This window comes from Somniosus microcephalus, unplaced genomic scaffold (assembly GCF_052327205.1).
Source record: "Somniosus microcephalus isolate GS21.2 unplaced genomic scaffold, FLI_Smic_1.0 scaffold172, whole genome shotgun sequence".
NCBI lineage: Eukaryota > Metazoa > Chordata > Chondrichthyes > Squaliformes > Somniosidae > Somniosus > Somniosus microcephalus.
Window position 1 is genome coordinate 224087 of NW_028225359.1, and position 144179 is coordinate 368265.

At 48.0% G+C, this 144179-nt stretch overlaps 1 protein-coding gene across 1 annotated transcript; it reads right to left on the minus strand.

The window, feature by feature from the left end:
• Window positions 1–33853: 33853 nt before the first annotated feature.
• Window positions 33854–109008, minus strand: LOC147082108 (uncharacterized). Its single transcript, XM_085980440.1, has 22 exons — window positions 108985–109008; window positions 106019–106132; window positions 104660–104773; window positions 96233–96346; window positions 94763–94856; window positions 93404–93517; window positions 92345–92458; window positions 85923–86036; window positions 83406–83519; window positions 81010–81123; window positions 79652–79765; window positions 76261–76377; window positions 63706–63807; window positions 62673–62791; window positions 60325–60383; window positions 58794–58933; window positions 57280–57348; window positions 55244–55406; window positions 51943–52119; window positions 45916–46022; window positions 45293–45375; window positions 33854–40856 (listed from the first exon to the last, which is right to left on the minus strand). Exons 1-21 carry the CDS (start codon window positions 109006–109008, stop codon window positions 45293–45295), a joined length of 2280 nt encoding a protein of 759 aa, XP_085836566.1. The 3' UTR covers window positions 33854–40856.
• Window positions 109009–144179: the final 35171 nt, after the last annotated feature.

Sequence of the window (144179 nt, forward strand, 5' to 3'; positions counted from 1 at the left end):
CAATGATAGAACATGATTGCAGCCGCTCCGCAAGCCCTCAGCCGGTTAAGGCAACAAACACTTCAAAGATCAAACATGGACAATGTGAATAAATAAAATGCTTTATTGTACAAACTCTGGGCCCTTCCCACATGAAAACCAAAAACAGATGAAACCCCCAAAAAACACTCAAACACATTACTCGCTCCCACAACCTGGGGAGGATTAACAAAATAGGGCAACTAAAATGGCCGTCATTCTCGGCCTTCGTCCAAAACAAACATCACATCATCGGCCTTCAAAAAACAAACATCCAATTCTCGGCCTCAAGAAACAAACACGAATGGCCACACATTCGACTATTTGGCCCGCTAGGGCAATGCCTTGGCCATCTTTGGGTGGCCCCTGCCCGCCCTGCTGCTCCGCCTCAAAGTAAGGCCATTGGCTGCTGCAAGGCTGGGGGCAGGCTCCTGAGGGGCACATGTCGTGACGGCAGATGCCCTTGGGGGTCGGCCTAGTCGAGGTCTGGCCATCGAGCGGCCGGCTGTTGATTGCTGCAGCTGTGGCTGGCCAGCATCAGTCGCTGCAGCAGCTCCTGGCAGCTCCACTGGGGGAGTGGCAGTGGCGGCTGGAGAAATGGCGGCAAGCTGGCGGATGGCAGGCGCTCGCTGGTCGCCTGAGACACTGGCACTCGCCCGGGCCAGCACTGCAGCATGCGCACCAATCTGCCGAGGGACAGACCGATGTGCTGCTGCAGCGCGCCGGGTGCCCTGGCGATGCCTGGCTGACACAGCGAGTGTGGCAGCAGTGAGTGCCCGTGTTGACCTGTTCACTGACCACAGCAGAGCAGCCAGTGACTGGACGGCACCACTAATCACCTGGCCAGTCGCTGACGGATCTGCCCGGTATTCCGCCCGACTGGTGGCCTCTAAGGGCCCGAACTCGGCCACACTCCGAGAGAGGGAATCGATGGACTCAGGCAACCGTGCCACTGCCGCCATGAGCTCCGTGTGCCGGCACTCCGAGTCCGCGGACAAGTCTTCGAGGCGTTCCATCTCCTCGGCGAAGAGCATCTCCTGACTGGAGGCCGGACTCTCCCTCTGGGGAGAAGGCCGCCGAGCTGGCCGACCCTTCCTGCGTTGCTGGAGGCCGCTGGGCCCAGCAATTGGACTCCCCTCCGACGCATCCCCCCTCTGGGGAGAAGGCCGCCGAGCTTCCACCCCCTCCCGCCTTTCTGCAGCACGCAGGTCCCAGGAGCTCCCCTCCCCTTCGACACTTCCGCCACGCTGCCCTCCAGGGAAGACGTGTCCCCTACATTGGCCTGGGTGGCCGCGGCTGAGGGTTCCCCTGATGGGCTGCCTTCCTCTTGCTCCTCCTCCTGCTCCTCCTCGGAGGGCCTGTCACTGGCAAGTTGAGGGACCTCCTCTTGACCATCTGAAAGCAGGAAGGCACAAGAGTAGCTTTAGAGTGAGGAGAGGGCGTCAGTGTGGGATGCATGAGTGGTGGCATTCAGCGCATTGGTCGGACAGTGGCAAAGGATGTAGATCTGATGCGCAAGTGGGACAAGAGAGGTGCAAAAGGTGATGTCCTTACCATTGCTGCCCAGAACAGGGTCGGCATCTCCACATGCAACGGGCCCAATCACCCGGCCACCCATGAGGCGCTCCACGCGATGTTGCAGGTCGGTGAGTGGCTGGATATGGGGTCGTCCTCCCCCGGTCGCAGTCCGGCTCTTGCGATTATTCGCCAGCTTGGCCTGCAAGAGAAAGGACGGCCTCTAAGTACAGTGTGTCGCCGTGATCTTGTGTGCACTGCCTCCCATGGTGGAATAGCCTGGCCAGTGTGTCGCCATGATCTGGTGTGCACTGCCTCCCATGGTGGAATAGCTTGGCCAGTGTGTCACCATGATCTGGTGTGCACTGCCTCCCATGGTGGAATAGCTTGGCCAGTGTGTTCAGTGCAGAATGTGCAATTGATGCTCATGCCTGTGCCATAGCTGCTGGATGAAGGCTGGCCATTAGAGCTTTCAGGTCCCTTTGCCCATAATGTGAGGCGCACATGCAAGGATGAGGAGGTCATTGGAAAGGGTACTCACCCTGACAATGCGTGTGAGGTCATTTAACTTTTTGCGGCATTGGGCACCGGTCCTGGGGACGTCGCTGTTGGCTGACAGCTTGCTGGTGACATGCCTCCAGGCTCTCCTGTAGACGCGGACCGTCGCCTTCTTGCCGTTGTCCGGGTACAAAACATGGCGCCTCTTCTCCACAGCAGCAAGCAGCACACTCAGATCACGCTCTGAGAAGCGCTGCGCACGTTCACGGGCCTTCTCCATGTCTTCAGGCGCTATTTGGGTCCAGCAGCAGTGTTCAGGCCTAGCTGGAGGGCTCCACTATCCAGGGCGTGGCAGCAGACACAGTCGACCCTTCCCCCTTAAGAGCTGGCCGGCGCCAGGGTGTCTGCTGTCAATCACGAGATGGCCGCACCTGCGCTGCGCCCGGCCTCGGCGCTATCGATCACCACCTCCGGCTTAGCGCCCAAAGAGAGGCGTCCAGCAGCAGTTTTAGCGCTTGCCCGAACTAGTAGGGCAAAGCTAATGAATATCGGAGAAGTGACCTAGATTTGGCGGCGGCCGCAAACTTTAGCGGACGCCCCACTTTAGCGCCCCAAAAGTGGCGTCAATGAATTTCTAGGCCAAAGCCTTCAGGCTTGATTTTTTAACACTCTTAGTCACAGAATCACAGAAACCCCACAGTGCAGATAGAGGCCATTTCGGCCCATCGAGCCTGCACCGACACATATCCCACCCGATCCCCATAACCCCTACACCAACACATATCCCACCCTATCCCCGTAACCCCACGTATTTAATCCCCCTAACACTAAGGGTCAATTTATCATAGCCAATCAACCTAACCCGCACATCTTTGGACTGTGGGAGGAAACCGGAGCACCCGGAGGAAACCCACGCAAACACGGGGAGAATGTGCAAACTCCACACAGGCAGTCACCCGAGGCCGGATTCGAACCCGGGTCCCTGGCGCTGTGAGACAACAGTGCTAACCACTATGCCACCCTAGTCCTTTTAGAATTCTTATTTACTGTGGCCCTGTTTGATTTACACCCTTGATTTCTCTGCCTTCCACTTTTGCTTTTCTCCTTCCTGTCTTTTGTTTCTATCCTTGCTTCCCTTTCCTCTGTCTCCTTGCACAGGTTCCCAACCCCCTGCCATTTTAGTTTAAACCCTCCCCAACAGCACTAGCAAACACTCCCCCTAGGACATCGGTTCCGGTCCCGCCCAGGTGCAAACCATCCAGTTTGTGCTGGTCCCACCTCCCCCAGAACCGTTTGCAATTTCCCAGGAATTTGAATCCCTCCCTCTTGCGCCATTCCTCTAGCCACGTATTCATCTGAAATATCCTTCTATTTCTACTCCGACTAGCACGTGGCACTGGTAGCAATCCTGAGATAACTACCTTTGAGGTCCTATTTTTTAATTTATCTCCTAACTCCTTATATTCAGCTTTTAGGACCTCATCCCGTTTTTTACCTATATCGTTGGTACCTATATGCACCATGACAACTGACTGTTCACCCTCACCCTCCAGAATGCCCTGCAGCCACTCCGAGATGTCCTTGACCCTTGCACCAGGGAGGCAACATACCATCCAGGAGTCTCGTTTGCAGCCGCAGAAATGCCTATCTATTCCCCTTACAATAGAATCCCCTATCACTGTAGCTCTCCCACTCTTTTTCCTCCCATCCTGTGCACCAGGACCATCCATGGTGCCCGGAAGTTGGGTGCTGCTGCCTTCCCCTGATAAGCCATCTCCCCTCAACAATATCCAAAGTGGTATATCTGTTTGAAAGGGGGATGGCCACAGGGGACCCCTGCACTACCTGCCTGTGTCTACTACTCTGCCTGATGGTCACCCATTCCCTTCCTGCCTGTGCAGCCTTTACCTGCGGTGTGACCAACTCCTTAAACATGCTATCAACGATGTCCTCAGCATCGCAAATGCTCCAGTATGTATCCATTCGCAGCTCCAGCTCCACAATGCGGTCTGTCAGCAGCTGCAGCTGGATACACTCCCCGCACACATGGTCGTCAGGAACACAGAAAGTGTCCCTGATTTCCTACATATTGCAGGAAGAGCATGCCACAGGGCCGAGCTGTCCTGCCATGAATTACCCTTTAATTAATTCAAATTAAATTAAATCAAATCAATACCACTAATTACACTACAATTAAATGATATACTCAAGGGCCCTTGTTTACTACCACTCCCCGCTACACAACAGAGACCCTAGAAACTTTAAACCACAAAAATTAAGTTTGCAAAAAAGCGAGAAAGAGAGAAATACTCACCAACCAATCACTTACTTGCTTTCTGGTGATGTCACACTTCGATTACTTTTTACTTCTTGCTGCTGCCGCCGGTGTGTCTGTGTAGTGTGTGGGTCAGCTTCCCCTCTGACTTCTGAGCGGTTCGAATCGCTCCCACTCCCTTGATTCTAGACCTTCGGCTTATTTGGGGGTTGTGACAAAAGTGCAGCAGACAACTGGTTTTGGTGCAAGAAACTTTGATCTTTATTCAAGAAAGAAAATATAACACAGCAATCTTCTACTCTAACGAAAATGGGGAACACTTCAATACATACGAGGGAAAATACCGTAGAAAAATACCTCACCCCTCCCACTTCCTAGCTAAGTTGGACTCTAGAGGACCAGGGACAATGCTCACCAAAATGAATCCTTGACAGTTGAGCTGGTTCACGGTTTTGGGGTTTGCTGGATGTGTTAGTCGGTGTCTGCCATTCCCCGTACGCGGTAGAGGACTTAGACTATCTGCTGGTCAGTCTTCGCGAGTCCGCTGATGCGGTAGGGTGCATTTTGGATCTATGGGGTGAGTACCCACTTTTCTTCGGTAGAGATAGGGTTTAGAGTTCCTTTTAAGTAAAAATCTTACCCGGGGTAAGTCAGGAATAGATTGTAGAGTGGAAACCTTTGAGTCTTCGGTTTTTCTCCTGAGTTGTTTTCCTTTGGTCGCGGTGGCTCAATATTACCAGATTGGTTGGTGGTAATATTTTGTTGGTAGTTTCGTAAGGCTCTTGTTGCCACGGGGTGTCCGACGATGTCCTGGGTCACTGAAGCTGTTGAACTTGGGTGTACGGTAGAATGCCCCGTTTCAATGCTTCGGTTTCTCTTGTGTGTTGCTTCTGGGGCGAGCTCTCTGAGAGAGAACATCCTGAGTTGTCTCGAACTTCTGGAGAGTGTACCTTTCTTTGTAAAACAGGCCTTTAATTATACTACTTGTGGCCTCCTAATCTGCGCGCCAAATCAGTCCCAGTTTATTGTTTGATTTGGGTGGGCTCGTTAAGGTAACTTGATTAAAAATGTGAAAAATGGTTTTGGGATGTTGTACTGTTTAGTCAATGAACTGTTGATCGCCTAGTTCATTGTCATAATTATATTCAGGTTTCGAGTATCCTGTCTGAGCCTGAGATTTCTATGTAGGTTGGCGAGGTGATTTGCATTATGCATGTTTTGGATGGGTCCTGTGTTTTGGGTGGGGACTGCTCCTTCATGGATCGATTGTTAGGATAAATTGAGGTTACACAGTTCCCCAGAAAATTTGATTTACTCCAACATCCAAACTGTCTTTACAGAGGTTGATCCCATTTCTGTTGCAGCCTTTTCTCCCTGTACAGGTCCAAACATGCCTTTTTATTTTATCATCCTGAAACTTGTTTAGAAAGAGTCCAAAGTCATTTTCCTTAGGGTTTTCTTCTAGCTTTGGGGGATCTGTGAATTTTGAGAATCTTACAGTCTGGGCCGCTCTCGCTCCCCGCTCTTTAACTCCTCGGTCTCTGCGCTCAGTCTCCACCCAGGGCCGCTCTCGCTACTGCCGCCGGTGTGTCTGGGCCACTCTCTCTCCCCACTCGTTAACTCTTCGGCCTCCACGCTCAGTCCCCACCCAGGGCCGCTCTCGCTGCTGCTGCCGGTGTGTCAGGGCCGCTCTCTCTCCCCATTCGTTAACTCCTCGGACTCCGTGCTCAGTCTCCACCCAGGGCCACTCTCGCTGCTGCTGCCGGTGTGTCAGGGCCGCTCTCTCTCCCCATTCGTTAACTCCTCGGACTCCGTGCTCAGTCTCCACCCGGGCCGCTCTCGCTGCTGCCGCCAGTGTGTCTGGGCCGCTCTCTCTCTCCCCGCTCTTAACTCCTCAGTCTCCGTGCTCAGTCTCCACCCAGGGCCACTCTCGCTGCTGCCGCCGGTGTGTCTGGGCCGCTCTCTCTCTCTCCCCGCTCTTAACTCCTCAGTCTCCGTGCTCAGTCTCCACCCAGGGCCACTCTCGCTGCTGCCGCCGGTGTGTCTGGGCCGCTCTCTCTCCCCGCTATTTAACTCCTCGGTCTCCGCGCTCAGTTCCCTGTTTTCTCTCTCCCTCTTTTCTTGAATAGCGGTGTTACATTTGCTACGTTCTAAACCGCTGGGACAATTCTAGAATCTAGGGAATTTTGGAAGATCAAAACCAATGCATCCACTATCTCTGCAGCCACCTCTTTTAGAATCCTAGGATGTAGGCCATCGGGTCCAGGGGATTTTTCAGCTTTTAGTCCCATTAGTTTCTCTAGTACTTTTTCTCTACTTATATTAAATACTTTAAGTTCCTCACCCTCATTAGACCCTTGGTTTCCCACCATTTTTGGTATGCTTTTTGTGTCTTCTACTGTGAAGACAGATACAAAATATTGTTTAACGTTTCTGCCATTTCCTTATTCCCCATAATAATTTCTCCTGTCTCAGCCTCTAAGGGATCAGTGTTTACTTTTGCTACTCTCTTCCTTTTTATATATTTGTAGAAGCTCTTAAGGGGAGAAATTCGATTACGCCCTCTTTGGGAGCGGTAACTGAATTAGCGCCAGCCATTTAGTGCCCGGTGCGAGAATACCGCCCCTGCTGCTAAATTGGGCTTACCACCAGGGCAAGGAAGCGGAGCGCTATCTCGGGCATTCCACTTCCTCTCGGGGCGGTGCCTGGGGCGCAAAGCGCGGTAGCGCCGGAGCACTATGCGGCTGCTCCGCGTAGCACTCACTCGTTTCATTGTCCCTCCCCTTCCGTTAAAGGCCATTTGACGGACTCCCGTAGCCCACCAGAGCGGCGTGGTGCCGTGGCCACAGCCCGGCACCAAGACGCGGTGCCGGGCTGCGCGATTGCAGCATAGGCCCATGCCAAGGGCCGGCCAAAACAATAAAATGGCGGTGTGGGGCGCAGCTGGGCTTCACCTTTAATTACCACCTTGCGAGCGGAGGTCGGCTCAGTTCGTGACCCACGAGATTGTCGCTGACATCGCCCACGGCAGCTTCGCGGGGCACAGCCGAATTTCTACCACAGGGCAGTAAGTGGTTGCGGCAGGGCGCGAAGGGGTTGCATCGCTCGGCGATGATGTCATCGTCGCCGGCGCAGCGCCACAGGGCGTTACTGGCTACCGCCGCCACTAACCTCCCACTGAATTTCGCAGGAGGCATTAGCGGCACCGCGCCCGTGCACTAGGGGATTTGCGGCCCGTTAGCGCCCCCCCCTGGGGTGCTAAGAAGAGGCACAAGCCAACCCAATTTTTCACCCTTACAATCTGTTTTTATGTTTCTTGCCAATTTTATCTCATTCTATTTTTTCCCTTTAATCAATATTTTGGTCCTCCTTTGCTGGTTTCTGAAACTCCCCCAGTCCTCAGGCTTACTACTATTCTTCGCAACATTATAAGCTTCTTCTTTCAATCTAATGCTATCCTTAACTTCTTTAGTTAGCCACGGATGGATCACTTTTCCCGTGGAGTTTTTGTTTCTCAATGGAATGTATTTTTGTGGAGAATTATGAAATATTTATTTAAATGCTAGCCACTGCTTATCTACCGCCATACCTTTTAATCTATTTTCCCAATCTACCTTAGCAACTCGCCCCTCATACCTATAATTGGCTTTATTTAAGTTTAAGACTCTAGTTTCGGACTTAGGCAAGTCACTCTCAAACTTAATGTGAAAATCTATCATATGATCACTCTGCCCCAGAGGATCCTTTACTATGAGATTGCTAATTAACCCTGTCTCATTACACAACACAAGATCTAAAATAGCCTGTTCTCTGGTTGGTTTCATGACGTATTGTTCTAGGAAACTGTCCCGAGTGCATTCCATGAACTTGTCCTCCAGACTACCTTTGCCAATTTGATTTTTCCAGTCTATATGAAGATTAAAGTTCCCCATGATTATTGCATTACCTTTGTTACAAGCTCCTACTATTTCTTGATTAATATTCTGTCCAACAGTATAACTACTGTTAGGGGGCCTATATACTACTCCCACCAATGTTTCCTGCCCCTTGTTATTCCTTATCTCCGCCCATACTGATTCTATGTCTATAGAAAGAAAGACTTGCATTTATATTGCATTCATGACCACCAGACATCTCAAAGTGCTTTACAGCCAATGAAGTACTTTTGGAGTGTAGTCACTGTTGTAATGTGGGATACGCGGCAACCAATTTGTGCACAGCAAGCCCCCACAAACAACAATGTGATAATGACCAGATAATCTGTTTTTGTTATGTTGATTGAGGGATAAATATTGGCCAGGACACCATAGAAACATAGAAGATAGGAGCAGGAGTAGGCCATTCGGCCCTTCGAGCCTGCTCCGCCATTCAATGAGATCATGGCTGATCATCCAAATTCAGTACCCTGTCCCTGCCTTCTCCCCATATCCCTTGATCCCTTTAGCCTCAAGAAATATATCCAACTCTTTCTTGAATATATTTAATGAACTGGCCTCCACCGCCCTCTGTGGCAGAGAATTCCACAGGTTCACCACTCTCTGGGTGAAGAAATTCCTCCTCATTTCAGTCCTAAATGTCCTACCCCTTATCCTTAGACTATGACCCCTGGTTCTGGACTCCCCGGTCATCAGAAACATCCTTTCTGCATCTAGTCTGTCCAGACCTGACAGAATTTTATAGGTTTCGATGAGATCCCCTCTCAATCTTCTAAACTCCAGTGAGTATAAGCCCAATTGACACAATCTCTCCTCGTACGTCATTCCTGCCATCCCAGGTATCAGCCTGGTGAATCTTCGCTGCACTCCCTCCATGGCAAGAATGTCCTTCCTCAGGTAAGGTGACCAAAACTGCACACAATACTCAAGGTGCGGTCTCACCAAGGCCCTGTACAACTGCAGCAAGACATCCTTGTTCTTGTACTCAAACCCTCTTGCTACGAAGGCCAACATACCATTTGCCTTCTTAACCGCCTGCTGCACCTGCATGCTTACCTTCAGCGACTGGTGCACAAGAACACCCAGGTCTCTTTGCACTTCCCCTTCTCCCAATCTATTGCCATTCAAATAATAATCTGCCTTCCTGTTTTTGCCACCAAAGTGGATAACCTCACATTTATCCACATTATAGTGCACTTGCCATGTTTCTGCCCAATCACCCAACCTGTCCAAATCGTACTGGAGTTTCATGACATCCTCCTCACAGCATACCCTCCCACCCAGCTTTGTGTCATCTGCAAATTTGGAGATATTACATCCAATTCCCTCGTCCAGATCATTAATATATATTGTGAACAGCTGGGGTCCTAGGACTGATCCTTGCGGTACCCCACTAGTCACTGCCTGCCACTCGGAAAATGACCCGTTTATTCCAACTCTTTGCTTTCTGTCCGCCAACCAGTTCTCTATCCAAGTCAATACCTTGCCCCCAAACCCATGTGCCTTAATTTTGCACGCTAACCTCTTATGCGGGACCTTATCGAAAGCCTTCTGAAAGTCCAAATACACCACATCCACCGGTTCTCCCTTATCTATTTTACCAGTTACATCCTCAAAAAATTCCAGTAGATTAGTCAAGCATGATTTACCTTTTGTAAATCCATGTTGACTTTGTCCGATCCTGTCACTGCTTTCCAAGTGCTCTGCTATTACATCTTTTATAATGGACTCTAGCATTTTCCCCACTACCGATGTCAGGCTTACCGGTCTATAATTCCCCGCTTTTTCTCTGCCACCTTTTTTGAATAGTGGGGCAACATTAGCTACCCTCCAATCCATGGGTACTGTTCCAGAGTCTATCGAGTTCTGGAAGATGACCAGCAATGCATCTACTATTTCCAGGGCCACTTCCTTAAGTACCCTGGGATGTAGCTTATCAGGCCCTGGGGATTTATCGGCCTTCAGTCCCATCAATTTTCCTAACACCATTTCCCTACAAATACTGATTTCTTTCAGTTCCACCCTTTCATCAGACCTTATGTTCCGCGGTATTTCTGGGAGGTTATTTGTGTCCTCCTTTGTGAAGACAGAACCAAAATATGTATTTAGTTGGTCTGCCATTTCTTTGCTCCCCATTATAAATTCCCCCGATTCTGACTGCAAGGGACCTATGCTTGACTTCACCAATCTTTTTCTCTTCACATATCTATAAAAGCTTTTACAGTCAGTTTTTATGTTCCCTGCTAGCTTACTCTCATATTCTATTTTCCCTTTCTTAATTAATCCCTTTGTCCTCCTTTGTTGAATCCTAAACTGCTCCCAATCCTCAGGATTATTGCTTTTTCTGGCCAATTTGTATGTGCTCTCCTTGGATGTTATGCTATCCCTAATTTCCCTTGTTAGCCACGGTTGAGTCACCTTTTTTGTTTTATTTTTATGCCAAACTGGGATGAACAACTGCTGTAGTTCATCCATTCGGTCTTTGAATGTTTTCCATTGCCTATCCACCGTCAACCCTTTGAGTGCCATTCCCCAATCAATCCTACCCAACTCGCTCCTCAGACCATCGTAGTTTCCTTTATTTAAATTGAGGACCCTAGTTTCTGAGTCAACTACTTCATTCTCCATCTTAATGAAGAATTCGATCATATTATGATCGCTCCGACCCAAGGGGCCTCGTACAACAAGATTGCTAATTAATCCTTTCTCATTACATAATACCCAGTCTAAGATGGCCTGATCTCTGGTTGGTTCCTCGACATATTGGTCCAGGAAACCATCCCGTAAACACTCCAGGAATTCCTCCTCCACAGTATTGTTACTAATTTGGTATAACCAGGGATAACTCCCCTGCTCTTCTTCGAAAGGGTGCCATGGGATCTTTTATATCCACCTGAGAGAGCAGACAGGACCTTGGTTTAACGTCTCATCCAAAAGACGGCACCTCCGATAGTGCAGCACTCCCTCAGCACTGGACTGGAGTGTCAGCCTAGATTGTTGTGCTCAAAAGTCTGGAGTGGGACTTAAACCCACAGCTTTCTGACTGAGAGGTGAGTGTGCCACCCACTGAGCCACAGCTGACACATAGTAGGGTGGTTTATGAGAGCGAGTCTTTCACTTTGCCATTCGTGGTTTCTACCGAGATTGGTTCCGCAGTCTCCCCTTCCACTAATATATCCTCCACTGCCAACAATGGCAGTCCACTGCCAGATCCACATGCCTGTCTTAACAAAACAGTCCACAGCCTTGTAGCGACCACCTCTTGACCCATTTCCTCAGCTTTTGCTCTCTGGGTTACCACAACAACACTCATTTTTGACTGCCAGCTCAAACCGAGGTCTCCATCTGCCCGTTCTGGTGATCCAGGTGGAAGTTAATGGTTTCGTTTCACTGCACGAAGGCCGTGGAACTGCTCCTAGTGTCTTGACCAACATTCATCCCTAACCAACACCACAAAAAAATGGATCTCCTGATCATTCATCTCATTGCAAGTCATGTAATCTCGCCTGGGGTGTTACGCTGACTGTTAATATTTAAACTCGTCTCTTAGCAGCTTCTTTCTCCTATTTAATTGTTTTGTTGTGTCTTTTTCCCCCACTGGAGACCTCCTGACTAGTGCCAGGCCTTCATTCATTCTTAATCACCAAGTGCCACACATCAAGGTTACATTGATTTTCAATGTTCTTTTGAGTTGCAATATGAGTGGAATATTGCGCACGCCTTGATATATAGCTTAACAAAAGACTCTTCATAAGTCTAAGGTCCAGTTGAACACAAAGAATTGTGGTATATTATATTTTCTGGAAGCAAAGTAAATATATTGCTGTAAGTTAAGTGAACAAGGGTCACATTTTATTACAAATTTGTATCTATTGTGCAACATATTAGATCTGTTTAATTGGGAAATATTTTGCTCAACAAGGTGAGGGATTTTCTGCTGACTAAAGCTCCCTCTACTGTCCCATCAAACACTCCCAGGGCTCGTACAGCACGTGTTAGATACAGAGTAAAGTTCCCTCGACATTGTCCCATCAAATACTCCCAGGGCAGGTACAGCACCGGTTTGATACAGAGTAAAGCTCCCTCTACACTGTCCCCTCAAACACTCCCAGGGCAGGTACAGCACGGGTTAGATACAGAGTAAAGCTCCCTCTACACTGTCCCATCAAACACTCCCAGGGCAGGTACAGCACGGGTTAGATACAGAGTAAAGCTCCCTCTACACTGTCCCATCAAACACTCCCAGGGCAGGTACAGCACGGGTTAGATACAGAGTAAAGCTCCCTCTACACTGTCCCATCAAACACTCCCTGGGCAAGTACAGCACGGGGTTAGATACAGAGTAAAGCTCCCTCTGCACTGTCCCATCAAACAGTCCCAGGGCAGGTACAGACACGTTAGATAAAGAGTAAAGCTCCCTCTACACTGTCCCATCAAACACTCCCAGGGCAGGTACAGCACGGGTTAGATACAGAGTAAAGCTCCCTCTACACTGTCCCATCAAACACTCCCCGGGCAGGTACAGCACGGGTTAGATACAGAGTAAAGCTCCCTCTACACTGTCCCTGTCAAACACTCCCAGGGCAGGTACAGCACGGGTTAGATACAGAGTAAAGCTTGCTCTACTCTGTCCCATCAAACACTCCCAGGGCAGACACAGCATGGATCAGATACAGAGTAAAGCTCCCTCTACACTGTCCCATCAAACACTCCCAGGGCAGGTACAGCACGGGTTAGATACAGAGTAAAGCTCTCTCTACACTGTCCCATCAAACACTCCCAGGGCAGGTACAGCACCGGGTTAGATACAGAGTAAAGCTCCCTCTACACTGTCCCATCAAGCACTCCCGGGGGAGGTACAGCACGGGTTAGATACAGAGTAAAACTCCCTCTACACTGTCCCATCAAACACTCCCTGGGCAGGTACAGCACGGGTTAGATAAAGAGTAAAGCTCCCTCTACACTGTCCCATCAAACACTCCCAGGGCAGGTACAGCACGGGTTAGATACAGAGTAAAGCTCCCTCTACACTGCCCCATCACACACTCCCAGGGCAGGTACAGCATGGGTTAGATACAGAGTAAAGCTCCCTCTACACTGTCCCATCAAGCAATCCCAGGGCAGGTACAGCACGGGTTAGATACAGAGTAAAGCTCCCTCTACATTGTCCCATCAAATACTCCCAGGGCAGGTACAGCACCGGTTTGATACAGAGTAAAGCTCCCTCTGCACTGTCCCATCAAACACTCCCAGGGCAGGTACAGCACGGGTTAGATACAGAGTAAAGTTCCCTCTACATTGTCCCATCAAATACTCCCAGGGCAGGTACAGCACGGGTTAGATACAGAGTAAAGCTCCCTCTACACTGTCCCATCAAACACTCCCAGGGCAGGTACAGCAAGGGTTAGATACAGAGTAAAGCTCCCTCTAAACTGTCCATCAAATACTCCCAGGGCAGTTACAGCACGGGTTAGATACAGAGTAAAGCTCCCTCTACACTGTCCCATCAAACACTCCCAGGGCAGGTACAGCACAGGTTAGATACAGAGTAAAGCTCCCTCTATACTGTCCATCAAACACTCACAGGGCAGGTACATCACGGGTTAGATACAAAGTAAAGCTTCCTCTACACTGTCCCATCAAACACTCCCAGGGCAGATACAGCACGGGTGAGATACAGAGTGAAGTTACCTTTACCCTGTCCCATCAACCACTCCCAGGGCAGGCACAGCACGGGTTAGATACAAAGTAAAGCTCCCTCTACACTGTCCCATCAAACACTCCCAGGGCAGGTACAGCGCGGGTTAGATACAGAGTAAAGCTCCATCTACCCTGTCCCATCAAACACTCCCAGGGCAGGTACAGCACGGGTTAGATACAGAGTAAAGCTCCCTCTACGCTGTCCCATCAAACACTCCCAGGGCAGGTACAGCACGGGTTAGATACAGAGTAAAGCTCCCTCTACACTGTCCCATCAGACACTCCCAGGGCAGGTACAGCACGGGTTAGATACAGAGGAAAGTTCTCTCTACACTGTCCCATCAAACACTCCCAGGGCAGGTACAGCACGGCTTAGATACAGAGTAAAGCTCCCTCTACACTGTCCCATCAAACACTCCCAGGGCAGGTACAGCACGGGTTAGATACAGAGTAAAGCTCCCTCTACACTGTCCCATCACACACTCCCAGGGCAGGTACAGCACGGGTTAGATACAGAGTAAAGCTCCCTCTACACTGTCCCATCAAACACTCCCAGGGCAGGTATTGCACGGGTTAGATACAGAGTAAAGCTCCCTCTACACTGTCCCATCAAACACTCCCAGGGCAGGTACAGCACGGGTTAGATACAGAGTAAAGCTCCCTCTACACTGTCCCATGAAGCACTCCCAGGGCAGATACAGAACGGGTTAGATACAGAGTAAAGCTCCCTCTACACTGTCCCAACAAACACTCCCGGGGCAGGTACAGCACGGGTTAGATACAGAGTAAAGCTCCCTCTACACTGTCCCATCAAACACTCCCAGGGCAGGTACAACACGGGTTAGATACAGCGTAAAGCTCCCTCTACACTGTCCCATCAAACACTCCCAGGGCAGGTACAGCACGGGTTAGATACAGAGTAAAGCTCCCTCTACACTGTCCCATCAGACACTTCCAGGGCAGGTACAGCGCGGGTTAGATACAGAGTAAAGCTCCCTCTACACTGTCCCTGTCAAACACTCCCAGGGCAGCTACAGCACGGGTTAGATACAGAGTAAAGCTCCCTCTACACTGTCCATCAAACACTCCCAGGGCAGGTACAGCACGGGTTAGATACAGAGTAAAGCTCCCTCTAAACTGTCCATCAAATACTCCCAGGGCAGTTACAGCACGGGTTAGATACAGAGTAAAGCTCCCTCTACACTTTCCCATCAAACACTCCCAGGGCAGGTACAGCACAGGTTAGATACAGAGTAAAGCTCCCTCTACACTGTCCATCAAACACTCACAGGGCAGGTAGAGCACGGGTTAGATACAGAGTAAAGCTCCCTCTACACTGTCCCATCAAACACTCTCAGGGCAGGTACAGCACGGGTTAGATACAGAGTAAAGCTCCCTCTACACTGTCCCATCAAACACTCCCAGGGCAGGTACAGCACGGGTTAGATACAGAGTAAAGCTCCCTCTACACTGTCCCATCAAACACTCCCAGGGCAGGTATAGCACGGGTTAGATACAGAGTAAAGCTCCCTCTACACTGTCCCATCAAACACTCCCAGGGCAGGTACAGCACGGGTTAGATACAAAGTAAAGCTCCCTCTACACTGTCCCATCAAACACTCCCAGGGCAGGTACAGCACGGGTTAGATACAGAGTAAAGCTCCATCTACACTGTCCCATCAAACACTCCCAGGGCAGGTACAGCACGGGTTAGATACAGAGTAAAGCTCCCTCTACACTGCCCCATCACACACTCCCAGGGCAGGTACAGCATGGGTTAGATACAGAGTAAAGCTCCCTCTACACTGTCCCATCAAGCACTCCCAGGGCAGGTACAGCACGGGTTAGATACAGAGTAAAGCTCTCTCTACATTGTCCCATCAAATACTCCCAGGGCAGGTACAGCACCGGTTTGATACAGAGTAAAGCTCCCTCTGCACTGTCCCATCAAACACTCCCAGGGCAGGTACAGCACGGGTTAGATACAGAGTAAAGTTCCCTCTACATTGTCCCATCAAATACTCCCAGGGCAGGTACAGCACGGGTTAGATACAGAGTAAAGCTCCCTCTACACTGTCCCATCAAACACTCCCAGGGCAGGTACAGCGCGGGTTAGATACAGAGTAAAGCTCCCTCTACACTGTCCCTGTCAAACACTCCCAGGGCAGGTACAGCACGGGTTAGATACAGAGTAAAGCTCCCTCTAAACTGTCCATCAAATACTCCCAGGGCAGTTACAGCACGGGTTAGATACAGAGTAAAGCTCCCTCTACACTGTCCCATCAAACACTCCCAGGGCAGGTACAGCACAGGTTAGATACAGAGTAAAGCTCCCTCTATACTGTCCATCAAACACTCACAGGGCAGGTACAGCACGGGTTAGATACAAAGTAAAGCTTCCTCTACACTGTCCCATCAAACACTCCCAGGGCAGATACAGCACGGGTTGGATACAGAGTGAAGTTACCTTTACACTGTCCCATCAACCACTCCCAGGGCAGGTACAGCACGGGTTAGATACAAAGTAAAGCTCCCTCTACACTGTCCCATCAAACACTCCCAGGGCAGGTACAGCGCGGGTTAGATACAGAGTAAAGCTCCATCTACACTGTCCCATCAAACACTCCCAGGGCAGGTACAGCACGGGTTAGATACAGAGTAAAGCTCCCTCTACGCTGTCCCATCAAACACTCCCAGGGCAGGTACAGCACGGGTTAGATACAGAGTAAAGCTCCCTCTACACTGTCCCATCAGACACTCCCAGGGCAGGTACAGCACGGGTTAGATACAGAGTAAAGTTCTCTCTACACTGTCCCATCAAACACTCCCAGGGCCGGTACAGCACGGGGTTAGATACAGAGTAAAGCTCCCTCTACACTGTCCCATCAAACACTCCCGGGGCAGGTACAGCACGACTTAGATACAGAGTAAAGCTCCCTCTACACTGTCCCATCAAACACTCCCAGGGCAGGTACAGCACGGGTTAGATACAGAGTAAAGCTCCCTCTACACTGTCCCATCAAACACTCCCAGGGCAGGTATTGCACGGGTTAGATGCAGAGTAAAGCTCCCTCTACACTGTCCCATCAAACACTCCCAGGGCAGGTACAGCACGGGTTAGATACAGAGTAAAGCTCCCTCTACACTGTCCCATGAAACACTCCCAGGGCAGATACAGAACGGGTTAGATACAGAGTAAAGCTCCCTCTACACTGTCCCAACAAACACTCCCGGGGCAGGTACAGCACGGGTTAGATACAGAGTAAAGCTCCCTCTACACTGTCCCATCAAACACTCCCAGGGCAGGTACAACACGGGTTAGATACAGCGTAAAGCTCCCTCTACACTGTCCCATCAAACACTCCCAGGGCAGGTACAGCACGGGTTAGATACAGAGTAAAGCTCCCTCTACACTGTCCCATCAGACACTCCCAGGGCAGGTACAGCGCGGGTTAGATACAGAGTAAAGCTCCCTCTACACTGTCCCTGTCAAACACTCCCAGGGCAGCTACAGCACGGGTTAGATACAGAGTAAAGCTCCCTCTACACTGTCCCAGCAAACACTCCCAGGGCAGGTACAGCACGGGTTAGATACAGAGTAAAGCTCCCTCTGCACTGTCCCATCAAACACTCCCAGGGCAGGTACAGCAAGGGTTAGATACAGAGTAAAGCTCCCTCTAAACTGTCCATCAAATACTCCCAGGGCAGTTACAGCACGGGTTAGATACAGAGTAAAGCTCCCTCTACACTGTCCCATCAAACACTCCCAGGGCAGGTACAGCACAGGTTAGATACAGAGTAAAGCTCCCTCTATACTGTCCATCAAACACTCACAGGGCAGGTACATCACGGGTTAGATACAAAGTAAAGCTTCCTCTACACTGTCCCATCAAACACTCCCAGGGCAGATACAGCACGGGTGAGATACAGAGTGAAGTTACCTTTACCCTGTCCCATCAACCACTCCCAGGGCAGGCACAGCACGGGTTAGATACAAAGTAAAGCTCCCTCTACACTGTCCCATCAAACACTCCCAGGGCAGGTACAGCACGGGTTAGATACAGAGTAAAGCTCCCTCTACGCTGTCCCATCAAACACTCCCAGGGCAGGTACAGCACGGGTTAGATACAGAGTAAAGCTCCCTCTACACTGTCCCATCAGACACTCCCAGGGCAGGTACAGCACGGGTTAGATACAGAGGAAAGTTCTCTCTACACTGTCCCATCAAACACTCCCAGGGCCGGAACAGCACGGGGTTAGATACAGAGTAAAGCTCCCTCTACACTGTCCCATCAAACACTCCCGGGGCAGGTACAGCACGGGTTAGATACAGAGTAAAGCTCCCTCTACACTGTCCCATCCAGCACTCCCAGGGCAGGTACAGCACGGCTTAGATACAGAGTAAAGCTCCCTCTACACTGTCCCATCAAACACTCCCAGGGCAGGTACAGCACGGGTTAGATACAGAGTAAAGCTCCCTCTACACTGTCCCATCACACACTCCCAGGGCAGGTACAGCACGGGTTAGATACAGAGTAAAGCTCCCTCTACACTGTCCCATCAAACACTCCCAGGGCAGGTATTGCACGGGTTAGATACAGAGTAAAGCTCCCTCTACACTGTCCCATCAAACACTCCCAGGGCAGGTACAGCACGGGTTAGATACAGAGTAAAGCTCCCTCTACACTGTCCCATGAAGCACTCCCAGGGCAGATACAGAACGGGTTAGATACAGAGTAAAGCTCCCTCTACACTGTCCCAACAAACACTCCCGGGGCAGGTACAGCACGGGTTAGATACAGAGTAAAGCTCCCTCTACACTGTCCCATCAAACACTCCCAGGGCAGGTACAACACGGGTTAGATACAGCGTAAAGCTCCCTCTACACTGTCCCATCAAACACTCCCAGGGCAGGTACAGCACGGGTTAGATACAGAGTAAAGCTCCCTCTACACTGTCCCATCAGACACTTCCAGGGCAGGTACAGCGCGGGTTAGATACAGAGTAAAGCTCCCTCTACACTGTCCCTGTCAAACACTCCCAGGGCAGCTACAGCACGGGTTAGATACAGAGTAAAGCTCCCTCTACACTGTCCATCAAACACTCCCAGGGCAGGTACAGCACGGGTTAGATACAGAGTAAAGCTCCCTCTAAACTGTCCATCAAATACTCCCAGGGCAGTTACAGCACGGGTTAGATACAGAGTAAAGCTCCCTCTACACTTTCCCATCAAACACTCCCAGGGCAGGTACAGCACAGGTTAGATACAGAGTAAACCTCCCTCTACACTGTCCATCAAACACTCACAGGGCAGGTAGAGCACGGGTTAGATACAGAGTAAAGCTCCCTCTACACTGTCCCATCAAACACTCTCAGGGCAGGTACAGCACGGGTTAGATACAGAGTAAAGCTCCCTCTACACTGTCCCATCAAACACTCCCAGGGCAGGTACAGCACGGGTTAGATACAGAGTAAAGCTCCCTCTACACTGTCCCATCAAACACTCCCAGGGCAGGTATAGCACGGGTTAGATACAGAGTAAAGCTCCCTCTACACTGTCCCATCAAACACTCCCAGGGCAGGTACAGCACGGGTTAGATACAAAGTAAAGCTCCCTCTACACTGTCCCATCAAACACTCCCAGGGCAGGTACAGCACGGGTTAGATACAGAGTAAAGCTCCATCTACACTGTCCCATCAAACACTCCCAGGGCAGGTACAGCACGGGTTAGATACAGAGTAAAGCTCCCTCTACACTGCCCCATCACACACTCCCAGGGCAGGTACAGCATGGGTTAGATACAGAGTAAAGCTCCCTCTACACTGTCCCATCAAGCACTCCCAGGGCAGGTACAGCACGGGTTAGATACAGAGTAAAGCTCTCTCTACATTGTCCCATCAAATACTCCCAGGGCAGGTACAGCACCGGTTTGATACAGAGTAAAGCTCCCTCTGCACTGTCCCATCAAACACTCCCAGGGCAGGTACAGCACGGGTTAGATACAGAGTAAAGTTCCCTCTACATTGTCCCATCAAATACTCCCAGGGCAGGTACAGCACGGGTTAGATACAGAGTAAAGCTCCCTCTACACTGTCCCATCAAACACTCCCAGGGCAGGTACAGCGCGGGTTAGATACAGAGTAAAGCTCCCTCTACACTGTCCCTGTCAAACACTCCCAGGGCAGGTACAGCACGGGTTAGATACAGAGTAAAGCTCCCTCTAAACTGTCCATCAAATACTCCCAGGGCAGTTACAGCACGGGTTAGATACAGAGTAAAGCTCCCTCTACACTGTCCCATCAAACACTCCCAGGGCAGGTACAGCACAGGTTAGATACAGAGTAAAGCTCCCTCTATACTGTCCATCAAACACTCACAGGGCAGGTACAGCACAGGTTAGATACAAAGTAAAGCTTCCTCTACACTGTCCCATCAAACACTCCCAGGGCAGATACAGCACGGGTTGGATACAGAGTGAAGTTACCTTTACACTGTCCCATCAACCACTCCCAGGGCAGGTACAGCACGGGTTAGATACAAAGTAAAGCTCCCTCTACACTGTCCCATCAGACACTCCCAGGGCAGGTACAGCACGGGTTAGATACAGAGTAAAGTTCTCTCTACACTGTCCCATCAAACACTCCCAGGGCCGGTACAGCACGGGGTTAGATACAGAGTAAAGCTCCCTCTACACTGTCCCATCAAACACTCCCGGGGCAGGTACAGCACGACTTAGATACAGAGTAAAGCTCCCTCTACACTGTCCCATCAAACACTCCCAGGGCAGGTACAGCACGGGTTAGATACAGAGTAAAGCTCCCTCTACACTGTCCCATCAAACACTCCCAGGGCAGGTATTGCACGGGTTAGATGCAGAGTAAAGCTCCCTCTACACTGTCCCATCAAACACTCCCAGGGCAGGTACAGCACGGGTTAGATACAGAGTAAAGCTCCCTCTACACTGTCCCATGAAACACTCCCAGGGCAGGTACAGAACGGGTTAGATACAGAGTAAAGCTCCCTCTACACTGTCCCAACAAACACTCCCGGGGCAGGTACAGCACGGGTTAGATACAGAGTAAAGCTCCCTCTACACTGTCCCATCAAACACTCCCAGGGCAGGTACAACACGGGTTAGATACAGCGTAAAGCTCCCTCTACACTGTCCCATCAAACACTCCCAGGGCAGGTACAGCACGGGTTAGATACAGAGTAAAGCTCCCTCTACACTGTCCCATCAGACACTCCCAGGGCAGGTACAGCGCGGGTTAGATACAGAGTAAAGCTCCCTCTACACTGTCCCTGTCAAACACTCCCAGGGCAGCTACAGCACGGGTTAGATACAGAGTAAAGCTCCCTCTACACTGTCCATCAAACACTCCCAGGGCAGGTACAGCACGGGTTAGATACAGAGTAAAGCTCCCTCTAAACTGTCCATCAAATACTCCCAGGGCAGTTACAGCACGGGTTAGATACAGAGTAAAGCTCGCTCTACACTGTCCATCAAACACTAACAGGGCAGGTAGAGCACGGGTTAGATACAGAGTAAAGCTCCCTCTACACTGTCCCATCAAACACTCTCAGGGCAGGTACAGCACGGGTTAGATACAGAGTAACGCTCCCTCTACACTGTCCCATCAAACACTCCCAGGGCAGGTACAGCACGGGTTAGATACAGAGTAAAGCTCCCTCTACACTGTCCCATCAAACACTCCCAGGGCAGGTATAGCACGGGTTAGATACAGAGTAAAGCTCCCTCTACACTGTCCCATCAAACACTCCCAGGGCAGGTACAGCACGGGTTAGATACAAAGTAAAGCTCCCTCTACACTGTCCCATCAAACACTCCCAGGGCAGGTACAGCACGGGTTAGATACAGAGTAAAGCTCCATCTTCACTGTCCCATCAACACTCCCAGGGCAGGTACAGCACGGGTTAGATACAGAGTAAAGCTCCCTCTGCACTGTCCCATCAAACACTCCCAGGGCAGGTACAGCACGTGTTAGATACAGAGTAAAGCTCCCTCTACACTGTCCCATCAGAAACTCCCAGGGCAGGTACAGCACGGGTTAGATACAGAGTAAAGCTCTCTCTACACTGTCCCATCAAACACTCCCAGGGCAGGTACAGCACCGGGTTAGATACAGAGTAAAGCTCCCTCTGCACTGTCCCATCAAACACTCCCGGGGCAGGTACAGCACGGGTTAGATACAGAGTAAAACTCCCTCTACACTGTCCCATCAAACACTCCCTGGGCAGGTACAGCACGGGTTAGATAAAGAGTAAAGCTCCCTCTACACTGTCCCATCAAACACTCCCAGGGCAGGTACAGCACGGGTTAGATACAGAGTAAAGCTCCCTCTACACTGCCCCATCACACACTCCCAGGGCAGGTACAGCATGGGTTAGATACAGAGTAAAGCTCCCTCTACACTGTCCCATCAAGCACTCCCAGGGCAGGTACAGCACGGGTTAGATACAGAGTAAAGCTCCCTCTACACTGTCCCATCAAACACTCCCGGTGCAGATACAGCACGGGTTAGATACAGAGTAAAGCTCCCTCTACACTGTCCCATCAAACACTCCCAGGGCAGGTACAGCACGGGTTAGATACAGAGTAAAGCTCCCTCTACACTGTCCCATCAGACACTCCCAGGGCAGGTACAACACGGGTTAGATACAGCGTAAAGCTCCCTCTACACTGTCCCATCCGACACTCCCAGGGCAGGTACAGCGCGGGTTAGATACAGAGTAAAGCTCCCTCTACACTGTCCCTGTCAAACACTCCCAGGGCAGCTACAGCACGGGTTAGATACAGAGTAAAGCTCCCTCTACACTGTCCATCAAACACTCCCAGGGCAGGTACAGCACGGGTTAGATACACAGAAAAGCTCCCTCTAAACTGTCCATCAAATACTCCCAGGGCAGTTACAGCACGGGTTAGATACAGAGTAAAGCTCCCTCTACACTTTCCCATCAAACACTCCCAGGGCAGGTACAGCACAGGTTAGATACAGAGTAAAGCTCCCTCTACACTGTCCATCAAACACTCACAGGGCAGGTAGAGCACGGGTTAGATACAGAGTAAAGCTCCCTCTACACTGTCCCATCAAACACTCTCAGGGCAGGTACAGCACGGGTTAGATACAGAGTGTTCTGCCCTCGCAACGCGATTCTATGCAGGGCTAGACAGATAGCGAACAACTCGATATCTTCCAATAAAATCACAAGGCTTGACTTTTCTTGTAACGCTTTACTGAACGATTCTAATTGTAAAACTGAAATACAACACAGAAATGGAAGCACACATTAGTATACAGGCGCATAACTGATATGTATACACAGATTTAGGTACGCCTGAGCAACACAGTACATTTAGTAAACTGGGAGGCATTCTCTTTAAATTAGCCCTGTACATAGTGTATGAAAATACAGCTACTAGTTAATCAGCTAGGCAGAGAAAAGTTACAACTAAACATTTTCTACAACATACAGTGCACATTAATCATCCATAGCATTCTAAAATACTTACAGACAAACAATTTCCAAGACTCAAGCATGGGGACAATACAACTGCCCGGAGCCTGTGCTGCTGTAGGAGCACCGTGGTGTAGGTCTGTGTCCCAGCGAGGACTCCACGAGGACTACGTAGCAGTCCTGTGGGGAGCGTGATGACCTCATCACGCTCGGTAGCGTTCTCCGCGCTTGGGGCGTCACGTGATGCGCGTGGTCGCGTTTCTGGCCGTGGAGGCCGAAGTCGGGAGCGGGAGCTGGAGGCCAGGCTGAGCCGATGCTTGCCGCGGGAGCGGAAGATCGCGTCGCTCCCGGCGGCTGGTAGATGCGGCCAAAGACGCTAGGCCGGGCTGTGCCGGCAGCCTTTCTGGAAGGCCGAGTCGGGCCGGCAGCCGCCTCACGCACGTCACGTCGTACGTGCCGTGACGTCAGCACGCTACGTTGTACGTGACGTGACGTCAGCACGCTAAGGCGCGTCTTAAAGGGGCAATGGCCCTAAAAGGTAAGTTAAAGGGGCAACGGCCCCAACAGGTAGGTTATACATATATAAGTAAGTTAAATACATACAGTGAGGTTAAGTTAGAGGGAGAGGCAGCACACTCCCCGCTTGGTACAATTCCATTGTACCACTACAGATACAAAATAAACCTGAAGAAAACGTCCTTTGGCTGCAACATACTCAGAGTTCGTTCTCTAGGTTACTTCAGAAAGGAGGATCTCTGAGACTGGCCTCAGAAACACTTTGATAGGCCCCTCCTTGACAATCTTCACCTCCACCTTGCGGACCCTCTTGTCCCTGGTCGGCAGAGTTTTGACAACCAGGCCCACTGGCCATTCATTTCTGCGTGCTTGGCTGTCTTTCAGCAAGACAACGTCTCTCACTTTGACGTTTGGCTTGTCTTCTGTCCATTTCCTACAGCTCTGTAGGGTGGACAAATACTCTCCTCTTTGCTTGGGGAATGTCTGTCCCTCTTCAAGACATTTGAATTCCTCCTTGAAGACATCATGCTGGACAGAGCGAATGATCACACCTTTGGCTTGTGATGGCTCACTTGTGCTGGATACTTCTTTAGAACATTTCCATCCTTTGCGTTCTATGTTGTCCGAATTCCCCTTGAAGGATGCTGCTACATGAATGAGTCGGGCTGTGGTTCGGCAGAGTGTTCTCCAGCTTGAGAATCGCTCGAAGCTTTGTGAGCCCAACTGAGATTCTGAGGCTTTGGTGACCAGGGTCGTAACTTCAGGCCGAATCTCGGTATCAGCTTCAGGCTCCACAAGGGTGAAGGGATTGGACTCAGGAGTCTCCTCTGTGTTGACATTAGACAGGAAAGAGGGGCCCGAGAACCAACTGCTTTGCTGTAGGTGTGCTGCTGGTATAGACCTGGTAGCATGGTCTGCAGGGTTCAGGTCCATGGGGACATAGCACCACTGGTCAGGGTGAGTGGATCGTCTGATACGAGTCACCCAGTTGGAAACATACACGTAAAACCTTCTTGTGGAGTTGTGGATGTAACCAAGTACAATCTTGCTGTCCGTGAAGAACTTGACGGCGCCCACATCGATGTCAATCTTGTCTCTGATCAACTGTAGGTTCCATTTTGCTTCTTTTTCAGGGAGGAGTGGAGCATCCCACTCACTCTGATCCGATGAGAGTTCCCGTACAAATGCTTTTCCTTGCATTGTTATGGGAGCTACGAACCCCAAAGGGTCGTACAAACTGTTGACTGTGGACAGGATGTCTCTCCGTGTGAATGGCCTTTCTTCACGGGACACCAGGAATGTGACGCTGTCTGTTTCCAGGTTCCAGGAGCGCCCCAGGCTCCGTTGAAGGGGGGGAGGATCCACTCCAAGGTGCAAATCCTTCAGATCCTTGGCACGGTCCTCTGCAGGGAAGGCTTCCATCACCTGTCCACTGTTCGATGCTACCTTGTGTAGTCTCAGGTTTGGCTCTTTCCATGACCAACAACTTTCAGGACGGCCATCTAACTCCAGAAGGCCCGAACTCAACAACTCTCGGCGGATAAGGCACCCAGCGAGGTCCTGTGTACCCTGTGGCTCGGGTGAGGACTGCTTGGCTGGATTGGCCGAGTGCTGTGGAGGTCTCTGTAGGTAAGTCTTGCTTGTTTCTTCTCCTTTAAGCTCAGTGTCTCCAAAAACAGGCTGTTTGCTACTGTGTTGAGTAGCTGGTTCTGCGTTGAGATAGTTGGATGTTTCCTTGGAGAACAATTTGGAGTGTTGTTGGACACACTCACTTGTACATTGCACTGGACTGAGGGGCTGTCCCAGAACATATGTTTCCTGGCTGGGCTCCCCGCCTTCGTTCTCCTCACCTTCTTCATAAGCTGCGGCTTTAGCTTTAGCGGCAGCGGCAGCTCTCTGGCTTTGGAGAATGTGGAGACTGGCAGCGAGGTCAGCTCTCTGCTTCATAACCCTAGCTTCTTTTTCAGCAAGGGCCAATTGAGCCTGGGCAGCTTTTGCCTTGGCACGTGCTTTGGCGGCTGCAGAAGCTGTCGATGACGACGGTCTGCTGGACTGCCGAGATGATCTAGTGGATACTTTAGAGGACTGTGACTTGGCATCGTTTGCTAGGAGAGGCTCATGCTTCTCGCTTGACTGGTCGACGTCCTCTAGGGTATATTGTTTTCCTGAGCGTAGACTCATGGTAGCTGAGTGGTATCTTCCTGCGCTTGAGCCCGCTGTGCTGTTGTCTTTTTACTGTTCTGCCCTCGCAACGCGATTCTATGCAGAGCTAGACAGATAGCGAACAACTCGATATCTTCCAATAAAATCACAAGGCTTGACTTTTCTTGTAACGCTTTACTGAACGATTCTAATTGTAAAACTGAAATACAACACAGAAATGGAAGCACACATTAGTATACAGGCGCATAACTGATATGTATACACAGATTTAGGTACGCCTGAGCAACACAGTACATTTAGTAAACTGGGAGGCATTCTCTTTAAATTAGCCCTGTACATAGTGTATGAAAATACAGCTACTAGTTAATCAGCTAGGCAGAGAAAAGTTACAACTAAACATTTTCTACAACATACAGTGCACATTAATCATCCATAGCATTCTAAAATACTTACAGACAAACAATTTCCAAGACTCAAGCATGGGGACAATACAACTGCCCGGAGCCTGTGCTGCTGTAGGAGCACCGTGGTGTAGGTCTGTGTCCCAGCGAGGACTCCACGAGGACTACGTAGCAGTCCTGTGGGGAGCGTGATGACCTCATCACGCTCGGTAGCGTTGTCCGCGCTTGGGGCGTCACGTGATGCGCGTGGTCGCGTTTCTGGCCGTGGAGGCCGAAGTCGGGAGCGGGAGCTGGAGGCCAGGCTGAGCCGATGCTTGCCGCGGGAGCGGAAGATCGCGTCGCTCCCGGCGGCTGGTAGATGCGGCTAAAGACGCTAGGCCGGGCTGTGCCGGCAGCCTTTCTGGAAGGCCGAGTCGGGCCGGCAGCCGCCTCACGCACGTCACGTCGTACGTGCCGTGACGTCAGCACGCTACGTTGTACGTGACGTGACGTCAGCACGCTAAGGCGCGTCTTAAAGGGGCAATGGCCCTAAAAGGTAAGTTAAAGGGGCAACGGCCCCAACAGGTAGGTTATACATATATAAGTAAGTTAAATACATACAGTGAGGTTAAGTTAGAGGGAGAGGCAGCACACAGAGTAAAGCTCCCTCTACACTGTCCCATCAAACACTCCCAGGGCAGGTACAGCACGGGTTAGATACAGAGTAAAGCTCCCTCTACACTGTCCCATCAAACACTCCCAGGGCAGGTATAGCACGGGTTAGATACAGAGTAAAGCTCCCTCTACACTGTCCCATCAAACACTCCCAGGGCAGGTACAGCACGGGTTCGATACAAAGTAAAGCTCCCTCTGCACTGTCCCATCCAACACTCCCAGGGCAGGTACAGCACGGGTTAGATACAGAGTAAAGCTCCATCTACACTGTCCCATCAAACACTCCCAGGGCAGGTACAGCACGGGTTAGATACAGAGTAAAGCTCCCTCTACACTGCCCCATCACACACTCCCAGGGCAGGTACAGCATGGGTTAGATACAGAGTAAAGCTCCCTCTACACTGTCCCATCAAGCACTCCCAGGGCAGGTACAGCACGGGTTAGATACAGAGTAAAGCTCTCTATACATTGTCCCATCAAATACTCCCAGGGCAGGTACAGCGCCGGTTTGATACAGAGTAAAGCTCCCTCTGCACTGTCCCATCAAACACTCCCAGGGCAGGTACAGCACGGGTTAGATACAGAGTAAAGCTCCCTCTACACTGTCCCATCAAACACTCCCAGGGCAGGTACAGCGCGGGTTAGATACAGATTAAAGCTCCCTCTGCACTGTCCCTGTCAAACACTCCCAGGGCAGGTACAGCACGGGTTAGATACAGAGTAAAGCTCCCTCTAAACTGTCCATCAAATACTCCCAGGGCAGTTAAAGCACGGGTTAGATACAGAGTAAAGCTCCCTCTACACTGTCCCATCAAACACTCCCAGGGCAGGTACAGCACAGGTTAGATACAGAGTAAAGCTCCCTCTATACTGTCCATCAAACACTCACAGGGCAGGTACAGCACGGGTTAGATACAAAGTAAAGCTTCCTCTACACTGTCCCATCAAACACTCCCAGGGCAGATACAGCACGGGTTAGATACAGAGTGAAGTTACCTTTACACTGTCCCATCAACCACTCCCAGGGCAGGTACAGCACGGGTTAGATACAAAGTAAAGCTCCCTCTACACTGTCCCATCAAACACTCCCAGGGCAGGTACAGCGCGGGTTAGATACAGAGTAAAGCTCCATCTACACTGTCCCATCAAACACTCCCAGGGCAGGTACAGCACGGGTTAGATACAGAGTAAAGCTCCCTCTACGCTGTCCCATCAAACACTCCCAGGGCAGGTACAGCACGGGTTAGATACAGAGTAAAGCTCCCTCTACACTGTCCCATCAGACACTCCCAGGGCAGGTACAGCACGGGTTAGATACAGAGTAAAGTTCTCTCTACACTGTCCCATCAAACACTCCCAGGGCCGGTACAGCACGGGGTTAGATACAGAGTAAAGCTCCCTCTACACTGTCCCATCAAACACTCCCGGGGCAGGTACAGCACGAGTTATATACAGAGTAAAGCTCCCTCTACACTGTCCCATCAAACACTCCCAGGGCAGGTACAGCACGGCTTAGATACAGAGTAAAGCTCCCTCTACACTGTCCCATCAAACACTCCCAGGGCAGGTACAGCACGGGTTAGATACAGAGTAAAGCTCCCTCTACACTGTCCCATCACACACTCCCAGGGCAGGTACAGCACGGCTTAGATACAGAGTAAAGCTCCCTCTGCACTGTCCCATCAAACACTCCCAGGGCAGGTATTGCACGGGTTAGATGCAGAGTAAAGCTCCCTCTACACTGTCCCATGAAACAATCCCAGGGCAGATACAGAACGGGTTAGATACAGAGTAAAGCTCCCTCTACACTGTCCCAACAAACACTCCCAGGGCAGGTACAGCACGGGTTAGATACAGAGTAAAGCTCCCTCTACACTGTCCCATCAAACACTCCCAGGGCAGGTACAACACGGGTTAGATACAGCGTAAAGCTCCCTCTACACTGTCCCATCAAACACTCCCAGGGCAGGTACAGCACGGGTTAGATACAGAGTAAAGCTCCCTCTACACTGTCCCATCAGACACTCCCAGGGCAGGTACAGCGCGGGTTAGATACAGAGTAAAGCTCCCTCTACACTGTCCCATCAAGCACTCCCAGGGCAGGTACAGCACGGGTTAGATACAAAGTAAAGCTCCCTCTACACTGTCCCATCAAACACTCCCAGGGCAGGTACAGCACGGGTTAGATACAGAGTAAAGCTCCATCTACACTGTCCCATCAAACACTCCCAGGGCAGGTACAGCACGGGTTAGATACAGAGTAAAGCTCCCTCTACACTGTCCCATCAGACACACCCAGGGCAGGTACAGCACGGGTTAGATACAGAGTAAAGCTCTCTCTACACTGTCCCATCAAACACTCCCAGGGCAGGTACAGCACCGGGTTAGATACAGAGTAAAGCTCCCTCTACACTGTCCCATCAAACACTCCCGGGGCAGGTACAGCACGGGTTAGATACAGAGTAAAACTCCCTCTACACTGTCCCATCAAACACTCCCTGGGCAGGTACAGCACGGGTTAGATAAAGAGTAAAGCTCCCTCTACACTGTCCCATCAAACACTCCCAGGGCAGGTACAGCACGGGTTAGATACAGAGTAAAGCTCCCTCTGCACTGCCCCATCACACACTCCCAGGGCAGGTACAGCATGGGTTAGATACAGAGTAAAGCTCCCTCTACACTGTCCCATCAAGCACTCCCAGGGCAGGTACAGCATGGGTTAGATACAGAGTAAAGCTCCCTCTACACTGTCCCATCAAACACTCCCAGGGCAGGTACAGCACGGGTTAGATACAGAGTAAAGCTCCCTCTACACTGTCCCATCAAACACTCCCGGTGCAGATACAGCACGGGTTAGATACAGAGTAAAGCTCCCTCTACACTGTCCCATCAAACACTCCCGGGGCAGGTACAGCACGGGTTAGATACAGAGTAAAGCTCCCTCTACACTGTCCCATCAAACACTCCCAGGGCAGGTACAGCACGGGTTAGATACAGAGTAAAGCTCCCTCTACACTGTCCCATCAAACACTCCCGGGGCAGATACAGCACGGGTTAGATACAGAGTAAAGCTCCCTCTACACTGTCCCATCAAACACTCCCAGGGCAGGTACAGCACGGGTTAGATACAGAGTCAAGCTCCCTCTACACTGCCCCATCAGACACTCCCAGGGCAGGTCCAGCACGGGTTAGGTACAGAGTAAAGCTCTCTCTACACTGTCCCATCAAACACTCCCAGGGCAGGTACAGCACGGGTTAGATACAGAGTAAAGCTCCCTCTGCACTGTCCCATCAAACACTCCCGGGGCCGGTACAGCACGGGTTAGATACAGAGTAAAGCTCCCTCTACACTGTCCCATCAAACACTCCCTGGGCAGGTACAGCACGGGTTAGATACAGAGTAAGGCTCCCTCTACACTGTCCCATCAAACACTCCCAGGGCAGGTACAGCACGGGTTAGATACAGAGTAAAGCTCCCTCTACACTGTCCCATCAAACACTCCCAGGGCAGGTACAGCACGGGTTAGATACAGAGTAAAGCTCCCTCTACACTGTCCCATCAAACACTCCCAGGGCAGGTACAGCACGGGTTAGATACAGAGTAAAGCTCCCTCTACACTGTCCCATCAAACACTCCCGGGGCAGGTACAGCACGGGTTAGATACAGAGCAAAGCTCCCTCTACACTGTCCCATCAAACACTCCCGGGGCAGGTGCAGCACGGGTTAGATACAGAGTAAAGCTCCCTCTACACTGTCCCATCAAACACTCCCAGGGCAGGTACAGCACAGGTTAGATACAGAGTAAAGCTCCCTCTACACTGTCCCATCAAACACTCCCAGGGCAGGTACAGCACGGGTTAGATACAGAGTAAAGCTCCCTCTACACTCTCCCATCAAACACTCCCAGGGCAGGTACGGCACGGGTTAGATACAGAGTAAAGCTCCTCTACACTGTCTCAATATCAATCCTCAGCCCAACCTCAACAGCGTTCACCATTGGACCAATATGCCATTTTCTTCCATGTCCCAAGCGGACCTTAAGAACTTAAGAACATATTAAATAGGAGCAGGAGTAGGCCATTTACCCCTTTGAGCCTGCTCCACCATTCAATAAGGTCATGGCTAATATTTTACCTCAACTCCACCTTCCTGATCTATCCCTATATCCCTTGGTTCCCATAATATCCAAAAATCTATTGATCTCTGCCTGAATATACTCAACGACTGAGCATCCGCAGCCCTCTGGGGTACAGAATTCCAAAGATTCACAACCCTCTGGTGAATGAAGAAATTTCTCTTCATCTCAGTCCTAAATGGCCTACCCCTTATTCTGAGACTATGACCCCTGGTTCTAGACTCCCCAGCCCAGGGGAAACACCCTCCCTGCATCTACCCTGTCAAGCCCCTTAAGAATTTTATATGTTTCAATGAGATCTCTTCTCATTCTTCTAAACTCTAGGGAATATAGGCCTAGTGTATGCAATCTCTCCTCATAGGGCAATCCCCTCATCCCAGAAATAAGGTGGCAGATGGAGTGTAATGTGGTGAAATGTGAGGTTCTTCATTTTGGTAGGAAGAATAGAAAAACAGAATGTTTTTTAAATGGTGAGAAATGATTAAATCTTGATGTTCAGGGAGGTTTAGGTGTCCTCGTACAGGAAACACAGAAAGTTAGCCTGCAGGTACAGCAAGCAATAAGGAAGGCAAATGGCATGTTGGCCTTTAGTGCAAGGGGTGTTGGAGTATAAGTGTAAGGAAGTCTTACTACAATTGTGCAGGGCTTTGGTGAGACCACACCTGGAGTACTGTGCACAGTTTTGCTGCCCTTGTCTGAGGAAGGACATACTTGCCTTAGCGGCGGTGCAACGAAGGTTCACTAGATTGATTCCTGGGATGAGAGGGTTGTCCTCTGAGGAGAGATTGAGTAGATCGGGCCTATTACTCTCTAGAGTTTAGAAGATTGCGAGGTGATCTCATTGAAACATATAAGATTCTGAGGGGGATTGACAGGGTAGAAGATGTTTCCACTGGCTGGAGTGTCTAGAACCAGGGGTCACAGTCTCAGAATAAGGGGTCGGCCATTTAGGTTTGAGATGAGGAGGAATTTCTTCACTCAGAGGGTGGTGAATCTTTGGAATTCTCTACCCCAGAGGGCGGTGGATGCTGAGTCGTTGAACATATTCAAGGCTGAGATCGATAGATTTTTGGACTCTAGGGGAATCAAAGGATATGTGGATCGGGCTGGAAAGTGGAGTTAAGTTAGACGATCAGCCATGATCTTATTGAATGGCAGAGCAGGCTTGAGGGGCTTACACAGTGATCCTGTCTAAGTAACATTGCACGTCATCACCATATTAGGAGTGGTCTAGTACCAGCAGGAGCTGTAGGGAGAGGAGCCCCAAATCATTTCACTTAGCGGCCTTTGTTGACCAACAGAGGAGACTTTCACCTATCAGCTGAGGCTGGATTTAAACCCATGTCCTTGTGCTGGAAGATCTCGTGTGTAACCCACTGTGCCACCCAGTTTATGATTTGTGGAGGGTACGTTAGATTGATGTCTAGTGGGTGAAATGTGATGCGTGGTCCCCAGGAGTGGCTCAGGGTGGAAACTTGACCAAGAAGGTCCAGGTATTAGAACATAAACAGATTAACGACTGTTAAAGGAGCACATGAAGGACAGAATTGTTAAACAATGAGTTAAAACATGGGTACGGTGGTGTAGTGGTTATGTTATTGGATTGGTCATCCAGAGACCTTGACTAATAACCCAGAGAACATGAATTTAAATCCCACCATGGTAGCTTGACAATTTGAATTCAGTTTGAAGACGCTGGTATCCATAAGTGACCGTGAAGCTGTTTGATTGTCGTAAAAACCCAACTGGTTCACTGATGTTCCTTTAGGGAAAGAAACCTGCCGTCCTTACCCGGTCTGGGCCAATATGTGGCTCCAGTCCCACACCAGCGTGGTTTACTCTTAACTAGCCTCTGAAGCAGCCTAGCGAGCCCTTCAGTTGTTGCCCTTCAGGACAACTGGGGACAGACAATAAATGCCAGTCTTGCCAGTGAAGCCCATAGAATGAATATTTAAAAAAATAGCCCACAAAGGACTTTTAACCCATGGCGAGGCTAAAGCTGGCGAAGGTTTGCCTGGTTTGAACCTGGTTTGTGCTGCTCCTGGTTCGACTGTTGCTTACAACAGGGGGAAGCCCCTCCCCCATGGTGCACATCCCAGGCAGAACAGCCCTAGTGTTCTCCCATCTCTCCCATCACCCAGTCCTTGAATGCCAGCGATTCTCTGTCAATTTTTATTTGTACATACAACATCTTCACAATAAATAACATGCACAGATTCCAGAACCCGCATTATCCATCCATGGGAGGGAAACACTGTCGAACAACGGGCAACGTAACTACAGACATACAAAGCTCAGCTTCTTCGAGACAGCGCTTGTCCTTGCTCATCGGATTTCCATTGTTGGAAGGAACCCCCTCCCCCCTTTTCATTATGTAAGAAATTTTAATAATGAACTTTTCGTGCATTCGGGGGCAAATTCAGTGGCGCCAGTGAATGTCCTTCCTGTAACGGGGGCGCGTGGTGGGAATGCAGGCCGCGGAGGTGGAGGAGGGAGTGAATGTTCAAGGTGGTGGATGGGCTGTTGATCAAGTGGGTCATTTTGTCCTTGAAATAAAGAATAGATTTGCCTTTCTAATCTAGGCTTTATTAACTTAAAAATCCTGTAGCACATCTTCAACACCCAGTCCCAACTAAAGGCTGGAAAGAACTGAATTTAAGATGGCCACCACAAATCACATGACATCAACTACCAATGAGATTACAACACATATCCCAAGGCAGGAAACAAACAACCAATCACAATACTTCTTACTAAACATAAAGAATAATCACCACATTCACCCCTCCTTTTAAAATATACTCCAACCTAAATAACCTTTACAATTTATAATTAATTATTTACAACTAAAACTATGCACAGACAAAATAAAACTATTCAACATGACAATACTAAGTGAGCAACAACAAATAGTAATATTGCACATAAGTATTAAATATCTCTCAACTAAAACAATATAATATAATATTTCAACAATTTTAAAACATTACTATCAATTTAAAAGTCCATTTTCAATCGGTCGACCGGATATCTTGTTCGTGTCGACCTTCTTAACCTTGGTGAAATTCCTTGCCCTCCCACACCAGGAGACACAGAAGTATCTTCTGCAGGAAGGCTATCCATATCCCGATTTTCAACGGTTTCCGGATTAGAAATCCCATCAGGAGGTAAACTGGGACGGTCATGAACATCCATCGAGGGCTGACTAATAGAAGTATAATTATCTGCAGTCGGATTGGAAATATTCGTAGTATCTGTAACAGCATCCACATTATCTGAATCATGACTATTGTTAATATCCTCAGAAGAGGGCTGGCCACCACAAGGAGCCAAGTCTTTAATTGAAACAGTACTTTCTTTCCCATCTTGGAATTGAATATGAGCATATTGGAAATTTGCCTCCACCAGCTCCACCTCCTCCACTAAAGGATCATATTTTGACAATCTAACATGGCGTCGAAGCAGCACAGGTCCCTGCATAGTAAGCCATGAAGGTAACGAATATCCCGTAGTAGATCTCCGCGGATAGTTAAAGAGCCTTTCATGGGGGGTCACATTAGTAGCCGTTGAAAGCAATGATCTAATGGAATGCAGGGCATCAGGCAGTACCATTTCCCACTGTGTATTCTTAAGGTTCCGGGATGTCAAAGCCAACATAACTGCCTTCCAGATCACCCCATTGTATCGTTCGCACTGTCCATTACCCTGGGGATTATATGGGGTAGTTCTGCTAGTAGAAATTCCCCGACTCTGAAGGTATTCCTTCAACTGGGAAGACATAAAAGAACTTCCCTGATCCGAATGGATATACGCAGGCATCCCAAAGATGACAAAAAGTTGAGTCAGACATTTGATAACTGTAGCAGCTGATACATCTGCGCAAGGAAAAGCAAAAGGGAACCTTGAAAACTCATCCACAACAGTAAATATATATCGGTTTTGAGTAGTTGAAGGAAGAGGCCCCTTAAAATCGACGCTCAAACGTTCAAAAGGAGAAGTAGCCTTTATAAGATGAGCTCGTTGAGGCTTAAAGAAATTCGGTTTACACCGAGCACAGATAGAACATGATGAAGTCATCCACTTGACGTCTTCAACTGAAAAGGGCAAATTCTTACTGCGTACGAAGTGTATCATCCTCGTAACCCCAGGATGGCATAAGGCATTGTGAAGATTAATAAGCATATCTCCGTGAATCACAGAACAATAAGCCCTCGACAGTGCATCAGCAGCAACATTATCCTTCCCCGGACGATAAACTATATCAAAATGGTAACATGCCAACTCAATCCTCCACCTCATTATTTTATCATTCTTAATCTTTCCAAAATGTTTGACATCAAACATAAAGGACACAGACTTTTGATCAGTTACCAACTTAAAATGTCGCCCCGATAAATAATGTCTCCATTTGCGCAGTGCTTCTACTATTGCATACGCCTCTTTCTCTATTGAAGAATGCCTTTTTTCACTATTGTTCAAGGTACGTGAGAAAAAGGCCACAGGTCTTCCATTTTGGTTCAGAGTAGCCCCAATTGCAAAATCAGAAGCGTCCGTCTCAATCACAAAAGGAACCTGCTCATCAATAGAATGCACAACTGCTCCAAGGATATCCTTTTTAAAATTATCAAAACACGTCCTGGCCTCCCATGATAGAGGATATGTCGTAACCCGAATAAGAGGCCGGATCTTCTGTGAAAAATTTGCAATCCAATTAGAATAGTAAGAAAACAGTCCAACAACTCGTTGCAAAGCCTTAGGCCTAGAAATTCATTAGCCTTAGCGCCGCTTTTGAGGCGCTAGAGGGACTAGCGCCAGAGTTATGGCCAGTTGAAAAATTCCCTGGGGCCCTAAAGCGGCGTTGCACCGGTAGCGCTGCGCCGGCACCGATGATGTCATCGGTGTGCGCAGCGTCCCGGTTGCCATGCCGACGGGCCCCAGCGCCGAAATTCAGTTGCGGCCGCCTCGCCCGTGGCAGCCGCAACTAAGACTCTGGCAACAGAGTCCAACATGTGTTTGTGCCGGCGCATTAAAGGCCCCGTGGCGGCCGGCCGCTTTCCCGCCGGCCGCCTGCCCGCAGCTCCCTCCCCGGACTTCTCCCCCACCCCCGGAACAGATGCAAGCCCGGCACTTGTCCGAGGTGCCGGGCTCATTTTTAAACAGATTTGCGCGGGCCGCGGCCGGGTGCAGGCAGCTCCTCCTTAACGGAAGGAGGAGGCCTGCACTTCCCCAGCCTGCCGCACCGCATCGGGTGCCGCAGCGCCGGAATTGCGGCGCTAAACGGCAGTTAGCGCCCTTTTCCAGGCGCTAAGACCCTTCAGTAGCGCCGGCAGCCGTTTGGGCGCGGCGCTACTGAATTTTTGGCGCGCGCAGGGGGACTTAGCGCCGGCACTAACTTCCGGCGCTGAAGCCCTGGCTAAGCCAAAACCCAATTTCTAGGCCTTAGAATTAGTAGGACAGGGTAAATCAATCAATGGTCACAGACTTTCTGGGTCTGGTTTAATCTTGTTTCCCGAGATAATATACCCCAGTAGATTTACCTCAGTGGTCAAAAAGGTACACTTCTCTTTATTGAAAGTTAAACTAACTTTTTCCGCAGCTTGAAGGAATCTTTCTAAATTAGAATCATGCTCCACCCTTGATTTGCCACACACCGTGATGTCATCTAAGTATGAAAAGGTGTCAGAGAGAGAGTTATCACTTGTAAAAGCATCCATTGCCCGTTGAAAACAAGCAACACCATTAGTAACACCAAATGGTATTCGGCAAAACTGATACAGCTTTCCACCAGCCTCAAAGGCCGTATATGGTTGATCCTTCTTAACAATAGGAATCTGATGATAAGCACTCTTTAGGTCAATAGTGCTAAAAACCTTATACTGAGATACTTTATTGATAAGCTCATCAATCTTAGGCAAAGGGTACGCATCTAATTGAGTATACCTATTAATAGTTTGGGAATAGTCGATCACCATTCGTTTCTTATGTCTCTCGTTAGTCGTGACAACTACCTGTGCCCGCCAAGGCGAACAACTAGGTTCAATGATTCCTTCCAATAAGAGACGTTGAACTTCAGAATTAATAAATTCTCTATCCTGACTGCTATACCTTCTTGACTTGGTAGCAATTGGCTTACAATCCGGCATCAAATTGGAAAAAAGTGATAATGGAGAAATGGATAAAGAGGTTAATCCACAAATAGGTAAAGGTGGCTTAGTCCCTCCAAATGAAAGATTGAGAGACTCGTGTAACTGAAGCACATCATGACCAATCAAAATATCCGCACAGAGATTAGGCAAAACAGATAGGCGTATATCAGTATACGTATTACCTAGAAGAATCAATTTCACAAGGCAACAACCAGCTACTTGTGAAGTGAGAGTCGTCTGAGCCATACACACCTGATAGGAAACAGGCAAAATTTTCAAATGCTTCTCCTTTGCAAACTGAAGACTTATAAAACTCTCGGTACTGCCTGTACCTATAAGGGCCTTCACTTCCAACCCATTAACTTGGGCCGTAACTATAGCTTTGTTTAGGCCATGAGCAAATGCAGCAGAAATTGATGCAACAAATGCCCTAAAGGCTGAATAGTCACAGAGGAGGTAATTAAACCTGATGATTTACACACACGTGCGTAATGACCTCTCTTGCCGCATTTACTACACACAGCCTCCCGAGCAGGACACTTCAGACGAGGGTGCCGGACGTTCCCACAAAAATAACACTTCTGAATCCTAGAGGCAACAGCCACTGAAGTAGAAACTGTTTCAGAATCTAGTAAACCATTCCTATTAAGTCCACATAATTCCTTTTCATCCGGAACTGCTGAAACCACAGTCACAGGCCGATTAAAAAGAGCATAAGAATCCGAACTTCTCTGAGCCACATCCAATGTAGAAGCTTGCTCAAAAGCACTCTTAAGATCCAAAGTCTTATTTTCTAACAACCGCTGACGAATTGATCTCGACAGTAATCCATTAATAAAAGCATCCCGTACCGATTCTTCCTTATATTCTTCAGCCGTCACGGCCTTATAGTTACAGTTAACACTAAGGCACCGAAGTGCTTGTAAATAAGTATCCAAAGATTCTCCCACCTGCTGCCTACGGGCAGATAGAAGGTGACGTGCAAATACCTCATTCTTTGGTTTAACAAAAATCTTTTCCAATGTAGAAATAGCCACTTCGTAAGTTTTACAGTCCAAAATATATTTATACACATCCGGAGCAATGTAGTTGATCAGCATATTCAGCTTATTTAGAGACTCTTGATCCAACACGCCCAAAAAGTTTTTAAATGTACAATACCAGTGTTTCCATTTATCATCCACTCCTGCAGAATTAGGGTCAGCATTGAATCGTTCTGGTTGAAGATATCGTTCCATTCTGACATAAAGTTAATAAATTGAAATAAAGAATAGATTTGCCTTTCTAATCTAGGCTTTATTAACTTAAAAATCCTGTAGCACATCTTCAACACCCAGTCCCAACTAAAGGCTGGAAAGAACTGAATTTAAGATGGCCACCACAAATCACATGACATCAACTACCAATGAGATTACAACATATATCCCAAGGCAGGAAACAAACAACCAATCACAATACTTCTTACTAAACATAAAGAATAATCACCACAGTCCTGGATGATGTGCTTTTTGAGTGTTGTTGGAGTTGCACTCATCCAGGCAACCCCTTGGGAATAGGGCAGGCACTGAATAGGGATTAGGACTGCTGCACCAAGACTGAATGGTTAATTCTATGTAATGGGAAAAACTGAATAGATTCACGTGCCAGGTGTTGGGAAAATCCAAAAACAGGTTAATGCCTGTGTTAAAACAGCAGACAGATTAATTAGAATGGTACCAGGGATCAGAGACTTCAGTTATGTGGAGAGACTGGAGAAGCTGGGATTGTTCTCTTTAGAGCAGAGAAGTTTAAAGGGAAATTTGATAGAGGTGTTCAAAATTATGGGGGGTTTTGATAGAGTAAATAAAGAAAAACTGTTTCCAGTGGCAGGAGGGTCGGTAACCAGAGGACACAGATTTAAAATAATTGGCAAAAGAACAAGGGGGGAGATGAGGAGAGTGTTTTTTTACGCAGCGAGTTGTTGTGATCTGGAACGCGCTGCCTGAAAGGGCGGTGGAAGCACTCCCAGTCACCATGCTCTGTCCAGCCTTTATAGGCCAGGCTTTCATTCAGAAAGAGGTTCCTGTTGCGCAGGGTTCTCAGCGATAGGGTCAGGATGTGCCAGACCAAAATCATCTCCCCTAGTACACGACGGAGTTTATTTTTCCGTAACCCTTTTGTTTCAGTCCGGCTGTGCAAGAAATGCATGTTACAAATGATTCCTGTAGACGTCGTGAGCGTGGGTAGCACAGATGAGAGCAGCTAATGGCCCCTTTATCGGCTCCTTCCCGCTCCCTGGGGTTCAGTGTCCATGTGAATCTGAAACCGCACTGCACTTCGTGGGGTGTGAGTCAGGTGCAACGGTACGGACAGATTCTGAAGTGAGGCAGAGTGAGACACCCTGCGGAGCGAGGGGCAGAGAGCGGTGCAGGGGGGAGAGAGCGTTGCAAGGGGCGGGGGGAGAGTGCGGTGCGAGGGGAGGGGAGAGAGCAGTGCGAGGGAGAAAGCGGTGTGGCTGGGGAAGGCAGTGGGAGAGCGAGCGGTGCGAGGTGTGCACTGGGGGTGGGGCAGTGGTACCTGGGCAGGTGGGGCGGGGCGGGGGGAGATGCACAGTGGGCACTGTCCCCCAACTCACAAGCCCCTGTAAATTGGTTCAGAGTCTGGGTCAGTGCTGATTTCACTGGATCTCATCTCTGCCACACTTCCTTCAATTCAACGCCCCCACCATCAACATCATCATCAATGAAACATTTAGCATTTCCACATTTAACTGATTTACATAAATCATAATAAATACACAAAATATCAAATAAGCATAACAGAAAATCATCTGATGGAACGCAAACATTTCTCTCTTGCAATCACTTCGCCTCACGGAGGGACTCAGAGGTAAGGGCAGATGGCTCAGATTTATGTTGCAGTCTCTTGATATCTGAAACCTCCCCTTGGGTGTGGTGCTGACCCACACAGCCCGGGAAGATCCCAGGTTTAGGTTCACCTGATTTGACCCAGGCCAGCACGAGGGGTACTAAAGCTGGACTCAGCCCCCAGGGGTAAGGGAAGGAGCCAGCCCGAGTCCCCACCCCTGATTGCTGTCCTGCGGGAAGTGCGTCAGAAGCGCCCCCACCCACCCACCGGTGTCGGCTGGAACACGTCCTTCCGACGCACAGCGCGATACACAGGGCTATTGGCTTCCTGGCCTTGGGGAGGGGAACAAAATGGGAAAAATATCAATCGCAATCATTTTATTGGAACGACCCTGAAATAGGAAAAAAACTCCATTTCTAATATGATAATCACACTATTGCCGACTAGTTCTGTTTGCTAACCCAATATGTGGATGTCTGAGTGGAGAATGTGAGCGGGTAAGCACAGCAGCAGAAGTAGATCGTAGACTTTAAACGGCGTGTAGACCTGTGATCTGCGGCCTCGAGATTTTTATCTGAAGAATAACAAAAGAGAATATGAAAGTGTCATTGCCTGACCACTGTTTATCTCAAGGGGCCTGGATTACAAGGGGAGGAAGTTACGTTACAGCTTTATAAAGCTCTGGTTAGACCCCATCTGGAGCACTGCATTCAATTCTGGGCACCGCACCTCAGAATCATAGAATGGTTACAGCTCGGAAGAAGGCCATTCGGCCCTACGAGCCCGTGCCGGCTCTCTGCAAGAGCATTTGAGCTAGTCCCACTTCCCCGCCCTTTCCCCTTAACCCTGCAAATTTTTTCCTTCAGGTACTTATCCAACTCCCTTTTGAAAACCACAACTGACTCTGCCTCCACCACCCTTTCAGGCATTGCATTCCAGATCCTAACCACTCGCTGCATAAAAAAGTTTTTCCTCATGTTGCCTTTGGTGCTTCTGCCAATCACCTTAAATCTGTGTCCTCTGGTTCTCGAACCTTCCGCCAATGGGAACAGTTTCCCTCTATCTACTCTGTCCCGACCCCTCATGATTTTGAACACCTCTATCAAATCTCCTCTCAATCTTCTCTGCACTAAGGAGAACAACCCCAGCTTCTCCAGTCTACCCACGTAACTGAAGTCTCTCATCCCTGGAATCATTCTCGTAAATCTTTTCTGCACCCTCTCTAAGGCCTTCACATCCTTCCTAAAGTGCGGTGCCCAGAATTGGACACAATACTCCAGTTGAGGCCGAACCAGTGTTTTATAAAGGTTCATCATAATTTCCACGCTTTTGTACTCTATGCCTCTGTTTATGAAGCCCAGGATCCCGTATGCTTTTTTAACTGCTTTCTCAACCTGCCCTGCCACCTTCAATGATTTGTGCACATATAACCCTAGGGCTCTCTTTTCATGCACCTCCTTTAGTTTATATTTTCTCCCTTCATTCTTTCTACCAAAATGTATCGCTTTGTACTTTTCTGTGTTAAATTTCATCTGCCACATGTCTGCCTATTCTACCAACCTGTCTATGTCTTCCTGAAGTCTATCACTATCCTCCTCACTGTTCACTATACTTCCAAGTTTTGTGTCAGCTGCAAATTTTGAAATTGTGCCCTGTGCACCTATATCCAAGTCATTAACATATATCAAGAAAAGCAGTGGTCCTTGAACTGACCCCTGGGGAACACCACTGTGTACCTTCCTCCAGTCCGAAAAACAACCGTTCACCACTACTTTCTGTTTCCTGTCACTTAGCCAATTTCGTATCCATGCTGCCACTGTCCCTTTCATTCCATGGGCTTCAACTTTGCTGGTAAGCCTATTATGTGGCACTTTGTCGAATGCCTTTTGGAAATCCATGTACACTACGTCAACCGCATTGCCCTCATCAACCCTCTCTGTTACCTCATCAAAAAACTCAATCAAGTTGGTTAAACACGATTTGCCTTTAACAAATCCGTGCTGGCTTTCCTTAATTAATCCACACTTGTCCAAGTGACTGTTAATTTTGTCCCTGATTATTGTTTCTAAAAGCAACAACAACACCACCAACAACTTGTATTTATATAGCACCTTTAACATAGTAAAACGTCCCAAGGCGCTTCACAAGAGTATTAAAAGACAAAAAAATTTGACACCGAGCTACATAAGGAGAAATTAGGGCAGGTGACCAAAAGCTTGGTCAAAGAGGTGGATTTTAAGGAGACTCTTAAAGGAGGAAAGAGAGGTAGCGAGGCGGAAAGGTTTAGGGAGGGAATTCCAGAGCTTAGGGCCTAGGCAACAGAAGGCACAGCCACCATCATAGAATCATAGAAATTTATGGCACAGAAGGAAGCCATTTGGCCCATCTTGTCCGTGTTGGCCGACAAAGAGCTATCCACCCTAATCCCACTTTCCAGCACTTGGTCCGTAGCCCTGTCGGTTACGGCACTTCAAGTGCATATCCATGTACTTTTTAAATGTGATGACGGTCTCTGCCTCTATCACCCTTTCAGGCAGTGAGTTCCAGACCCCTATCACCCTCTGGGTGAAGAAATTTCTCCTCAAATCCCCTCTAAACCTCCGACCAATTACTTTAAATCTATGCCCCCCGGTTACTGACCCTTCTGCTAAGGGAAATGGGTCCTTCCAATCCACTCTATCCAGGCCCCTCCTCATTTTATACACCTCAATTAGGTCTCCCCTCAGCCTCCTCTGTTCCAAAGAAAACAACCCCAGCCTATCCAATCTTTCCTCATAGCTAAAATTCCCCAGCCCAGGCAACATCCTCATAAATCTCCTCTGCACCCCCTCTAGTGCAATCACATCCTTCCTGTAATGTGGTGACCAGAACTGCACGCAATATTCTAGCTGCGGCCTAACTAGTGTTTTATACAGTTCAAGCATAACCTCCCTGCTTTTATTTTCTATGTCTTGGCTAATAAAGGCAAGTATCTCGTATCCTTTCTTAACCACCTTATCTACCTGTCCTGCTACCTTTAGGGATCTGTGGACATGCACGCCAATATCCCATTCAAGTCCAAATCATTGATATGTACCACAAGAAGCAAAGGACCCAGTACTGAGCCCTGCGAAACCCCACTGGAAACAGCCTTCCAGTCACAAAAACACCCTTCGACCATTACCCTTTGTTTCCTGCCTCTGAGCCAATTTTGGATCCAACTTGCAACTTTGCCTTGGAACCCATGGGCTTTTACTTTCGTGACAAGTTTGCCATGCGGGACCTTATCAAAAGCCTTGCTAAAATCCATATAGACTACATCAAACACACTATTGGTTGAGCGATTATCATCAGGGATGCTCAAGAGGGCAGAATTAGAAGAGCGCAGATATCTCGGGTGGGGCTGAAGGAGATTACAGAGATAGGGAGGGGCGAGGACCATGGAGGGATTTGGAAACAAGGATGAGAATTTTGAAATTGAGGCCTTGCTTAATGTAGGAGAGCCAATGTAGGTCAGCGAGCACAGGGGTGATGGGTGAACTGAACTTGGTGGGAGTTAGGACACGGGCAGCCGAGTTTTGGATGACCTCAAGTTTACGTAGGGTAGAATGTGGGAGACCAGCCAGGAGTGCGTTGGAATAGTCAAGTCTAACGGCAACAAAGGCATGGATGAGGGTTTCAGCAGTGGATGAGCTGAGGCAAGGGCGGAGACGGGCGATGTTACGGAGGTGGAAGTAGGCGGTCTTTGTTATGCTGCGGATATGTGGTCGGAAGCTGATTTCCTGTTGTTGTTGTTGTTGGAGGGGCAGCAGTGCAGATTCACCAGAAAAGGCTAAAAGGGTTAAATTACACGGACAGGTTACACAGACAATGCTTGTATTCCCTCGAGTATAAAACGCCAACAACAACTTGCATTTATCCAGCGCCTTTTACGTAATTAAAAAGTCCCAAGGCGCTTCATAGGAGCGTTATCAGACGAAATTTGACACTGAGCCACATCAGGTGATATTAGGACAGGTGACCAAAAGCTTGGTCAAAGAGGTTGAGGGGTGATCTGATCGAGATGTTTAAAATGTTAAAAGGATGTATAGGGTAGCTACAGAGAAATTATTTCCCCTTGTGGGAGAATCAAGAACGAAGGAGCATAAAATTAGAACTCGGCCATTCGGGAGTGAAATGAAAAAGCCCTTTTCACACAAAGGCTGGTGGAAATCTCCCCCCAAAAGGCTGTAAATAATGGGGGTCAATTGGAGCAACAGTGAGAATGATAGATTCTTGTTGGGTAAGGAATATGGAGCGAAGGCGGGTAAATGGAGTTGAGGTACAGATCATCCCTGATCTAGTTGAATGGAGGAGTAAGCTCGAGGGGCTGAATGGCCTCCTCCTATTCTGAATGTTTATTTCTGCATTATACTTGGTTGAATGCCTCTGAAGTGAGCTGAGGGCTGCGGCCCCCACCCCCCTGTCCCCGAGTCCACGTTATAATTGGAGGCTGCTGCCCTTGGCCACCGCTCGCCGCCCCCCCCCACCCCCCCACCCCACCCCGGCCAAATTGCCTCACCCCCACCCCGATTCATCATAGGGCCTCAGTCAGCCTCCGAGCAAACCGATCTTGCTGCCCAACACCCCCGCCCCCTCCCGTGACTGCCGAGCTGCCTCTGAGACCTCGTATGGTTCCCGCAGCTCACCGCTACTGTTAAGTATGTGTATTGTATTGAACAATTAACACAAAGACTTAAACGTATAACTCAAACAGGTCTTTACTGGTTGGAGGTAGGGACTATACGTAGGTCTTTACTTCATGCCCACAGGCGGGAACTGAGGGGAGATCAGTACCCACAGTACTATTTATACCCCTATGGCCAGGAGTGGTACTGCGTATCACTACGCCCAACAAGTAGTGCAGTCCTGTCCATAGGTTCAAAGTAGCACACATATTACATACACAACAGCTACCATGTTAATGAGGCCGCAGAACAATTTCCCACGCCATTCCATTTCTGGGCTATGGAATCCCAACGGTCAGATTACCTAAAGAAGTCCTACTTCAGAAAATGAGTTCACGGCTTGCAGTCTAGGGGAGAGGTTCTTCAATTCCACACCCCTGGATCCACCTGGATATTGGAACACAGCTGTTAGTAGGTCTCATATTCTCCACATCATTGGACAGTCTACACCTGCCTCAGGTCCATAGCACTGAGATTGTTCTGCAGCCAGGCCTCCCCGAAGAGATGCTGGGAATCAGTCCCCCCCCACCTCCACCCCCCACTCCGAGTCTCACAGTATTCCAGAATCCAACATTCAGACACAGGCCCCAGCACCCAGATCCCAGAATCCGAGCGATGCAGGATCCCAGCACCCAGAATCTCCGAGCCCGCAGAATCCCAGACCTTAGCACCCAGATCCCAGCACCCAGACCCAGACTCCGAGTGATGTAGGATCCCAGCGCCCAGATATCTTTGGTGCTTTCAATCCCTCGGGGGGAGGCTTCTGTTACCTTTCAATCGTCCAAAGTAAGTTACACTTGAAAGAAGTAATTTCACCGCCATTTGGGAGACAGTTTCTTAGACTGTCTCCCCTGCCGGTGTCATTCTAACTTCAGGCACGTCCCGACAGTTTATCAACCACACAACTCGAAAGATGTTGTGTCTTACCATGGAAGTTCACAGCAGTAGGGTTTCCCAGGGTTAAACCTCGGGACATACGCCATTCCCACTCGTCGGCCTCCCACCGATCTAACATCTGTTTTTCTCTCTTCTCCCTGTTAAATTGCAAAAGGTGTTGCCCTCTATTAGTGTCAGTGGATGTACAGACTCAGAGTGATACCGAACAGATTTCCCTGTTGCAGGAGCTCCTGGGTCCGGACCGCGGAGAAACATTGGACGGGGGAGGGGGAAATCGCGCACACATATGGAGCCTGCTCGATTTTAATTTTAATTTATTCATAAATGAGTAGGCATCGCTGGTAAGGCCGGCATTTAATGCTCATCCCTCATTGCCCTGAGAGCTCGGGGTGAGCCTTCTTCTTGAAATGAAGCAGTCAGGCACAACGGAGGGCAGCTAAGAGTCAGCCACATTGGTGTAGGACTGGAGTCACATACAGGCCCAGACCTGGTATAGATGGCAGGTTTCCTGCCCTAAAGGACATGAGTGAACCAGTTGGGTTTTAACGACAATCCGACAGCCCCATGGTCACTTTTACTGAAACCAGCTGTTTATTTTCAGATTTCTTAAAACGGAATTCAAATTCTCAAACTGCCATGTTGGGATTTGAACTCACGTTCTCTGGATTACTAGTACCAGTAGAATAAAACTATAATACCGTACCAGGATGGATCACTTGTGTGCGATTTCCCCCCCCCCCGCCCCCCCCAAACCTGATTGCTCTCGAAGTGTTGCACCCAAACCCAAGGACAGTATGAGCAAATTCTTCGCAACCGTGTGTAACAAACACCATTAATCTCTGCGGGGAGTTGTGAATGTACTGGGACTGGGAGGAATAATGTACTGGTGGGAATGGGCTTCAACAGGAGGAATAATGTACTGGGGATAGGCTTTGATGGGAGAGTTAATGTACTGGGAATGGGCTTCAATGGGAGGATTAATGTACTGGGAATGGGCTTCAATGGGAGGATTAATGTACCGGGAATAGGCTTCAATGGGAGGATTAATGTACTGGGAATGGGCTTGAATGGAAGGATTAATGTACTGGGAATGGGCTTCAATGGGAGGATTATTGTACTGGAAATGGGCTTCAATAGGAGGATTAATGTACTGGGAATGGGCTTCAATTGGAGGATTATTGTACTGGGAATGGGCATCAATGGGAGGATTAATGTACTGGGAATGGGCTTCAATGGGAGAATTAATATACTGGGAATGGGCTTCAATGGGAGGATTACTGTACTGGGAATGGGCTTCAATGGGAGGATTAATGTACTGGGAATGGGCTTCAATGGGAGGATTAATGTACTGGAGGTGGACTTTGATGGGAGAGTTAATGTACTGGGAATGGGCTTCAATGGGAGGATTAATGTACTGGGAATGGGCTTCAATGGAAGGATTAATGTACTGGGAATGGGCTTCAATGGGAGAGATAATGTACTGGGAATGGGCTTCAATGGGAGGATTAATATACTGGGCATGGGCTTCAATGGGAGGATTAATGTACTGGGAATGGGCTTCAACGGGAGGATTAATGTACTGGGAATGGGCTTCAATGGGAGGATTAATGTACTGGGAATGGGCTTCAATAGGAGGATTAATGTACTGGGAATGGGCTTCAATGGGAGGATTAATGTACTGGGAATGGGCTTCAATGGGACGATTAATGTACTGGGAATGGGCTTCAATGGGACGATTAATGTACTGGGAATGGGCTTCAATTGGAGGATTATTGTACTGGGAATGGGCTTCAATGGGAGGATTAATGTACTGGGAATGGGCTTCAATGGGAGAAATAATGTACTGGGAATGGGCTTCAATTGGAGGATTAATGTACTGGGAATGGGCTTCAATGGAAGGATTAATGTAGTGGGAATGAGCTTCAATGGGAGAATTAATGTACTGGGAATGGGCTTCAATGGGAGGATTAATGTACTGGGAATGGGCTTCAATGGGAGGATTATTGTACTGGGAATGGGCTTCAATGGGAGGATTAATGTACTGGGAATGGGCTTCAATTGGAGGATTATTGTACTGGGAATGGGCATCAATGGGAGGATTAATGTACTGGGAATGGGCTTCAATGGGAGAATTAATATACTGGGAATGGGCTTCAATGGGAGGATTACTGTACTGGGAATGGGCTTCAATGGGAGGATTAATGTACTGGGAATGGGCTTCAATGGGAGGATTAATGTACTGGAGGTGGACTTTGATGGGAGAGTTAATGTACTGGGAATGGGCTTCAATGGGAGGATTAATGTACTGGGAATGGGCTTCAATGGAAGGATTAATGTACTGGGAATGGGCTTCAATGGGAGAGTTAATGTACTGGGAATGGGCTTCAATGGGAGGATTAATATACTGGGCATGGGCTTCAATGGGAGGATTAATGTACTGGGAATGGGCTTCAACGGGAGGATTAATGTACTGGGAATGGGCTTCAATGGGAGGATTAATGTACTGGGAATGGGCTTCAATGGGAGGATTAATGTACCGGGAATAGGCTTCAATGGGAGGATTAATGTACTGGGAATGGGCTTCAGTGGGAGGATTATTGTACTGGGAATGGGCTTCAATGGGAGGCTTAATGTACTGGGAATGGGCTTCAATGGGAGGATTAATGTACTGGAGGTGGACTTTGATGGGAGAGTTAATGTACTGGGAATGGGCTTCAATGGGAGGATTAATGTACTGGGAATGGGCTTCAATGGAAGGATTAATGTACTGGGAATGGGCTTCAATGGGAGAGTTAATGTACTGGGAATGGGCTTCAATGGGAGGATTAATGTACTGGGAATGGGCTTCAATGGGAGGATTAATGTACTGGGAATGGGCTTCAATGGGAGGATTAATGTACTGGGAATGGGCTTCAATGGGAGAATTAATATACTGGGAATGGGCTTCAATGGGAGGATTACTGTACTGGGAATGGGCTTCAATGGGAGGATTAATGTACTGGGAATGGGCTTCAATGGGAGGATTAATGTACTGGAGGTGGACTTTGATGGGAGAGTTAATGTACTGGGAATGGGCTTCAATGGGAGGATTAATGTACTGGGAATGGGCTTCAATGGAAGGATTAATGTACTGGGAATGGGCTTCAATGGGAGAGTTAATGTACTGGGAATGGGCTTCAATGGGAGGATTAATATACTGGGCATGGGCTTCAATGGGAGGATTAATGTACTGGGAATGGGCTTCAACGGGAGGATTAATGTACTGGGAATGGGCTTCAATGGGAGGATTAATGTACTGGGAATGGGCTTCAATAGGAGGATTAATGTACTGGGAATGGGCTTCAATGGGAGGATTAATGTACTGGGAATGGGCTTCAATGGGACGATTAATGTACTGGGAATGGGCTTCAATGGGACGATTAATGTACTGGGAATGGGCTTCAATTGGAGGATTATTGTACTGGGAATGGGCTTCAATGGGAGGATTAATGTACTGGGAATGGGCTTCAATGGGAGAAATAATGTACTGGGAATGGGCTTCAATTGGAGGATTAATGTACTGGGAATGGGCTTCAATGGAAGGATTAATGTAGTGGGAATGAGCTTCAATGGGAGAATTAATGTACTGGGAATGGGCTTCAATGGGAGGATTAATGTACTGGGAATGGGCTTCAATGGGAGGATTATTGTACTGGGAATGGGCTTCAATGGGAGGATTAATGTACTGGGAATGGGCTTCAATTGGAGGATTATTGTACTGGGAATGGGCATCAATGGGAGGATTAATGTACTGGGAATGGGCTTCAATGGGAGAATTAATATACTGGGAATGGGCTTCAATGGGAGGATTACTGTACTGGGAATGGGCTTCAATGGGAGGATTAATGTACTGGGAATGGGCTTCAATGGGAGGATTAATGTACTGGAGGTGGACTTTGATGGGAGAGTTAATGTACTGGGAATGGGCTTCAATGGGAGGATTAATGTACTGGGAATGGGCTTCAATGGAAGGATTAATGTACTGGGAATGGGCTTCAATGGGAGAGTTAATGTACTGGGAATGGGCTTCAATGGGAGGATTAATATACTGGGCATGGGCTTCAATGGGAGGATTAATGTACTGGGAATGGGCTTCAATGGGAGGATTAATGTACTGGGAATGGGCTTCAATGGGAGGATTAATGTACTGGGAATGGGCTTCAATAGGAGGATTAATGTACTGGGAATGGGCTTCAATGGGAGGATTAATGTACTGGGAATGGGCTTCAATGGGACGATTAATGTACTGGGAATGGGCTTCAATGGGACGATTAATGTACTGGGAATGGGCTTCAATGGGAGAAATAATGTACTGGGAATGGGCTTCAATTGGAGGATTAATGTACTGGGAATGGGCTTCAATGGAAGGATTAATGTAGTGGGAATGAGCTTCAATGGGAGAATTAATGTACTGGGAATGGGCTTCAATGGGAGGTTTAATGTACTGGGAATGGGCTTCAATGGGAGGATTATTGTACTGGGAATGGGCTTCAATGGGAGGATTAATGTACTGGGAATGGGCTTCAATGCGAGGATTAATGTACTGGGAATGGGCTTCAATGGGAGGATTAATGTACTGGGAATGGGCTTCAATGGGAGGATTAATGTACTGGGAATGGGCTTCAATGGGAGGATTAATGTACTGGGAATGGGCTTCAATGGGAGGATTATTGTACTGGGAATGGGCTTCAATGGGAGGATTAATGTACTGGGAATGGGCTTCAATGGAAGGATTAATGTACTGGGAATGGGCTTCAATGGGAGGATTAATGTACTGGGATTGGGCTTCAATGGGAGGATTAATGTACTGGGAATGGGCTTTAATGGGAGGATTAATGAACTGGGAATGTGCTTCAATCGGAGGATTAATGGACTGGGAATGGGCTTCAATGGGAGGATTAATGTACTGGGAAAGGGCTTCAATGGGAGGATTAATGTACTGGGAATGGGCTTCAATGGAGAGTTAATGTACTGGGAATGGGCTTCAATGGGAGAGTTAATGTACTGGGAATGGGCTTCAATGGGAGGATTAATGTACTGGGAATGGGCTTCAATGGGAGGATTAATGTACTGGGAATGGGCTTCAATGGAAGGATTAATGTACTGGGAATGGGATTCAATGGGAGGATTAATGTACTGGGAATGGGCTTCAATGGGAGAGTTAATGTACAGGGAATGGTCTTCAATGGGAGGATTAATGTACTGGGAATGGGCTTCAATGGGAGGATTAATGTACTGCGAATGGGCTTCAATGGGAGGATTAATGTACTGTGAATTGGCTTCAACGGGAGGATTAATTTACTGGGAATAGGCTTCAATGTGAGGCTTAATGTACTGGGAATGGGCTTCAATGGGAGGATTAATGTACTGGGAATGGGCTTCAATGGGAGGATTAATGTACTGGGAATGGGCTTCAATGGGAGGATTAATGTACTGGGAATGGGCTTCAATGGGAGGATTATTGTACTGGGAATGGGCTTCAGTCAGAGGATTATTGTACTGGGAATGGGCTTGAATGGGAGGATTAATGTACTGGGAATGGGCTTCAGTCGGAGGATTATTGTACTGGGAATGGGCTTCAATGGGAGGACTAATGTACTGGGAATGGGCTTCAATGGGAGGATTAATGTACTGGGAATGGGCTTCAATGGGAGGATTAATGTACTGGGAATGGGCTTCAATGGGAGGATTAATGTACTGGGAATGGGCTTCAATGGGAGAGTTAATGTACTGGGAATGTGCTTCAATGGGAGGATTAATGTACTGGGAATGGGCTTCAGTGGGAGGATTATTGTACTGGGAATGGGCTTCAATGGGAGGATTAATGTACTGGGAATGGGCCTCAATGGGAGGATTAATGTACTGGGAATGGGCTTCAATTTGAGGATTAATGTACTGGGATTAATGTACTTGCATTTATACAGCACATTTAATATAGTAAAACATCCTAAGGCACTTCACATGAGCGATTATCATACAAAAATAGAGAGACCCAAAGAAGGAGACATTAGGAGGTACCTTAATGTGTAATCTCCCTTGATCATGTGTCGGTATATTGTGCAGTACACTATCGCCAATGTCAGCATGACTATAATTATCAGAGCCACCGCTACCGTCACCAGGATTAGCGCCAGTATATTGACCGGGAACTGGCAGTTTTCCCCAATGTACCAGTAGTCCTTTGACGTGTCGCAACTGAAACCAAAAATAAACTCACTTGAAATTACTGAACTAAAATACAGTTCCAGAGTAAAGCTCCCTCTACACTGTCCCATCAAACACTCCCACGGCAGGTACAGCATGGGTTAGATACAGAGTAAAGCTTCCTCTACACTGTCCCATCAAACACTCCCAGGGCAGGTACAGCACGGGTTAGATACAGCATAAAGCTCTCTCTACACTGTCCCATCAAACATTCCCAAGGCAGGTACAGCACAGGTTAGATACAGAGTAAAGCTCCCTCTACACTGTCCCATCAAACACTCCCAGGGCAGGTATAGCACGGGTTAGATACAGAGTAAAGCTTCCTCTACACTGTCCCATCAAACACTCCCAGGGCAGGTACAGCACGGGTTAGATACAGCATAAAGCTCTCTCTACACTGTCCCATCAAACATTCCCAAGGCAGGTACAGCACAGGTTAGATACAGAGTAAAGCTCCCTCTACACTGTCCCATCAAACACTCCCAGGGCAGGTATAGCACGGGTTAGATACAGAGTAAACCTCCCTCTACACTGTCCCATCAAACACTCCCAAGGCAGGTACAGCATGGGTTAGATGGAGAGTAAAGCTCCCTCTGCACTGTCCCAGCACACACTCACAGGGCAGGTACAGCACGGGTTAGATAGAGTAAAGCTCCCTCTACACTGTCCCATCAAACAGTCCCAGGGCAGGTACAGCACGGGTTAGATACAGAGTAAAGCTCCCTCTACACTGTCCCAGCACACACTCACAGGGCAGGTACAGCATGGGTTAGATAGAGTAAAGCTCCCTCTACACTGTCCCATCAAACACTCCCAGGGCAGGTACAGCACGGGTTAGATACAGAGTAAAGCTCCCTCTACACTGTCCCATCAAACACTCCCAGGGCAGGTACAGCATAGGTTAGGTACAGAGTAAAGCTCCGTCTACACTGTCCCATCAAACAGTCCCAGGGCAGGTACAGCACGGGTTAGATACAGAGTAAAGCTCCCTGTACACTGTCCCATCAAACAGTCCCAGCGCAGGTACAGCACGGGTTAGATACAAAGTATAGCTCCCTCTACACTGTCCCATCAAACACTCCCAGGGCAGGTACAGCACGGGTTAGATACAGAGTAAAGCTCCCTCTACACTGTCCCATCAAACACTCCCAGGGCAGGTACAGCATGGGTTAGATACAGAGTAAAGCTCCTTCTACACTGTCCCATCAAACACTCCCAGGGCAGGTACAGCATGGGTTAGATACAGAGTAAAGCTCCCTCTACACTGTCCCATCAAACACTCCCAGGGCAGGTACAGCATGGGTTAGATACAGAGTAAAGCTACCTCTACACTGTCCCATCAAACACTCCCAGGGCAGGTACAGCACGGGTTAAATACAGAGTAAAGCTCCCTCTACACTGTCCCATCAAACACTCCCAGGGCAGGTACAGCACGGGTTAGATACAGAGTAAAGCTCCCTCTACACTGTCCCATCAAACACTCCCAGGGCAGGTACAGCATGGGTTCGATGCAGAGTAAAGCTCCCTCTACACTGTCCCATCAAACACTCCCAGGGCAGGCACAGCACGGGTTAGATACAGAGTAAAGCTCCCTCTACACTGTCCCATCAAACACTCACAGAGCAGGTACAGCACGGGTTAGATACAGAGTAAAGCTCCCTCTACACTGTCCCATCAAACACTCCCAGGGCAGGTACAGCACGGGTTAGATACAGAGTAAAGCTCCCTCTACACTGTCCCATCACACACTCCCAGGGCAGGTACAGCATGGGTTAGATACAGAGTAAAGCTCCCTCTACACTGTCCCATCAAACACTCCCAGGACAGGTACAGCACGGGTTAGATACAGGGTAAAGCTCTCTCTACACTGTCCCATCAAACACTCCCAGGGCAGGTACAGCACGGGTTAGATACAGAGTAAAGCTCCCTCTACACTGTCCCATCAAACACTCCCAGGGCAGGCACAGCACGGGTTAGATACAGAGTAAAGCTCCCTCTACACTGTCCCATCAAACACTCCCAGGGCAGGTACAGCACGGGGTTAGATACAGAGTAAAGCTCCCTCTACACTGTCCCATCAAACACTCCCAGGGCAGGTACAGCACGGGTTAGATACAGAGTAAAGCTCCCTCTACACTGTCCCATCAAACACTCCCAGGGCAGGTACAGCATGGGGTTAGAAAGCCCTTCATTTATATCACTACCTACTCAGGGCCATTAGGGAGGGGCAGTAAATGCATCAAACAGGGCAACTAGGGGTGCTCAATAAGTGGAGGCCTTGACAGCCATGCCCACTGTTGTGTATGTACCTTTAAGAGAATAACTGGTCTCAGACTGCAGTACCGGCAGTGACCACCCCTGTATAAAAGGCGCTAGAGAGCCTCTGTTTGTTAGTTTTCACTATTGACTTCCACCAGTAAAGACTTGTTTGTTTTCACTCCTGCTGGTCCGTGTCTCAATCATTCACGGACTTAACACCCACATCCTGAGATTGAATTAAAAAAACAACATTCATCCGCTCAGTCTTTGCTAGATCCAACCCTGGGCCAGAGAGAGGTGAAAGTTCAGTACCTATCCAGGACCCCTTTTTATAAAGGTTTGGCTTTCTCAAGCTAAATTACTTCATCATTTTAGCCAGAAAGATCATGTAAGGTAATTGCCAAATAGAGTGCGATGCATCAACAGCATCACAGAGAACACTTGTAGGGTAAATTTTTCAAGGCTCCACTCCCGGATTAGGGTGTAGGGCTGTGCCCATTCTGTAACCTGTGCTCCCTTCTGATGGGACTTCGGGCCTCACTACGGTTGCGAAGTCGAGTTGGACATATTCCTGGAGGTATCATCAGATGACCTTCAACCTCCCCACCCAGACTGCTTTCTTCCTACATCCCAACATTTTAATAACTAATAAACAAAAGTATTCAATGAAAACGATAAAAGCACACAGTTCTTTTTCATACCCCGATGATTGTTCTCCCGGGTTTGCTCACAGCATTGTCCAGGAGATTAATCCTTAACTCTAGAGACTGCAAGACAATCCTGCAGGGTTGGCAACGCTAGGCCTGGCTAAATTTTCCATTACTAATCAAATACGATAATATCAATCGAATCTTACAAGCATTTGGGGCCTTTTGTTGTGAGCTCACACTTCCCGTATCCGCACTGCAAAGCGTCTTTGCTGTTTTTGTGACACCTTGACATGCAGACCCAGCCCAAAGATGTATTTTCGGCTGTGAAATAGTCCTTGAAGTCGTCTTCGACATTCTCCCTGCAATCAACTGTTGAACAAAAGTCCATTACTGGATCACAATATTGCCAATGTATCCTGCATGTATCCTGGGCAGCACGGTGGCATAGTGGTTAGCACTGTTGCCTCACAGCGACAGGGACCCGGGTTCGAATCCAGCCTCGGGTGACTGTCTGCGTGGAGTTTGCACATTCTCCCCGTGTTTGCGTGGGTTTCCTCCGGGTGCTCCGGTTTCCTCCCACAGTCCAAAGATGTGCGGGTTAGGTTGGCTATGATAAATTGACCCTTAGTGTTAGGGGGATTAAATACGTCGGGTTACGGGGATAGGGTGGGACATGTGTCGGTGCAGGCTCGATGGGCCGAAATGGCCTCTATCTGCACTGTGGGGTTTCTGTGTTTCTGTATGAACCCTCCGCCCCCATTCATGCAGTTAGTCAGTCAGAGTCTGCTGTGGCGTATGAGGCAACCCATTTCTTCCAGACAAAGATAATGGTCTCCAATTGGAGTGTCACCTAGTGTTAATCCAGCAGATCCTGACTCTCCATTTATATTTGTCTTACCTCTGGGTTGGCATTTTCCCCGTGGACAGTTCGTTAGCCTGACTCACAATCCCCTACCAGAAGGGCGGTGCACTTCCTTCAGTCTGACTCCTTCCTGCCTTTTGACCTGCCTGGCTTGGGTGTCCCAACCAGGAGTTATACTACCGCCGAGGTTCGAGGAGCACGCAGGCCTTCCCACCACGTGGAGGAGCAGTCCCCAGGGGGTCCTGCGGACAGAGGCACTCACCCACGATGTATTGCGCAGTCCCTCTTTTGGGCATGCGTTGAAACAGCATGAAGGGATAACGCACAATGCATTGTGGGACAATTTCTAATCAGCGAGTGTTTGAGGCCCTGCACGGATAGCATGATTGGAGACCAGAAATGGTGATTGTCCACACAAAACACAGACAGCTGTCGATTCCACAGTATACGCAGGCTGAACTCGATCATCCATGACAATCAATTAACACAAGAAAACATAGACAAGAGCAAAACAACAGGGTTGGAATAACTGTGAGATCCACAAGGTAACCTTCATTAAAATAGCGAGCTGAGGAATTTCACCCGAACAGGTTAATGTTTCCACCGTAATACAGGGTAATTTCAACCCGCACAGACTAAGTGAACAATTGACACTTTTGATGTGCAACTTGTGATTCAGAATTTATCACAGAATCTTACAGAACAGAAGGAGGCCATTCGGCCCATTGTGCCCGTGTCGGCTCCTTGAACGAGCTCTCCAATTAATCCCACTCCCCCCTGCTCTTTCCCCACAGCCCTGAAAATTTCTCCTTTTCCAGTATTTATCCAATTCCCTTTTGAAAGTTACTATTGAATCTGCTTCCACCGCCCTTTCAGGCAGCGCGTTCCAGATCACAACAACTCGCTGCGTAAAAACATTCTCCTCATCTCCCCCTCTGGTTCTTTTGCCAATTATCTTAAATCTGTGTCCCCTGGCTACCGACCCTCCTGCCACTGGATGCAGTTTCTCCCTCTCTACTTTATAAAAAAACTAATTTTCAACAGCTCTATTAAATCTCCCCTTAACCTTCTTTGCGCTAGGGAGAATGATCCCAGCTTCTGTAGTCTCGCCACATAACTGAAGACCCTCAACCCTGGGCAGATTCCATGATTGGGCACTCACCGAGGTACGCAGGTCAGGGCATAGAAGGTACAGCAAGACATTATTAGAGTTTCAAAGAAAAGAATCGGCTCGTAGAGGGTCAATAATCGTCGGGTCAATAATCAAGTGGGAGTGGCTACATCATTTTAAATGATCCCAATGTCATACATGAGGCCTTGGGCTCTTTATATGTAATTGCTACACAGTTTAGATTGTAGTCTTGAGAACGTAAAACTCACCAGTCAAGTCATTATTTGTGAATGACACATTTTTGTAATTGGGTGAGAGTTGAAGTCCTGGACAGTAACCTGAAATATTGATTATTACACAATTAAAAACAGAATAATTAAGACATGCCCGGAAGAAGCTTTTAATAATCTTTCAATTCAACAATTGTACATATCAGGACAGTAATATGAGTAAAACATTGAGATTGTGTTGTTTAATTCAAGGGTACAGTAGTGCAGTGGTTATGTTACTGGGCTCATAATCCAGAGAACTGTGAGTTCAAATTCCACCAACTCCTCAGAGCCAATCGGCCACCCTTTGTAGATCCCAATGAAATCAACGGGCTGACGATCCACTCCCAGCAGATTATCGGGCATTTGGTGACGGTGAAAATGACCCCCGCCATGTTTTAAATCTGTTCTAAGAAATAAATGGGATTTAGAAAGCAAACCCAGGATGCTAAATGAAGGCGGTATATCAAGTGTGGTGTCGTGGTTGTAGAGCTGAGTTAGAAGCCCAGAGGTTCTCAGTTCGAAATCTGACCACGGATTCAATCAACGTGGGCTGACATGTGATAAAACCCAACTGGCTCATTGAGAGCCTTCAATGAAGGGAGCCTGCCACCCCTTCCTGGACTGGCCTACATGTGACTCGGCTGGTTAATGACCTCTGAAGTGGTCCAGCAAACCACTCAATCGCTAGAGTGATGAATTGGAACAATTTTTCTTAAGCAAGCTGGACGAGGTGGCACAGGTTCATCTTTGTAAAGGGAAAATTTAGAACTAAAGACAGGCTTGCATTTATATAGCGCCTTTCATGACCTCAGGACATCCCAAAGCACTTCACAGCCAATGAGGTACTTTTTGAAGTGTAGTCACTGTAGGAAACATGGCAGCCAATTTGCACACAGCAAGCTCTCACAAACAGCAATGTGATAATGACCAGATCATCTGGTGGGACCTACTTCTTGAACCACTGCAGTCCAGATTTTTGAATGGTAATGGAGTCAAGGGGAGCGGGCAGGGAAGTGGAATTGAGGCCAAGATCAGTTCAGCCATGATCTTATTGAATGATGGAGCAGGTTCCAAGGTCCAAATGACCTACTCCTGCTCCTACATCTTATGTTCTTATGGTGAAGGTGCTCCCGCAGTGCGGTTAGGTTAGGGAGTTCCAGGATTCTGACCCAGCGGAGATGAAGGAACGGCGTTACATGTCCAAGTCAGCATGGTTTGTGTGACTTGGAGGCATTTCCTACTAAAATTAGCAAAACGGTGTCACCGTAGCCAACTCTGGGGCTAGTCAGCGATTTCCATTGGACAACACGGCTCTAAAGGAGGGAGGATGGGATTAGATCAGCGCGCAACACAACCACATTCCGAGATAAGTTCGAAAGGAGGGAAACTGCAAACACAGGCGGCTATCTCCGAACATGAAAACACGCAGCTAAGGAATTTTAGATGAGCGGTTTAAAGTGGATGTGCGACAGGACTGCACAGCGCGATTGAGAGCAGAACCGCATTCTTACTTGGATTGGTTTTGTCGGTGCAATTCCTGTCGTATAAGACTGCTGTAATCTTTTGCGCCGTTACTTTTATCAAGCTGTCATCGAACCTCAGCGTTTCAATGTTAAAAATAGCTTTGTGATCAGCAATGATGCTGCCCTGACTTAAAACAAGATGAAGAAAGGGGATAAAAAGGCACAGTAAATTATGTCCAGTGCTACCTGCTCTCCTGTGATGTTACTGGGGTCGATGGGATCTGGAGCAAGGTCCAGCTGCTATGGTGGAGCTGAATTTCATCTGGATTACGCCTTAAGACCCGTGGGGGGAAATTGGTGCAAATAGGCAAATCCTGAGGCATGTTTCTGTAAATTGGCTCCCAATTCAATCCCCTCCCCAGTTACTCCCTCAGGCAGAACCCAACAAGTGTACAACCTTGGAGTCCTGTTAGACCCTGAGCTTCAAACCTTGGTCATCCATTGCAAGAGCACTTGTTTGCACCTCTACAAAATTCCACCCTCGCCTGATCCTTACCTCACTCCTCATCCATGCCTTTGTCACCTCCATGCTCAACTTCTAGCTTCTCAAGTCCCATCTACATCAACTCCAACTCATCCCAAACTTTGTCACCCACATCCCAACCCGCACCAAGTCCTGATCCCCCAATCACCATGTCCTTGACCATCTCCGTTGCCTCCCTGTGCACCCAGTGAGCAGTTAATCTATTTTTTTTTGGTGAAATTGGTTGAGAGAGAAATGTTGGCCAATATTTTCAGGTAATACATTTCAAATCCTCCCCCCACCCCCCCCCCCCCGCTGGATTTTTTTGCCAATTATCTTCAATCTGTTTCCTCTGATTACCGACCCTCCTGCCACTGGAAACAGTTTCTCCCTATCTACTTTATCTAAACCCCTCATAATTTTAAACACCTCTATCAAATCTCCCCTTAACCTTCTCTGCTCTAAGGAGAACAATCCCAGCTTCTCTCGTCTCTCCACGTAACTGAAGTCACTCATCCCTGGTATTATTATTCTGATAAATCTCCTCTGCACCTTCTTCAAAGCCTTGGCATCCTTCCTGAAGTGTGGTGCCCAGAACTGGACACAGGCTGCGGTCTAATGAGTGATGTATAAAAGTTTACCATAACTTCCTTGCTTTTGTAATCTCTGCCTCCACTTATAAAGCCCAGGATCTCATTAGTGCCATGAATTAGTTAAGGGAAACCTGAGAGGGCAGATGGGGCTTCAGCATTATGTCCCATCTAAAGGACGGCACCCCCAACAGTGCAGCACTCCCTCAGCACTGTAGTGGAGTGTCAGCCTAGATTATATGCTCAAGTCTCTGAAATTAATTTGAATCCACAACTGTCTAACCCAGAACTACCATGTCAGCCATGTTGAAGCACCATTGTGGTTACATGAAATGTTTCCCACAGGGATGTTATATCTAGTTACTAAAGCACATATAATATTAGATGAGATTGAACCTTCCATGTCAGTCTTTGTCAAACATCATATAAATTTATCAGAGCAGAGTATTTTTGCTGATATCCTTACCTTGTGTTTGTGATCTCTACCGTAGTGTATCCAGGGATATGCTGATAGATAAGTTTCATCTGAAAGAGAAAAAAGGGTTGGTAGATAAATATACACACTTATGTATGTGTGTGAAAGAGACAGAGAACGAAAGGGCAAGGGAATGGGATTGAGTGGAGCAGTCTTTCAGAGAGTGACACAGGTACGATGGTTTGAATGGGGAAAGAGAGGGGGAATGGGATTGAGTGGAGCAGATCATTGGGTGACTCCAGAGGTAAGGGTGCGGGGCGGAAAGAGAAGCCGTTGCTGGAGATACTCTGGCTACAATCAGATGGGTAAGAGTGGAACCAAGGAGAGGGCAGTCCCACCCAGCTAAATAATGGGGAGAGGCATTGGAGGAAGATGGTGTGGTCAACCATGCCAAAAGTTAGAACTTCATAAAGATTCTGCTGATTGGAGGGCACCTGTGATCACTAACAGACTAAACAGCACAGAGATGAGGAGAAAGGTCTTGGCACCAACCTTGTGCACAGTGTGAGATTAGAGAAAGAATATGCACAAGAATCAAAATGGTCGAAGAGTAATTGGCGTATCTTTCAAAACTGCAAACATGCATGGATCTGTTGTGAGCAGTGCAAACATAACTAGATTCATGTACAAAGAATGACTGCCAGATTGCAAATGGGTGTTTAATATATTTCCTTTTTTAATTACTTCTAATCATAAAATGTCACTAATGTAATAAAACTCACTACACACTTGGTTTGAGTATAAAGCAAGGCTTTAATCAACTTGTTTCAGAACATGGAGGTCTAGTTGTACTTCACTAGTTCCTATCTTACAAAATGTCCCTGGTGAGCTGGGCCCACGCCCGAGTATTTATACTCCTTGGACGGCGCCACCAGCTGGCCGTCCAGTGTTATTTCATGAGTAGTTTCTTTATAATGATGAGATTTATAACAGTCACTTCAAAATTTAGATGTATATATTTTAATAATGAAGCTTTATTACCATGTTGCTCTTGTATTTCTTGATATTGTCACAAAGCATTTTTCCATCTGCAAATACTAGTGAAGTTTGAAATATCTTGGTTTATCATTGCACAGATTTAAATGAAACAATTAACTTAAAATAGAGTGGTGAGAATATGGAACTCGCTACCACAGGGAGTGGTTGAGGTGAATAGCATAGATGCATTGAAGGGGAAGCTGGATAAGCACAGGAGGGAGGAGGGAATAGCGGGTTCTGCTAGTGTCAGGTGAAGAAAGATGGAAAGAGGCTCGAGTGGAGCATAAACGCCGTCATGGACTGGTTGGGCTGAATGGCCTGTTTCTGTGCTGTAGATTCTATATAAAATTCGATGGAGAATGGGGGAGAAATTTGGTGGCGCCCCGAAAACATTAGCGCCCCTGCGCCGTAAATTCAGTGGTAGCGCCCCAAGCAGGAGACGGGGGGGGGGCGCTGCTGGAAGTGATCCCCCTCCTTCTTGGGCGCTACCAGTGAATTTCACGGTGCTACGTGCAACAGCGCCATGCGTGTCGGCACGTAGCGCCATGGTATTGCAGGCTTCCCTCCTCTGATTATAGGGGAGGGGCCTAGCGTTGCACGCACCAGGGCCCTGCTGGACCACCGGGGAGGTGGGTATGGGAAAACAGCGGCTGAGCGATCGTAGCCGGCACCTCGAAGAAGGGGAAGGGAGCAGGTGCTGGCAGTGGGCCAAAAAAAGGCTGCCCTTTAACTTGATCCGCCGCGGCTGCAAAAGCACCACCCTGACCCTGTTGGACATATCATCCGGCGATAGGTCAGGGGGCGCAACCGAAGTGCGCGAGCAGGGCGCTGCGCACAGCGATGACGTCATTGCCGGGGGCGCAGCGCCACGGGGCGCAACCGGCTACCACTGCCGCTAACCTCCTGCTGAAATTCGCGGGAGGCGTTAGCGGTACCGCGCCCGGGTGCTAGGAGCTATGCGCCCCGTTAGTGCCCCCCTGGGGCGCTAATAGGAGGTGCAAAGCAACCGGATTTCGCCCCCCATGTCTATGTAAAAAAGCTGCAGGGTGGCCACGGTAGATGAGGAGGGATAGTTTACCACAGTCTCCGTCACAGAGGAGGCTGTTTATCACTTTAGTTAGGGCTGGTTCAGTTCAGTAGCCAGCAGACAGGCTCCTACCAGCCTCCAAAGTAACTCCTCTATCAATTCTATATGGAGGGGTGGGGTGGTTCAAGTGTAACAGGGGTTTTTATTTCCAGACATTCAACTATTGATATCTAAATGCGAAGGGTAATTGGAACATGATAAGAGGTGAATAGATTATTTTCAAAACAATTTCCGGCACTTATTATCCAGTACAAATACGTTGAAAGCTTCCAACCTGTTCCTCAAATTCCTTTGAAAAGCTCATGAACTGTGCAGATGTGCGATTCTCCAATTTAATAGAGTAATTTCTGTTCACTATCTCCACTGTCACTCTGATCGCATAAGTCACGTTTCCTGTAATACATTGCAACATGTGTCAGTACCTCACACTGTACAACAGTAAGGTGAACACTTGTCGGTGTCTATTTAGAGGAAAGCAGAAGCGAGCACTGCACCCTGTGTTAATATTGGGGTGCAATGTTCCTGTGTTAATATTGGGGTGCAATGTTCCCATGTTAATATTGGGGTGCAATGTTCCTGTGTTAATATTGGGGTGCAATGTTCCTGTGTTAATATTGGGGTGCAATGTTCCCATGTTAATATTGGGGTGCAATGTTCCTGTGTTAATATTAGGGTGCAATGTTCCCATGTTAATATTGGGGTGCAATGTTCCTGTGTTAATATTGGGGTGCAATGTTCCCATGTTAATATTGGGGTGCAATGTTCCTGTGTTAATATTGGGGTGCAATGTTCCTGTGTTAATTTTGGGGTGCAATGTTCCCGTGTTAATATTGGGGTGCAATGTTCCTGTGTTAATATTAGGGTGCAATGTTCCCGTGTTAATATTGGGGTGCAATGTTCCTGTGTTAATATTGGGGTGCAATGTTCCTGTGTTAATATTGGGGTGCAATGTTCCCATGTTAATATTGAGGCGCAATGTTCCCGTGTTAATATTGGGGTGCAATGTTCCCATGTTAATATTGGGGCGCAATGTTCCCGTGTTAATATTGGGGTGCAATGTTCCCATGTTAATATTGGGGTGTAATGTTCCCATGTTACTGTAATATGGGGGTGCAATGTTCCCGTGTTAATATGGGGGTGCGATGTTCCTGTGTTAATATTGGGGTGCAATGTTCCCGTGTTAATATTGGGGTGCAATGATCGCCATATTTTATCGGTAAATCTTCAAGATAATTTTTCATAAGCCAGCCACTGCATTCCATTATATGTGAGCAATGTAGAGAAATTATAAAACAAATCCAACTCACCAGGGACCGAATTAGATATCGATTCACAGTACGGTCCCTCATACGGCCATTGGCAAGAACACGTAAAGCCATTCCAGGAACCTCCATTTTCACATAGATTAACTGGTTGAATTGAAGACAAATTCATTTTGTAACACGGAATATAATCATGGTACAAGTGAGTGTCCTTAAGTGTTTTACAGATTGAAACTTCACAGTTACCAGTGAACGAGGGAGCTCAGAACAGAGGGAGAGAGGTGGAATCACACTGTGCAATATTAGTCACAACAACAGTAATGAGGTGTCAGCCGTGGCTCAGTGGGTACAGCCTAGCACCGTCGCCTCTGGGTCAGAACGTTGTTGGTTGAGCACAAAATCCAAGCTGGCACTCCAGCACAGTGCCGAGGGAGTGCGGCACTGTCGGTGCATGCAGTCTTTCTGATGAGATGTTCAACCAAGGCCCGGTCTGTCCTCTCAGGTGGACTGTATCCCCCGCACCTCAGGAAGGATATCTCGGCCTTGGAGGGGGAGCAGCGCAGATTCACCAGAATGATACCCGGGGCTAAAAGGGTTAAATTCCGAGGACAGGTTGCACAGACTGGGCTTGTATTCCCTCGAGTATCAAAGATTAAGGGTGATCTAATCGAGGTGTTTAAGATGATTAAAGGATTCGATGGGGTGGAGAGAGAGAAACTATTTCCTCTGGTGGGGGGAGTCCAGAACAAGGGGGCAGAACCTTAAAATTAGAGCCAGGCCATTCAGGGGTGATGTCAGGAAGCACTTCTTCACACAAAGGGTGGTGGGAATCTGGAACTCTCACCCAACAAGCTGTCAAGGCTGGGGGTCAATTGGAAATTTCAAAACTGAGATGGATAGATTTTTGTTGGGTAAGGGTATTAAGGGTTACAGAACCAAGGAGGGTAGATGGAGTGAAGATACAGATCAGCCCTGGTCTCATTGAATGACAGACAGGCTCAAGGGGCTGAATGGCCTCCTCCTGTTCCTGTGTATCTCAGAAATCTGATCCCAATTTGTTGCCAAAGCACACTAAAGTCAAACTGTCCTGAGCCCACCAGCAGGGGGCGGTCTGTGTGAGATGCCAGTCTAACTCCAGTCTAAGGTAGGCAGCATTTTAAAAATGTTTCCTCAACTTATATTCCAGTGTTTCGATGCTAGAGAAATGTTTTCACCTGCGCCCTGCTAACTAACCGGCCAGGGAGCACAACATCCAATTGCACCAGTACAGGTCCTCTTTACTAGTCGTGCGAGCCAGTGTTAACTCTAGGCTACCGACTGCACATCGCATTCCCCAGATACTGTGTAGTCTGCGTCGTTTATAACGCTTTAGTCTGCAAATCTGTTTCTCCTCAACCACATTTGCTACCTTTTAAAATTTGTCAGTGAAATGTCCTCATTAGTATGATACCGCGCAGAAGGAGGCCTGTGCCGGCTCTTTGAAAGAGCTCTCCAATTAGTCCCACTCCCCCTGCTCTTTCCTCATAGCCCAGCAAATGTTTTCCTTTTCAAGTATTTATCCAATTCCCTTTTGAAAGTTACTATTGAATCTGCTTCCACCGCCCTTTCAGGCAGCGCGTTCCAGATCACAACAACTCGCTGCGTAAAAAAAAGTCTCCTCCGCTCCCCTCTGGTTCTTTTGCCATTTACCTTAAATCTGTGTGTCCTCTGGTTGCTGACCCACCTGCCAGTGGAAACAGTTTCTCCCTATTTATCAAAACCCCTCATGATTTTGAACATCTCTATGTGACCTCAGTGATGTTTGAAGAGATCGCAAAGTCTCTGTTTGAAGAATGGACTCAGTCGAGAATATTTTTCTGGACTTTATGGGATTTTTCTGAGGGTGTTTTCCCTGTGGTGGGATCGCCCTGTGCAGATGCGTGGGGGACTGGTTTGTTAAAACTCCAGAGAACGCATGGCAGTTGGCTGTGACAAAAGAACTGTCAGTCATCCGGAGTGTATGGGACCGCCCGACAGTCCTGGGGAAAGGAAGGGGGCCATTGACGAAGGGGCTGAGGACCCCGAGGCACCCGTTGAACTTGAACCTATTAGAAAGCCACTCTAATATGCAAAAGCACTTCTCACCTCCATCTCAGAAGAGAAGCAGAACAATGAACCCACTGGCCTCAGCCAGCCGAAGAGGAGCCAGTTTGTCCCAACACAAAGACCGAAGATATGTCCCAGACTTAGGGCCATTAGTCCAATCACAGAATACTCATGGGTCCGATGATGACCCATCACTGATTAAGCACCGGAGTGCTTAGAAACAAAAGGATTTTAAAGATTGGCGGGGAAGATAGGGGTAGCCAGACTCCTATAAAGATAGATCCTTTTCCACCATTCTTTCTCTCTCTCGCTCTCTCGCTCCACCAAGATCGACCGAACAAGAAGTACCAGAGGAAGAAGCCGCTGAGCGGAGCGATCGAGACCGACTGTGTGTGGTGGTAAGCATGGTCTCGAGTGTCCCAAGCCAGTAACCCGATATCCCAGGTGAGCTGGGTGAGCTGTAAGGGTTCAGAGTTTTTCTCAAAGTGAAACTTTTGGGTTATTCCGGGCTGGAAGCTTCATTTGGTTCAGCCAGGCGAAGGGGTTTATGCAACTGGGTAATTCGTTGGTAGGGGTGGAGTTAGAGTCCAACATAGCAACAAGGGAATTACTGCATGTTGTGTACTGTATGTATGTTGTTTGTAACCTGGATCTTATTCTCCACAGAGACAGTGATTTCGTTTAGTAGTGCATGTTTTAGCCAGTATATGTTAGACCAAATAAATATAAATCTGATTTTTCACCGAAGTATTCCTGTCCGTGACTTATTCCATTTACACTCTGAATAATAATTCCCGGGTATAGAAGATTCATAAGGCGGGGGCCATTCGAACCGTCCGTCTAGCAATTGGGCTAGGATCAAAACTGCTTACATCTCTTGGCAACCACGGGCAGGACCTGGGTTAAAGGAGTGTAAATCAGTCATGGACAGCGCTTCTGGCGAAAGATCCCAAATGGAGGAAAGGATTTCTTCATATGTGTTTAAGAAGGTTAACGTCACTAAGAAGTGGGTGCTAGGCTTGTGTGCTGAGCGTCCGGTGGACGCAGCGCAGAATGGACGGAAGGCAAGGAGCATAGGCGCAGCATTGAAAAGGCGATATGGCTCATCTGTCTACAAAGACAAGTCCAACTGCTAGATAAGCAGGTTGCTAAGTTAGAGGCAGAGCTCAGGGAGTCCGAGGCACAGTCAGACACAAGAGCTGTAGTAGGGAGCAGGTTATGCACGGAGCTAAGGGATGAGAAGAGCGTTGGTGCGATGACACAGCCTTGCTTGACCCCGGTTCGTACGTAAATTGGGTCTGTGGTGGAACTGTTGGTCAGGATCACGGCTTGCATGTCGTCGTGAAGCAGGCGGAGGATAGTGACAAACTTTTGAGGGCAGCCGAATTTGAGGAGGACACTCCATAATCCCTCACAGTTGACAGTGTCAAAGGCCTTTGTGAGATCAAAGAAGGCCATGTACAGTGGTTGGTGCTGTTCCCTGCATTTCTCTTGTAATTGACGTGCGGTGAAGATCATGTCCATTGTGCCCCTTAGTGGGCGGAATCCGCATTGCGACTCTGGGAGGAGCTCTTCAGCCACTGGGAGAAGGCGATTGAGGAGGATTCTTGCGATGACTTTCCCTGTGGCAGATAGCAGGGAAACTCCTCTGTAATTAACGCAATCGGACTTGTCACCTTTCTTGAAGATGGTCACAATTACAGCGTCTCTGAGATCCCCTGGCATGCTCTCCTCCTTCCAGATAAGGGAAATGAGTTCATGAATTCGCGCCAATCGTGCTTCTCAGCCATGCTTTAGTGCCTCGGCAGGGATTCCATCTGCTCCTGAGGCCTTGTTGTTCTTCAGTTGTCGGATGGCCTTTTCAACCTCATGCCGGGCTGGGGTTGTGCTGAGATGGTGGCGGGTAGCATGTTGTGGGATGGAGTTGAGGACACTCGTGTCGAAGACAGAGTCGTGGTTAAGGAGATCTTCGAAGTGCTCCTTCCAGCGGGCACTGACTGCTTCCCTGTTCTTGATGAGTACCTCTCCGTTCTTGGCCCGAGGTGGGGAAGGGCCTTGGGTGCTTGGGCCGTAGATGGTCTTGACTGCGCTAAAGAATCCACACACGTCGTGGTTGTCGGCTAGCTGCTGGATCTCCTGCGCTTTCTCCAGCCACCATCTGTTCTTTAGGTCGCGAGTTTTTTGTTGGACCTCACCCTCATTAAGCTCCCCACTGGAGTGGAGCTAATTTACAGAACAAACGGGAAACTGTTCAACCTCCGTCGGCTCCAGTCCAGATCCAAGGTCGTCCCATCCTCTGTCATCGAATTACAGTATGCAGACGATGCTTGCGTCTGCGCTCACTCGGAGGTCGAACTCCAAACCATCTTAAACACCTTCACCGAAGCATACGAGAGCATGGGCCTTACACTAAACATCCGTAAGACAAAGGTCCTCTACCAACCTGCCCCCGCCACACAGTGCTGCCCCCCGATTATCAAAATCCACGACAAGGCCTTGGACAATGTGGACCACTTTCCATACCTCGGGAGGCTACTGTCAACAAGGGCAGACGTCGACGACGAAGTCCAACACTGCCTTCAGTGTGCCAGTGCAGCCTTCAGTCACCTGAGGAAGAGAGTGTTTGAAGACCAGGACCTCAAACCCGGCACTAAGCTCATGGTCTACAGGGCAGCAGTGATACCTGCCCTGCTGTATGCCTCAGAGACATGGACCATGTACAGCAGGCACCTCAAAGCACTGGAGAGGTACCACCAACGCTGCCTCCGCAAGATCCTGCAAATCCTTTGGCAGGATAGGTGCACCAACGTCAGTGTTCTTGCTCAGGCCAACATCCCTAGCATCAAAGCTCTGACCACGCTCAATCAGCTCCGATGGATGGGTCACATTGTCCGCATGCCCGATACGCGACTCCCAAAACAAGCGCTCTACTCGGAGCTCTGGCACGGCAAGAGAGCCTCAGGCGGGCAGAGGAAACGCTTGAAGGACACCCTCAAAGCCTCCTTGAAAAAGTGTAACATCCCCACCGACACCTGGGAATCCCTGGCCCAAGACCGCACAAATTGGAGGAGAAGCATCCGGGAAGGCGGCAAACACCTCGAGTCTCTTCGCCGGGAGCAAGCGGAAGCCAAGCGCAGGCAGCGCAAGGAGCGCACGTCAACCCAAGCACCCCACCCACCTGCCCCTCAACCACTGTCTGCCCCACCTGTGACAGAGACTGTAGGTCCCGCATTGGACTCATCAGTCACCTGTGAACTCATTTTTAATGTGGAAGCAAGTCATCCTTGGTTTCGAGGGACTGCCTAAGAAGAAGAAGGGATGCAGCGGCAGAATGGACGGAGGGCTAGGAGCATAGGCGCAGCATTGAAAAGGCGATATGGCTCGTCTGTCTACAAAGACAAGTCCAACTGCTAGATAAGCAGGTTGCTAAGTTAGAGGCAGAGCTCAGGAAGTCCGAGGCACAGTCAGACGCAAGGGCTGTAGTAGGGAGCAGGTTATGCACGGAGCTAAGGGATGAGAAGCAGGGAAGAATAAGCCAGGAGGAAACCTTCCATAACCATAAGGAGTTCCTGCAATGCCAGGTAACTGAGGCAAAGGGGAATGAGAGGGTGGTTAGGGAGGAGAACGCTCACTTGTCGAGTGAGGTAAAGAGTGGGAGAGCAGTTGAAGGATATTCAGGTGGCATACAGAGTCGCCAGCGCTGGAGGGTTTGATAAGGGTAATCATGGTCCTTGCCGGGAGCAGACCCGGAATTTGACCGATGCTCTATCTAAGGCCAAAGGGATGGTCTGCTTGGTAGCTCTGGGAGTGGCCCGGGTAGATGAGGCTGAGCAGGAGGGAGATAAGGAGGACTGTGAGGCAGAGGAGGATGCTCGACCACCGCCCGAAGTGCCGGGACCAGGACCCATGTGCCCTGTCCGGCAGCGGAAATACGGTGCGCCCGTAGACGGGCCACTGCAGAGTGACTTCGTGGTCCCGTTTACGACCCTCCGGCTGCAGGCAATGGTCTCTAACCTGACCAAACTGACCAGCACAGGGGACCCATCCGCCCATTTTACGGATGTGGAGCAGGTGGGGGGAGATCAATAATTGTAACGAAACTGAGACAACCAAATTACTTTTATTTTCCCTGGATAGTAGGTTGTACCAGACACCCTCAGTGGGTAGCAAGAGGGGGCAGGGTACGTTAGAGGGGATAAAGGATGACATCCTAGAGGCTATGGGCCTCAATAATGGAAGTCCCTTCTCCCGAGTGGAAAGGACACTGCAGTCAGCTGGGGAGGCACCGCAGGCTTTCGCAGACAGGCTTTGGCCCGTCTACCGGAGTGCCTGTGTGGGGGTGCCCGACCGGGCGCAGCTGCAGGGGGAGCCTAGGGCTCATTGGCTGAGGACCCTGGTGGCGAACAGCCTGCCGAGGATCAAGGCCAAAGCAGAGGGGTGGTTCGATTCCAGGGACCCCAGACCACAGAAGAGAGTGTGATCCGGCAGTTAACTCTCTCTTTTAAGAATGGTAGGGGTGAGGATGACAAACCAAAGGGCAGAGTACACGAGTTAAAGCCTAGTGGAGGCAACGTTAGAAGAGAGTGGCGCCAGGAAGGGGGTAGCTCAGAGAAGAAGCAGGGTTGTTATGGGTGCGGGAGTAAAGGGCACTGGAGGAAAGACTGCCCAGTCTCTGACAAAAGGAGCGGGAAAGGGGATCCTCCAGCGCCAGTGCAGAAAGCCGCAGCTGTGGCAGGAAGCAGCACTGATCCGTTTGCGGTATTAGTGGCTGCTCTCCACGCAGTCTTTCCGGCAGGGCAGGGTAGGGTGGACGCGGCAGCGGGCAGCGTACTCCCATCCGCCCCGAATAATCCCGACCCATGACTAGGGGCTTCTCAGCCCATTTACCTGTGCCCACTAAGTTATGATGCTTGGAAGAGACTCTGCATGAAGATGGGGGTGGAGAAGGTGCAAGGGATCTATCTGCTGGACACTGGAGCTTCAAGCACCATTGTCTATGCGGATAACACGACCACATTCCCTCTATCGAGCGGGGTCCCATATAACTTAGTAGGGTTCACCGGGAACGAACAGGCTGGGTCTTTCTCCATCCCGCTAGCCATCGATCTGGGCGCACTCCATATGGAGTGGAAATGTGTCCTGATGTGGTGGGAGCGGGAGGGAATAGGCATTTTGGGGGCAGACTTCATACTGGCCCACAAGATATTGGTGGATTTCCGGAATCACTGTCTTTGGGGGGCAGTATGCACGGGAAAGGAGAAGGAGGTGGTAGTTATACCAGGGAAGCAAGGCAAGGGAACCGTGTGTACGATGAAGCCCAAGGGTAGTTATGACCTTGAACTTTTAGTCACTTCTACCCCGGCGGAGTACATAGTGGATGTGCGAGCCAACCTCGCGGCATTCACTACACACAAGCACGACTGTGGGAGGGTAATAGGGCTGGAGGTCAGAGTAGAAGGAGACCCCATGGCCCGACCACAGAAACAGTATAACTTCCCCAGAGAGGCAGAGGTGGATTTAGAGACAGCATTGGGATCACTGGTTGAGCAGGGTGTGTTGAGACCCATAGCAACTCATGAGAACTCTCTGATTTGGCCGGTTAGGAAACCGGACAATTCGTGGAGAGCCACTGTGGACTATCGGGTTCTTAACAAGAACATCCCAGCCTGTGCCCCCACTGTTGCAGCCGTAGCCGACCTGATCGGCAGTATCCCAGCATCTGTGAAAACATTCATGGTGCTGGACATTTACATAGAAACATAGAAGATAGGAGCAGGAGTAGGCCATTTGGCCCCTCGAGCCTGCTCCGCCATTCAATGAGATCATGGCTGATCATCCAAATTCAGTACCCTGTCCCTGCCTTCTCTCCATATCCCTTGATCCCTTTAGCCTTAAGAAATATATCCAACTCCTTCTTGAATATATTTAATGAATTGGCCTCTACTGCCTTCTTTGGCAGAGAATTCCACAGGTTCACCACTCTCTGGGTGAAGAAATTCCTCCTCATCTCAGTCCTAAATGACTTACCCCTTATCCTTAGACTGTGACCCCTGGTTCTGGACTCCCCGACCATTGGGAACATCCTTCCAGCATCTAGTCTGTCTAGTCCTGTTAGAATTTTATAACTTTCGATGAGATCCCCTCTCATTCTTCTAAACTCCAGCGAGTACAAGCCCAATCGACCCAATCTCTCCTCATACGTCATTCCTGCCATCCCAGGTATCAGCCTGGTGAATCTTCGCTGCACTCCTTCCATGGCAAGAACATCCTTCCTCAGATAAGGCGACCAAAACTGCACACAATACTCAAGATGTGGTCTCACCAAGGCCCTGTACAACTGCAGCAAGACATCCTTGTTCCTGTACTCAATCCCTCTCGCTACGAAGGCCAACATACCATTTGCCTTCTTAACCGCCTGCTGTACCTGCATGCTTACTTTCAGCGACTGGTGCACAAGGACGCCCAGGTCTCGTTGCACTTCCCCTTCTCCCAATCTATTGCCATTCAGATAATAATCTGCCTTCCTGTTTTTGACACCAAAGTGGATAACCTCGCATTTATCCACGTTATATTGCATCTGCCATGCTTCTGCCCAATCACCCAACCTGTCCAAATCATACTGGAGTTTCTCGGCATCCTCCTCACAGCACACACGCCCACCCAGCTTTGTGTCGTCTGCAAACTTGGAGATATTACATCTAGTTCCCTTGTCCAGATCATTAATATATATTGTGAATAGCTGGGGTCCAAGGACCGATCCCTGCGGTACCCCACTAGTCACTGCCAGCCACTCGGAAAAAGAGCCGTTTATTCCAACTCTTTGCTCTTTACTGCCAACCAGTTCTCTATCCAAGTCAATACCTTGCCCCCAATCCCATGTGCCTTAACTTTACACGTTAATCTCTTATGCGGGACCTTATCGAAAGCCTTTTGAAAATCCAAATACACCACATCCACTGGTTCTCCCTTATCTATTTTACCAGTTACATCCTCAAAAAATTCCAGTAGATTAGTCAAGCACGATTTACCTTTTGTAAATCCATGTTGACTTTGTCCGATCCAGTCACTGCTTTCCAAGTGCTCTGCTATTACATCTTTTATAATGGACTCCAGCATTTTCCCCACTACCGATGTCAGGCTTACCGGTCTGTAATTCCCCGTTTTCTCTCTACCACCCTTTTTGAACAGTGGGGTAACATTAGCTACCCACCAATCCATGGGTACTGTTCCAGAGTCTATCGAATTTTGGAAGATGAACAGCAATGCATCTACTATTTCTAGGACCACTTCCTTAAGTACCCTAGGATGTAGATTATCAGGCCCTGGGGATTTATCGGCCCTCAATCCCATCAATTTCTCTAACACCATTTCCCTACAAATACTGATTTCTTTCAGTTCCTCCCTCTCATCAGACCCTATGTTCCCCAACATTTTTGGGAGGTTATTTGTGCCCTCCTTTGTGAAGACAGAACCAAAGTATGTATTTAATTGGTCTGCCATTTCTTTGTTCCCCATTATAAATTACCCTGATTCTGACTGCAAGGGACCTACGTTTGACTTCATCAATCTTTTTCTCTTCACATATCTATAAAAGCTTTTACAATGAAATGGATTCTGGTCTATCCCTCTCAAAAGGGAGGACCAGTATAAGTTCACATTCACTTTCAAGGGTCAGCAGTACACGTGGACCTGCCTTCCCCAAGGGTGTCACAACAGTCCTTCTATTTTCCACCAATGTATGGCCAACTGTTTAAAAGGGTTCAGCAGACCGCAGCAGCTTGTGCAGTACGTGGATGACCTGCTTTTGTTCTCCAACGAGGGGGAGGAGCATGGCCCACTGCTGGCTGAGCTGCTGAGTCTGTTAAAGGAAGCTGGGTTCAAGGTTAATCCCAAGAAAGCACAGATTTGCCAGCAGGAAGTAAAATTCCTCGGGCTGACTATGCGTGCTGGGGAGCGGGCCATCGATGAGGTGAGGAGGAAGATGGTACAGGAGCTACCTGCCCCGACCAAGGTAACGGGGGTAAGATCCTTCCTGGGTCTCACAGGGTACTGCAGGGATTTCATAGAGGACTATGCCGCTATGGCAGCTCCTCTCCTCTGGCTCCTCCACAAGGGAGTGGGCTGGGAGTGGGATGAGGACTGCATGGCAGCGTTTAGTCGTCTGAAGAGAGATCTGCAGACCACACCGGCTTTAGCAGCGATTGATGGGGAAAGGAGTTCTTTTTGGAGGTAGCTGCCACAGGGGACAGTTTGAACGCAGTGCTGCTCCAGGAGCGGCATGGCAAGCTCAGGCCTGTGGTATACTCATCAAGAATCCTCACAGATGTAGAGAGAGGGTACTCCAATTGTGAGAGGCACCTGCTTGCCACACATTGGGCCGTGAGGAGATCACAAATCTTCACGGGGGTGTCCCCGATAACTCTCTTACCCATCATAAGCCCACTCAGATGCTTCTGGATGGAAGGATAAAGGACGGCATGGTGAGCAGTGCACACATTGCTCTCTCAGATGAATTTGAGTGTGAAAGCCCTCTGTGAGCCCAAGCTCGCCGCAAATTTGATCTACCCAGGGGTGGCCCACAAATGTTCTGTTGATGGGGTGTGGGACGTAGACATAGGGTTTCGGGCTGGGATCCATCCCACGGGCTGTGAGATCTATGTAGATGGGTCCAGTACAGTGGTGGATGGGGACTCACTGGATGCGGGATTTCTGACTCAAAGGCAGGCATTGCCAAGGCCATTAAACTCCCGAGTGGCCAGCACTCTGAACTGTCGGCGGTGGTGTATGTGGTTACCCACCCCGAAGAGTTCCCTACACCCTAAATGATTTTCTCGGACAGCATGTTCACTTGCAATTTGTGTACAGAATATTTAGCCATTTGGTCTTGTCGCGGGTTCACATCTGCAGACGGGAAACCCCTAGCAACCAAGCCATTGTTGTGACAGATCATAACATCGATAGGAACCCAGGGGGATTTCTATATCCACAAAGTCAAGGCCCATTCTAAGACAAAACCCCGTGCGGAGGGCAATCAGCAGGCTGACGTGCTGGCCAAAGAGGGTGCTCGAACGGGCACGTTTTGGGATCCATATGGGTCGAGTCAGGTAGCAGCAATCAGAGACAGAGGTGGGACCCAAGGGAGTGCAAGGGTAGCATTGGCCCCGGACCTAAAGATGGTCCAGGCACGGGATCCCGCCCTAAAGACTGTTCTGGAGACGCTGGCTAAGGGAGATAAGGTAGAAGGTCCATACGGAGTGGCAGGTATTACGGTAAAGGAAGGGATGGTTTTCAGAGGGGAACAGTGGGTAGTTCCGCAGCAGCACCGCAGAGAATTCCTTCAGTTGGCCCACGAGGGTCCAGGAGCGGGGCACCCCGGGCCGGAGACCACCTGGCAACGGGTGGAACAGGCAGGGTGGTGGCCGCAACTGAGGGAGGGTGTCCACGACTTCTGCGCGGATTGCTTGGTGTGTGCTGCAAACAACCCTGACCCCCAGAAAAGGAAGGTATCCATGGGACACACTAGGAGAGTGGAGGGACCATGGCAGTCCATACAAGTCGATTATATTGGACCGCTGCCCACCGCACAGGGGGGCTACAAGTACTGCCTGGTCCTGCTGGATGTGTTCTCTAAATGGGTAGAAGCCTTCCCATGCCAAACAGCCACAGCTTTGTGATTCATGTGTAAGGACCCCCAGATCCCTCTGTACCTCAGCATTTTGTAATCTCTCCCCATTTAAATAATAATTTGCTTTTTTATTTTTCCTACCAAAGTGGATAACCTTGCATTTTCCCACATTAAACTCCATCTGCCAGATTTTTGCCCACTCACTTAGCCTATCTATATCCCTTTGGAGATTCTTTGCATCCGCCACACAATTTGCTTTCCCACCTATCTTTGTATCATCAGCAAATTTGGCTACATTACACTCGGTCCCTTCATCCAAGTCTTTAATATAGATTGTAAATAGTTAAGGCCCCAGTACTGATCCCTGTGGCACCCCACTAGTTACCGTTTGCCAACCGGAAAATCACCCGTTTATCCCCAACTAATTTAACATAAATAAATCCCTTATCAGCAAATATTAAACAAATCACACTCTCAATGCACAAGGAACACAGACCCCTACAATACCCTGCAACTAACAGGACACCGTGCTTTTGATATTTACTGGCTGATTTGAGGTGAGGGAAACATTTGTTATGTGACTAGGTACCAGTACAGCGTTTAATCACCTTTGTCCTTTAAACAACATGGAGACGATGAGACAACTAGGGTCCGCACAACTGGGGGTTGAAATCCTGCAGCATGATTTTAGTAACCAGCGGGTTAGCCTGTTTGTATGGAATTCCTCCCTCTGATATTGTAACTGTTTAACACAAACTGGTTACAGACTGTGCTGAAATTGGGGAGAGAGGGACTTCAGACAAACACGTTCAGTGTCCGTACACCAACTCCTCGGAGAGTAATTTCAGGGTGATGTGATGCAACAAGGGGTCACATTGTCTGCCATTTACCTTCTGTAGTTGAGGGTCCAGTGGATGAGGTGGAAACATCTGGACTGCTAGTTGCTGCTGGTGTCTCAGTTGAAGTTGATCCCCCAGTTGATTCCTGTCCAGTTGTCGTGGCTCCTGTTTAATATCAGGTTAGTTGGGTCAGGTTTACACTCGATGGTTTTTCTGTATTAATTGCACTTTGCCTTTCCGTCAGCATGTCCAGTCCTATTACACTGTGCGATCTGATCGAAATGAGTGCTTGTCCTACATCGAAAGGGAAGGGTGTGTCTCGTTCTCCCCTCCAGGACCAAAATCCCAGCTTAGGAGTCTGCCGTCGCTCAGTGGGTAGCACTCTGACCTCTGAGACAGAAGGTTGTGGGTTTATACTGCCATTCCACAGACTGAGGATGCAATCTAGGCTGACACTCCCTAGTACTGAGGGAGTGCTGCAGTCAGGGGTGTTGTAATTCAGATGTGACATCAACATGAGGCTCTGTCTGACCTCGCAGGTGGATGGAAGAGATACTGTGGCACTATGAGTAAAAGAGCAGGGGAGTTCTCTCCAGTGTCCTGGCCAATATTTATCCCCCAACGAGCATCACTGAAACAGTTTATCTGGTCATTTATCTCATTAAGCTTTGAGTAATCCCAGCCCGGGTTAGCCTGTACGTATGGAATTCCTCCCTCTGATATTGTAACTGTTTAACACAAACTGGTTACAGACTGTGCTGAAATAGGGGAGAGAGGGACTTCAGACAAACACGTTCAGTGTCCGTACACCAACTCCTCGGAGAGTAATTTCAGGGCGATGTGATGCAACAATGGGTCACATTGTCTACCATTTACCTTCTGTAGTTGAGGGTCCAGTGGATGAGGTAGAAACATCTGGACTGCTGGTTGCTGCTGGTGTCTCAGTTGAAGTTGATCCCACAGTTGATTCCTGTCCAATTGTCGTGGCTCCTGTTTAATATCAGGTTAGTTGGGTCAGGTTTACACTGAATGGTTTTTCTCTATTTATTTCAATCTGCCTGCCTGTCAGCATCTCCTGTCCTGTTACACTGTGGGATCTGCCTAAAATTAGTGCTTGTCCCAAATCGTGTGACTCTTTCTCCCCTCCAGCATCAAGGTCCCTAATCAGATGTCAGCCGTGCATCAATGGGTAGCACTCTGACCTCTCAGTCAGAAGGCTGTGGGTTCAAGTCCCATTCCACAGCCTGAGGACATAATCTGTGCTGACACTTCCAGTGCAGTATTGAGGTAGTGCTGCACAGTCAGAGGTATTGTCCTTCTGTTTTGACATTAATATGAGGCTCTGTCTGCCCTCTCAGGTGGGTGGAAAAGATGCTGTGGCACTATTAGAAGAGGAGCAGGGGAGTTCTCAGGGTGTCCTGGCTAATATTTATCTCCCAACTGACATGACTGAAACAGCTTATCTAGTCATTTATCTGATTAAGGTTTGTGGGATCTTGCCGTGCGCAAATTGGCCTCTGCCATTTGCCACGTTACAACAGTGACTACACTTCACATTGGCTGCAAATTACTTTGGAACATCCTGAGGTTGTGAAAGGCGCTATATAAATTCAAGATCTTTCTTTCCTTTACCTGATGCTCCACACCCATTTCAGAGACAGGCCTCAACATCAGACTGAGCCCCTTCAGTCTGCCCCTGGACCCAGCCTCACCACACCCACATCTGGGCCACAGCCTGAAACTCTGCCCAGACCTGGAACAGGAGCCTGCAGCACACCTTGGACAGCCCGGGTTAGCCTGTTTGTATGGAATTCCTCCCTCTGATATTGTAACTGTTTAACACAAACTGGTTACAGACTGTGCTGAAATAGGGGAGAGAGGGACTAACAAGCTAAGCCAAACAACCCCAGATTTCAAGGAATTGGATGAACTGTCAAAATTGAGATTAGTCCTGGGAGAAGGAGACAGACCATACCTTGGGGCCAAATATGTAACAACATGTCACAACCTGAGGACTGTTTAAAATTAAGACTGTTTAAAATTAATATTGAACGTACCAAATGAAGTACAAAGACTGTTTAAAATTAATATTGTTTAAAAGTAATATTGTATGTACCCAACAAATGTCAAATCGATTGACACCTACAGAATGTTGGAAAACTGTACCTTTTTGCTATGTAAGCTTTGGCAATATGGTTCTCTGTAAACTTTCATGCCAATAAAGCATTTGAACTGAACTGAACTGAACTGACTTCAGACAAACACGTTCAGTGTCCACACACCAACTCCTCGGAGAGTAATTTCAGGGCGATGTGATGAAACAATGGGTCACATTGTCTGCCATTTACCTTCTGTAGCTGAGGGTCCAGTCGATGAGGTGGAAACATCTGGACTGCTGGTTGCTGCTGGTGTCTCAGTTGAAGTTGATCCCCCAGTTGATTCCTGTCCAGTTGTTGTGGTTCCTGTTTAATATCAGGTTACATGGGCCAGGTTTACACTCGATGTTTATTCATTTCAATCTACCTTCCCGTCAGAATGTCCCGTCCTATTACACTGTCTGATCTGATCGAAATTAGTGTTTGTTCTACATCGAAAGGGAAGGGTGTGACTTGTTCTCCCCGCCAGGATCAAAGTCTCAGCTTAGGACTCTGCCTTCGCTCAGTCTGACCACTGAGTCAGAAGGTGGTGGTTTCAAGTCCCATTCCACAGCCTGAGGATGTAATCTAAGCTGACACACCCAGTGCTGTCCTGAGGCAGTGCTGTACAGTGGGAGGTATGTCATTCAGATGTGACATTAACGTGAGGCCCTGTCTGCCCTCGCAGGTGGATTGAGAAGATGCTGTAGCACTATCAGAAGAGGAGCAGGGGAGGTCTCCCGGGTGTCCAGGCCAATATTTATCTCCCAACTAACATGACTGAAACAGTTAATCTAGTCATTTATCTCATTAAGCTTTGTGGGATCTTGCCGTGTGCAAGTTGGCGTCTGCCATTTCCACATTACAACAGCGACCACACTTCACATTGGCTGTGAATTACTTTGGGATCCTGAGGTTGTGAAAGGTGCTATATAAATTCAAGATCTTTCTTTCCTTTACCTGATGCTCCACACCCATTTCAGAGACAGGCCTCAATGTCAGACTGAGCCCCGACAGTCTGCCCCCGGACCCTGCCTCAGCACACCCACATCTGGGCCACAGCCTGAAACTCTGCCCAGTCCTGGAACAGGAGCCTGCAGCACACCTTGGACAGCCCGGGTTAGACTGTTTGTATGGAAATTCTCCCTCTGATATTGTAACTGTTTAACACAAACTGGTTACAGACTGTGCTGAAATAGGGGAGAGAGGGGCTTCAGACAAACACGTTCAGTGTCCGTACACCAAATCCTCGGAGAGCAATTTCAGGGCGATGTGATGAAACATGGGTCACATTGTCTGCCATTTACCTTCTGTAGTTGAGGGTCCAGTGGATGATGTGGAAACATCTGGACTGCTGGTTGCTGCTGGTGTCTCAGTTGAAGTTGATCCCCCAGTTGATTCCTGTCCAGTTGTCGTGTCTCCTGTTTAATATCAGGTTACATGGGTCAGATTTACACTCGATATTTATTCATTTCAATCTACCTTCCCGTCAGAATGTCCCGTCCTATTACATTGTGTGATCTGCTCAAAATTAGATTCAAATTAGGATTTGACCTTTGCTCAGTGCGTAGCACTCTGACCTGAGTTAGAAGGTCGTGGTTTCAAGTCCCATTCCACAGACTGAGGATGTAATCTAAGCTGACACTCCCAGTGCTGTCCTGAGGCAGTGCTGTACAGTGGGAGGTATGTCATTCAGATGTGATATTAACATGATGACTAAAACAGTTAATCTAGTCATTTATCTCATTAAGCTTTGTGGGATCTTGCCGTGCGCAAAAGTTCTACTGCCATTTCCGCATTACAACAGTGACTACACTTCACATTGGCTGTGAATTACTTTGGGACATCCTGAGGCGGTGGAAAGGCGCTACATAAATTCAAGATCTGTGGCAGAGCCACTGAGGGACTCTGAGCAACTGTATATAATTCCCTTTAACGATGTTTCGTTCCAACCTAAGCCTGTACCAGTCTGTTAGTGATTTCTGTGTTTGTACATATTGTTTGCATGTACGGGGCACGGTCCCTTTAAGACCGCAGCAAAGCGCGGGTAAACGCGATGACATCATGCCGCTAATCACGTGACCACCCAAGCGCAGGAGAAACGTGATGACCTCATGACGCCATCCACGGGACCGCTATGCAGTCCTCGTGGAGCCTCCGAACAGCAAAGACCTGTTTTCATGGTTCTCCTGTATCGATCTCTACAAACTGTTTAAACTCGTTAGTTTTGCATTAAAACTTGTTTCTTTGATCGCCTGAGTCGACCTCAGTTCTAAGATAGGAATTAGGCAATTCCTACTGATCTTTCTTTCCTTTTTCTGATGCTCAAGCACATTTCAGAGACAGGCCTCAAAGTCAGACTGAGCCCTGACAGTCTACCCACAGACCCAGCCTCACCACACCCACATCTGGGCCACAGCCTGAAACTCTGGCCAGACCTGGAACAGGAGCCTGCAGCACACCTTGGACAGCCCGGGTTAGCCTGTTTGTATGGAATTCCTCCCTCTGATATTGTAACTGTTTAACACAAACTGGTTACAGACTGTGCTGAAATAGGGGAGAGAGGGACTTCAGACAAACACGTTCAGTGCCCGTACACCAACTCCTCGGAGAGTAATTTCAGGGCGATGTGATGAAACAATGGGTCACATTGTCTCCCATTTACCTTCTGTAGTTGAGGGTCCAGTGGATGAGGTGGAAACATCTGGACTGCTGGTTGCTGCTGGTGTCTCAGTTGAAGTTGATCCCACAGTTGATTCCTGTCCAGTTGTCGTGGCTCCTGTTTAATATCAGGTTACATGGGTCAGGTTTACACTCGATATTTATTCATTTCAATCTACCTTCCCGTCAGAATATCCCGTCCTATTACATTGTGTGATCTGCTCAAAAGTAGATTCAAATTAGGAGTCTACCTTCGCTCAGTGCGCAGCACTCTGACCTCTGAGTTAGAAGGTCGTGGTTTCAAGTCCCAGTCCACAGACTGAGGATGTAATCTAAGCTGACACTCCCAGTGCTGTCCTGAGGCAGTGCTGTGCAGTGGGAGGTATGTCATTCAGATGTGACATTAACGTGAGGCCCTGTCTGCCATCGCAGGTGGATTGAGAAGATCCTGTGGCACTATCGGAAGAGGAGCAGGGGACTTCTCCCGGGTGTCCTGGCTAATATTTATCTCCCAACTAACATCATTAAAACAGGTTATCTGGACATTTATGTCTTTGCTGTTTGAGTGATCTTGCTGTGCGCAAATTTGCAGCTGGCATTTGCCACATTACATCACTGTCTTCACTTGTCATAGGCTGCAAAATATTTTGGGATATCCTGAGGTTGTGAAAGACGCTATATAAATGCAAATATCTTTCTTTCTTTTTCCTGATGATCTACACATACTTCAGAGACAGGCATCAACATCAGACTGAGCCCCGACAGTCTGCTCCCAGACCCAGCCTCACTACACGCACTGTAGGGGTTCGCAAAATCCCCTAAATCCCTGAAGATCGGAAAATATAGGTCCACATCGTGGACGAAGAATTATGTGATTTAAATTGCCTCTGGTTTGAGCAATGTTTTTTTAAAACATACTCAGAACCGCGAAAGGCTGCGTTGAGCTGGGCGGCGCATGGACAACACCGGAATCAAGGAACTTCATGGAAAAATTCGCACACGTTAAGACAGTACATTTTATTAAAAATCGTACTTTTGAGTTTTAAACTGTGTATATTGTAAAGAGGTTTGAAAATGGCCGATATAAAAGCATGGCCAAAAGACAAAAGCAGCTCGCAGCTCGAAATGTCTGTGTAAGTGGGAGGATCAAGCAGTGGCAATCAGACCTGTCAATCAAACCAGGGAGTTTCCCTTCTACAGAGGCAAGGTTAGTTTACACGAGCAGCAGGATGTTGACACAAGGGATTAAACCACTTTAGTCTGACCGCAGAATAATCAGTTTCTGTTTACACAGAAATCCAGCCCCATTCAAACCTCTTACACACAATGAGGCACATTGAAACTCCGGAAAAGGACTTTTGAAAGAGAACAGTTTGGATTGAATGGGTTTTTGAATCACCCATTACTGAACAATAGGGCAGTTGGATTCCCTTTTGTTTTAGCCCAGGTGAACTCCGGATGTGGGCGGGTACACTTCGGCCCCAGAAGGTAGACACATTCAAACCATTCCAACCACTTTGAATCAGCCAATCACAGCCGTTCTCTTGTGTATTCGAACTTTGGGTGTGAATTTTGCACACATACCCTTTCAGTGCCAAACAGCAGGAGTTGGCAGGATATAAAGGTAGCTCCTGAGAAGCTATCTCTCTCTTATTTCCTTGGACCACAGGTGAGCAGGTTTCTGACTCCTCAGCAAGGGAGCCTAGTAAGGAGGTAGGGGGTGGTAATTTAGGGGAAATTGCTAAGATTGTTTAATTAACATTGTAGCCACTTATCCCTCCTTTTTGCCATCTGCCTTCCCCCATTTAAGCAACTTTACTGTAATTACTGTGTTCGTGTGGTATAGTTTAAAATTTGATTATAGTTTCTTTAGTTAATAAAATTTGACTTTCTCACATCCAGATCAGTTGTCCGTTTTTAATATATCATTAATTATAAGTTCCTCCAGTCAGAACTGGAAGGTGGGGTTAGCGATTCGAAACCGCTGTTTGGAAATTGGTTTACAGTGTAGCAGCAAAAGGCTGCCTGACCAGGTGACTTACCGTAAACCAGGTAAAAGACTGGAATTGGTCAGAGTGCAGGCAAAGGCTGCTGACCAGGTAAATTGCCGTAGACCCCGAAAAAGATGCCCCCCTACAGCACATCTGGGCCTCAGCCTGAAACTCTGCCCAGACCTGGAACAGGAGCCTGCAGCACACCTTGGACAGCCCGGGTTAGCCTGTTTGTATGGAATTCCTCCCTCTGATATTGTAACTGTTTAACACAAACTGGTTACAGACTGTACTGAAATAGGGAGAGAGGGACTTCAGACAAACACGTTAAATGTCCGTACACCAACTACTCGGAGAGTAATTTCAGGGCGATGTGATGAAACAATGGGTCACATTGTCTGCCATTTACCTCCTGTAGTTGAGGGTCCAGTGGATGAGGTGGAAACATCTGGACTGCTGGTTGCTGCTGGTGCCTCAGTTGAAGTTGACCCCCCAATTGATTCCTGTCCAGTTGTCGCGGCTCCTGTTTAATATCAGGTTACATGGGTCAGGTTTACACTCGATATTTATTCATTTCAATCTACCTTCCCGTCAGAATGTCCCGTCCTATTACATTGTGTGATCTGCTCAAAATTAGATGCAAATTAGGAGTCTACCTTCGCTCAGTGCGTAGCACTCTGACCTGAGTTAGAATATCGTGGTTTCAAGTCCCATTCCACAGACTGAGGATGTAATCTAAGCTGACACTCCCAGTGCTGTCCTGAGGCAGTGCTGTACAGTGGGAGGTATGTCATTCAGATGTGACATTAACGTGAGGCCCTGTCTGCCCTCGCAGGTGGATTGAGAAGATCCTGTGGCACCATCAGAAGAGGAGCAGGGGACTTCTCCCGGGTGTCCTGGCCAACATTTATCTCCCAACTAACATGACTGATACAGTTTATCTCATCATTTATCTCATTAAGCTTTGTGGGATCTTGCCGTGCGCAAAGGTTCCACTGCCATTTCCGCATTACAACAGTGACTACACTTCACATTGGCTGTGAATTACTTTGGGACATCCTGAGGTTGTGAAAGGTGCTATATAAATTCAAGATCTTTCTTTCCTTTATCTGATGCTCCACACCCATTTCAGAGACAGGCCTCAACGTCAGGCTGAGCCCCTACAGTCTGCCCCCTGACCCAGCCTCAGCACACCCACATCTCGGCCACATCCTGAAACTCTGCCCAGTCCTGGAACAGGAGCCTGCAGCACACCTTGGACAGCCCAGGTTAGCCTGTTTGTATGGAATTCCTCCCTCTGATATTGTAACTGTTTAACACAAACTGGTTACAGACTGTGCTGAAATAGGGAGAGAGGGACTTCAGACAAACACGTTCAGTGTCCGTACACCAACTCCTCAGAGAAACATTTCAGGGCGATGTGATGCAACAATGGGTCAGATTGTCTGCCATTTACCTTCTGTAGTTGAGGGTCCAGTGGATGAGGTGGAAACATCTGGACTGCTGGTTGCTGCTGGTGTCTCAGTTGAAGTTGATTCCCCAGTTGATTCCTGTGCAGTTGTCATGGCTCCTGTTTAATATCAGGTTACATGGGTCAGGTTTACACTCGATATTTATTCATTTCAATCTACCTTCCCGTCAGAATGTTCCGTCCTATTACATTGTGTGATCTGCTCAAAATTAGATTCAAATTAGGAGTCTACCTTGGCTCAGTGCGTAGCACTCTGACTTCTGAGTCAGAAGGACGTGGTTTCAAGTCCCATTCCACAGACTGAGGATGTAATCTAAGCTGACACTCCCAGTGCTGTCCTGAGGCAGTGCTGTACAGTGGGAGGTATGTCATTCAGATGTGACATTAACGTGAGGCCCTGTCTGCCCTCGCAGGTGGATTGAGAAGATCCTGTCGCACTATCAGAAGAGGAGCAGGGGAGGTCTCCCGGGTGTCCAGGCCAACATTTATCCCCCAACTAACATGACTGATACAGTTTATCTCGTCATTTATCTCATTAAGCTTTGTGGGATCTTGCCGTGCGCAAAAGTTCTACTGCCATTTCCGCATTACAACAGTGACTACACTTCACATTGGCTGTGAATTACTTTGGGACATCCTGAGGTTGTGGAAAGGCGCTACATAAATTCAAGATCTGTGGCAGAGCCACTGAGGGACTCTGAGCAACTGTATATAATTCCCTTTAACGATGTTTCGCTCCAACCTAAGCCTGTACCAGTCTGTTAGTGATTTCTGTGTTTGTACATACTGTTTGCATGTACGGGGCGCGGTCCCTTTAAGACCACAGCAAAGCACGGGTAAACGCGATGACGTCATGCCGCTAATCACATGACCACCCAAGCGCGAGAGAAACGTGATGACGTCATGACACCATCCACGGGACCGCCCTGGCAGTCCTCGTGGAGCCTGCAACCACCAAAGACCTGTTTTCGTGGTTCTCCTGTATCGATCTCCACAAACTGTTTAAACTCGTTAGTTTTGCATTAAAACTTGTTTGTTTGATCGCCTGAGTCGACCTCAGTTCTTAGATAGGAATTAGGCAATTCCTACAGATCTTTCTTTCCTTTTTCTGATGCTCAAGCACATTTCAGAGACAGGCCTCAAAGTCAGACTGAGCCCTGACTGTCTACCCCTGGACCCAGCCGCACCACACCCACATCTGGGCCACAGCCTGAAACTCTGCCCAGGCCTGGAACAGGAGCCTGCAGCACACCTTGGACAGCCCGGGTTAGCCTGTTTGTATGGAATTCCTCCCTCTGATATTGTAACTGTTTAACACAAACTGGTTACAGACTGTGCTGAAATAGGGGAGAGAGGGACTTCAGACAAACACGTTCAGTGTCCGTACACCAACTCCTCGGAGAGTAATTTCAGGGCGATGTGATGAAACAATGGGTCACATTGTCTGCCATTTACCTTCTGTAGTTGAGGGTCCAGTGGATGAGGTGGAAACATCTGGACTGCTGGTTGCTGCTGATGTCTCAGTTGAAGTTGATCCCCCAGTTGATTCCTGTCCAGTTGTCGTGGCTCCTGTTTAATATCAGGTTACATGGGTCAGGTTTACACTCGATATTTATTCATTTCAATCTACCTTCCCATCAGAATGTCCCGTCCTATTACACTGTGTGATCTGCTCAAAATTAGATTCAAATTAGGAGTCTACCTTCGCTCAGTGCGTAGCACTCTGACCTGAGTTAGAAGGTCATGGTTTCAAGTCCCATTCCACAGACTGAGGATGTAATCTAAGCTGACACTCCCAGTGCTGTCCTGAGGCAGTGCTGTACAGTGGGAGGTATGTCATTCAGATGTGACATTAGCATTGTAGTGTATGTGCCTTTAAGACAGAACTACTTTTACAGCTCCTGTATACTGTAGTACCGTCAGTGACCACACTTGTATATAAGCTTTGCGCATGCCTCTGTACCCCCAGTCTTGAGACTACCCTCCTCCAGTAAATACCTGTTTATTGTTAAAGTTACAGCATCCGTGTGGTTATTGAATAACAGCATAACCTCAGAATCATGGATCTAACAGTGGCGACGAGTGTCGATTCAAATCTACCTGCAACTAAAAAAAAAAAAGTCGAGGCCAGGCACACGGGCATCAACCACGAGCAACCGCCCAGTTGTCAGGCAGAGAGTGAACATCACAGGGGAGGCTGTGGAGAGCCGGGCTTGGTTCCCCAGCCACGACGATCAGCAAGAGACTGACGACAGGTCCAGTGCAGACCCTTCCCAGGCAGCGGCGGCTGGAGCCGACCGACGGCGGAGAGAAAGCCGAGCAGCGTCAACGGGGTAAGACAGAGGGTGAAGCGCACAGGGCGCAGCCGGGGGTTGAAAACCGAGCGGCGTCGAGAAAAAAAAAAACAAAAAACAAACAAACCGGAGAAAGAGAGGGTAAAGCAACAGCCGGGTTCAAGACCGAGCGGCGTCGAGACAAAAATAAATAAAAAGAAGAACGCGTAGAGCACAGCCAGAGCTCACGGGCTGAACAGGGTCTGCAGGGAGAAGAAGGGAGAGCGCAGGAGACGCCATTGAGCCGCGGAGAAGAAGGAAGAGCGCGGGAGACGCCATTTTTAGAAGCCGCAGCGGAGAAGAAGGGCGAGCGCGGGAAGGAAGGAAAGCACGGGAGACGCCATTTTGTGCCAGCGGAGAAGAAGGGGAAGCGCGGGAGATGCCATTTTTGACAGTTAAATCACACCCAGGGATGCCGAAGAGTGGCAGTATCTCTACGTTCGACAATGAAGTCGAAGATTGGGTGACATATGTGGAACGTATTGAGGTGTACTGCAGGGTGAATGAAGTGCCAGATGCTAGTAAAGCACCGGTTTTGTTAAATTCCATGGGTGCAAAAACTTATGGGTTACTGTGAAATCTAATAACCCCAGAGAAGCCGGTGAACAAGAATTTCGAAAGCATAGTAGAAATCCTACAGGACCACTTAAACCCCACACCGCTGCTGATAGCAGAACGATTTAAGTTTCATAAAAGGAACCAACACAAAGATGAAAGCAATGCTGAGTACCTAACGGAACTGCGCAAGCTATCGAAACACTGCCAGTTTGGAACGGGACTAGCAGATACGTTAAGGGACAAGTTTGTGTGTGGGTTACAAAGTGAAGGAACCCAGAAACGGCTTCTATCAGAAAAGGATCTTACGCTGGACAAGGCTTTCAGTATGGCAGTATCACACGAAGTAGCCGCAAGGGGCGCTGCAGAGATACAACGGAGACCGCAAGAATATGGCACCAATGAAATGTCCTATGGAACAGGGAAGTGCTATCGCTGCGGCAGAACAACACATGACCAGAAGGATTGTTGGTTCAAGGACCAAGTGTGTAGACAGTGTGGAAAAGCAGGACACATAGCAAGAGTCTGCAGGTCTGGGAAGAAAACCAACAGTAAGAAATCTCCACAGGAGAAGTACAAAAAGGTACACCAGGTGATGGACAGTAGTTCAGATGAACAGAAAAGTGACACAGACTCTGGAAGCAAGGAGCTGGGTTGTCTGAAACTACATAAGGTAACCAAAATGGAGGATCACCAGACTATCTGGGTTACACTCAAGATAGACGGAGTCCAAGTGAAAATGGAATTGGACACAGGATCAGCCCTCACAGTCATAAACCAAAGGGACTACAAGCGGCTATTTTCACATATACCCTTGAAAGCTACAGAGATTGTCTTGAAGACGTATACGGGGCAAAATGTCTACCCCAAAGGAAAAATAAGGGTGAAAGTGATATATAAAGGCCAGGAAATACCTAAAATGGATATATATGTATTGCCAGATGGAGGACCACCACTGCTAGGAAGTGAATGGATCCGGAAGATACAATTAGATTGGCATTCCATACAGGCACTGAAGGTTGAGGCCAAAAAGGATGATGACGTCACACCTGGACGACTGTCAAAAATGCTAACTGACACAAAAGAAGTGTTCCAGGAGGGACTAGGAACACTAAAAGGCATAACAGCAACGATTAAAATAGAGGAAAATGCAAGCCCAAAGTTTCTTAAGGCCAGACCAGTGCCTTATGCGATCAGACCAGCTGTTGAAGCAGAGCTGGAAGGGTTGGAACGTTCAGGAGTATTGTCCAAAGTGGACTGGAGCGAGTGGGCTACACCCATCATTCCTGTAATGAAGAGGTCGTTGAGTAATACGCCTGGGGAACCAAAGAAGGTCCGCATCTGTGGGGATTTTAAGGTGGCAGTGAACCCAGTCCTTCACACGGTACAATATCCGCTTCCACGAATTGAGGATATTTTCGCCTCGCTATCTGGAGTTAAACGCTTCACCAAAATTGATCTAGCCCAGGCGTACTTGCAAATGGAGGTAGAAGAAGCTTCGAAACAATACCTTACGATTAACACTCATAAAGGTCTCTATCAATACAACCGGCTGGTGTTCGGAGTAGCCTCATCTCCGGCTATCTGGCAAAGGGCAATGGATCAGGTCCTGCAAGGGATTCCAGGGACCCAGTGTGGTTTGGACGACATCTTGGTCACGGGCGAAAATGACAGTGACCACCTCGCCAACTTGGAGAAGGTGCTCACCAGATTAAAGGAGTATGGGCTACGAGCTAATCGCCACAAGTGCGAGTTTTTCCAGAAACAGATCTCGTATTGTGGCCACGTCATTGATGAAGAGGGGTTACATAAGTCCCCTGAAAAGATTGAGGCAGTAGTCAAGGCTCCAGCACCAGAAAATGTGTCACAACTGAGGTCGTTCCTCGGGCTGGTAAACTACTACCACAGGTTCTTACCAAATTTGTCCATGGTATTACACCCACTGAACACCCTACTGCAAACAGGGGTACCATGGAAGTGGGATGACGAACGTAGACGAGCTTTCCAGAAGTGTAAAGAATTGATCACATCAAAAGAGGTGTTGGCCCATTTCAACCCAGCACTACCAATTCGTTTGGCATGTGATGCATCACCCTATGGTATTGGAGCGGTGCTGTCGCACAAATTCCCAGACAGGTTGGAGAGGCCAGTAGCCTTTGCGTCTCGGTCACTAACCTCAGCCGAGCGCAACTACGCCCAGATTGATAGGGAAGCCCTCAGCCTAGTATGGGGAGTAAAAAAATTCAACCACTATCTGCATGGGCAGAAGTTCACCTTGCTGACTGACCACCAACAACTTGTCTCCATCTTTAATCCTAAGAAGGGCGTTCCAGTGATGACTGCACAACGGTTACAAAGATGGTCCCTGTTTCTAGGGGCGAATCAATATGAAATAGAAAATAAAGGCACGAAACAGCATGGGAACGCTGATGGGCTATCGCGCCTGCCACTGCCTACTGTGGAGGAAGCACCAGCAGTGGACCCTATCGAGATATTTTATTCGTCAATAATTGAACGATTGCCAGTAACGAACGCGGATATAGAGAAGGAGACCCGCAATGATCCGACGCTGTCTCGGGTATATATTTTGACGGTGAGGGGATGGCCAACACATGGCGACTCACTGTTGCCAGCATTCTCATCCAGAAGAGAACAGCTGTCAGTATGCCAGGGGACAGTGATGTGTGGATCCAGAGTGGTGATTCCACCCAAGTTAAGGGAGAGAGTGCTAAATGAGCTACATGAAGGTCATCTGGGGGGAGTGAAAATGAAAAGCCTTGCTAGGGCTTATGTGTGGTGGCCGGGAATCGATCAACAAATCGAAGACCTAACTAAGAGCTGCTTAGGATGCCAGAAGGTCCAAAATGCACCACCACATGCCCCTCTACACCCATGGGAGTGGCCCTCCTCTCCATGGCAACGGGTGCATATTGATTTCGCTGGTCCATTCATGGACTCAATGTTCTTAATAGCAGTGGATGCTCATTCAAAGTGGCCTGAGGTGATAAAAATGTCTTCAACCACTACTGAGAAAACGATTGCAGTCCTACGGACCATATTTGCCAGAAACGGTTTGCCAGAGCAGATTTGCTCTGATAATGGACCACAGTTTGTGTCCGAAGAGTTTCAAAAATTTATGAGAAGGAATGGGGTAAGGCATTACACATCTGCCCCGTATCATCCAGCCACAAATGGATTGGCTGAGAGGTTCGTACAAACCTTTAAGAAGGCGATAAAGGCCATGTGCGATGATGAAATTCCACTACAGCATAAGATGGACAATTTCTTATTAGCCTACCGAAACGCGACACATGCAGTTACCAACCAGACCCCGGCCAGGATGTTCTTTAACCGAAGGTTGAGATCTCGTCTGGACTTGCTCAGACCAAATGTGCGAAGAAATGTTGAGGACAAACAATTCCAGCACATCAATGAGAAGCCGACAAGGAGCTTCAATGTAGGACAACCAGTCTTGGCCCGTGACTATCAAACAGAGAAATGGCAACCCAGAACGATATGCACAAGGCAGGGGCCATTAATGTACACAGTGGATGTCGGGGAGAACATTGTGAGACGCCACGTCGACCAGATCTTAGCGTCACAGGAACGCGTCAACCCCATGTCTCGAGTACCTGGGGATGAACCCGATATACCGGTAGCATCTACCTCAGAACCAGTAGCAGTGGAACCCGATTAACTACCCGATGAAAAGGGGTCAGAATCGCCTCTGCACCAAGAATAAGAACCTCAGGAAAGGCGCTATCCCGAAAGGGTCAGGAAGCCGCCCCAAAGACTGAATCTATAAATGGACTATTGTTGTTTAATGTACATGTTAAAGTGTTAATTGTTATTTGAATATTAGGGGTACTACTAATCTAAAAGGGGAGGAATTGTAGTGTATGTGCCTTTAAGACAGAACTACTTTTACAGCTCCTGTATACTGTAGTACCGTCAGTGACCACACCTGTATATAAGCTTTGCGCATGCCTCTGTAGCCCCAGTCTTGAGACTACCCTCCTCCAGTAAATACCTGTTTATTGTTAAGTTACAGCATCCGTGTGGTTATTAAATAACAGCATACCCTCAGAATCACAGATCTAACAAGCGTGAGGCCCTGTCTGCCCTCACAGCTGGATTGAGAAGATGCTGTGGCACTATCAGAAGACGAGCAGGGGAGGTCTCCCGGGTGTCCTGGCCTATATTTATCCCCCAACTAACATGACTGATACAGTTTACCTAGTCATTTATCTCATTAACGTTTGTGTGATCTTGCCGTGCGCAAATTGGCCTCTGCCATTTGCCACATTACAACAGCGTCTACACTTCACATTGGCTGGAAATTACTTTGGGATCCTGAGTTTGCGAAAGGCGCTCTATAAATTCAAGATCTTTCTTTCCTTTATCTGATGCTCCACACCCATTTCAGGGACAGGCCTCAACATCAGACTGAGCCCCTTACGTCTGCCCCCGGACCCAGCCTCAGCACACCCACATCTGGGCCACAGCCTGAAACTCTGCCCCGACCTGGAACAGGAGCCCGCAGTGTGGTGTATGTAACCTGTTCCACCTTAAGAGAACTTAAGCCTGGTCCACCTGAAGAAAGGTACTACTTTCTTTGGCTGCTGTATACGTAATACCGGTGGTGACCACACCGGTATATAAGCACAGTGTAATAATATTGTATTCAGTACAGACCGACCTCCAACCAGTAAAGACCTGTTGAATTTACTCTTGTGGTCTGTGTAGTAATTCTCACTATAACACACAGACTTAACACGCAGCACACCTTGGACAGCCCGGGTTAGCCTGTTTGTATGGAATTCCTCCCTCTGATATTGTAATTGTTTAACACAAACTGGTTACAGACTGTGCTGAAATAGGGGAGAGAGGGACTTCAGACAAACACGTTCAGTGTCCGTACACCAACTCCTCGGAGAGTAATTTCAGGCCGATGTGATGAAACAATGGGTCACATTGTCTACCATTTACCTTCTGTAGTTGAGGGTCCAGTGGATGAGGTGGAAACATCTGGACTGCTGGTTGCTGCTGGTGTCTCAGTTGAAGTTGATCCCACAGTTGATTCCTGTCCAGTTGTCGTGGCGTCTGTTAATATCAGGTTAGTTGGGTTAAGCTTACACCCAATGGTTTTACTGTTATCCTTTCAATCTGCCTTCCCGTCAGAATGTCCCGTCCTATTACATTGTGTGATCTGCTCAAAATTAGATTCAAATTAGGAGTCTACCTTCGCTCAGTGCGTAGCACTCTGACCTCTGAGTTAGAAGGTCGTGGTTTCAAGTCCCAGTCCACAGACTGAGGATGTAATCTAAGCTGACACTCCCAGTGCTGTCCTGAGGCAGTGCTGTACAGTGGGAGGTATGTCATTCAGATGTGACATTAACATGAGGCCCTGTCTGCCCTCGCAGGTGGATTGGGAAGATCCTGTGGCACTATCAGAAGAGGAGCAGGGGACTTCTCCCGGGTGTCCTGGCTAATATTTATCTCGCAACCAACATCATTAAAACAGGTTATCTGGACATTTATGTCTTTGCTGTTTGAGTGGTTTTGCCGTGCGCAAATTTGCAGCTGGCATTTGCCACATTACATCATTGACTTCACTTGTCATAGGCTGCGAAATATTTTGGGATGTCCTGAGGTTGTGAAAGACGCTATATAAATGCAAATATCTTTCTTTCTTTTTACTGATGATCTACACACATTTCAGAGACAGGCCTCAACATCAGACTGTACCCCGGACAGTCTACCCCCGGACCCAGCCTCACCACACCCACATCTGGGCCCCAACCTGAAACTCTGCCCAGACCTGGAACAGGAGCCTGCAGCACACCTTGGACAGCCCGGGTTAGCCTGTTTGTATGGAATTCCTCCCTCTGATATTGTAACTGTTTAACACAAACTGGTTACAGACTGTGCTGAAATAGGGGAGAGAGGGACTTCAGAGAAATCCGTTAAATGTCCGCACACCAACTCCTCGGAGAGTAATTTCAGGGCGATGTGATGATACAATGGGTCACATTGTCTACCATTTACCTTCTGTAGTTGAGGGTCCAGTGGATGAGGTGGAAACATCTGGACTGCTGGTTGCTGCTGATGTCTCAGTTGAAGTTGATCCCCCAGTTGATTCCTGTCCAGTTGTCATGGCTCCTGTTTAATATCAGGTTACATGGGTCAGGTTTACACTTGATATTTATTCCTTTCAATTTACCTTCCCGTCAGAATGTCCCGTCCTATTACATTGTGTGATCTGCTCAAAATTAGATTCAAATTAGGAGTCTACCTTCGCTCAGTGCGCAGCACTCTGACCTGAGTTAGAAGGTCGTGGTTTCAAGTCCCATTCCACAGACTGAGGATGTAATCTAAGTTGACACTCCCAGTGCTGTCCTGAGGCAGTGCTGTACAGTGGGAGGTATGTCATTCAGATGTGACATTAACGTGATGACTGAAACAGTTAATCTAGTCATTTATCTCATTAAGCTTTGTGGGATCTTGCCGTGCGCAAAAGTTCCACTGCCATTTCCGCATTACAACAGTGACTACACTTCACATTGGCTGTGAATTACTTTGGGACATCCTGAGGTTGTGGAAAGGCGCTACATAAATTCAAGATCTGTGGCAGAGCCACTGATGGACTCTGAGCAACTGTATATAATTCCCTTTAACGATGTTTCGCTCCAACCTAAGCCTGTACCAATCTGTTAGTGATTTCTGTGTTTGTACATACTGTTTGCATGTACGGGGCGCGGTCCCTTTAAGACCACAGCAAAGTGCAGGTAAACGCGATGACATCATGCCGCTAATCACATGACCACCCAAGCGCGGGAGAAACGTGATGACATCATGACGCCATCCACCAGACCGCCCTGGCAGTCCTCGTGGAGCCTCCAACCAGCAAAGACCTGTTTTCGTGGTTCTCCTGTATCGATCTCTACAAACTGTTTAAACTCGTTAGTTTTGCATTAAAACTTGTTTGTTTGATCGCCTGAGTCGACCTCAGTTCTAAGATAGGAATTAGGCAATTCCTACTGATCTTTCTTTCCTTTTTCTGATGCTCAAGCACATTTCAGAGACAGGCCTCAAAGTCAGACTGAGCCCTGACAGTCTACCCACAGACCCAGCCTCACCACACCCACATCTGGGCCACAGCCTGAAACTCTGGCCAGACCTGGAACAGGAGCCTGCAGCACACCTTGGACAGCCCGGGTTAGCCTGTTTGTATGGAATTCCTCCCTCTGATATTGTAACTGCTTAACACAAACTGGTTACAGACTGTGCTGAAATAGGGCAGAGAGGGACCTCAGACAAACACGTTCAGTGTCCGTACACCAACTCCTCGGAGAGTAATTTCAGGGCGATGTGAGGAAACAATGGGTCACATTGTCTGCCATTTACCTTCTGTAGTTGAGGGTCCAGTGGATGAGGTGGAAACATCTGGACTGCTGGTTGCTGCTGGTGTCTCAGTTGAAGTTGATCCCCCAGTTGATTCCTGTCCAGTTGTCGTGGCTCCTGTTTAATATCAGGTTACATGGGTCAGGTTTACACTCGATATTTATTCATTTCAATCTACCTTCCCGTCAGAATGTCCCGTCCTATTACATTGTGTGATCTCCTCAAAATTAGATTCAAATCAGGAGTCTACCTTCGCTCAGTGCGCAGCACTCTGACCTCTGAGTTAGAAGGTCGTGGTTTCAAGTCCCAGTCCACAGACTGAGGATGTAATCTAAGCTGACACTCCCAGTGCTGTCCTGAGGCAGTGCTGTACAGTGGGAGGTATGTCATTCAGATGTGACATTAAAGTGAGGCCCTGTCTGCCCTCGCAGGTGGATTGAGACGATCTTGTGGCACTATCAGAAGAGGAGCAGGGGACTTCTCCCTGGTGTCCTGGCCAACATTTATCCCCCAACTAACATGACTGAAACAGTTAATCGAGTGATTTATCTCATTAAGCTTTGTGGGATCTTGCCGTGCGCAAAAGTTCTACTGCCATTTCCGCATTACAACAGTGACTACACTTCACATTGGCTGTGAATTACTTTGGGACATCCTGAGGTTGTGGAAAGGCGCTACATAAATTCAAGATCTGTGGCAGAGCCACTGAGGGACTCTGAGCAACTGTATATAATTCCCTTTAACGATGTTTCGCTCCAACCTAAGCCTGTACCAGTCTGTTAGTGATTTCTGTGTTTGTACATACTGTTTGCATGTACGGGGCGCGGTCCCTTTAATACGGCAGCAAAGTGCGGGTAAACGCGATGACGTCATGCCGCGAATCACGTGACCACCCAAGTGCGGGAGAAACGTGATGATGTCATGACGCCATCCACGAGACCGCCCTGGCAGTCCTCGTGGAGCCTCCGACCAGCAAAGACCTGTTTTCGTGGTTCTCCTGTATCGATCTCTACAAACTGTTTAAACTCGTTAGTTTTGCATTAAAACTTGTTTGATTGATCGCCTGAGTCGACCTCAGTTCTTAGATAGGAATTAGGCAATTCCTACTGATCTTTCTTTCCTTTTTCTGATGCTCAAGCACATTTCAGAGACAGGCCTCAAAGTCAGACTGAGCCCTGACTGTCTACCCCCGGACCCAGCCGCACCACACCCACATCTGGGCCACAGCCTGAAACTCTGCCCAGACCTGGAACAGGAGCCTGCAGCACACCTTGGACAGCCCGGGTTAGCCTGTTTGTATGGAATTCCTCCCTCTGATATTGTAACTGTTTAACACAAACTGGTTACAGACTGTGCTGAAATAGGGGAGAGAGGGACTTCAGACAAACACGTTCAGTGTCCGTACACCAACTCCTCGGAGAGTAATTTCAGGGCGATGTGATGAAACAATGGGTCAGATTGTCTGCCATTTACCTTCTGTAGTTGAGGGTCCAGTGGATGAGGTGGAAACATCTGGACTGCTGGTTGCTGCTGGTGCCTCAGTTGAAGTTGATCCCCCAGTTGATTCCTGTCCAGTTGTCGTGGCTCCTGTTTAATATCAGGTTACATGGGTCAGGTTTACACTCGATATTTATTCATTTCAATCTACCTTCCCGTCAGAATGTCCCGTCCTATTACATTGTGTGATCTGCTCAAAATTAGATTCAAATTAGGAGTCTACCTTCGCTCAGTGCGTAGCACTCTGACCTCTGAGTCAGAAGGTCGTGGTTTCAAGTCCCAGTCCACAGACTGAGGATGTAATCTAAGCTGACACTCCCAGTGCTGTCCTGAGGCAGTGCTGTACAGTGGGAGGTATGTCATTCAGATGTGACATTAACGTGAGGCCCTGTCTGCCCTCGCAGGTGGATTGAGAAGATGCTGTAGCACTATCAGAAGAGGAGCAGGGGAGGTCTCCCGGGTGTCCTGGCTAATATTTATCTCCCAACTAACATGACTGATACAGTTTATCTTATCATTTATCTCATTAAGCTTTGTGGGATCTTGCCGTGTGCAAGTTGGCGTCTGCCATTTCCGCATTACAACAGTGACTACACTTCACATTGGCTGTGAATTACTTTGGGATCCTGAGGTTGTGAAAGGTGCTATATAAATTCAAGATCTTTCTTTCCTTTATCTGATGCTCCACTCCCATTTCAGAGACAGGCCTCAACGTCAGACTGAGCCCCTACAGTCTGCCCCCAGACCCTACCTCAGCACACCCACATCTGGGCCACAGCCTGAAACTCTGCCCTGTCCTGGAACAGGAGCCTGTAGCACACCTTGGACAGCCCGGGTTAGCCTGTTTGTATGGAATTCCTCCCTCTGATATTGTAACTGTTTAACACAAACATGTAATGTATATACCTTTAAGGGGGGGGACTATGTTTTACAGCTCATGTATACTGCAGTACCGGCAGTGACCACACCTGTATATAACACTGAGTAGTAATCTGTACAGATCAGTTGCAGTCTGAGCCACGTTGAGTAAACACCTATTGTACCGTTCTCCGCAGTCTGTGTCTGATTATACACAGACGTAACATTGGCGACGAGGCAGGTTTGAACCTACCTGCAACCCTGCATCACCTCCCAGGGATTCGTTCCTGGAGATCAGTGGATTGGAGGTCAAGGCCAGAGACTCGGGCGTCGACCACGGGCAACCGCCCAGTCATCCAGCAGAGACTCGAGAATTGCGGGGGAGGCTGTCGAGAGCCAGGCTTGGCTTTCCAGTCGAGGTGGGCCAGCAAAACGGGCTGGCAAAAGGTAGTGCGCGGACCCTTCCCGGACAGCGGCGGGCTAGAGCCCGACCGAGCGGCACAGCAAAGGGCCGAGCAGCGTCGACGGGGGAGAGAGAGAGGGCAGAGTGCACAGGACGCAGCCGGTGTTCAGGGGCCAAGCAGCGTCGGAGAGAGGGAGAGAGAGAAGCGCGCAAAACCTACAGGGCGCCGCCATTGCCACGAGAACCGCCGGGAGCGGCGTCGGCAGCAGCGGGGGAGGAAGGAAAACATAAGAACATAAGAAATAGGAGCAGGAGTAGGCCAATCGGCCCCTCGAGCCTGCTCCGCCATTCAGTAAGATCATGGCTGATCTGATCCTAACCGCCAATCCACTATCACAGAACCATCTCCTGAACCTAACAGAATTAGATACACGAAATAGGAGCAGGATCAGGCTACACGGCCCCTGGGCCCGCTCCGCTACCCACAGGGCCATGACCGATCCAAACCTAGACTCATGTCCAAATTCCTGCCCGCTCCCCGTAACCTTTAATTCCCTTTACTTCTAGGAAACTGTCTATTTCTGTTTTAAATTTTTGTAATGATGTAGCTTCTACAGCTTTTTGGGGCAGCATATTCCATGGATCTACCACCCTCTGAGTGAAGTAGTTCCTCCTCATCTCAGTTTTGAAAGAGCAGCCCCTTATTCTAAGACTATGCCCCCTAGTTCTAGTTTCACCCATCATCGGGAACATCTTCCTCGCATCCACCCGATCCAACCCCTTCAAAATCTTATATGTTTCAATAAGATCGCCTCTCATTCTTCTGAACTCCAATGAGTAGAGTCCCAATCTACTCAACCTCTCCTCATATGTCCATCCCCTCATCCCCGGGATTAACCGAGTGAACCTTCTTTGTACTGACTCGAGAGCAAGTATGTCCTTTCTTAAGTATGGACACCAAAACTGTACGCAGTATTCCAGGTGCGGTCTCACCAATACCTTGTACAACTGAAGCAATACCTCCCTATTTTTATATTCTATCCCCCTAGCAATGAAAGCCAACATTCCATTGGCCTTCTTAATCACTTGCTGCACCTGCATACTAACCTTTTGAGTTTCGTGCACCAGGACCCCCAGATCCCTTTGTACTTCAGTACTTTCCAGTTTCTTGCCATTAAGATAATAACTTGCTCTACGATTTTTCCTGCTAAAGTGCATAACCTCACACTTTCCAGTATTGTATTCCATCTGCCAAATCTCTGCCCACTTACTTAGCCTGTCGATGTCCCCTTGCAGGTTTTTTATGTCCTCCTCTCTCACTACTTTCCCTCCCATCTTAGGGAGACGCCATTTTAAGCCATTGGGAGACGCCATTTTAAACCACACCCAAAATGCCGAAGAGTGGCAGTATCACCGCATTTGACAATGAAGTCGAAGATTGGACTACATATGTCGAACGAATAGAGGTGCACTGCAAGGCAAATGGGGTGTCAGATGACAAGAAAGCGTCGGTATTGTTAAATTTAATGGGTGCAAAGACGTGTGGTTTATTAGGAAATCTAGTAACCCCAACGAAGCCAATGGAAAAGAGTTTTGAAGACATAGTAACGATACTAAAGGAACATTTAAACCCCACACCGCTGCTGATAGCAGAAAGATTCAAGTTTCACAAACGGAACCAGCATAAGGATGAAAGCAATGCTGATTATTTAACAGAACTGCGCAAACTATCGAAACACTGCCAGTTTGGAGCGGGACTGACAGATGCCTTAAGGGACAAGTTTGTGTGTGGGCTTCAAAGTGAATGAACCCAGAAACGGCTTTTATCTGAAAAGGACCTTACGCTAGAAAAGGCTTTCAGCATTGCGGTATCCTATGAAGCAGCAGCACGGGGCGCTGCAGAGATACAACAGAGACCGCAAGAATATGGCACAAACAAAATGTCATATGGAACAGAGAAGTGCTATCGCTGCGGCAGAACAATACACGACCAGAATGATTGCTGGTTCAAAGACAAAGTATGCAGACAGTGTGGAAAAGTAGGACACATAGCACGAGTCTGCAGGTCGGGAAAGAAAACCAGCAATAAGAAACCTACCAAAGGAAAGTACCAGAAGGTACATAACATGACGGAGAATAGTTCAGATGAACAAAAGAGTGATAACGACTCCAAAAGCAGGGAACTGAGTTGTCTGAAACTACATAATGTGATCACAACGGAGGATCACCGAACCATTTGGGTCACTCTCAAGTTAGCAGGAGTCCAGGTAAAGATGGAATTGGACACAGGATCAGCCCTAACAGTCATAAACCGACGGGACTACCAGCGGCTATTCTCACACATACCCTTGAGAGACACAAAAATTATTTTGAAGACGTACACGGGCCAAAAAGTCTACCCCAAAGGAAAAATAAGGGTGACCGTTATATATAATGGTAAGGAAACACCAAAACTAAACCTGTATGTATTGCAAGATGGAGGACCACCATTACTGGGACGTGAATGGATCCGGAAAATACAACTGGATTGGCATTCCATACAGGCACTGACTGTGGCTGACAAAAAGGATGACGACGTCACGCCTGGGCGGCTGTCAAAGATCCTAACTGACGTGAAAGAAGTGTTCCAGCAAGGACTCGGAACACTAAAAGGCATGACAGCGACGATTAAAATTGAAGAAAACGCAAGCCCAAAATTTTTTAAGGCCAGACCGGTACCTTATGCGATCCGCCCAGCCGTTGAAGCAGAGCTGGAGAGTCTGGAACGTTCAGGTGTAATGTCCAGGTTAAATTGGAGTGAGTGGGCTACACCCATCGTCCCTGTGATGAAAAAGTCGTTGAGCAGCACGCCTGGGGAACCAAAGAATGTTCGCATCTGTGGGGACTTTAAGGTAACAGTGAACCCGGTCCTTCACACCGTACAATATCCACTTCTACGGATTGAAGATATTTTTGCCTCGCTATCTGGAGGGAAACGCTTCACTAAGATTGATCTGGCCCAGGCATATCTGCAAATGGAGGTAGAAGAAGCATCAAAAAAATACCTCACAATCAACACCCATAAAGGTCTCTACCAATACAACCGGCTGGTATTCGGGGTAGCATCAGCTCCGGCTATTTGGCAGAGGGCAATGGAACAAGTCCTGCAAGGGATCCCAGGGACCCAGTGTTATTTGGACGACATCCTGGTCACGGGTGAAAATGACAGTGATCACCTTGCCAACCTGGAGCAGGTGCTCACTAGATTGCAGGAATATGGGCTCCGAGCTAACCACCCCAAATGCGAGTATTTTAGAAAACAAATCTCGTATTGTGGCCACGTTATCGATAAAGAGGGGTTACATAAGTCCCCAGAGAAGATTGAGGCAGTAGTCAAGGCTCCAGCACCGGAAAATGTGTCACAACTGAGGTCGTTCCTCGGGCTGGTAAACTACTACCATAAGTTCTTGCCAAATTTGTCTACAATACTACACCCACTGAACACCCTACTGCAAACTGGGGTGCCATGGAAGTGGAGTGACGAATGTAGACGAGCTTTCCAGAAGAGCAAAACACTAATCACATCGAAAGAGGTATTGGCCCATTACAACCCAGCGTTACCAATTCGGTTGGCATGTGATGCGTCACCCTATGGCATTGGAGCGGTGCTGTCGCACAAATTCTCGGACGGCTCGGAGAGGCCAATAGCCTTTGCGTCACGATCACTAACCTCAGCCGAGCGTAACTACGCCCAGATTGACAGGGAGGCCCTCAGCCTAGTGTGGGGAGTGAAAAATTTCAATCACTATCTGCACGGGCAGATATTCACCTTGCTGACTGATCACCAGCCTCTTGTCTCCATTTTTAATCCGAAGAAGGGCGTTCCGGTGATGACTGCGCAATGACTACAAAGATGGTCACTTTTTCTAGGGGCGCACCACTATGAGATTGAATATAAGGGCACGAAACAGCATGGAAATGCTGATGGGCTATCACACCTGCCACTGCCTACTGCGGAGGAATCACCAGCAGTGGATCCTGTCGAAATATTCCATTCGACTATAGTTGAATACCTACCGGTAACTAACGCTTGTATCGAAAAGGAAACCCGAAATGACCCGACACTGTCTCGGGTATATGATTTGACGGTGAAGGGATGGCCAGCACATGGCGACTCACTGTTGCCAGCATTCTCGACAAGGAGAGAACAGCTGTCAGTGTGCTGGGGGACCTTGATGTGTGGATCCCGAGTGGTAATTCCACCCAAGTTAAGGGATAGAGTGCTCAATGAGCTTCATAAGGGTCATCTGGGAGGGGTAAAAATGAAAAGCCTAGCCAGGGCTTATGTGTGATGGCCGGGAATCGATAAACAAATCGAGGACCTGACCAAGAGCTGCTCAGGATGCCAGAAAGTCCAAAATGCACCACCACAGGCCCCTCTACACCCATGGGAGTGGCCCTCGTTGCTATGGCAACGGGTGCATATTGATTTTGCTGGTCCATTCATGGACTCAATGTTTTTAATAGCCGTGGATGCGCACTCGAAATGGCCTGAGGTCATCAAAATGTCCTCCACCACCACGGAGAAAACTATTGCAGTCCTACGGACCATTTTTGCCGGGAATGGCTTGCCAGAACAGAATTACAGATTTGCTCCGACAACGGACCACAGTTTGTGTCCAAAGAGTTCCGGAGGTTCTTGAAAAAGAATGGGGTAAGGCATTACACATCCGCCCCGTATCATCCAGCCACAAATGGATTGGCTGAGAGGTTCGTACAAACCTTTAAGAAGGCAATAAAGGCTATGTACAATGACAATATTCCGCTGCAGCACAAGGTGGACGATTTCCTGTTCGCCTACCGGAATGCGACACATGCAGTCACCAACCAGGCCCCAGCCATGACGTTCTTTAACCGAAGGTTAAGATCTCGCCTGGATTTGCTCAGACCAAACGTACGAAGAGATGTTGAGAGTAAGCAATTCCAGCACATCCATGAGAAGCCAACAAGGAGCTTCAATGTAGGGCAACCAGTCTTGGCCCGCGACTACCGAACAGAAAAATGACAGCCAGGAACGATATGCACACGGCAGGGTCCACTAATGTACACAGTGGACATTGGGGAGAGCATCGTGAGACGCCATGCTGACCAGATCCTAGAGTCACAGGAACAAGTCAACCCCATGCCTCGCCCATACGTATCTGGTGATGAACCCGACGTACAGGTAGCATCTACCCCAGAAACAGTAGCATCAGAAGCTGATGAACCAACCGACGACAGGGGGCCAGAATCGCCTCCGCACCAAGAGCAAGACACTCGGGAAAGGCGCTATCCAGAAAGGATCAGGAAGCCTCCCCAAAGACTGAATTTATAAATAGACTATTTTCAGCTAATGTTGCATGTTAAAAGTGTTAATTGTAATTAGTTTGATATTTAATTGTTAAATGAGTGTTATGGTACTGTTAATCTAAAAGGGGAGGAATTGTAATGTATGTACCTTTAAGGGGGGGAACTACTTTTTACAGCTCATGTATACTGTAGTACCGGCAGTGACCACACCTGTATATAACGCTGAGTAGTAATCTGTACAGATCAGTTGCAGTCTCAGCCACGTTGAGTAAACACCTATTGTACCGTTCTCCGCAGTCTGTGTCTTCTTATACACGGACATAACACTGAGGATGTAATCTAAGCTGACATTCCCAGTGCTGTCCTGAGGCAGTGCTCTACAGTAGGAGGTATGTCATTCAGATGTGACATTAATGTGAGGCCCTGTCTGCCCTCGCAGGGGGATTGAGAAGATCCTGTGGCACTATCAGAAGAGTAGGGGAGGTCTCCCTGATGTTCTGGCTAATATATAACCTCCAACTAACATGACTAAAACAGTTAATCTAGTCAATTATCTCATTAAGGTTTGTGGGATCTTGCCGTGCACAAATTGGCCTCTGCCATTTGCCACATTACAACAGCGACTACACTTCCCATTGGCTGCAAATTACTTTGGGATACTGAGGTTGTGAAAGGCGCTATATGAATTCAAGATCTCTTTTTCCTTTATCTGATGGGCCCAGAAATTCGGCTCTCCACGAGTGAGTACGCACGGGGTACTCACCTGTAGGCCGAATGGAAATGCCGGTTTTCTGCATGCACTGCGCATGTGCGGGAAACCGGCACTCCCGATCCACTGAACGAAGGGGTTCAGAGGTCGAACGCGCGCGCAGGGGAGGCTGCGCGTGCGCTTTGAACTTAGGTTTTTTTTATATACAGGTTTTCCCGGGAGGGTAAGCCTGCAGGATTTACACATTTAAAAAGCAGGCGTAAGGCCTGCTTTTTACAAGGTAAGTGGTCAATTAATTAAAATTAAAACATTTTTTCCACAGGTTTATTATTTTTAAATACTTTAAAGCAAGGTAAGTTTATTTTTAGCCCCGTTTTTTTATAAAACTAGTTTTTACAAAAATTTAATTATTGTTTAAAATAGTTATTTAATGTAATTTATAGTTTATTTAAAAAGTGTGATTTAAAAAAAAATTTATTTGAAGGTTTACTGCTATTTTGGGGCCCGTAGTATTCATAAGTTTTCACAGGTCTTCCTGTCAATCTTATGAATGGGCTTTTCCCTCCTCCGATTGGCTGCCCATGGCTCACGTGATCCCAGGGGACGCATCGCACTAACTACGCCCCTGGGACACGCAAGCACAGCGCGCCGGCAGCTGGGCCAGGCCCCGGAGCGGAATTCAACGGGGCCTAGAGCTCAACTGCTGGCGCGCAAGGTAAGTGCAGGTCGGGGGCGTGCACCCGCGGGAAGCCCCCGACCCGAATTTCTGGGCCATGATCTACACACATTTCAGGAACAGGCCTCAAAATCAGACTGAGCCCCTGCAGTCTGCCCCCGGACCCAGCCACATCTGGGCCACAGCCTGAAACTCTGCCCAGACCTGGAACAGGAGCCTGCAGCACACCTTGGACAGCCCGGGTTAGCCTGTTTGTATGGAATTCCTCCCTCTGATATTGTAACTGTTTAACACAAACTGGTTACAGACTGTGCTGAAATTGGGGAGAGGGACTTCAGACAAACACGTTCAGTGTCCGTACACCAACTCCTCGGAGAGTAATTTCAGGGCGATGTGATGAAACAATGGGTCACATTGTCTGCCGTTTACCTTCTGTAGTTGAGGGTCCAGTGGATGAGGTGGAAACATCTGGACTGCTGGTTGCTGCTGGTGTCTCAGTTGAAGCTGATCCCCCAGTTGATTCCTGTCCAGTTGTCGTGGCTCCTGTTTAATATCAGGTTACATGGGTCAGGTTTACACTCGATATTTATTCATTTCAATCTACCTTCCCGCCAGAATGTCCCGTCCTATTACATTGTGTGATCTGCTCAACATTAGATACAAATTAGGAGTCTACCTTCGCTCAGTGCGTAGCACTCTGACCTGAGTTAGAATATCGTGGTTTCAAGTCCCATTCCACAGACTGAGGATGTAATCTAAGCTGACACTCCCAGTGCTGTCCTGAGGCAGTGCTGTACAGTGGGAGGTATGTCATTCAGATGTGACATTAACGTGATGACTGAAACAGTTAATCTAGTCATTTATCTCATTAAGCTTTGTGCGATCTTGCCGTGCGCAAAAGTTCTCCTGCCATTTCCGCATTACAACAGTGACTACACTTCACATTGGCTGTGAATTACTTTGGGACATCCTGAGGTTGTGGAAAGGCGCTACATAAATTCAAGATCTGTGGCAGGGCCACTGAGGGACTCTGAGCAACTGTATATAATTCCCTTTAACGATGTTTCGCTCCAACCTAAGCCTACACCAGTCTGTTAGTGATTTCTGTGTTTGTACATTCTGTTTGCATGTACGGGGCGCGGTCCATTTAAGACCACAGCAAAGCGCAGGTAAACGCGATGACATCATGCCGCTAATCACGTGACCACCCAAGCGCGGGAGAAACGTGATGACATCATGATGCCATCCACGAGACCGCCCTGGCAGTCCTCGTGGAGCCTCCGACCAGCAAAGACCTGTTTTCGTGGTTCTCCTGTATCGATCTCTACAAACTGTTTAAACTCGTTAGTTTTGCATTAAAACCTGTTTGTTTGAGCGCCTGAGTTGTCCTCAGTTCTTAGATAGGAATTAGGCAATTCCTACAGATCTTTCTTTCCTTTTTCTGATGCTCAAGCACATTTCAGAGACAGGCCTCAAAGTCAGACTGACCCCGGACAGTCTACCCACAGACCCAGCCTCACCACACCCACATCTGGGCCACAGCCTGAAACTCTGCCCAGACCTGGAACAGGAGCCTGCAGCACACCTTGGACAGCCCGGGTTATCCTGTTTGTATGGAATTCCTCCCTCTGATATTGAAACTGTTTAACACAAACTGGTTACAGACTGTGCTGAAATAGGGGAGAGAGGGACTTCAGATAAACACGTTCAGTGTCCGTACACCAACTCCTCGTGGAGTAATTTCAGGCCGATGTGATGAAACAATGGGTCACATTGTCTCCCATTTACCTTCTGTAGTTGAGGGTCCAGTGGATGAGGTGGAAACATCTGGACTGCTGATTGCTGCTGGTGTCTCAGTTGAAGTTGATCCCCCAGTTGATTCCTGTCCAGTTGTCGTGGCTCCTGTTTAATATCAGGTTACATGGGTCAGGTTTACACTCGATATTTATTCATTTCAATCTACCTTCCCGTCAGAATGTCCCGTCCTATTACATTGTGTGATCTGCTCAAAATTAGATTCAAATTAGGAGTCTACCTTCGCTCAGTGCGTAGCACTCTGACCTCTGAGTCAGAAGGTCGTGGTTTCAAGTCCCATTCCACAGACTGAGGATGTAATCTAAGCTGACACTCCCAGTGCTGCCCTGAGGCAGTGCTGTACAGTGGCAGGTATGTCATTCAGATGTGACATTAACGTGAGGCCCTGTCTGCCCTCGCAGGTGGATTGAGAAGATCCTGTGGCACTATCAGAAGACGAGCAGGGGACTTCTCCCGGGTGTCCTGTCTAATATTTATTTCCCAACTAACATCATTAAAACAGGTTATCTGGACATTTATGTCTTTGCTGTTTGAGTGATCTTGCTGTGCGCAAATTTGCAGCTGGCATTTGACACATTACATCACTGTCTTCACTTGTCATAGGCTGCAAAATATTTTGGGATGTCCTGAGGTTGTGAAAGACGCTATATAACTGCAAATATCTTTCTTCCTTTTTACTGATGATCTACACATACTTCAGAGACAGGCCTCAACATCAGACTGAGCCCCGACAGTCTGCTCCCGGACCCAGACTCACTACATGCACTGTAGGGGTTCGCAAAATCCCCTAAATCCCTGAAGATCGGAAAATATCGGTCCACATCGTGGACGAAGAATTATGTGATTTAAATTGCCTCTGGGTTGAGCAATGTTTTTTAAAAACAAACTCAGAACCGCGAAAGGCTGCGTTGAGCTGGGCGGCGCATGGACAACACCGGAATCAAGGAACTGCATGGAAAAATTCGCACACTTTAAGACAGTACATTTTATTAAAAATTGTACTTTTGAGTTTTAAACTGTGTATATTGTAAAGAGGTTTGAAAATGGCCGATATAAAAGCATGGCCAAAAGAAAAAATTAGCTCGCAGCTCGAAATGTCTGTGTATGTGGGAGGATCAAGCAGTGGCAATCAGACCTGTCAATCAAACCAGGGAGTTTTTCTTCTGCAGAGGCAAGGTTAGTTTACACGAAACTGCAGGATGTTCACATAAGGGATTAAACCACATGAGTCTGACCGCAGAACAATCAGTTTCTGTTTACACAGAAATCCAGCCCCATTCAAACCTCTTACACACAATGAGGCACATTGAAACTCCGGAAAAGGACTTTTGAAAGAGAACAGTTTGGATTGAATGGGTTTTTGAATCACCCATTACTGAACAATAGGGCAGTTGGATTCCCTTTTGTTTTAGCCCAGGTGAACTCCGGATGTGGGCGGGTACACTTCGGCCCCAGAAGGTAGACACCTTCAAACCATTCCAACCACTTTGAATCAGCCAATCACAGCCTTTCTCATGTGTATTCGAACTTTGGGCGCGAATTTTGCACACAGACCCTTTCAGCGCCAAACAGCAGGAGTTGGCAGGATATAAAGGTAGCTCCTGAGAAGCTATCTCTCTCTTATTTCCTTGGACCACAGGTGAGCAGGTTTCTGACTCCTCAGCAAGGTAACCTAGTAAGGATGTAGGGGGGGGTAATTGAGGGGAAATTGCTAAGATTGTTTAATTAACATTGTAGCCACTTATCCCTCATTTTTGGCATCTGCCCTCCCCCATTTAAGCAATTTTACTGTAATTACTGTGTTCGTGTGGTATAGTTTAAAATTTGATTATAGTTTCTTCAGTTAATAAAATTTGACTTTCTCACATCCAGATCAGTTGTCCGTTTTTAATATATCATTAATTATAAGTTCCTCCAGTCAGAACTGGAAGGTGGGGTTAGCGATTCGAAACCGCTGTTTGGAAATTGGTTTACAGTGTAGCAGCAAAAGGCTGCCTGACCAGGTGACTTACCGTAAACCAGGTAAAAGATTGGAATTGGTCAGAGTGCAGGCAAAGGCTGCTGACCAGGTAAATTGCCGTAGACCCCGAAAAAGATGCCCCCCTACAGCACATCTGGGCCTCAGCCTGAAACTCTGCCCAGACCTGGAACAGGAGCCTGCAGCACACCTTGGACAGCCCGGGTTAGCCTGTTTGTATGGAATTCCTCCCTCTGATATTGTAACTGTTTAACACAAACTGGTTACAGACTGTACTGAAATAGGGAGAGAGGGACTTCAGACAAACACGTTCAGTGTCCGTACACCAACTACTTGGAGAGTAATTTCAGGGCGATGTGATGAAACAATGGGTCACATTGTCTGCCATTTACCTCCTGTAGTTAAGGGTCCAGTGGATGAGGTGGAAACATCTGGACTGCTGGTTGCTGCTGGTGCCTCAGTTGAAGTTGACCCCCCAGTTGATTCCTGTCCAGTTGTCGTGGCTCCTGTTTAATATCAGGTTACATGGGTCAGGTTTACACTCGATATTTATTCATTTCAATCTACCTTCCCGTCAGAATGTCCCGTCCTATTACATTGTGTGATCTGCTCAAAATTAGATACAAATTAGGAGTCTACCTTCGCTCAGTGTGTAGCACTCTGACCTGAGTTAGAATATCGTGGTTTCAAGTCCCATTCCTGAGACTGAGGATGTAATCTAAGCTGACACTCCCAGTGCTGTCCTGAGGCAGTGCTGTACAGTGGGAGGTATGTCATTCAGATGTGACATTAACGTGAGGCCCTGTCTGCCCTCGCAGGTGGATTGAGAAGATCCTGCCGCACTATCAGAAGAGGAGCAGGGGACTTCTCCTGGGTGTCCTGGATAATATTTATCCCCCAACTAACATGACTGATACAGTTTATCTCGTCATTTATCTCATTAAGCTTTATGGGATCTTGCCATGTGCAAGTTGGCGTCTGCCATTTCGCATTACAACAGCGACTACACTTCACATTGGCTGTGAATTACTTTGGGATCCTGAGGTTGTGAAAGGTGCTATATAAATTCAAGATATTTCTTTCCTTTATCTGATGCTCCACACCCATTTCAGAGACAGGCCTCAACGTCAGACTGAGCCCCTACAGTCTGCCCTCGGACCCAGCTTCAGCACACCCACATCTCGGCCACATCCTGAAACTCTGCCCAGTCCTGGAACAGGAGCCTGCAGCACACCTTGGACAGCCCGGGTTAGCTTGTTTGTATGGAATTCCTCCCTCTGATATTGTAACTGTTTAACACAAACTGGTTACAGACTGTACTGAAATAGGGGAGAGAGGGACTTCAGACAAACACGTTCAGTGTCCGCACACCAACTCCTCGGAGAGTAATTTCAGGGCGATGTGATGAAACAATGGGTCAGATTGTCTGCCATTTACCTTCTGTAGTTGAGGGTCCAGTGGATGAGGTGGAAACATCTGGACTGCTGGTTGCTGCTGATGTCTCAGTTGAAGTTGATTCCCCAGTTGATTCCTGTGCAGTTGTCATGGCTCCTGTTTAATATCAGGTTACATGGGTCAGGTTTACACTCGATATTTATTCCTTTCAATCTACCTTCCCGTCAGAATGTTCCGTCCTATTACATTGTGTGATCTGCTCAAAATTAGATTCAAATTAGGAGTCTACCTTGGCTCATTGCGTAGCACTCTGACTTCTGAGTCAGAAGGACGTGGTTTCAAGTCCCATTCCACAGACTGAGGTTGTAATCTAAGCTGACACTCCCAGTGCTGCCCTGAGGCAGTGCTGTACAGTGGGGGGTATGTCATTCAGATGTGACATTAACGTGAGGCCCTGTCTGCCCTCGCAGGTGGATTGAGAAGATCCTGTCGCACTATCAGAAGAGGAGCAGGAGACTTCTCCCTGGTGTCCTGGCCAATATTTATCTCCCAACGAACATGACTGATACAGTTTATCTCGTCATTTATCTCATTAAGCTTTGTGGGATCTTGCCATGCGCAAACGTTCCACTGCCATTTCCGCATTACAACAGTGACTACACTTCACATTGGCTGTGAATTACTTTGGGACATCCTGAGGTTGTGGAAAGGCGCTACGTAAATTCAAGATCTGTGGCAGAGCCACTGAGGGACTCTGAGCAACTGTATATAATTCCCTTTAATGATGTTTCGCTCCAACCTAAGCCTGTACCAGTCTGTTAGTGATTTCTGTGTTTGTACATACTGTTTGCATGTACGGGGCGCGGTCCCTTTAAGACCACAGCAAAGCGCGGGTAAACGCGATGACGTCATGCCGCTAATCACGTGACCACCCAAGCACGGGAGAAACGTGATGACATCATGACGCCATCCACGGGACCGCCCTTGCAGTCCTCGTGGAGCCTCCGACCAGCAAAGACCTGTTTTCGTGATTCTCCTGTATCAATCTCTACAAACTGTTTAAACTCATTAGTTTTGCATTAAAACTTATTTGTTTGATCGCCTGAGTCGACCTCAGTTCTTAGATAGGAATTAGGCAATTCCTACAGATCTTTCCTTCCTTTTTCTGATGCTCAAGCACATTTCAGAGACAGGCCTCAAAGTCAGACTGAGCCCTGAGAGTCTACCCAGAGACCCAGCCTCACCACACCCACATCTGGGCCACAACCTGAAACTCTGCCCAGACCTGGAACAGGAGCCTGCAGCACACCTTGGACAGCCCGGGTTTGCCTGTTTGTATGGAAGTCCTCCCTCTGATATTGTAACTGTTTAACACAAACTGGTTACAGACTGTGCTGAAATAGGGGAGAGAGGCTCTTCAGGCAAACACGTTCAGTGTCCGTACACCAACTCCTCGGAGAGTAATTTCAGGGCGATGTGATGAAACAATGGGTCACATTGTCTCCCATTTACCTTCTGTAGTTAAGGGTCCAGTGGATGAGGTGGAAACATCTGGACTGCTGGTTGCTGCTGGTGTCTCAGTTGAAGTTGATCCCCCAGTTGATTCCTGTCCAGTTGTCATGGCTCCTGTTTAATATCAGGTTACATGGGTCAGGTTTACACTCGATATTTATTCATTTCAATCTACCTTCCCGTCAGAATGTCCCATCCTATTACATTGTGTGATCTGCTCAAAATTAGATTCAAATTAGGAGTCTACCTTCGCTCAGTGCGTAGCACTCTGACCTGAGTTAGAAGGTGGTGGTTTCAAGTCCCAGTCCACAGACTGAGGATGTAATCTAAGCTGACACTCCCAGTGCTGTCCTGAGGCAGTGCTGTACAGTGGCAGGTATGTCATTCAGATGTGACATTAACGTGAGGCCCTGTCTGCCCTCGCAGGTGGATTGAGAAGATCCTGTGGCACTATCGGAAGAGGAGCAGGGGACTTCTCCCGGGTGTCCTGGCTAATAATTATCTCCCAAGTAACATCATTAAAACAGGTTATCTGGACATTTATGTCTTTGCTGTTTGAGTGATCTTGCTGTGCGTAAATTTGCAGCTGGCATTTGCCACATTACATCACTGTCTTCACTTGTCATAGGCTGCAAAATATTTTGGGATGTCCTGATGTTGTGAGAGACGCTATATAAATGCAAATATCTTTCTTTCTTTTTACTGATGATCTACACATACTTCAGAGACAGGCTTGTACATCAGACTGAGCCCCGACAGTCTGCTCCCGGACCCAGCCTCACTACATGCACTGTAGGGGTTCGCAAAATCCCCATAATCCCTGAAGATCGGAAAATATTGGTCCACATCGTGGACGAAGAATTATGTGATTTAAATTGCCTCTGGTTTGAGCAATGTTTTTTTAAAACATACTCAGAACCGTGAAAGGCTGCGTTGAGCTGGGCGGCGCATGGACAACACCGGAATCAAGGAACTGCATGGAAAAATTCGCACACGTTAAGACAGTACATTTTATTAAAAATCGTACTTGTGAGTTTTAAACTGTGTATATTGTAAAGAGGTTTGAAAATGGCCGATATAAAAGCATGGCCAAAAGACAAAAGCAGCTCGCAGCTCAAAATGTCTGTCTAAGTGGGAGGATCAAGCAGTGGCAATCAGACCTGTCAATCAAACCAGGGAGTTTCCCTTCCACAGAGGCAAGGTTTGTTTACATGAAACTGCAGGATGTTGACATAAGGGATTAAACCGCTTGAGACTGACCGCAGAACAATCAGTTTCTGTTTACACAGAAATCCAGCCCCATTCAAACCTCTTACACACAATGAGGCACATTGAAACTCCGGAAAAGGACTTTTGAAAGAGAACAGTTTGGATTGAATGGGTTTTTGAATCACCCATTACTGAACAATAGGGCAGTTGGATTCCCTTTTGTTTTAGCCCGGGTGAACTCCGGATGTGGGCGGGTACACTTCGGCCCCAGAAGGTAGACACCTTCAAACCATTCCAACCACTTTGAATCAGCCAATCACAGCCTTTCTCATGTGTATTCAAACTTTGGGCGCGAATTTTGCACACATACCTTTTCAGTGCCAAACAGCAGGAGTTGGCAGGATATAAAGGTAGCTCCTGAGAAGCTATCTCTCTCTTATTTCCTTGGACCACAGGTGAGCAGGTTTCTGACTCCTCAGCCAGGCAACCTAGTGAGGAGGTGGGGGGGGTAATTGAGGGGAAATTGCTAAGATTGTTTAATTAACATTGTAGCCACTTATCCCTCATTTTTGCCATCTGCCTTCCCCCATTTAAGCAATTTTACTGTAATTACTGTGTTCGTGTGGTATAGTTTAAAATTTGATTATAGTTTCTTTAGTTAATAAAATTTGACTTTCTCACATCCAGATCAGTTGTCCGTTTTTAATATATCATTAATTATAAGTTCCTCCAGTCAGAACTGGAAGGTGGGGTTAGCGATTCGAAACCGCTGTTTGGAAATTGGTTTACAGTGTAGCAGCAAAAGGCTGCCTGACCAGGTGACTTACCGTAAACCAGGTAAAAGACTGGAATTGGTCAGAGTGCAGGCAAAGGCTGCTGACCAGGTAAATTGCCGTAGACCCCGAAAAAGATGCCCCCCTACAGCACATCTGGGCCTCAGCCTGAAACTCTGCCCAGACCTGGAACAGGAGCCTGCAGCACACCTTGGACAGCCCGGGTTAGCCTGTTTGTATGGAATTCCTCCCTCTGATATTGTAACTGTTCAACACAAACTGGTTACAGACTGTGCGGAAATAGGGGAGAGAGGGACTTCAGACAAACACGTTAAATGTCCGTACACCAACTCCTTGGAGAGTAATTTCAGGGCGATGTGATGAAACAATGGGTCACATTGTCTGCCATTTACCTCCTGTAGTTGAGGGTCCAGTGGATGAGGTGGAAACATCTGGACTGCTGGTTGCTGCTGGTGTCTCAGTTGAAGTTGACCCCCCAGTTGATTCCTGTCCAGTTGTCGTGGCTCCTGTTTAATATCAGGTTACATGGGTCAGGTTTACACTCGATATTTAGTCATTTCAATCTACCTTCCCGTCAGAATGTCCCGTCCTATTACATTGTGTGATCTGCTCAAAATTAGATACAAATTAGGAGTCTACCTTCGCTCAGTGTGTAGCACTCTGACCTGAGTTAGAATATCGTGGTTTCAAGTCCCATTCCAGAGACTGAGGATGTAATCTAAGCTGACACTCCCAGTGCTGTCCTGAGGCAGTGCTGTACAGTGGGAGGTATGTCATTCAGACGTGACATTAACGTGAGGCCCTGTCTGCCCTCGCAGGTGGATTGAGAAGATTTTGTGGCACTATCAGAAGAGGAGCAGGGGACTTCTCCCGGGTGTCCTGGCTAATATTTATCCCCCAACTAACATGACTGATACAGTTTATCTCATCATTTATCTCATTAAGCTTTGTGGGATCTTGCCGTGTGCAAGTTGGCGTCTGCCATTTCCACATTACAACAGTGACTACACTTCACATTGGCTGTGAATTACTTTGGGATCCTGAGGTTGTGAAAGGTGCTATATAAATTCAAGATCTTTCTTTCCTTTATCTGATGCTCCACACCCATTTCAGAGACAGGCCTCAACGTCAGACTGAGCCCCTACAGTCTGCCCCCGGACCCAGCCTCAGCACACCCACATCTCGGCCACATCCTGAAACTCTGCCCAGACCTGGAACAGGAGCCTGCAGCACACCTTGGACAGCCCGGGTTAGCCTGTTTGTATGGAATTCCTCCCTCTGATATTGTAACTGTTTAACACAAACTGGTTACAGACTGTGCTGAAATAGGGGAGAGAGGGACTTCAGACAAACACGTTCAGTGTCCGCACACCAACTCCTCGGAGAGTAATTTCAGGGCGATGTGATGAAACAATGGGTCAGATTGTCTGCCATTTACCTTCTGTAGTTGAGGGTCCAGTGGATGAGGTGGAAACATCTGGACTGCTGGTTGCTGCTGATGTCTCAGTTGAAGTTGATTCCCCAGTTGATTCCTGTGCAGTTGTCATGGCTCCTGTTTAATATCAGGTTACATGGGTCAGGTTTACACTCGATATTTATTCCTTTCAATCTACCTTCCCGTCAGAATGTTCCGTCCTATTACATTGTGTGATCTGCTCAAAATTAGATTCAAATTAGGAGTCTACCTTGGCTCAGTGCGTAGCACTCTGACTTCTGAGTCAGAAGGACGTGGTTTCAAGTCCCATTCCACAGACTGAGGATGTAATCTAAGCTGACACTCCCAGTGCTGCCCTGAGGCAGTGCTGTACAGTGGGGGGTATGTCATTCAGATGTGACATTAACGTGAGGCCCTGTCTGCCCTCGCAGGTGGATTGAGAAGATCCTGTCGCACTATCAGAAGAGGAGCAGGAGACTTCTCCCTGGTGTCCTGGCCAATATTTATCTCCCAACTAACATGACTGATACAGTTTATCTCATCATTTATCTCATTAAGCTTTGTGGGATCTTGCCGTGCGCAAACGTTCCACTGCCATTTCCGCATTACAACAGTGACTACACTTCACATTGGCTGTGAATTACTTTGGGACATCCTGAGGTTGTGGAAAGGCGCTACGTAAATTCAAGATCTGTGGCAGAGCCACTGAGGGACTCTGAGCAACTGTATATAATTCCCTTTAATGATGTTTCGCTCCAACCTAAGCCTGTACCAGTCTGTTAGTGATTTCTGTGTTTGTACATACTGTTTGCATGTACGGGGCGCGGTCCCTTTAAGACCACAGCAAAGCGCGGGTAAACGCGATGACGTCATGCCGCTAATCACGTGACCACCCAAGCACGGGAGAAACGTGATGACATCATGACGCCATCCACGGGACCACCCTTGCAGTCCTCGTGGAGCCTCCGACCAGCAAAGACCTGTTTTCGTGATTCTCCTGTATCAATCTCTACAAACTGTTTAAACTCATTAGTTTTGCATTAAAACTTATTTGTTTGATCGCCTGAGTCGACCTCAGTTCTTAGATAGGAATTAGGCAATTCCTACAGATCTTTCCTTCCTTTTTCTGATGCTCAAGCACATTTCAGAGACAGGCCTCAAAGTCAGACTGAGCCCTGAGAGTCTACCCAGAGACCCAGCCTCACCACACCCACATCTGGGCCACAACCTGAAACTCTGCCCAGACCTGGAACAGGAGCCTGCAGCACACCTTGGACAGCCCGGGTTTGCCTGTTTGTATGGAAGTCCTCCCTCTGATATTGTAACTGTTTAACACAAACTGGTTACAGACTGTGCTGAAATAGGGGAGAGAGGGACTTCAGACAAACACGTTCAGTGTCCGTACACCAACTCCTCGGAGAGTAATTTCAGGGCGATGTGATGAAACAATGGGTCACATTGTCTGCCATTTACCTTCTGTAGTTGAGGGTCCAGTGGATGAGGTGGAAACATCTGGACTGCTGGTTGCTGCTGATGTCTCAGTTGAAGTTGATCCCCCAGTTGACTCCTGTCCAGTTGTCGTGGCTCCTGTTTAATATCAGGTTACATGGGTCAGGTTTACACTCGATATTTATTCCTTTCAATCTACCTTCCCATCAGAATGTCCCGTCCTATTACACTGTGTGATCTGCTCAAAATTAGATTCAAATTAGGAGTCTACCTTCGCTCAGTGCGTAGCACTCTGACCTGAGTTAGAAGGTCATGGTTTCAAGTCCCATTCCACAGACTGAGGATGTAATCTAAGCTGACACTCCCAGTGCTGTCCTGAGGCAGTGCTGTACAGTGGGAGTTATGTCATTCAGATGTGACATTAGCATTGTAGTGTATGTGCCTTTAAGACTGAACTACTTTTACACCTCCTGTATACTGTAGTACCGTCAGTGACCACACCTGTATATAAGCTTTGCGCATGCCTCTGTACCCCCAGTCTTGAGACTACCCTCCTCCAGTAAATACCTGTTTATTGTTAAAGTTACAGCATCCGTGTGGTTATTGAATAACAGCATAACCTCAGAATCATGGATCTAACAGTGGCGACGAGTGTCGATTCAAAACTACCTGCAACTAAAAAAAAAAGTCGAGGCCAGGAACACGGGCGTCGACCACGAGCAACCGCCCAGTTGTCAGGCAGAGAGTGAACATCACAGGGGAGGCTGTGGAGAGCCGGGCTTGGTTCCCCAGCCACGACGATCAGCAAGAGACTGACGACAGGTCCAGTGCAGACCCTTCCCGGGCAGCGGCGGCTGGAGCCGACCGACGGTGGAGAGAAAGCCGAGCAGCGTCAACGGGGTAAGACAGAGGGTGAAGCGCACAGGGCGCAGCCGGGGGTTGAAAACCGAGCGGCGTCGAGAAAAAAAAAAACAAAAAACAAACAAGCCGGAGAGAGAGAGGGTAAAGCAACAGCCGGGTTCAAGACCGAGCGGCGTCGAGACAAAAATAAATAAAAAGAAGAACGCGCAGAGCACAGCCAGGGCTCACGGGCTGAACAGGGTCCGCAGGGAGAAGAAGGGAGAGCGCAGGAGACGCCATTGAGCCGCGGAGAAGAAGGAAGAGCGCGGGAGACACCATTTTTAGAAGCCGCAGCGGAGAAGAAGGGCGAGCGCGGGAAGGAAGGAAAGCACGGGAGACGCCATTTTGTGCCAGCGGAGAAGAAGGGGAAGCGTGGGAGATGCCATTTTTGACAGTTAAATCACACCCAGGGATGCCGAAGAGTGGCAGTATCTCTACGTTCGACAATGAAGTCGAAGATTGGGCGACATATGTGGAACGTATTGAGGTGTACTGCAGGGTGAATGAAGTGCCAGATGCTAGTAAAGCACTGGTTTTATTAAATTCCATGGGTGCAAAAACTTATGGGTTACTGCGAAATCTAATAACCCCAGAGAAGCCGGTGAACAAGAATTTCGAAAGCATAGTAGAAATCCTACAGGACCACTTAAACCCCACACCACTGCTGATAGCAGAACGATTTAAGTTCCATAAAAGGAACCAACACAAAGATGAAAGCAATGCTGAGTACCTAACGGAACTACGCAAGCTATCGAAACACTGCCAGTTTGGAACGGGACTAGCAGATACGTTAAGGGACAAGTTTGTGTGTGGGTTACAAAGTGAAGGAACCCAGAAACGGCTTCTATCAGAAAAGGATCTTACGCTGGACAAGGCTTTCAGTATGGCAGTATCACACGAAGTAGCCGCAAGGGGCGCTGCAGAGATACAACGGAGACCGCAAGAATATGGCACCAATGAAATGTCCTATGGAACAGGGAAGTGCTATCGCTGTGGCAGAACAACACATGACCAGAAGGATTGTTGGTTCAAGGACCAAGTGTGTAGACAGTGTGGAAAAGCAGGACACATAGCAAGAGTCTGCAGGTCTGGGAAGAAAACCAGCAGTAAGAAATCTCCACAGGAGAAGTACAAAAAGGTACACCAGGTGATGGACAGTAGTTCAGATGAACAGAAAAGTGACACAGACTCTGGAAGCAAGGAGCTGGGTTGTCTGAAACTACATAAGGTAACCAAAATGGAGGATCACCAGACTATCTGGGTTACACTCAAGATAGACGGAGTCCAAGTGAAAATGGAATTGGACACAGGATCAGCCCTAACAGTCATAAACCAAAGGGACTACAAGCGGCTATTTTCACATATACCCTTGAAAGCTACAGAGATTGTCTTGAAGATGTATACGGGGCAAAATGTCTACCCCAAAGGAAAAATAAGGGTGAAAGTGATATATAAAGGCCAGGAAATACCTAAAATGGATATATATGTATTGCCAGATGGAGGACCACCACTGCTAGGACGTGAATGGATCCGGAAGATACAATTAGATTGGCATTCCATACAGGCACTGAAGGTTGAGGCCAAAAAGGATGATGACATCACACCTGGACGACTGTCAAAAATGCTAACTGACACAAAAGAAGTGTTCCAGGAGGGACTAGGAACACTAAAAGGCATAACAGCAACGATTAAAATAGAGGAAAATGCAAGCCCAAAGTTTCTTAAGGCCAGACCAGTGCCTTATGCGATCAGACCAGCTGTTGAAGCAGAGCTGGAAGGGTTGGAATGTTCAGGAGTATTGTCCAAAGTGGACTGGAGCGAGTGGGCTACACCCATCATTCCTGTAATGAAGAGGTCGTTGAGTAATACGCCTGGGGAACCAAAGAAGGTCCGCATCTGTGGGGACTTTAAGGGGGCAGTGAACCCAGTCCTTCACACGGTACAATATCCGCTTCCACGAATTGAGGATATTTTCGCCTCGCTATCTGGAGTTAAACGCTTCACCAAAATTGATCTAGCCCAGGCGTACTTGCAAATGGAGGTAGAAGAAGCTTCGAAACAATACCTTACGATTAACACTCATAAAGGTCTCTATCAATACAACCGGCTGGTGTTCGGAGTAGCCTCGCCTCCGGCTATCTGGCAAAGGGCAATGGATCAGGTCCTGCAAGGGATTCCAGGGACCCAGTGTGGTTTGGACGACACCTTGGTCACGGGCGAAAATGACAGTGACCACCTCGCCAACTTGGAGAAGGTGCTCACCAGATTAAAGGAGTATGGGCTACGAGCTAATCGCCAGAAGTGCGAGTTTTTCCAGAAACAGATCTCGTATTGTGGCCACGTCATTGATGAAGAGGGGTTACATAAGTCCCCTGAAAAGATTGAGGCAGTAGTCAAGGCTCCAGCACCAGAAAATGTGTCACAACTGAGGTCGTTCCTTGGGCTGGTAAACTACTACCACAAGTTCTTACCAAATTTGTCCATGGTATTACACCCACTGAACACCCTACTGCAAACAGGGGTACCATGGAAGTGGGATGACGAACGTAGACGAGCTTTCCAGAAGTGTAAAGAATTGATCACATCAAAAGAGGTGTTGGCCCATTTCAACCCAGCACTACCAATTCATTTGGCATGTGATGCATCACCCTATGGTATTGGAGCAGTGCTGTCGCACAAATTCCCAGACAGGTTGGAGAGGCTAGTAGTCTTTGCGTCTCGGTCACTAACCTCAGCCGAGCGCAACTATGCCCAGATTGGTAGGGAAGCCCTCAGCCTAGTATGGGGAGTAAAAAAATTCAACCACTATCTGCATGGGCAGAAGTTCACCTTGCTGACTGACCACCAACAACTTGTCTCCATCTTTAATCCTAAGAAGGGCGTTCCAGTGATGACTGCACAACGGTTACAAAGATGGTCCCTGTTTCTAGGGGCGAATCAATATGAAATAGAAAATAAAGGCACGAAACAGCATGGGAACGCTGATGGGCTATCACGCCTGCCACTGCCTACTGTGGAGGAAGCACCAGCAGTGGACCCTATCGAGATATTTTATTCGTCAATAATTGAACGATTGCCAGTAACGAACGCGGATATAGAGAAGGAGACCCGCAATGATCTGACGCTGTCTCGGGTATATAATTTGACGGTGAGGGGATGGCCAACACATGGCGACTCACTGTTGCCAGCATTCTCATCCAGAAGAGAACAGCTGTCAGTATGCCAGGGGACAGTGATGTGTGGATCCAGAGTGGTGATTCCACCCAAGTTAAGGGAGAGAGTGCTAAATGAGCTACATGAAGGTCATCTGGGGGGAGTGAAAATGAAAAGCCTTGCTAGGGCTTATGTGTGGTGGCCGGGAATCGATAAACAAATCGAAGACCTAACTAAGAGCTGCTTAGGATGCCAGAAGGTCCAAAATGCACCACCACATGCCCCTCTACACCCATGGGAGTGGCCCTCCTCTCCATGGCAACGGGTGCATATTGATTTCGCTGGTCCATTCATGGACTCAATGTTCTTAATAGCAGTGGATGCTCATTCAAAGTGGCCTGAGGTGATAAAAATGTCTTCAACCACTACAGAGAAAACGATTGCAGCCCTACAGACCATATTTGCCAGAAACGGTTTGCCAGAGCAGATTTGCTCTGATAATGGACCACAGTTTGTGTCCGAAGAGTTTCAAAAATTTATGAGAAGGAATGGGGTAAGGCATTACACATCTGCCCCGTATCATCCAGCCACAAATGGATTGGCTGAGAGGTTCGTACAAACCTTTAAGAAGGCGATAAAGGCCATGTGTGACAATGAAATTCCACTACAGTATAAGATGGACAATTTCTTATTAGCCTACCGAAACGCGACACATGCAGTTACCAACCAGACCCCGGCCACGATGTTCTTTAACCGAAGGTTGAGATCTTGTCTGGACTTGCTCAGACCAAATGTGCGAAGAAATGTTGAGGACAAACAATTCCAGCACATCAATGAGAAGCCGACAAGGAGCTTCAATGTAGGACAACCAGTCTTGGCCCGTGACTATCAAACAGAGAAATGGCAACCCGGAACGATATGCACAAGGCAGGGGCCATTAATGTACACAGTGGATGTCGGGGAGAACATTGTGAGACGCCACGTCGACCAGATTTTAGCATCACAGGAACGCGTCAACCCCATGTCTCGAGTACCTGGGGATGAACCCGATATACCGGTAGCATCTACCTCAGAACCAATAGCAGTGGAACCCGATGAACTACCCGATGAAAAGGGGTCAGAATCGCCTCTGCACCAAGAATAAGAACCTCAGGAAAGGCGCTATCCCGAAAGGGTCAGGAAGCCGCCCCAAAGACTGAATCTATAAATGGACTATTGTTGTTTAATGTACATGTTAAAGTGTTAATTGTTATTTGAATATTAGGGGTACTACTAATCTAAAAGGGGAGGAATTGTAGTGTATGTGCCTTTAAGACAGAACTACTTTTACAGCTCCTGTATACTGTAGTACCGTCAGTGACCACACCTGTATATAAGCTTTGCGCATGCCTCTGTAGCCCCAGTCTTGAGACTACCCTCCTCCAGTAAATACCTGTTTATTGTTAAGTTACAGCATCCGTGTGGTTATTAAATAACAGCATACCCTCAGAATCACAGATCTAACAAGCGTGAGGCCCTGTCTGCCCTCACAGCTGGATTGAGAAGATGCTGTGGCACTATCAGAAGAGGAGCAGGGGACTTCTCCCGGGTGTCCTGGCCAACATTTATCTCCCAACTAACATGACTGTAACAGTTTATCTCATCATTTATCTCATTAAGCTTTGTGGGATCTTGCCGTGCGCAAGTTGGCGTTTGCCATTTCCGCATTACAACAGCGACTACACTTCACATTGGCTGTGAATTACTTTGGGATCCTGAGGTTGTGAAAGGTGCTATATAAATTCAAGATCTTTCTTTCCTTTATCTGATGCTCCACACCCATTTCAGAGACAGGTCTCAAAGTCAGACTGAGCCCCTACAGTCTGCCCCCAGACCCAGCCTCAGCACACCCACATCTGGGCCACAGCCTGAAACTCTGCCCAGACCTGGAACAGGAGCCTGCAGCACACCTTGGACAGCCCGGGTTAGCCTGTTTGTATGGAATTCCTCCCTCTGATATTGTAACTGTTTAACACAAACTGGTTACAGACTGTGCTGAAATAGGGGAGAGAGGGACTTCAGACAAACACGTTCAGTGTCCGTACACCAACTCCTCGGAGAGTAATTTCAGGGCGATGTGATGAAACAATGGGTCACATTGTCTACCATTTACCTTCTGTAGTTGAGGGTCCAGTGGATGAGGTGGAAACATCTGGACTGCTGGTTGCTGCTGGTGTCTCAGTTGAAGTTGATCCCCCAGTTGATTCCTGTCCAGTTGTCGTGGCGTCTGTTAATATCAGGTTAGTTGGGTTAAGTTTACACTCAATGGTTTTACTGTTATCCTTTCAATCTGCCTTCCCGTCAGAATGTCCCGTCCTATTACACTGTGTGATCCGCTCAAAATTAGATTCAAATTAGGAGTCTACCTTCGCTCAGTGCGTAGCGCTCTGACCTCTGAGTTAGAAGCTGGTGGTTTCAAGCCCCATTCCACAGACTGAGAATGTAATCTAAGCTGACACTCCCAGTGCTGTCCTGAGGCAGTGCTGTACAGTGGGAGGTATGTCATTCAGATGTGACATTAACATGAGGCCTTGTCTGCCCTCGCAGGTGGATTGAGAAGACCCTGTGGCACTATCAGAAGAGGAGCAGGGGAGTTCTCCCGGGTGCCCCGGCTAATATTTATCTCCCAACCAACATCATTAAAACAGGTTATCTGGGCATTTATGTCTTTGCTGTTTGAGTGGTTTTGCTGTGCGCAAATTTGCAGCTGGCATTTGCCACATTACATCATTGACTTCACTTGTCATAGGCTGCGAAATATTTTGGGATGTCCTGAGGTTGTGAAAGACGCTATATAAATGCAAATATCTTTCTTTCTTTTTACTGATGATCTACACACATACTTCAGAGACAGGCCTCAACATCAGACTGAACCCGGACAGTCTACCCACAGACCCAGCCTCACCACACCCACATCTGGGCCACAGCCTGAAACTGTGCCCAGTCCTGCAACAGGAGCCAGCAGCACGCCTTGGACAGCCTGGGTTAGCCTGTTTGTATGGAATTCCTCCATCTGATATTGTAACTGTTTAACACAAACTGGTTACAGACTGTGCTGAAATAGGGGAGAGAGGGACTTCAGACAAACACGTTCAGTGTCCGTACACCAACTCCTCGGAGAGTAATTTCAGGGCGATGTGATGAAACAATGGGTCACATTGTCTGCCATTTACCTTCTGTAGTTGAGGGTCCAGTGGATGAGGTGGAAACATCTGGACTGCTGGTTGCTGCTGGTGTCTCAGTTGAAGTTGATCCCCCAGTTGATTCCTGTCCAGTTGTCGTGGCTCCTGTTTAATATCAGGTTACATGGGTCAGGTTTACACTCGATATTTATTCATTCCAATCTACCTTCCCGTCAGAATGTTCCGTCCTATTACATTGTGTGATCTGCTCAAAATTAGATTCAAATTAGGAGTCTACCTTCGCTCAGTGCGCAGCACTCTGACCTCTGAGTCAGAAGGTCGTGGTTTCAAGTCCCATTCCACAGACTGAGGATGTAATCTAAGCTGACACTCCCAGTGCTGTCCTGAGGCAGTGCTGTACAGTGGGAGGTATGTCATTCAGATGTGACATTAACCTGAGGCCCTGTCTGCCCTCGCAGGTGGATTGAGAAGATCTTGTGGCACTATCAGAAGAGGAGCAGGGGACTTCTCCCTGGTGTCCTGGCCAACATTTATCCCCCAACTAACATGACTGAAACAGTTAATCTAGTGATTTATCTCATTAAGCTTTGTGGGATCTAGCCGTGCGCAAAAGTTCTACTGCCATTTCCGCATTACAACAGTGACTACACTTCACATTGGCTGTGAATTACTTTGGGACATTCTGAGGTTGTGGAAAGGCGCTACATAAATTCAAGATCTGTGGCAGAGCCACTGAGGGACTCTGAGCAACTGTATATAATTCCCTTTAACGATGTTTCGTTCCAACCTAAGCCTGTACCAGTCTGTTAGTGATTTCTGTGTTTGTACATACTGTTTGCATGTACGGGGCGCGGTCCCTTTAAGACCACAGCAAAGCGCGGGTAAACGCGATGACGTCATGCCGCTAATCACGTGACCACCCAAGCGCGAGAGAAAGGTGATGACGTCATGACACCATCCACGGGACCGCCCTGGCAGTCCTCGTGGAGCCTCCGACCAGCAAAGACCTGTTTTCGTGGTTCTCCTGTATCGATCTCTACAAACTGTTTAAACTCGTTAGTTTTGCATTAAAACTTGTTTGATTGATCGCCTGAGTCGACCTCAGTTCTTAGATAGGAATTAGGCAATTCCTACAGATCTTTCTTCCCTTTTTCTGATGCTCAAGCACATTTCAGAGACAGGCCTCAAAGTCAGACTGAGCCCTGAGAGTCTACCCCCGGACCCAGCCTCACCACACCCACATCTGGGCCACAACCTGAAACTCTGCCCAGACGTGGAACAGGAGCCTGCAGCACACCTTGGACAGCCCGGGTTAGACTCTTTGTATGGAATTCCTCCCTCTGATATTGTAACTGTTTAACACAAACTGGTTACAGACTGTGCTGAAATAGGGGACAGAGGGACTTCAGAGAAATCCGTTAAATGTCCGTACACCAACTCCTCGGAGAGTAATTTCAGGGTGATGTGATGAAACAATGGGTCAGATTGTCTACCATTTACCATCTGTAGTTGAGGGTCCAGTGGATGAGCTGGAAACATCTGGACTGCTGGTTGCTGCTGGTGTCTCTGTTGAAGTTGATCCCCCAGTTGATTCCTGTCCAGTTGTCATGGCTCCTGTTTAATATCAGGTTACATGGGTCAGGTTTACACTCGATATTTATTCCTTTCAATTTACCTTCCCGTCAGAATGTCCCGTCCTATTACATTGTGTGATCTGCTCAAAATTAGATTCAAATTAGGAGTCTACCTTCGCTCAGTGCGTAGCACTCTGAACTCTGAGTTAGAAGGTCGTGGTTTCAAGTCCCATTCCACAGACTGAGGATGTAATCTAAGCTGACACTCCCAGTGCTGTCCTGAGGCAGTGCTGTACAGTGGGAGGTATGTCATTCAGATGTGACATTAACGTGGTGACTGAAACAGTTAATCTAGTCATTTATCTCATTAAGCTTTGTGGGATCTTGCCGTGCGCAAAAGTTCTACTGCCATTTCCGCATTACAACAGTGACTACACTTCACATTGGCTGTGAATTACTTTGGGACATCCTGAGGTTGTGGAAAGGCGCTACATAAATTCAAGATCTGTGGCAGAGCCACTGAGGGACTCTGAGCAACTGTATATAATTCCCTTTAACGATGTTTCGCTCCAACCTAAGCCTGTACCAGTCTGTTAGTGATTTCTGTGTTTGTACATACTGTTTGCATGTACGGGGCGCGGTCCCTTTAATACCGCAGCAAAGTGCGGGTAAACGCGATGACGTCATGCCGCTAATCACGTGACCACCCAAGCGCGGGAGAAACGTGATGATGTCATGACGCCATCCACGGGACTGCCCTGGCGGTCCCCGTGGAGCCTCCGACCAGCAAAGACCTGTTTTCGTGGTTCTCCTGTATCGATCTCTACAAACTGTTTAAACTCGTTAGTTTTGCATTAAAACTTGTTTGTTTGATCGCCTGAGTGGACCTCAGTTCTTAGATAGGAATTAGGCAATTCCTACAGATCTTTCTTCCCTTTTTCTGATGCTCCACACCCATTTCAGAGACAGGCCTCAAAGTCAGACTGAGCCCCTACAGTCTGCCCACAGACCCAGCCTCACCACACCCACATCTGGGCCACAGCCTGAAACTCTGCCCAGACCTGGAACAGGAGCCTGCAGCACACCTTGGACAGCCCGGGTTAGACTGTTTGTATGGAATTCCTCCCTCTGACATTGTAATTGTTTAACACAAACTGGTTACAGACTGTGCTGAAATAGTGGAGAGAGGGACTTCAGACAAACACGTTCAGTGTCCGTACACCAACTCCTCGGAGAGTAATTTCAGGGCGATGTGATGCAACAATGGGTCACATTGTCTGCCATTTACCTTCTGTAGTTGAGGGTCCAGTGGATGAGGTGGAAACATCTGGACTGCTGGTTGCTGCTGGTGTCTCAGTTGAAGTTGATCCCCCAGTTGATTCCTGTCCAGTTGTCGTGGCTCCTGTTTAATATCAGGTTACATGGGTCAGGTTTACACTCGATATTTATTCATTTCAATCTACCTTCCCGTCAGAATGTCCCATCCTATTACATTGTGTGATCTGCTCAAAATTAGATTCAAATTAGGAGTCTACCTTCGCTCAGTGCGCAGCACTCTGACCTCTGAGTCAGAAGGTCGTGGTTTCAAGTCCCATTCCACAGACTGAGGATGTAATCTAAGCTGACACTCCCAGTGCTGTCCTGAGGCAGTGCTGTACAGTGGGAGGTATGTCATTCAGATGTGACATTAACGTGAGGCCCTGTCTGCCCTCGCAGGTGGATTGAGAAGATGCTGTAGCACTATCAGAAGAGGAGCAGGGGACTTCTCCCTGGTGTCCTGGCCAATATTTATCTCCCAACTAACATGACTGATACAGTTTATCTCATCATTTATCTCATTAAGCTTTGTGGGATCTTGCCGTGTGCAAGTTGGCGTCTGCCATTTCCGCATTACAACAGTGACTACACTTCACATTGGCTGTGAATTACTTTGGGATCCTGAGGTTGTGAAAGGTGCTATATAAATTCAAGATCTTTCTTTCCTTTATCTGATGCTCCACTCCCATTTCAGAGACAGGCCTCAACGTCAGACTGAGCCCCTACAGTCTGCCCCCAGACCCTACCTCAGCACACCCACATCTGGGCCACAGCCTGAAACTCTGCCCTGTCCTGGAACAGGAGCCTGTAGCACACCTTGGACAGCCCGGGTTAGCCTGTTTGTATGGAATTCCTCCCTCTGATATGGTAACTGTTTAACACAAACATGTAATGTATATACCTTTAAGGGGGGGGACTATGTTTTACAGCTCATGTATACTGCAGTACCGGCAGTGACCACACCTGTATATAACACTGAGTAGTAATCTGTACAGATCAGTTGCAGTCTGAGCCACGTTGAGTAAACACCTATTGTACCGTTCTCCGCAGTCTGTGTCTGATTATACACGGACGTAACATTGGCGACGAGGCAGGTTTGAACCTACCTGCAACCCTGCATCACCTCCCAGGGATTCGTTCCTGGAGATCAGTGGATTGGAGGTCAAGGCCAGAGACTCGGGCGTCGACCACGGGCAACCGCCCAGTCATCCAGCAGAGACTCGAGAATTGCGGGGGAGGCTGTCGAGAGCCAGGCTTGGCTTTCCAGTCGAGGTGGGCCAGCAAAACGGGCTGGCAAAAGGTAGTGCGCGGACCCTTCCCGGACAGCGGCGGGCTAGAGCCCGACCGAGCGGCACAGCAAAGGGCCGAGCAGCGTCGACGGGGGAGAGAGAGAGGGCAGAGTGCACAGGACGCAGCCGGTGTTCAGGGGCCAAGCAGCGTCGGAGAGGGGGAGAGAGAGAAGCGCGCAAAACCTACAGGGCGCCGCCATTGCCACGAGAACCGCCGGGAGCGGCGTCGGCAGCAGCGGGGGAGGAAGGAAAACATAAGAACATAAGAAATAGGAGCAGGAGTAGGCCAATCGGCCCCTCGAGCCTGCTCCGCCATTCAGTAAGATCATGGCTGATCTGATCCTAACCGCCAATCCACTATCACAGAACCATCTCCTGAACCTAACAGAATTAGATACACGAAATAGGAGCAGGATCAGGCTACACGGCCCCTGGGCCCGCTCCGCTACCCACAGGGCCATGACCGATCCAAACCTAGACTCATGTCCAAATTCCTGCCCGCTCCCCGTAACCTTTAATTCCCTTTACTTCTAGGAAACTGTCTATTTCTGTTTTAAATTTTTGTAATGATGTAGCTTCTACAGCTTTTTGGGGCAGCATATTCCATGGATCTACCACCCTCTGAGTGAAGTAGTTCCTCCTCATCTCAGTTTTGAAAGAGCAGCCCCTTATTCTAAGACTATGCCCCCTAGTTCTAGTTTCACCCATCATCGGGAACATCTTCCTCGCATCCACCCGATCCAACCCCTTCAAAATCTTATATGTTTCAATAAGATCGCCTCTCATTCTTCTGAACTCCAATGAGTAGAGTCCCAATCTACTCAACCTCTCCTCATATGTCCATCCCCTCATCCCCGGGATTAACCGAGTGAACCTTCTTTGTACTGACTCGAGAGCAAGTATGTCCTTTCTTAAGTATGGACACCAAAACTGTACGCAGTATTCCAGGTGCGGTCTCACCAATACCTTGTACAACTGAAGCAATACCTCCCTATTTTTATATTCTATCCCCCTAGCAATGAAAGCCAACATTCCATTGGCCTTCTTAATCACTTGCTGCACCTGCATACTAACCTTTTGAGTTTCGTGCACCAGGACCCCCAGATCCCTTTGTACTTCAGTACTTTCCAGTTTCTTGCCATTAAGATAATAACTTGCTCTACGATTTTTCCTGCTAAAGTGCATAACCTCACACTTTCCAGTATTGTATTCCATCTGCCAAATCTCTGCCCACTTACTTAGCCTGTCGATGTCCCCTTGCAGGTTTTTTATGTCCTCCTCTCTCACTACTTTCCCTCCCATCTTAGGGAGACGCCATTTTAAGCCATTGGGAGACGCCATTTTAAACCACACCCAAAATGCCGAAGAGTGGCAGTATCACCGCATTTGACAATGAAGTCGAAGATTGGACTACATATGTCGAACGAATAGAGGTGCACTGCAAGGCAAATGGGGTGTCAGATGACAAGAAAGCGTCGGTATTGTTAAATTTAATGGGTGCAAAGACGTGTGGTTTATTAGGAAATCTAGTAACCCCAACGAAGCCAATGGAAAAGAGTTTTGAAGACATAGTAACGATACTAAAGGAACATTTAAACCCCACACCGCTGCTGATAGCAGAAAGATTCAAGTTTCACAAACGGAACCAGCATAAGGATGAAAGCAATGCTGATTATTTAACAGAACTGCGCAAACTATCGAAACACTGCCAGTTTGGAGCGGGACTGACAGATGCCTTAAGGGACAAGTTTGTGTGTGGGCTTCAAAGTGAATGAACCCAGAAACGGCTTTTATCTGAAAAGGACCTTACGCTAGAAAAGGCTTTCAGCATTGCGGTATCCTATGAAGCAGCAGCACGGGGCGCTGCAGAGATACAACAGAGACCGCAAGAATATGGCACAAACAAAATGTCATATGGAACAGAGAAGTGCTATCGCTGCGGCAGAACAATACACGACCAGAATGATTGCTGGTTCAAAGACAAAGTATGCAGACAGTGTGGAAAAGTAGGACACATAGCACGAGTCTGCAGGTCGGGAAAGAAAACCAGCAATAAGAAACCTACCAAAGGAAAGTACCAGAAGGTACATAACATGACGGAGAATAGTTCAGATGAACAAAAGAGTGATAACGACTCCAAAAGCAGGGAACTGAGTTGTCTGAAACTACATAATGTGATCACAACGGAGGATCACCGAACCATTTGGGTCACTCTCAAGTTAGCAGGAGTCCAGGTAAAGATGGAATTGGACACAGGATCAGCCCTAACAGTCATAAACCGACGGGACTACCAGCGGCTATTCTCACACATACCCTTGAGAGACACAAAAATTATTTTGAAGACGTACACGGGCCAAAAAGTCTACCCCAAAGGAAAAATAAGGGTGACCGTTATATATAATGGTAAGGAAACACCAAAACTAGACCTGTATGTATTGCAAGATGGAGGACCACCATTACTGGGACGTGAATGGATCCGGAAAATACAACTGGATTGGCATTCCATACAGGCACTGACTGTGGCTGACAAAAAGGATGACGACGTCACGCCTGGGCGGCTGTCAAAGATCCTAACTGACGCGAAAGAAGTGTTCCAGCAAGGACTCGGAACACTAAAAGGCATGACAGCGACGATTAAAATTGAAGAAAACGCAAGCCCAAAATTTTTTAAGGCCAGACCGGTACCTTATGCGATCCGCCCAGCCGTCGAAGCAGAGCTGGAGAGTCTGGAATGTTCAGGTGTAATGTCCAGGTTAAATTGGAGTGAGTGGGCTACACCCATCGTCCCTGTGATGAAAAAGTCGTTGAGCAGCACGCCTGGGGAACCAAAGAATGTTCGCATCTGTGGGGACTTTAAGGTAACAGTGAACCCGGTCCTTCACACCGTACAATATCCACTTCTACGGATTGAAGATATTTTTGCCTCGCTATCTGGAGGGAAACGCTTCACTAAGATTGATCTGGCCCAGGCATATCTGCAAATGGAGGTAGAAGAAGCATCAAAAAAATACCTCACAATCAACACCCATAAAGGTCTCTACCAATACAACCGGCTGGTATTCGGGGTAGCATCAGCTCCGGCTATTTGGCAGAGGGCAATGGAACAAGTCCTGCAAGGGATCCCAGGGACCCAGTGTTATTTGGACGACATCCTGGTCACGGGTGAAAATGACAGTGATCACCTTGCCAACCTGGAGCAGGTGCTCACTAGATTGCAGGAATATGGGCTCCGAGCTAACCACCCCAAATGCGAGTATTTTAGAAAACAAATCTCGTATTGTGGCCACGTTATCGATAAAGAGGGGTTACATAAGTCCCCAGAGAAGATTGAGGCAGTAGTCAAGGCTCCAGCACCGGAAAATGTGTCACAACTGAGGTCGTTCCTCGGGCTGGTAAACTACTACCATAAGTTCTTGCCAAATTTGTCTACAATACTACACCCACTGAACACCCTACTGCAAACTGGGGTGCCATGGAAGTGGAGTGACGAATGTAGACGAGCTTTCCAGAAGAGCAAAACACTAATCACATCGAAAGAGGTATTGGCCCATTACAACCCAGCGTTACCAATTCGGTTGGCATGTGATGCGTCACCCTATGGCATTGGAGCGGTGCTGTCGCACAAATTCTCGGACGGCTCGGAGAGGCCAATAGCCTTTGCGTCACGATCACTAACCTCAGCCGAGCGTAACTACGCCCAGATTGACAGGGAGGCCCTCAGCCTAGTGTGGGGAGTGAAAAATTTCAATCACTATCTGCACGGGCAGATATTCACCTTGCTGACTGATCACCAGCCTCTTGTCTCCATTTTTAATCCGAAGAAGGGCGTTCCGGTGATGACTGCGCAATGACTACAAAGATGGTCACTTTTTCTAGGGGCGCACCACTATGAGATTGAATATAAGGGCACGAAACAGCATGGAAATGCTGATGGGCTATCACACCTGCCACTGCCTACTGCGGAGGAATCACCAGCAGTGGATCCTGTCGAAATATTCCATTCGACTATAGTTGAATACCTACCGGTAACTAACGCTTGTATCGAAAAGGAAACCCGAAATGACCCGACACTGTCTCGGGTATATGATTTGACGGTGAAGGGATGGCCAGCACATGGCGACTCACTGTTGCCAGCATTCTCGACAAGGAGAGAACAGCTGTCAGTGTGCTGGGGGACCTTGATGTGTGGATCCCGAGTGGTAATTCCACCCAAGTTAAGGGATAGAGTGCTCAATGAGCTTCATAAGGGTCATCTGGGAGGGGTAAAAATGAAAAGCCTAGCCAGGGCTTATGTGTGATGGCCGGGAATCGATAAACAAATCGAGGACCTGACCAAGAGCTGCTCAGGATGCCAGAAAGTCCAAAATGCACCACCACAGGCCCCTCTACACCCATGGGAGTGGCCCTCGTTGCTATGGCAACGGGTGCATATTGATTTTGCTGGTCCATTCATGGACTCAATGTTTTTAATAGCCGTGGATGCGCACTCGAAATGGCCTGAGGTCATCAAAATGTCCTCCACCACCACGGAGAAAACTATTGCAGTCCTACGGACCATTTTTGCCGGGAATGGCTTGCCAGAACAGAATTACAGATTTGCTCCGACAACGGACCACAGTTTGTGTCCAAAGAGTTCCGGAGGTTCTTGAAAAAGAATGGGGTAAGGCATTACACATCCGCCCCGTATCATCCAGCCACAAATGGATTGGCTGAGAGGTTCGTACAAACCTTTAAGAAGGCAATAAAGGCTATGTACAATGACAATATTCCGCTGCAGCACAAGGTGGACGATTTCCTGTTCGCCTACCGGAATGCGACACATGCAGTCACCAACCAGGCCCCAGCCATGACGTTCTTTAACCGAAGGTTAAGATCTCGCCTGGATTTGCTCAGACCAAACGTACGAAGAGATGTTGAGAGTAAGCAATTCCAGCACATCCATGAGAAGCCAACAAGGAGCTTCAATGTAAGGCAACCAGTCTTGGCCCGCGACTACCGAACAGAAAAATGACAGCCAGGAACGATATGCACACGGCAGGGTCCACTAATGTACACAGTGGACATTGGGGAGAGCATCGTGAGACGCCATGCTGACCAGATCCTAGAGTCACAGGAACAAGTCAACCCCATGCCTCGCCCATACGTATCTGGTGATGAACCCGACGTACAGGTAGCATCTACCCCAGAAACAGTAGCATCAGAAGCTGATGAACCAACCGACGACAGGGGGCCAGAATCGCCTCCGCACCAAGAGCAAGACACTCGGGAAAGGCGCTATCCAGAAAGGATCAGGAAGCCTCCCCAAAGACTGAATTTATAAATAGACTATTTTCAGCTAATGTTGCATGTTAAAAGTGTTAATTGTAATTAGTTTGATATTTAATTGTTAAATGAGTGTTATGGTACTGTTAATCTAAAAGGGGAGGAATTGTAATGTATGTACCTTTAAGGGGGGGAACTACTTTTTACAGCTCATGTATACTGTAGTACCGGCAGTGACCACACCTGTATATAACGCTGAGTAGTAATCTGTACAGATCAGTTGCAGTCTCAGCCACGTTGAGTAAACACCTATTGTACCGTTCTCCGCAGTCTGTGTCTTCTTATACACGGACATAACACTGAGGATGTAATCTAAGCTGACATTCCCAGTGCTGTCCTGAGGCAGTGCTCTACAGTAGGAGGTATGTCATTCAGATGTGACATTAATGTGAGGCCCTGTCTGCCCTCGCAGGGGGATTGAGAAGATCCTGTGGCACTATCAGAAGAGTAGGGGAGGTCTCCCTGATGTTCTGGCTAATATATAACCTCCAACTAACATGACTAAAACAGTTAATCTAGTCAATTATCTCATTAAGGTTTGTGGGATCTTGCCGTGCACAAATTGGCCTCTGCCATTTGCCACATTACAACAGCGACTACACTTCCCATTGGCTGCAAATTACTTTGGGATACTGAGGTTGTGAAAGGCGCTATATGAATTCAAGATCTCTTTTTCCTTTATCTGATGGGCCCAGAAATTCGGCTCTCCACGAGTGAGTACGCACGGGGTACTCACCTGTAGGCCGAATGGAAATGCCGGTTTTCTGCATGCACTGCGCATGTGCGGGAAACCGGCACTCCCGATCCACTGAACGAAGGGGTTCAGAGGTCGAACGCGCGCGCAGGGGAGGCTGCGCGTGCGCTTTGAACTTAGGTTTTTTTTATATACAGGTTTTCCCGGGAGGGTAAGCCTGCAGGATTTACACATTTAAAAAGCAGGCGTAAGGCCTGCTTTTTACAAGGTAAGTGGTCAATTAATTAAAATTAAAACATTTTTTCCACAGGTTTATTATTTTTAAATACTTTAAAGCAAGGTAAGTTTATTTTTAGCCCCGTTTTTTTATAAAACTAGTTTTTACAAAAATTTAATTATTGTTTAAAATAGTTATTTAATGTAATTTATAGTTTATTTAAAAAGTGTGATTTAAAAAAAAATTTATTTGAAGGTTTACTGCTATTTTGGGGCCCGTAGTATTCATAAGTTTTCACAGGTCTTCCTGTCAATCTTATGAATGGGCTTTTCCCTCCTCCGATTGGCTGCCCATGGCTCACGTGATCCCAGGGGACGCATCGCACTAACTACGCCCCTGGGACACGCAAGCACAGCGCGCCGGCAGCTGGGCCAGGCCCCGGAGCGGAATTCAACGGGGCCTAGAGCTCAACTGCTGGCGCGCAAGGTAAGTGCAGGTCGGGGGCGTGCACCCGCGGGAAGCCCCCGACCCGAATTTCTGGGCCATGATCTACACACATTTCAGGAACAGGCCTCAAAATCAGACTGAGCCCCTGCAGTCTGCCCCCGGACCCAGCCACATCTGGGCCACAGCCTGAAACTCTGCCCAGACCTGGAACAGGAGCCTGCAGCACACCTTGGACAGCCCGGGTTAGCCTGTTTGTATGGAATTCCTCCCTCTGATATTGTAACTGTTTAACACAAACTGGTTACAGACTGTGCTGAAATTGGGGAGAGGGACTTCAGACAAACACGTTCAGTGTCCGTACACCAACTCCTCGGAGAGTAATTTCAGGGCGATGTGATGATACAATGGGTCACATTGTCTGCCGTTTACCTTCTGTAGTTGAGGGTCCAGTGGATGAGGTGGAAACATCTGGACTGCTGGTTGCTGCTGGTGTCTCAGTTGAAGCTGATCCCCCAGTTGATTCCTGTCCAGTTGTCGTGGCTCCTGTTTAATATCAGGTTACATGGGTCAGGTTTACACTCGATATTTATTCATTTCAATCTACCTTCCCGCCAGAATGTCCCGTCCTATTACATTGTGTGATCTGCTCAACATTAGATACAAATTAGGAGTCTACCTTCGCTCAGTGCGTAGCACTCTGACCTGAGTTAGAATATCGTGGTTTCAAGTCCCATTCCACAGACTGAGGATGTAATCTAAGCTGACACTCCCAGTGCTGTCCTGAGGCAGTGCTGTACAGTGGGAGGTATGTCATTCAGATGTGACATTAACGTGATGACTGAAACAGTTAATCTAGTCATTTATCTCATTAAGCTTTGTGGGATCTTGCCGTGCGCAAAAGTTCTCCTGCCATTTCCGCATTACAACAGTGACTACACTTCACATTGGCTGTGAATTACTTTGGGACATCCTGAGGTTGTGGAAAGGCGCTACATAAATTCAAGATCTGTGGCAGGGCCACTGAGGGACTCTGAGCAACTGTATATAATTCCCTTTAACGATGTTTCGCTCCAACCTAAGCCTACACCAGTCTGTTAGTGATTTCTGTGTTTGTACATTCTGTTTGCATGTACGGGGCGCGGTCCATTTAAGACCACAGCAAAGCGCAGGTAAACGCGATGACATCATGCCGCTAATCACGTGACCACCCAAGCGCGGGAGAAACGTGATGACATCATGATGCCATCCACGAGACCGCCCTGGCAGTCCTCGTGGAGCCTCCGACCAGCAAAGACCTGTTTTCGTGGTTCTCCTGTATCGATCTCTACAAACTGTTTAAACTCGTTAGTTTTGCATTAAAACCTGTTTGTTTGATCGCCTGAGTTGTCCTCAGTTCTTAGATAGGAATTAGGCAATTCCTACAGATCTTTCTTTCCTTTTTCTGATGCTCAAGCACATTTCAGAGACAGGCCTCAAAGTCAGACTGACCCCGGACAGTCTACCCACAGACCCAGCCTCACCACACCCACATCTGGGCCACAGCCTGAAACTCTGCCCAGACCTGGAACAGGAGCCTGCAGCACACCTTGGATAGCCCGGGTTATCCTGTTTGTATGGAATTCCTCCCTCTGATATTGAAACTGTTTAACACAAACTGGTTACAGACTGTGCTGAAATAGGGGAGAGAGGGACTTCAGATAAACACGTTCAGTGTCCGTACACCAACTCCTCGTGGAGTAATTTCAGGCCGATGTGATGAAACAATGGGTCACATTGTCTACCATTTACCTTCTGTAGTTAAGGTTCCAGTGGATGAGGTGGAAACATCTGGACTGCTGGTTGCTGCTGGTGTCTCAGTTGAAGTTGATCCCCCAGTTGATTCCTGTCCAGTTGTCGTGGCTCCTGTTTAATATCAGGTTACATGGGTCAGGTTTACACTCGATATTTATTCATTTCAATCTACCTTCCCGTCAGAATGTCCCATCCTATTACATTGTGTGATCTCCTCAAAATTAGATTCAAATTAGGAGTCTACCTTCGCTCAGTGCGCAGCACTCTGACCTCTGAGTTAGAAGGTCGTGGTTTCAAGTCCCATTCCACAGACTGAGGATGTAATCTAAGCTGACACTCCCAGTGCTGTCCTGAGGCAGTGCTGTACAGTGGCAGGTATGTCATTCAGATGTGACATTAACGTGAGGCCCTGTCTGCCCTCGCAGGTGGATTGAGAAGATCCTGTGGCACTATCAGAAGACGAGCAGGGGACTTCTCCCGGGTGTCCTGTCTAATATTTATTTCCCAACTAACATCATTAAAACAGGTTATCTGGACATTTATGTCTTTGCTGTTTGAGTGATCTTGCTGTGCGCAAATTTGCAGCTGGCATTTGCCACATTACATCACTGTCTTCACTTGTCATAGGCTGCAAAATATTTTGGGATGTCCTGATGTTGTGAGAGACGCTATATAAATGCAAATATCTTTCTTTCTTTTTACTGATGATCTACACATACTTCAGAGACAGGCTTGTACATCAGACTGAGCCCCGACAGTCTGCTCCCAGACCCAGCCTCACTACATGCACTGTAGGGGTTCGCAAAATCCCCATAATCCCTGAAGATCGGAAAATATTGGTCCACATCATGGATGAAGAATTATGTGATTTAAATTGCCTCTGGTTTGAGCAATGTTTTTTTAAAACATACTCAGAACCGCGAAAGGCTGCGTTGAGCTGGGCGGCGCATGGACAACACCGGAATCAAGGAACTGCATGGAAAAATTCGCACACGTTAAGACAGTACATTTTATTAAAAATCGTACTTGTGAGTTTTAAACTGTGTATATTGTAAAGAGGTTTGAAAATGGCCGATATAAAAGCATGGCCAAAAGACAAAAGCAGCTCGCAGCTCAAAATGTCTGTCTAAGTGGGAGGATCAAGCAGTGGCAATCAGACCTGTCAATCAAACCAGGGAGTTTCCCTTCCACAGAGGCAAGGTTTGTTTACATGAAACTGCAGGATGTTGACATAAGGGATTAAACCGCTTGAGACTGACCGCAGAACAATCAGTTTCTGTTTACACAGAAATCCAGCCCCATTCAAACCTCTTACACACAATGAGGCACATTGAAACTCCAGAAAAGGACTTTTGAAAGAGAACAGTTTGGATTGAATGGGTTTTTGAATCACCCATTACTGAACAATAGGGCAGTTGGATTCCCTTTTGTTTTAGCCCAGGTGAACTCCGGATGTGGGCGGGTACACTTCGGCCCCAGAAGGTAGACACCTTCAAACCATTCCAACCACTTTGAATCAGCCAATCACAGCCTTTCTCATGTGTATTCCAACTTTGGGCGCGAATTTTGCACACATACCTTTTCAGTGCCAAACAGCAGGAGTTGGCAGGATATAAAGGTAGCTCCTGAGAAGCTATCTCTCTCTTATTTCCTTGGACCACAGGTGAGCAGGTTTCTGACTCCTCAGCCAGGCAACCTAGTGAGGAGGTGGGGGGGGTAATTGAGGGGAAATTGCTAAGATTGTTTAATTAACATTGTAGCCACTTATCCCTCATTTTTGCCGTCTGCCTTCCCCCATTTAAGCAATTTTACTGTAATTACTGTGTTCGTGTGGTATAGTTTAAAATTTGATTATAGTTTCTTTAGTTAATAAAATTTGACTTTCTCACATCCAGATCAGTTGTCCGTTTTTAATATATCATTAATTATAAGTTCCTCCAGTCAGAACTGGAAGGTGGGGTTAGCGATTCGAAACCGCTGTTTGGAAATTGGTTTACAGTGTAGCAGCAAAAGGCTGCCTGACCAGGTGACTTACCGTAAACCAGGTAAAAGACTGGAATTGGTCAGAGTGCAGGCAAAGGCTGCTGACCAGGTAAATTGCCGTAGACCCCGAAAAAGATGCCCCCCTACAGCACATCTGGGCCTCAGCCTGAAACTCTGCCCAGACCTGGAACAGGAGCCTGCAGCACACCTTGGACAGCCCGGGTTAGCCTGTTTGTATGGAATTCCTCCCTCTGATATTGTAACTGTTCAACACAAACTGGTTACAGACTGTGCGGAAATAGGGGAGAGAGGGACTTCAGACAAACACGTTAAATGTCCGTACACCAACTCCTTGGAGAGTAATTTCAGGGCGATGTGATGAAACAATGGGTCACATTGTCTGCCATTTACCTCCTGTAGTTGAGGGTCCAGTGGATGAGGTGGAAACATCTGGACTGCTGGTTGCTGCTGGTGTCTCAGTTGAAGTTGACCCCCCAGTTGATTCCTGTCCAGTTGTCGTGGCTCCTGTTTAATATCAGGTTACATGGGTCAGGTTTACACTCGATATTTAGTCATTTCAATCTACCTTCCCGTCAGAATGTCCCGTCCTATTACATTGTGTGATCTGCTCAAAATTAGATACAAATTAGGAGTCTACCTTCGCTCAGTGTGTAGCACTCTGACCTGAGTTAGAATATCGTGGTTTCAAGTCCCATTCCAGAGACTGAGGATGTAATCTAAGCTGACACTCCCATTGTTGTCCTGAGGCAGTGCTGTACAGTGGGAGGTATGTCATTCAGACGTGACATTAACGTGAGGCCCTGTCTGCCCTCGCAGGTGGATTGAGAAGATTTTGTGGCACTATCAGAAGAGGAGCAGGGGACTTCTCCCGGGTGTCCTGGCTAATATTTATCCCCCAACTAACATGACTGATACAGTTTATCTCATCATTTATCTCATTAAGCTTTGTGGGATCTTGCCGTGTGCAAGTTGGCGTCTGCCATTTCCACATTACAACAGTGACTACACTTCACATTGGCTGTGAATTACTTTGGGATCCTGAGGTTGTGAAAGGTGCTATATAAATTCAAGATCTTTCTTTCCTTTATCTGATGCTCCACACCCATTTCAGAGACAGGCCTCAACGTCAGACTGAGCCCCTACAGTCTGCCCCCGGACCCAGCCTCAGCACACCCACATCTCGGCCACATCCTGAAACTCTGCCCAGACCTGGAACAGGAGCCTGCAGCACACCTTGGACAGCCCGGGTTAGCCTGTTTGTATGGAATTCCTCCCTCTGATATTGTAACTGTTTAACACAAACTGGTTACAGACTGTGCTGAAATAGGGGAGAGAGGGACTTCAGACAAACACGTTCAGTGTCCGCACACCAACTCCTCGGAGAGTAATTTCAGGGCGATGTGATGAAACAATGGGTCAGATTGTCTGCCATTTACCTTCTGTAGTTGAGGGTCCAGTGGATGAGGTGGAAACATCTGGACTGCTGGTTGCTGCTGATGTCTCAGTTGAAGTTGATTCCCCAGTTGATTCCTGTGCAGTTGTCATGGCTCCTGTTTAATATCAGGTTACATGGGTCAGGTTTACACTCGATATTTATTCCTTTCAATCTACCTTCCCGTCAGAATGTTCCGTCCTATTACATTGTGTGATCTGCTCAAAATTAGATTCAAATTAGGAGTCTACCTTGGCTCAGTGCGTAGCACTCTGACTTCTGAGTCAGAAGGACGTGGTTTCAAGTCCCATTCCACAGACTGAGGATGTAATCTAAGCTGACACTCCCAGTGCTGCCCTGAGGCACTGCTGTACAGTGGGGGGTATGTCATTCAGATGTGACATTAACGTGAGGCCCTGTCTGCCCTCGCAGGTGGATTGAGAAGATCCTGTCGCACTATCAGAAGAGGAGCAGGAGACTTCTCCCTGGTGTCCTGGCCAATATTTATCTCCCAACTAACATGACTGATACAGTTTATCTCATCATTTATCTCATTAAGCTTTGTGGGATCTTGCCGTGCGCAAACGTTCCACTGCCATTTCCGCATTACAACAGTGACTACACTTCACATTGGCTGTGAATTACTTTGGGACATCCTGAGGTTGTGGAAAGGCGCTACGTAAATTCAAGATCTGTGGCAGAGCCACTGAGGGACTCTGAGCAACTGTATATAATTCCCTTTAATGATGTTTCGCTCCAACCTAAGCCTGTACCAGTCTGTTAGTGATTTCTGTGTTTGTACATACTGTTTGCATGTACGGGGCGCGGTCCCTTTAAGACCACAGCAAAGCGCGGGTAAACGCGATGACGTCATGCCGCTAATCACGTGACCACCCAAGCACGGGAGAAACGTGATGACATCATGACGCCATCCACGGGACCGCCCTTGCAGTCCTCGTGGAGCCTCCGACCAGCAAAGACCTGTTTTCGTGATTCTCCTGTATCAATCTCTACAAACTGTTTAAACTCATTAGTTTTGCATTAAAACTTATTTGTTTGATCGCCTGAGTCGACCTCAGTTCTTAGATAGGAATTAGGCAATTCCTACAGATCTTTCCTTCCTTTTTCTGATGCTCAAGCACATTTCAGAGACAGGCCTCAAAGTCAGACTGAGCCCTGAGAGTCTACCCAGAGACCCAGCCTCACCACACCCACATCTGGGCCACAACCTGAAACTCTGCCCAGACCTGGAACAGGAGCCTGCAGCACACCTTGGACAGCCCGGGTTTGCCTGTTTGTATGGAAGTCCTCCCTCTGATATTGTAACTGTTTAACACAAACTGGTTACAGACTGTGCTGAAATAGGGGAGAGAGGGACTTCAGACAAACACGTTCAGTGTCCGTACACCAACTCCTCGGAGAGTAATTTCAGGGCGATGTGATGAAACAATGGGTCACATTGTCTGCCATTTACCTTCTGTAGTTGAGGGTCCAGTGGATGAGGTGGAAACATCTGGACTGCTGGTTGCTGCTGGTGTCTCAGTTGAAGTTGATCCCCCAGTTGACTCCTGTCCAGTTGTCGTGGCTCCTGTTTAATATCAGGTTACATGGGTCAGGTTTACACTCGATATTTATTCCTTTCAATCTACCTTCCCATCAGAATGTCCCGTCCTATTACACTGTGTGATCTGCTCAAAATTAGATTCAAATTAGGAGTCTACCTTCGCTCAGTGCGTAGCACTCTGACCTGAGTTAGAAGGTCATGGTTTCAAGTCCCATTCCACAGACTGAGGATGTAATCTAAGCTGACACTCCCAGTGCTGTCCTGAGGCAGTGCTGTACAGTGGGAGTTATGTCATTCAGATGTGACATTAGCATTGTAGTGTATGTGCCTTTAAGACTGAACTACTTTTACACCTCCTGTATACTGTAGTACCGTCAGTGACCACACCTGTATATAAGCTTTGCGCATGCCTCTGTACCCCCAGTCTTGAGACTACCCTCCTCCAGTAAATACCTGTTTATTGTTAAAGTTACAGCATCCGTGTGGTTATTGAATAACAGCATAACCTCAGAATCATGGATCTAACAGTGGCGACGAGTGTCGATTCAAAACTACCTGCAACTAAAAAAAAAAGTCGAGGCCAGGAACACGGGCGTCGACCACGAGCAACCGCCCAGTTGTCAGGCAGAGAGTGAACATCACAGGGGAGGCTGTGGAGAGCCGGGCTTGGTTCCCCAGCCACGACGATCAGCAAGAGACTGACGACAGGTCCAGTGCAGACCCTTCCCGGGCAGCGGCGGCTGGAGCCGACCGACGGTGGAGAGAAAGCCGAGCAGCGTCAACGGGGTAAGACAGAGGGTGAAGCGCACAGGGCGCAGCCGGGGGTTGAAAACCGAGCGGCGTCGAGAAAAAAAAAAACAAAAAACAAACAAGCCGGAGAGAGAGAGGGTAAAGCAACAGCCGGGTTCAAGACCGAGCGGCGTCGAGACAAAAATAAATAAAAAGAAGAACGCGCAGAGCACAGCCAGGGCTCACGGGCTGAACAGGGTCCGCAGGGAGAAGAAGGGAGAGCGCAGGAGACGCCATTGAGCCGCGGAGAAGAAGGAAGAGCGCGGGAGACACCATTTTTAGAAGCCGCAGCGGAGAAGAAGGGCGAGCGCGGGAAGGAAGGAAAGCACGGGAGACGCCATTTTGTGCCAGCGGAGAAGAAGGGGAAGCGTGGGAGATGCCATTTTTGACAGTTAAATCACACCCAGGGATGCCGAAGAGTGGCAGTATCTCTACGTTCGACAATGAAGTCGAAGATTGGGCGACATATGTGGAACGTATTGAGGTGTACTGCAGGGTGAATGAAGTGCCAGATGCTAGTAAAGCACTGGTTTTATTAAATTCCATGGGTGCAAAAACTTATGGGTTACTGCGAAATCTAATAACCCCAGAGAAGCCGGTGAACAAGAATTTCGAAAGCATAGTAGAAATCCTACAGGACCACTTAAACCCCACACCACTGCTGATAGCAGAACGATTTAAGTTCCATAAAAGGAACCAACACAAAGATGAAAGCAATGCTGAGTACCTAACGGAACTACGCAAGCTATCGAAACACTGCCAGTTTGGAACGGGACTAGCAGATACGTTAAGGGACAAGTTTGTGTGTGGGTTACAAAGTGAAGGAACCCAGAAACGGCTTCTATCAGAAAAGGATCTTACGCTGGACAAGGCTTTCAGTATGGCAGTATCACACGAAGTAGCCGCAAGGGGCGCTGCAGAGATACAACGGAGACCGCAAGAATATGGCACCAATGAAATGTCCTATGGAACAGGGAAGTGCTATCGCTGTGGCAGAACAACACATGACCAGAAGGATTGTTGGTTCAAGGACCAAGTGTGTAGACAGTGTGGAAAAGCAGGACACATAGCAAGAGTCTGCAGGTCTGGGAAGAAAACCAGCAGTAAGAAATCTCCACAGGAGAAGTACAAAAAGGTACACCAGGTGATGGACAGTAGTTCAGATGAACAGAAAAGTGACACAGACTCTGGAAGCAAGGAGCTGGGTTGTCTGAAACTACATAAGGTAACCAAAATGGAGGATCACCAGACTATCTGGGTTACACTCAAGATAGACGGAGTCCAAGTGAAAATGGAATTGGACACAGGATCAGCCCTAACAGTCATAAACCAAAGGGACTACAAGCGGCTATTTTCACATATACCCTTGAAAGCTACAGAGATTGTCTTGAAGACGTATACGGGGCAAAATGTCTACCCCAAAGGAAAAATAAGGGTGAAAGTGATATATAAAGGCCAGGAAATACCTAAAATGGATATATATGTATTGCCAGATGGAGGACCACCACTGCTAGGACGTGAATGGATCCGGAAGATACAATTAGATTGGCATTCCATACAGGCACTGAAGGTTGAGGCCAAAAAGGATGATGACATCACACCTGGACGACTGTCAAAAATGCTAACTGACACAAAAGAAGTGTTCCAGGAGGGACTAGGAACACTAAAAGGCATAACAGCAACGATTAAAATAGAGGAAAATGCAAGCCCAAAGTTTCTTAAGGCCAGACCAGTGCCTTATGCGATCAGACCAGCTGTTGAAGCAGAGCTGGAAGGGTTGGAATGTTCAGGAGTATTGTCCAAAGTGGACTGGAGCGAGTGGGCTACACCCATCATTCCTGTAATGAAGAGGTCGTTGAGTAATACGCCTGGGGAACCAAAGAAGGTCCGCATCTGTGGGGACTTTAAGGGGGCAGTGAACCCAGTCCTTCACACGGTACAATATCCGCTTCCACGAATTGAGGATATTTTCGCCTCGCTATCTGGAGTTAAACGCTTCACCAAAATTGATCTAGCCCAGGCGTACTTGCAAATGGAGGTAGAAGAAGCTTCGAAACAATACCTTACGATTAACACTCATAAAGGTCTCTATCAATACAACCGGCTGGTGTTCGGAGTAGCCTCGCCTCCGGCTATCTGGCAAAGGGCAATGGATCAGGTCCTGCAAGGGATTCCAGGGACCCAGTGTGGTTTGGACGACACCTTGGTCACGGGCGAAAATGACAGTGACCACCTCGCCAACTTGGAGAAGGTGCTCACCAGATTAAAGGAGTATGGGCTACGAGCTAATCGCCAGAAGTGCGAGTTTTTCCAGAAACAGATCTCGTATTGTGGCCACGTCATTGATGAAGAGGGGTTACATAAGTCCCCTGAAAAGATTGAGGCAGTAGTCAAGGCTCCAGCACCAGAAAATGTGTCACAACTGAGGTCGTTCCTTGGGCTGGTAAACTACTACCACAAGTTCTTACCAAATTTGTCCATGGTATTACACCCACTGAACACCCTACTGCAAACAGGGGTACCATGGAAGTGGGATGACGAACGTAGACGAGCTTTCCAGAAGTGTAAAGAATTGATCACATCAAAAGAGGTGTTGGCCCATTTCAACCCAGCACTACCAATTCATTTGGCATGTGATGCATCACCCTATGGTATTGGAGCAGTGCTGTCGCACAAATTCCCAGACA

What these genes read in the sequence shown, in the direction of transcription:
- LOC147082108 (XM_085980440.1), bottom strand. Translation starts at nt 109,008, where the DNA reads ATGGCAGACGCCAACTTGCACATG. An exon ending in TGGACCCTCAACTACAGGAG is followed by an intron (nt 81,124 to 83,405) that starts GTAAATGGCAGA and finishes GATATTAAACAG; the next exon opens with GAGCCACGACAACTGGACAG. An exon ending in TGGACCCTCAACTACAGAAG is followed by an intron (nt 76,378 to 79,651) that starts GTAAATGGCAGA and finishes CCTGATATTAAA; the next exon opens with CAGGAGCCACGACAACTGGA.